At 53.0% G+C, this 119,750-nt stretch overlaps 2 protein-coding genes across 2 annotated transcripts; both read left to right on the forward strand.

The window, feature by feature from the left end:
- Nucleotides 1–4,587: 4,587 nt before the first annotated feature.
- LOC144736600 (choline transporter-like protein 4) lies at nt 4,588–62,279 on the forward strand. Its single transcript, XM_078619165.1, has 22 exons — nt 4,588–5,008; nt 29,936–29,984; nt 32,737–32,810; nt 34,049–34,127; nt 34,477–34,561; nt 35,302–35,415; nt 36,156–36,216; nt 37,306–37,426; nt 41,312–41,395; nt 42,986–43,098; nt 43,458–43,589; nt 44,533–44,632; nt 45,748–45,840; nt 46,683–46,794; nt 48,487–48,743; nt 49,977–50,071; nt 50,735–50,838; nt 51,875–51,948; nt 53,105–53,175; nt 53,560–53,648; nt 54,654–54,738; nt 56,089–62,279. The coding sequence occupies exons 1-22, from the start codon at nt 4,966–4,968 to the stop codon at nt 56,190–56,192; spliced, it is 2,139 nt and encodes a 712-aa protein (XP_078475291.1). The 5' UTR covers nt 4,588–4,965; the 3' UTR covers nt 56,193–62,279.
- A 7,310-nt stretch (nt 62,280–69,589) lies between these two features.
- LOC144736525 (uncharacterized) lies at nt 69,590–115,488 on the forward strand. Its single transcript, XM_078619075.1, has 16 exons — nt 69,590–69,919; nt 90,611–90,704; nt 92,674–92,799; nt 93,667–93,738; nt 94,664–94,828; nt 95,900–96,076; nt 96,370–96,846; nt 97,613–97,835; nt 98,280–98,463; nt 99,929–100,080; nt 100,744–100,953; nt 104,211–104,408; nt 107,262–107,828; nt 108,081–108,224; nt 108,636–109,538; nt 110,270–115,488. Exons 1-16 carry the CDS (start codon nt 69,900–69,902, stop codon nt 112,732–112,734), a joined length of 6,177 nt encoding a protein of 2,058 aa, XP_078475201.1. The 5' UTR covers nt 69,590–69,899; the 3' UTR covers nt 112,735–115,488.
- The last annotated feature ends 4,262 nt before the right edge of the window (nt 115,489–119,750 follow it).

Consider the following 119,750-nt stretch of genomic DNA (forward strand, 5'->3'; position numbering starts at 1 on the left):
AAGGTTGAGTCGACCAAGTGGGGAGGGAGCTGGGGGGGGGGATGGACCCAGGATCGGTTCAAATATTAGCCACTGTTGTTGGCTGTGGTTTGCCCAGACAGTCTGCTCAAGGCTACACGGGGGACTTTTGTCTGTGTGTGTCGCCATGACTATTGGCCCCGAGGGCTGTGTGCCGCGTGTGATTTCCATCAAAACCCACCGGCCAAATGATTCTCAAACTATGCAAACGCACAGCCAAAACAAGGGCGCTACTGAATCGCGTTGCCATGGGATATCCTGCCGACAGAACCAATGAACGTACACGGATTGCTACTTTGAGATACAGGGACTCCTCGACTTACGAAAGAGTTAGGTTCTAGCGGTCTGTTCGTATGTCGATTTGTTCGTAAGTACAACTTTACTCCTGTCGATTGCAAACTTGTCGTACGGCATGTGCACTAAATAGGGGGAATGGCTTTAAAAGTTGTATGATATCCTGCAGATGTAGATGCCGCTGGTTCTTCACGTTCTGCAGATGTAGATGCAACTGGTTCTTCACGTGCTGCAGATGAAGATGCCACTGGTTCTTCACGTTCTGCAGATGTAGATGCCACTGGTTTTTAATGTCCTGCAGATGTAGATGCCACTGGTTCTTCGCGTTCTGCAGATGTAGATGCCACTGGTTCTTCACGCTCTGCAGATGTAGATGCCACTGGTTCTTAATGTCCTGCACATGTAGATGCCACTGGTTCTTCACGTTCTGCAGATGTAGATGCCACTGGTTCTTCACGTTCTACAGTTGTAGATGCCACTGGTTCTTCACGCTCTGCAGATGTAGATGCCACTGGTTCTTAATGTCCTGCACATGTAGATGCCACTGGTTCTTCACGTTCTGCAGATGTAGATGCCACTGGTTCTTCACGTTCTGCAGATGTAGATGCCACTGGTTCTTCACATTCTACAGATGTAGATGCCACTGGTTCTTCACGTTCTGCAGATGTAGATGCCACTGGTTCTTAATGTCCTGCACATGTAGATGCCACTGGTTCTTCACGTTCTGCAGATGTAGATGCCACTGGTTCTTCACGTTCTGCAGATGTAGATGCCACTGGTTTTTAATGTCCTGCAGATGTAGATGCCACTGGTTCTTCACGTTCTGCAGATGTAGATGCCACTGGTTATTCACGTTGTACAGATGTAGATGCCACTGGTTCTTAATGTCCTGCACATGTAGATGCCACTGGTTCTTCACGTTCTGCAGATGTAGATGCCACTGGTTCTTCACGTTCTGCAGATGTAGATGCCACTGGTTCTTAATGCCCTGCAGATGTAGATGTCACTGGTTCTTCACATTCTACAGATGTAGATGCCACTGATTCTTCACGTTCTGCAGATGTAGATGCCACTGGTTCTTAATGTCCTGCAGATGTAGATGCCACTGGTTCTTCACGTTCTGCAGATGTAGATGCCACTGGTTCTTCACGTTCAACAGATGTAGATGCCACTGGTTCTTAATGTCCTGCACATGTAGATGCCACTGGTTCTTCACGTTCTGCAGATGTAGATGTCACTGGTTCTTAATGCCCTGCAGATGTAGATGCCACTGGTTCTTCACATTCTACAGATGTAGATGCCACTGGTTCTTCACGTTCTGCAGATGTAGATGCCACTGGTTCTTAATGTCCTGCAGATGTAGATGCCACTGGTTCTTCACGTTCTGCAGATGTAGATGCCACTGGTTCTTCACGTTCTACAGATGTAGATGCCACTGGTTCTTAATGTCCTGCACATGTAGATGCCACTGGTTCTTCACGTTCTGCAGATGTAGATGCCACTGGTTCTTCACGTTCTGCAGATGTAGATGCCACTGGTTCTTAATGCCCTGCAGATGTAGATGCCACTGGTTCTTCACATTCTACAGATGTAGATGCCACTGGTTCTTCACGTTCTGCAGATGTAGATGCCACTGGTTCTTAATGTCCTGCACATGTAGATGCCACTGGTTCTTCACGTTCTGCAGATGTAGATGCCACTGGTTCTTCACGTTCTGCAGATGTAGATGCCACTGGTTTTTAATGTCCTGCAGATGTAGATGCCACTGGTTCTTCACGTTCTGCAGATGTAGATGCCACTGGTTCTTCACGTTCTACAGATGTAGATGCCACTGGTTCTTAATGTCCTGCACATGTAGATGCCACTGGTTCTTCACGTTCTGTAGATGTAGATGCCACTGGTTCTTCACGTTCTGCAGATGTAGATGCCACTGGTTTTTAATGTCCTGCAGATGTAGATGCCACTGGTTCTTCACGTTCTGCAGATGTAGATGCCACTGGTTCTTCACGTTCTACAGATGTAGATGCCACTGGTTCTTAATGTCCTGCACATGTAGATGCCACTGGTTCTTCACGTTCTGCAGATGTAGATGCCACTGGTTCTTCATGTTCTGCAAATGTAGATACCACTGGTTCTTAATGCCCTGCAGATGTAGATGCCACTGGTTCTTCACATTCTACAGATGTAGATGCCACTGGTTCTTCACGTTCTGCAGATGTAGATGCCACTGGTTTTTAATGTCCTGCAGATGTAGATGCCACTGGTTCTTCACGTTCTGCAGATGTAGATGCCACTGGTTCTTCACGTTCTACAGATGTAGATGCCACTGGTTATTAATGTCCTGCACACGTAGATGCCACTGGTTCTTCACGTTCTGCAGATGTAGATGCCACTGGTTCTTCACGTTCTGCAGATGTAGATGCCACTGGTTCTTAATGCCCTGCAGATGTAGATGCCACTGGTTCTTCACTCTCTACAGATGTAGATGCCACTGGTTCTTCACGTTCTGCAGATGTAGATGCCACTGGTTCTTCCCGTTCTGCAGATGTAGATGCCACTGGTTCTTCACGTTCTGCAGATGTAGATGCCACTGGTTCTTAATGTCCTGCAGATGTAGATGCCACTGGTTCTTAATGTCCTGCAGATGTAGATGCCACTGGTTCTTCACGTTCTGCAGATGTAGATGCCACTGGTTCTTCACGTTCTGCAGATGTAGATGCCACTGGTTCTTCACGTTCTGCAGATGTAGATGCCACTGGTTCTTAATGTCCTGCAGATGTAGATGCCACTGGTTCTTAATGTTCTGCAGATGTAGATGCCACTGGTTCTTCACGTTCTGCAGATGTAGATGCCACTGGTTCTTCACGTTCTGCAGATGTAGATGCCACTGGTTCTTCACGTTCTGCAGATGTAGATGCCACCACCGCCATCTGTTGTGCAGCGGTTCAACTCACGACTCTCGATCCGAACAGGCGACTGGACATCTGGACAGGTTTGTTCGTATCTATAAAAGTTCGTAAGTCGAATGTTCGTAAGTGGAGGAGTCCCTGTACAGTATTACTTTATTATTATTCGTAAACTGTGGCCTTAAAAAGAAAATACATATCGTATAGATGACATTTCGGGCAACGACCCTCGAGCAACCGGTACCTAGAGAGGTCATAGGTAGGAGAGGCCAGATGGGTCCCTGTTGCCCTGGCATTCCTGAATAACACTGATGTGTGTTGTGTGTGTGTGTTGTGTGTGTTGTGTGTGTTGTGTATGTTGTGTATATTGTGTATGTGGTGTGTGTGTGTGTGTGTTGTGTGTGTTGTGTATGTGTTGCGTGTGTTGTGTGTGTTATGTATGTTGTGTGTATTGTGTATGTTGTGTGTGTTGTGTGTGACCTGAAATGGAAAAAATAACAGGTGACGTTCCTAAAACGTGTTTCAGGGTAAACATTTGTCAAATGTTCAGCAGATATTCACGAATGATCTACCATCGTAGGCCATTAACAGACAGAGATGTTCTCTGTTTAAATATAGAACTTCCTCATTAGTTGTATGCAAATTGATTTCTCAATTCCTAATGATTAACATATCCTGTGTAACTTATTACGGAATTACGAACAACTCCATCCTCCCATCACCAACTCAAACTCTATCACAATCCCCATCCTCCCATCACACATCAACACCCTTACCCCTAACACCAACTCCATCCTCCCATCACACATCACCACCCTCACCTCTATCACAAACTCCATCCTCCCATCACATATCACCAACCCAACCTCTATCACAAACCCCATCCTCCCATCACACATCACCACCACCCATCACACATTACCAACTCAAACTCTATCACAACCTCCATACTCCCATCACACATCAGCAACCCAGCTTTCAAAGCACCTATGAAGGCTGGAACAGCACACGAAGTGGTGGGTGGCCAGCACCACGCCCGGCCGCCTTTGTCTCCCCAGTGGGGATGATTTTACACACCACACCAGGTACTCATTTGAGGCTGATTCGACCTAGGGGAGGCCCAGAACCGGTTCAGATAATCGTCACCGAGCGGGAATCAAACTCGGCTCGCCAGGTTCGTAGCGCAGCGCGCTAACCACTACACCACCGCTCCCCATTCCCATCACCCATCACACATCATCACCACCAACCGTTCCGCTACAACCACAACCCCCATCCTCACATCCGTCTAACCCCCCACCCCCATCACCGATCGCATCCCACTCCCCCCCTCCCCTCACCCCCCACACAGGTCCACAAACAGGAAAATCAGGTCGGTGCTGTATGCGACCCAGATCACCTGTTCAGGCAGTCACACCTTGAGCGTTGACGTGGGTGGACATTCAAGAGAGAACAACGCAGCAGAACGCTGACAACGAACACGAAGCGAACGGACGAACACGCGTTAACGACCTTAGCCTTCTTAATTTTTGGAGCTTTAGCCCTTAGAACGTACCTTAAATATTTCAGGTGAAATCAAGAGACGGGAAGAAATATATTTATAAAATAGTCTCTTGCGTGGCGCGGGCTTTTTTTGTTTAGTTTGTGTTTCTTTGCTGACAGAGGTAACGAGGGGTAGGTAGGTGAGGTATTGATTTATTTATTTTTGAGATCTTCTTCTTCTTCAGAAGGCTCGCCGAGGAGAGGCATGGGAGGCAAGAAAAGCACTCCAGAAAGCTCATCTCCGCACGGTGAGCTCTTCTTGTTGTTGTTATGTCATCATTCTTATTCGTGACCGATCGTTACAATCACGCGTGTTAATCCACTGCTGGATGAAGGTGGGGGGAGTGGGGGGGGGAAAGGTTGTTGATTTGACAATACTGCACCAGCCACTCGAACCCGCTCACGTTGAACCGTAGCCCCGAATGGAACTCGGGTGGCCTGGTGTTCCACAGCCAGCGATCGATTCACCGACAACATCCACACAAAGACTCCCCTAACCCCACACTGTATAGCCTTCAGCAGGCTGCTGGGGCAAGTGCTGTGAGCACATTAACTCAGGTAGGCACGTGAGGTACAGGTGTTGTGCTGTGGTCGCCAACACGCAAGACCGCCTTTGCCTTCCCCTGTGCTGATGGGGTTTTTTGTTAACTACACCTGCAACCATGTACTCATTCAAGGCGGAGTCGACCTAGGGGAAGCCCAGGACTGATTTATATTCACTCGCACAAGTGCAGAGACACACGTGCAGAGACACAAGTGCAGAGACACAAGTGCAGAGACACAAGTGCAGAGACACAAGTGCAGAGACACAACACAGACACCAAAGACGAAGATTCCCCGTATAGCCTTAACAGACTGTTGGAGAGCACCTGTGAAGGCCGGAATGGTGGGTGGCCAGCACCACGCCCGGCCGCCTTTGTCTCCCTAGTGGCGATGTTTTACTACACACCGCACCAGGTACTCATTCAACTCTAAGCCGTGCGAGCCGTCGTGGGGGAGGAGAGAGAGGGGGGGGGGGTGTTCATAATTGACCCACGCTGCACCGCGCTGGTCATCGCGTACCGGGCAGGGTGGCCCAACACGCTAGGACCCCAGGGGAATCCAGCCAGTACAGTCTAGCAGTGGAGTTTTCGTTTTGTTGTTTTCGTTTGACCACCGCTGCTGCCCACCACCCAGCGTAGCGAGCCGCGTGGCCAACCCGCCACGGCGCGTTATAACCCGAGGAGAGAACGAGGTGCGGGAGTGGGGAGGGGGGGCCTCATCTTTTACGAGTGACGATTGCCCCCCACCCCCCTGATTGCTTTGTGGCATCGTCGCATTTATCAGCTCGATACAGAAGTCGGCGAGGTTCGAGGTGGGGCAGCGCGCACCGTGAAAGTAAAAACAGAACGGAAGCCCGCGTTAGATTGCCGGTGTTCACTGCGATCACGATGATGGTGGTGGTGGTTGTGGTGCCAATGTCGAGGTCCTGCTGCTGCTGCTATTAGGGGACGTCCATAAATGACGTCACGCACCTGGGGGGGTGGGGGTGGGTTAGACAGTTGTGACGATGTGTGACGAAGGGGGGTGGGGGTGTTTGAGAAATGTGACATCGCATCAAAATGCGCAACTTTAAATAAATATAGACAACACGTTCTGCTTATATTCTTGGTTCTTTCGGTAAAGTCACGTAGAAGGGAAATAAAAAATAAATAAACCAATACAATTCTCACGACGTTTCGACTGCAACACAAGCAATCATCATCAGGTGTGAAATCCACAGCAAGAAAATGTTCTTGCTGTGGATCCACAGCAAGAAAATGTTCTTGCTGTGGATTTCACACCTGATGATGATTGCTTGTGTTGCAGTCGAAACGGCGTGAGAATTGTATTGTTTTATATTGTTATTATTTTATTATTTCCCTTCTACGTGACTTTACGGAAAGAACCAAGAATATGAATCCCTGCAAACACGAAAGCTTTTCACTGCTGGATTAATTTTTTTCCGCCTGAGGACGACCGCTTGTGTTGCGATGGAAACGTCGTGGTTTATTTTATTTTTAGTTTTATCTTTCTCCCTAACGTGACTTTACCGAAAGCACCAAAGAGTCGGGAAGATAATTTCTCTCTCCACAACGCTGGCCTGCTGCCGCTGGTTGCAGTGAGTTGCGAAACGTCGTGCGCTCGGATTGTCATCGCTGTTGTGGGTTTTACTCTCCCAAAACACAGCGGCGTGCCGAAGTGGCGACGAATTGGCACGTTTGTGTCAACGTGACTGCAAGATTCATAATAATAATCATCATATTTGGTTCTTTCGGTAAAGTCACGTACAGGTAGAGAAACAAATTAACCCGTAAAAACAAAGTTTTTCACTATAAATCCTTTATATGCGTGGCATCGGTTTTATTTTATTATTCATTTCTGTTTTTCTTGAGTAAGAGTTTAATTTTTATCACATTGGTATTTTAAATTAAATAAAAAAAAATTTTTCCTAAAAAGTGGAAAATTTTGGAAATTTTTTTTCACAAAAATAAATTGTCACGCACAACCAGTCTGTGTGCAAAATGTCAGCTCGATTGGATCACGGTAAGTGGGTTAAAAAACGACCGAAAGATTTGCACGGTCGTAAGCGCGCAAGCAAGCAAGTGAACTTAATATAAAGGATTTAAAAAAGTATTTGATCCCCTGCTGATTTTGTACGTTTGCCCACTGGCAAAGAAATTATCAGTCTATAATTTTAATGGTAGGTTTATTTGAACAGTGAGAGACAGAATAACAACAAAAAAATCCGGAAAAACGCATGTCAAAAATGTTATAAATTGATTTGCATTTTAATGAGGGAAATAAGTATTTGACCCCCTCTCAATCAGAAAGATTTCTGACTCCCAGGTGTCTTTTATACAGGTAACGAGCTGAGATTAGGAGCACACTCTTAAAGGGAGTGCTCCTACTGTAGGTAGAAATAAAACAAAATAAATGACGACATTTCGATAGCAACGACAAGCCATCGTCTTCAGGTGAAAATCGCGGCATTCGCGATGTTTGCTGCGAGCTGCACGATATCTGCTGCCTTAATAATAATAATTGGCCGTGTCGGGTGGCGGCGGGGTTGACGACAACATTTTATATCCACGCGATCTAATCCGACAACCCCTGTTATGGATTTACTGTCCCCCCACCACTCATCATTTGAAGGGAGCGCCAGACCACACACTGCATATGATTGGTTGCGTGTCTCTTGAGTCTCTATGGGTCTCTGAGCCTCTATGCATTTCCGTGTTTCGCTTTGGGTCCCTGAATCAGTACGTGTCTCTATGTACATTGTATGAATGGGTGTATCTCTATGGGCCTTTATGTATCTGCGTGCGTCTCTATTGGTTACTACGCGGTCTGTAGTTCGTCATCGTGTGGACTTGTATAGAAGCTGCCACATTCTCTCTAAACACGTGGATGTCGATTCTCATTGTGGAGGGAAAACTCGAATGGTGACGTCACCACGACGCTTGTGCCAGGCCACGTGCACCTTGAGGGCACGTGAAGTGTCGAACGCCCGCTGGCAGGAGGTCACGGGGCAGACCCAGGTGTCACAGGTCGACTGACTGAGATGACTGAGATGACTGGCTGATGCACCACCTGTGCCCCCTACTGTGCCAACTTGCTGTGCTTTAGTCACCCGGCGTTCCGCTCGTTGTTGTGAGCGTCGCTCCTCCGCCCTCTGTTGTTGTTGGAGGGCGACTGCCTCCAACTGCCCAGTAGCGTCCTTCACGAGCCTCCTCAACAGAGACCGATCTTGACACCGCTGGTACCAGTCATCGGCAAGTCCACTCAGCTCCACGTCCTCCTGTACCACGTCAGGAGGACGTTGAGCCCGTTTAGCCCCCTCGATCCGGCCGAACAAAACCTGTTTGAGCATGCGGTGGCTGGGCATGCTGGTTCCATGGCCCAGCCAACGCAGCCTTGCCCGTCGGAGGAGCTCACCGATGGGACTTTGCCCAGATCTTTCAAGGATTTGTGAGCTTCTCACACAATGCAGCCTGGTTACACCCAGGATTTGATCGTTGGCAGGCCAGCCTAAATGTTTTTTAACCGGCGAAGATGCTCCATTAGGGGGGGGGGGGGGGTCCACGTTTCGCAAGCGTAGAGAAGGGAGGGAATGACCGTGGCCGAGAAGACCTGAAGCTTCGTGCGGAGCCACAGACCAGGTAGCATCCACACAGCGTTACGCAACCGATGAAAAGATATTGCCGCTCGACTGATTCACACTCACACACACTCACACGCGCGCACAGTCTGCGCGTGAACGTTAGGTAATGCGTGGAATGGCTCCGTGGGTCAAGGTTAAAATTGTGAGGATTACTTTTTAACCAGCTTGCGAAATTATTGAGACATGCAAATATGGCTGGTTGAGGAAGTTATAACCCGTTCGAGGCTACGCCCAGTGGGGGGAAGCGGTGGTGTTGATCGGAACCCTACCCACGTGCACTGGATTCATCGCAACGCTGCTAAGCACCACGTGTATTCATAAACCGACGCGCCAGTCGTATTTATCACTGGACAATATTAATCACAATGTACACGCAACATACTTCCTGTTTCATGGTGGATGTAAAATAAAACACAACGAGGAGGGAGTGTGTGCTGTCGTATTACGCACCGCGAATCAACCCCCCCCCCCCCCGCATTCAAATCTAGAATTTGCTCATGTGTTTGCGGATCGCAGATTTTGCCGATTGCGACGATTTTCAAGAACGTTACCCACCCCTACCCCAGAGGTCGCAAACGGGTTTTGATTCCTTACCCGTACCCGTAACCGGCCGCACCAGGGTCGCAATCGGGTACCCGTAACCTACCAGATACCCGGCTACCCGTACCCGGCCGGTTATCGTGTAGGGTACGGGTACGGGTACCCGATTGCGACCTCTGGAATGAAGCCATGTTGCAGGCGCGGGTGGGTTGATTCTAGGAACTTGAATTGTGAGAAGAGACAAGACGTTGGGAAATGAGTGACAAACGGTTACTCACCAGTGACTCACGGCCTACCCGTACCCGGCCGCACCAGGGTCGCAAACGGGTAGCCGGGTATCGGGTACCCGATTGCGACCTCTGCCCTACCCCCTCTGCGGTGGGCAAGGGCCTTGTTCTGCAGTCTCATAAACTAAAGCGGTGATCGTCTTGCCAGGTAAAGGTCCCCTGCTGTGCTACGCAGCTCTGTTTCAGAAGCGACCTGGTCATCACGAGAGATAGCTCGAGGAAGTGGCAGGCGGCTTATCATCATGATCAGCATCAGGCCAAGAAATACTTTAAACGCGTGACGTTGATTCTAAATGCGGAGGGGGAGGGGGGAAACAACCGGAGGACCCGGAGAAAAATCCACGCAGTGACCACGGAGAGAGATAGAGACACGCAGACTCTAAATATACAGCAGCAGGCGTCAGGGTCGGAATCGAACCCACAACTTCCTGTATACCAGGCGAGGTAGTTAACATCTCCTACCCACCGTGATGATGATGAGAGAGAGAGAGAGACACGCAAACTCTAAATGTACAGCAGCAGGCGTCAGGGTCGGGATCGAACCCACAACTTCCTGTATACCAGGCGAGGTAGTTAACATCTCCTACCCACCGTGATGATGATGAGAGAGAGAGAGAGAGACACGCAAACTCTAAATGTACAGCAGCAGGCGTCAGGGTCGGGATCGAACCCACAACTTCCTGTATACCAGGCGAGGTAGTTAACATCTCCTAGCCACCGTGATGATGAGAGAGAGAGACACGCAAACTCTAAATATACAGCAGCAGGCGTCAGGGTCGGAAACTAACCCACGACTTCCTGTATACCAGGCGAGGTAGTTAAGATACCCTAGCCACCGTGATGATGAGAGAGAGACACGCAAACTCTAAATATACAGCAGCAGGCGTCAGGGTCGGGATCGAACCCACGACTTCCTGTACACCAGGCGAGGTAGTTAACATCTCATAGCCACCGTGATGATGAGAGAGAGAGAGACACGCAAACTCTAAATGTACAGCAGCAGGCGTCAGGGTCGGGATCGAACCCACGACTTCCTGTACACCAGGCGAGGTAGTTAACATCTCATAGCCACCGTGATGATGAGAGAGAGAGAGACACGCAAACTCTAAATATACAGCAGCAGGCGTCAGGGTCGGGATCGAACCCACGACTTCCTGTATACCAGGCGAGGTAGTTAACATATCCTAGCCACCGTGATGATGAGAGAGAGACACGAAAACTCTAAATATACAGCAGCAGGCGTCAGGGTCGGGTTCGAACCCACGACTTCCTGTATACCAGGCGAGGTAGTTAACATATCCTAGCCACCGTGATGATGAGAGAGAGACACGCAAACTCTTAATGTACAGCAGCAGGCGTCAGGGTCGGGATCGAACCCACGACTTCCTGTACACCAGGCGAGGTAGTTAACATATCCTAGCCACCGTGATGATGAGAGAGAGACACGAAAACTCTAAATATACAGCAGCAGGCGTCAGGGTCGGGATCGAACCCACGACTTCCTGTACACCAGGCGAGGTAGTTAACATCTCATAGCCACCGTGATGATGAGAGAGAGAGAGACACGCAAACTCTAAATGTACAGCAGCAGGCGTCAGGGTCGGGATCGAACCCACGACTTCCTGTACACCAGGCGAGGTAGTTAACATCTCATAGCCACCGTGATGATGAGAGAGAGAGAGACACGCAAACTCTAAATATACAGCAGCAGGCGTCAGGGTCGGGATCGAACCCACGACTTCCTGTATACCAGGCGAGGTAGTTAACATATCCTAGCCACCGTGATGATGAGAGAGAGACACGAAAACTCTAAATATACAGCAGCAGGCGTCAGGGTCGGGTTCGAACCCACGACTTCCTGTATACCAGGCGAGGTAGTTAACATATCCTAGCCACCGTGATGATGAGAGAGAGACACGCAAACTCTTAATGTACAGCAGCAGGCGTCAGGGTCGGGATCGAACCCACGACTTCCTGTACACCAGGCGAGGTAGTTAACATATCCTAGCCACCGTGATGATGAGAGAGAGACACGAAAACTCTTAATGTACAGCAGCAGGCGTCAGGGTCGGGATCGAACCCACGACTTCCTGTACACCAGGCGAGGTAGTTAACATATCCTAGCCACCGTGATGATGAGAGAGAGACACGAAAACTCTTAATGTACAGCAGCAGGCGTCAGGGTCGGGATCGAACCCACGACTTCCTGTACACCAGGCGAGGTAGTTAACATCTTCTAGCCACCGTGATGATGATGAGAGGGAGAGTCACGCAAACTCCAAATATACAGCAGCAGGCGTCAGGGTTAGGATCGAGCCCGCTAACCTCCTGTAAACGATGCGAGGTGGTTACCATCTTGCCACCGTGGCAGATTGGCTGTCTGGCTCGAGCGGGTTCGTTCCTGGTTTTTATATATTTGTTTATTAGTGAGCTTACCTGGCCTTTAGCTCTTTGCAGCGTTCCTCCTCCACCCCCCTTGCGCGTAAATGAGTAAACTCCATAAAGCGAGAGAGAGAGAGGAGGAGGAGGAGGGTCTGTAATCGCCTATAACTTCTGGCATTTCGCCAGCGTTGTTTCGAGCGAGCGAGAGAGCGAGTCAGCCTGCACGACCTTGCTGATGAGACCGCCGAGTGTCGAAACTGACGTTTTTAAAAAAAAAAGAAAACATATTCCTACGGAGGGAGCTGGTAGGAACGTTGGGTTGCTCGGTCAATGGCCAGGGTCAACGGCGGCGTGGTGTATTTCGCAAATATGCCGGACTGTGAGGGCGGGCACAAGCCGGCGTGAGTAGTTTAAACGTTGAGTTTTATAAGGGCACCACGGGGTGACCAGCTCCTCCCCACCCAGCCCCACCCCTCCCACCCCCCAGTCAGCCTTACCCTCCCCACCCAGCCCCTCCCCACCATCCCCACCCAGCTCCTCCCTCCCTCCCCACCCAGCCCCTCCCTGCATGATGAACGGACGGACACAATAATCCCCTGTGGGCTGGTGGAACCAGTGGGTTCCTACCAGTAAAAAATGTTGCGTGCCCTGCATCATCCACACAGCGGTCGATTATGAACCGACAGCCTTTGCCGGTCTTGACGGGTTGCGTAAGAAACACCGTTGTACGTTTTCATTTACTTCTGTTTTTGTTCACATGTAAAACAATAAAAAAAAGAACAAGGAGCGTCATACTCTTTGGTTCTTTCGGTAAAGTCACGTCGGCATAAAATAAAATGAATCACGACGTTTCGGGCGCAACACAAGCGTCCGTCATCAGGTGTGTTGCGCCCGAAACGTCGTGATTTTTTTTTTATCTTCCACCTACGTGACTTTACCAAAAGAACCAAAGTGCATGGATCCCTGCAGTCACGAAAGCTTCAAATGAAGGAGCGTCATGTCCCAATGGAACAAGAAACCGCTTCATAGCTCATCGAATTCCTCCAGTCTTCAATTTTTATTTTTAACAAAAATCGTGGTTCCGAGACGCGCGGGTCACGTTAGCTGCCTTGTTACTGCTTCAGCGCGCGTGCGTTGCACGGTTAGAACGAGCTCCACAAGCCCCCCCCCCCACGCCGTCGCAGTGAGCCTTGTGCTGGCCCCATCACTGATGGGTGCAGCTGCCAGTAACATGTGGCACGTGCACCGATGCGGGCAGCAGCACGAGCGGTTCCCTACGAGCGCAGATGAGCGCCGGTTCGACCCCCATCTCCCCGGCGCAGCAGTTGAAGCAAGTTAGTTTCTTATATTTCACCACCACCACACCACTACCACATTACCCTCGCTGTCTCCGTACGTCCAGCAGTGTGCATGGCGTTCGACCACAGTTGATTGACGGGTGTGGGGTAATGATGTGGGCACTTCAAATACGTAAACTGTACCCATCTCAGCGTTGATGAGTTAACCACAAATCACACTCTCTCGAGAGAGGGAGGGGTTGTGATCAGAAGGCTCGGGCCGTGCCACTGTGACATTGGCCTACTCTTCCACTACGGGCCCAGTACGCCTCGGACAGGGGTTGGAGTACCCACGCTTTACCCTACCGCCCTCCACAACCAAGCGTGGTAGTGGTCAATCGCATGGCTGGACGAGCAGCGGCGTAGCGCTGATGGTTGGTGGTGGTGAACGCGCGTTCGTTTATAGGTGCTGCTTTCCTCGCGGACCACACTTGCCCCACACAGTCCGCTCAGGCTACACGGGTTGATCTTCGTTGACGGCTGCGTCGGCCTCACATGAGCACCTGGTCTGGTGTGTAGTAAACATCGCCGCTGGGGGAGACAAAGGCGGCCGGGCGTAATTGCTGGCCAAACCCGCACCCCCTCGTGTGCCGTGCCGGCCTTCATAGGTGCCGCTCGCTAACAGCACTTGCCCCAAACAGCCTGTTGCAGGCTACACGGGCTGATCTTTGTCTGGGTTGCAAGAAACTTGCCAACGGTGGGAAATCTCTCCCTCTCGTCTACAAACATTCCAGCCCTAGTAGCGGCCACTTCACCGCCAGCACTTGCAGGGCCGCGCCTTCAGTTTGTATCGCCGCTGCTGTTGCTGCTGATCATCGCTCTCGCACACACAGACTTGCTGTGTGTGTGGGTTTTTTGTTTTCGATCCGCTGGGCAGTTTAGCATTTCCCCCCCTTAAATTCATTGTCGGCCTTTGTGGTCGTCCTGGTCAACGTGCAACCTCAACACGCAACCTGAACACGCAACCTGAACGCGCAACTTCACCGGGTTTGTCGCGGGGGTGGGGGGCCTGGGTTTGCAATGCAGCCAGCACGGTGGCCATGAAGTAAATAATTAATTATATATACGCCCGTTCAGAATTTATGGCAGAGAATGAAACTAATAAACAAAAAAAACAACGCCGACGGTCATAGGGCAATGACTGACGCAGAACAAAGTCGGTAGTGTCCTTTGTTGTGCGTGCGAGCGAGCAATGTAATTAATATCGCGGGTTAGAGGCGCAGCCCTGCAATTTCCCCGCTCGGCAACCCTCCTGCTGCCAGATGAGCCTTGGAACAACTAAGAGGGCAACAGGGCCGATCTGTCGGTGGGTATTTTGTCCATGTGAGTCTCATGGGTCTCTCTCTATGTGTATGAGTCGTGGCAGTCTACGGATGTCTGCAAGTCTGAGGTCTCCATTCTGTGGGTCTCCATGCGAGTCTGTGAGTCTCCATGCGAGTCGGTCGGTCTCTATGCGAGTATTTTGGTCTATATGAGTCTGTGGCAGTCTATGGATGTGTAGAAGTCTATGAATGTCTGGCAGTCTGTGGGTCTCCATGCGAGTGTGTTGGTCTATACGAGTCTGTGGCAGTCTATGGATGTCTCAGTCTTGTGGGGAATTTTCATTTTGGTTTTAAATGTAGCAAATGTTGGACTCCAATAACAGGAAATAAGTTACAGACCATTTCTCTTTCCACTGCTGGTGTCGGTTGTCTGGGGGGAGGGGAGTTGTTTGACTATACTTCACGCTGGGTTATTTGACAATACTTCACCACGCTGGTCATTGTGGGTGCTGGTGAAAGTGGGAGGAGGCTAAAGGGCCCGGTCCAGATATCTGCTCGCAACTGACGTTTTGCCGTGGCCGGGAATCGAACTCTGAGAGCTTTGAATGTGCAGTGCCATGCTAACCACCGTGCCCACACCACGCCACCGATGTATAGAAATACGCACGCAAGGGAAACGCCGCATGTCCGACTCGCTCGGCACTGAGATGTAGGCGGTATTGCGAACATCTGTAGCAAAATGACTGATCACGCAGCAGACGATATGGCAGATCTGACCCTCCGCTCAAAAAAGTTGTTTGACACCATCCCATCAGCCCCACGGCATTTCTTCATTCCTTCCTTCTGGTGGTGGTGATACTTGTTTTTAGTTTGTTCCAGCAGCATCGGCCTCGGGGTGTCTTTGTTGGTCCTCAGATTCGTGAACTTATTATTTTATTAATAAAATAATATTTTATTATGTTTTATTTTTATTATTTTATTACTTCCCTTCTACGTGACTTTACCGAAAGAACCAAGAAGAAGGGCAGACAACTACAGAGAGTTGGTGGAAAACCTCCTCAGGGCATACAAAAGCCTTTGTTGCAACATGTCACTAAATATACTTTTTTAGCACTTTCATCTCGATTTGTTCCCACCGAACTGTGGATGAGTGAGCGATGAGCATGGCGAGCGATTTCACCAGGACATTGCAACAATGGAAAAACGCTCTCAGGGCAAATGGAACCCATCAATGCTTGCAGACTATTGCTGGACAGTGACACGAGATGCTCCATTTCATGAATGCAAGAGACAAGCCAAGACGCGCTGAGTAGACACTGAATAAGGACTAAACTACGTACTTTCTATACATAATAGATTTTTGCCTTTTGTTTCATATTAATGTTATTAATGTAACCCTCTTGCTGATTTTTAAAGTGTTACATGAACAGGACAGGTGACATGTGATCATGTAAAGCAATCACAAACACATGAAAAGACCGAGGTTTACAATTTACGAGTAAAATTATATATAGATATACGTAAACTGTAAAAACTTTAATATCTTGGGAACAGTAGCCAATCAGTTGTTTTATCTTCTTGGTTCTTTCGGTAAAGTCACGTAGAAGGGAAATAATAAAATAATAAAAATAAAACATTATCAAATACAATTCTCACGACGTTTCGGCCACAACGCAAGCAGCCATCCTCAGGTGAAGAACAGGTCTGACAGCGTCTGAATGAACACCACCAAGCTTGGCAGCGTATATTTAAGCTGGGTTAGAGGAGGAAGGGCGCCTTGACAAAGGAATTTGCATATCAACAGAGGAATTTAGCATATTTATGGAAAATGCAGATATGGGATTAGTCACTACTTGTGGAATGCGTAGGAGGTGGGGGGGGTATCAAAGTCATAGTATGCCCGTGCATTATGTAGGATTAGTAGCAACAAAGGGAGGAAGTAGGGTTAGCAGTAATAAAGGGAAGGAATTTTAATAGTAAGGAGATGCAGCAGCCAAACCACCACGTAATTGTCACATTTGAATTCATCGCATCAAAATCCATAACAAACAGGACATTTCATCTCTGAAGCGGGCGACTTCAAAAACATTGTGGACCAGTGTTATCGTCACCGGTGTTGGCCGTGAGCGGGAATCGAACCCGGGTAGTCGGATTCATAGTACAGCGCGCTAACCGCTACACTACCGCTCCCCAGACCGCGTCACATCACGACGTTACACACACCGCGTCACAAAGATAAAGATCCCCCGTATAGCCTTAACAGACTGTAAGGGCAAGTGCTGTTCGCGAGCACCTATGAAGGCCGGCACGGCACACGAGGGGGTGGGTGGCCAACACCACGCCCGGCCGCCTTTGTCTCCCTAGTGGCGATGTTTACACATCGCACCAGGTACTCATTTGAGGCTGAGTCGACCTAGGGGAGGCTCAGGACCGGTTCAGATAATCGTCACTGGGTGTTGGCCGTGAGCGGGAATCGAACCCGGGTCGCCAGGTTTGTAGCGCTAACCGCTACACTACCGCGTCACACACAGCGCGTCACACACACACACGCGGCCACCGAAGAGCACCAGTTATTGCTTTTATTGTTTGCCAATCGCAGCGGCTGCGTGTTACACAATAGCCGCTTGCGTTACGGACAAGGGGAGCTGTCGTGACGTCTGCTGGGTCTTGCGAAAGGGGGAGAGGGGGAGGGGTGTCGGGTGATGCCCGGTTTACTCAGATGAACCTCATGGCGGGTCCCATGAGCCCCCGGCTCTCGCATCAACTGCGTTGCGACGTCATTCTATGCTCGTTGAAGGCGAACGACACGGCGATATATTCCGCTCGACGAGCTCTACACGAAGCGCTAAAAAAGTTTAAAATTTTGTTTCTTCTGCGCATTCGTCCTCGCTGCTGCGCTTGGACACGACAACAGAACGATCCGCGCCAGGCGGGTCGCGGCGTTTATGTCCGCGGCGGGGACGGAGTCGCCAAAAAGAAACTAATTAAGATTTCGACTTCCGTTTGGGGTCCCGCCACAAGGTTCAGATGATCGTGCTCCGGATTCCTTCCCAACAATGCCTGTCTCTGTCTCTCTGTATAGTGCCGTTGCATAGCGGTCAGCGCTCTGCACTACGAACCCGGCGACCCGGGTTCGATTCCCGCTCACGGCCAACGCTGGTGACGATTATCTGAACCGGTCCTGGCCCTCCCCTAGGTCGACTCGGCCTCAAATGAGCACCCGGTGCGGTGTGTGAACATCGCCACTGGGGAGACGAAGGCGGCCGGGCGTGGTGTTGGCCAACCCATCCCCTCGTGTGCCGTGCCGGCCTTTATAGGTGCTCAACTAACAGCGCTTGCCCCAACAGTCTGTTAAGGCTATACGGGGGCATCCTTGTGTTTGTTTGTGGTGCCTCTTGAAATCCTTAAGGAGTTTACACTTTGCTTCATGGGTAACGGCAATAAACTCCCGAAGGTAACAATGGCACGGGTGGAAAACTAGGAGGGTTGACAAATGGCAGAGTAAAAGGGGACTAAGAAGAGACTGGAGTTCTGTGCACTTTTAAATCGAGATCGAAAACTCATTTCTCTAGAATTGCTTGTCGTGGTTCAGCGCGTTGTCCTTCCCCCGTACCTGCGATCGGCACGGCTGTCCACGTACGGCGCGAAAGAAGTTCAACACACGTACGCGCATAAGCACTGCCCTACTCACACTTATAGACAGATTTGAATGAAAGAGATGATTGTGTGTGCCTTTTTTCCGAATTTTTTGGTATTTATCTGTGCCGGTTTTATATAACCTGTGGTCACCTTGTGAGGAAACCATCTCGCTCCAGCATCATACCCCCCCCCCACACCCTTTTGCTGCGCGTTCCTAAGCAGCAGGAGGCATCAGTAGCAGCGTTCACTCCACTTAGACTTCCATAGAAACTGAGACGCACCCTCCTCACTCCCGATCGTGATCGCTAACCCCCGGTCTCCCCTCTCTCAGTGACGATCACGGCAGCTCGCTCGCTCGCCTCGACCGTGACCCAGAGTCACAGGCTTTGACGGCGTGCTGTGAAATATCGTGCGCGCGTTATGAATTGCATCCTTGTTGTTATTGATCATCATCAGCATCATAAGAGTTGCGGGTGTGTATAAAACAACTATATTTATCACGAGCAGTTTGGAGCGTCATCAAAGTGATTCCATGCTCTGATGAGCAAATAAGAGGCTGCGCGTGTCTCCCGTTTACAGCCCCGAGACATTGGTGGAAATTCCACATTTCTAGGGCAGGAATGAGCCGCTATTGGTGGACATTCTACATTGGTATGGCAGGGGCCAAGTCTGTCCACTGCAGGTGGTAAGTTTTCGTTTTTGTGAGGTTTGGCAAATACCAGAGGCCTCGGAAGAAACCCGTGTAGAAATAGGGCTGTGTGGATATAACATGCAAATACCAAAGACAAAGACCCCCCGTATAGCCTGTAACAGACTGTTGGGGCAAGTGCTGTTAGGGAGTAGCAGCACCTATGAAGGATGGCGCTGTGGCACACGACGGAGTGACCATCACTCCCACCCCCCCTAACCACCCCTCCTATCCCCCCCCCCACTCCAACACCCTCACCCGACCCCACAACCTCTCATCCCAACACCCCCACGGCCCCCACCACCCCCATTACCCAACCAACCCAGCAACCCAACTTAAATAATTTAATTGTCGGACGGAAATATTGGTGAGGAATGCGCGCGACGACGCTGCTGCCAGCCAGGGTTTGACCACCCTCAACTCCCTGCGACTGGGGCAGCCCAGAACATATTTCGCCGCTGATGCAGAGCACCTGGGGGAGGTAAGTGGAGGTGGGGGGGGCCTTCGTGTATTGCCGTGGGGGGGGGGGGAGGAGGGTGACACAGCCTGTTCAAGAAATAATTTCAAAAAGTCAAGAATTTGTTTCGGCGGGGATTCGCCGAAACACTAAACCCACGGCCGTGCCACTAAACCCCAGGACGTGTCGCACCTCCGATTAGCGTGGTTGGCTACGTACGGTGTGAAAGAAGTTCAACATACACACACATAGACTCGCGCAGAGAACCACCGACTCAACAAAGAGACCTCCGATGAGCGCTGTTGGCAACGTATTAAGAGGCCGTCCATAAATTACGTCACGCACCTGGGGGGGGGGGGGGGTCAGACATTTGTGACGATGTGTGACGAGGGCGGGGGGGATTGGAGAAATGTGACGTCACATCAAAATGCACAACTTTAAATAAATATAGACAACACGTTCTACTTAATTAGACTTTTTAATAAATGTTTTTTCCTACAACATCAGAATGCAGCGCCACATTAAATACGCACTACAATGACAATAGTTTAAAGCGATTTGAAGCATGTTTTATATATTTTTTGGGGGGGGGGGGCAGAGCTTTGTGACGTCATATTTGAGGGGGGGTCTGACTTTTTGTGACGCCGTGTGACGGGGGGAGATTGGGGTCAAACATCGTCCAAAATTGCGTGACGTCATTTATGGACTGCCCCTAAGCGAAAGAAGTTCAAAACACACACACACACGTGGTGCGCGAGCGGTGTACCATGTGGGCAGAGACATTTCGTGTCGTGTCGCTGTTTCTCCTTCTCTGTTAAAGGAGCGCAGACTGCCACAGTGGGTTTACTGTCCGTAGCGAAGGTTTGTGCAGCCACAGTCGCACCACTGTGGCATGTCCTTAATGTATCTCGACGAGTCCCTGTGCGTCTCTGAGTCTCTACGTGTCTCTATATCTCGACGTGTCTCTGAGTTTCCTCTGGCCGTGCTGAGATGTTGACTTGGCACGAGAAGAGGGAGAGACTTTTGACTTTTTATAAGTTTATTCACCAGCGGCAAAATGCCCTGGAATTTTGCAATATTCAAGCCTTAATGGCCACACCAAAAAGCACAGCTCACCATCCCACCGCCGCCCCGCAACACGCAACGCCGGCACTACAATCCCCACGCACCGGCCGCGCAACAGCATCCGACGCGCTGTGTCATTTCGAGCTTTGGCACCTCTTTGCTTGGCAGGGCCCCCCCGCTTATTCCACACTCCCTCCCCTGATGGTTCGAGGTCACAGTCATCGGTAACATCACCACCGCTAGACAACGCAGCCCGTGCGCCACGCCACCGCGCGAGCCACACCGCCACGTGCACATTCATCCACGTCACGTGTGCCACACCGCTGCGCACGCACCACCACCCCGCGAGATTTCCGCGACACGTGTGTCACACCACCGCATGCACCATACTGCGACGCGCACGTCACGCCACAGGTACGCGTGCCACAACGCCCTGCGCCACACCGCGGCACGTGCGCCGCACCGCCTGGTGCGACCCACCGCCGCGCACGTGCGCACATTTTTGGTCCGCCGCGTGCGCCACACCTCAGCACATGTGCCGCGCCGCCAAGTGCGTCACACCGCTGAGTGAGTTCCGCACCACCGCGCGCGCTACACCATGCCACGTGCGTCACGCCGCCTCACTCCGCGTGACACACCGCGGCGCGTGTCCCGCGCCGCCAAGCGCGCCACACCGCCGCGCACACACCACATTATTCAGACCGCCGCGTGCGCCACACCTCAGCACATGTGCCGCACTGCCAGGCGCGTGCGCCGCACGGCCGGACTGTCACGCGCTCCGCTCCACCACGCGCGCTGCACCGCCGCATACGTCCTGCCCGCGTCGCCGTGTCTAACGCCCGTTTCGACTCGATCATTAAAAAGTGAAGGTCAGTTCACCATTCGTGTTGGTGCAGAGGGCCTGACCGGCCCCCCACCGCTCCTGGAACACGGCGTGCGCATCTCCAACCTGGGAAAAGTACGCGTGCTCCAGCCGGAGCCTCGCTTTCAGCAGACCTTTCAGCGTTGCCTCCGCTGAACAACTATCGTCCGTGTCACCTCGCAGTTTCTTTTTTCGCGTTTTGTATACTGCCATCTTGGCTTGCGCGCAGACAAAGTTTGCCAGGATGTGGCGCTTGTCCGCCCGGTACGGTACCCCGCATATGAAGACGCTCTTGTAGAAGGGCACCCCCAATTTCTTAAACACGGCTCCCAGGAGTCTGAACAGCGGGTCCAGCCGCGAGCACCCCACGTACTGGTGGGCGAGGTCCTCCCTCGCGCCACAGAACACGCACAGGTCTGATGCCCCCGGGGTGACCTTGCTGATCCACGCCGCCGAGGGCAGCGTCCAATGCGCCAGCCTCCACTGGAGGTCCCCGCTGCGCTTTGCCACGGGGGCCTTGTAGAGCTGTTTCCACTGGGGGGTGGTGTCGATCAAGGGAGAGAAGAACTCCCTCCACTTCGTGTCCGGTAGGTTTTCCAGCTCTCGACACCGCAGTGTTTTGACACAGCAGTCGTACAGCACCCGCTTGGAGGCACCCTTGAGGGCCACGTCTCTGCAGTTCGCGAGCTTGAGCAACCTCCCTGCCTCACAGCGCCCGGGGGGCTGGATGCAGGAGACGCGCAACTCCTGGAAAGCGGGGGGAGGGGAGGGGGGGGGGGGAGGAGGGCGGCGGCCGTGCGGCACCGCTGTCTCCTGGCGTTTCTAGCTGCAAACGCAGCTTCCGCATCGCCGCGATCGCCTCTCGCAACAACTTTTCTCCGGCCATCATGGAGCGGAGCCCAGCGGCGCCGCTCACCTCAGCTGCGTTCTTCCATTTGGAGCGGCCGTCCTGGCTCTTCACAAGATCCCTAACCGTTCGCACTCCTGCCGAGGCGAAACGGAGGGCCAGCGTTCCCTCCTCCCTGATTCCATCGAGGAGGCTATTGTGGAACAGGGGTTCGGTCATGAAGCCGTTAAGGCCGTGGTGCGGGCTCGCCCTGCTCCATTCCAGGCTCCGCCACGCCTCCAACAGGCTCTGGTAATAGCCCGGCAGTCCGGTGCAATCGACTAGGGACAGGTCCATAAGGAAGAGCTCCCTCCCATATCCCAGCCGCCCGCCCGCATTTCTCAGCAGGGCGAGGGCCAGCGACGTCCGGGGCAGCTCTTCTTGTTCATATAGCAAGTTTCTCACGGCCTGGAGCCTGAAGCTCATCACTCGAGCGGTGACGTCTACCAGGCCCTGGCCGCCCTCACCCACCGGCAGGCAGAGGACCCCTGGCCTCATCCAGTGCTTGCCGTTCCAGACAAAGTGGGCAAGCGACCTGTTCGCCCTCGTGAGTAACCAGCCCGGGGGTTGGAGGGCCTTGGCTCTGTGCCACAGCACCGAGGCTGCCAGGTTATTCCCTATGAGCACTCTCCCCCTGAAGGACATTTGTGGGGCAAGATGTGCCCACGCTCTCAGTTTAGCATCAAATACGTCGCTCATCTCGGTCCAGTTTTTGCAAACGACTTGGGGCTTCCCTAGGTACACTCCGAGATACTTCACGCCCTCACCCTGCCAGGTGACTCCGCCTGGGAGGAGCACGGAACTCACTGCACCTTGTGACCCCATCCATAACGCCTCACACTTCCGCCAGTTGACTTTGGCGCAGGAGGCCTTTTCATAGACCTCCACCGCCCGGCAGAGTGCAGCGACGTCCTGCGCGTCGTTGATCACGGCGCATACGTCGTCCGCATATGCGGAGAGCTTTATGACTGCATTCTCCGGCCCCGGGACCACGAACCCGGACAAGGTGTTTCTCAGGCGTCGCAAGAGCGGCTCAAGGGACAGGGTGTAGAGGAGCACCGAGAGAAGGCACCCCTGCCTGACTCCTCTTGTCACGGGAACAGGGCAGCCCAGCCTTTGATTGATTTTTATGAGGCTGGATATGCCCGTATATAGGAGGTGCACGTGTGCCGTGAAGTTCTGGCCGAACCCTAAGGAGAGGAGCAGTCTTCTCAGGTACTCGTGGCTTACCCTGTCGAACGCCTTCTCCTGGTCCATGAATAGGAGACCTGCATCCATGTCGTGCATATCCGCGAGGGAGATCACATCCCTGACCGTGCCGATGTTGTCATAGATGCAGCGGCCGGGGATGCAATACGCCTGCTCGGGTTGCACGAGCTGACCCACCACCTCTTTGAGGCGGTTTGCCAGCGCCTTGGCGAATATTTTATAGTCGGCGCACAGGAGGGAGACGGGCCGCCAGTTTTCTATGCGACGCAGGTCCCCCTTCTTAGGCAGCAGGGTGACCACCGCCCTCCTGCAGCTCTGCGGGAGTTCCCCGTCCCGCAGGCTCTCCTCCAGCAGCCCCAGCAGGCAAGGGCCGAGTACATCCCAGAAGGTCTCGTAGAACTCAACTGGCAGCCCATCGATCCCTGGGGATTTGCCAGCTGCCAGACCTTTCATGGCAGTGTGCAGCTCCTCCAGGGTGACGGGGCTTTCCAGTTTGTCTCTCTCCGCGTCCCCCAGAGTAGGGCCCGCAGCTAGTAGTTCTTCAACCGCCTCGTCCTGTACGTGCTCAGCCTTGAACAGGTGTGAATAGAAGTCCTTCGCGATCCTAGCAATTTCCCCCTCGGCAGTTGCTGTCTTCCCCTCTGGGGTAAGCAACCCTGAAATGTTGTTCTCATTGCTCGAGGGTCTATTGCCTAGCCTAAAGAAATACTTTGAGGGAGAGTCCGTCTGTGCCAGGTGTTGCACCTTTTTGTGCACAAACGAACTATGTGCCTGTTGGTCCGTGACGGCCCTAAAAAGTCGCCGCTTCTCCAGCAGCACCTCGCCCTCGTTGTTGTGCGCGTCCTGGGCCGAGCCCATCTCAGCCTCGAGCAGCAGCAGCTCGCTCGCCAGGTGTTTCACCGTCTCCTCCTTGGCGGCGGCGTGCTGGCTCGAAAGCTGTAGACAGAGGGCCCTAATTTGCGCTTTAGTGTGTTCCCACCATCGCTGACCAGAGCTGAAAACGCTCCTAGTTGCTGCCCAGTGTGACCAACAGGCCCTGAATGCCTCCGTGAAATTTTCGTCCTCAAGCAGCTGCACGTCGAGTTTCCAGTAGGGGCAGCGACGCCTCTCCCTGGGGACTCGCAGCAGTGCTGAGACCAGGTGGTGGTCAGAGAAACCGGATGGGGTGATGTTGCTGCCCCCGAGCCGGTTAGCGCTGTCCGCACTGATGTACAGCCGGTCCAGCCTGACGAGGCTCATCCTCCCCTGCAGGCCCGCGCGGCACCAAGTGTATTGCCTCTGGCCTGGGTGTTGCAGTCGCCACGTGTCGAGCAAACCCAGTTGTTGCACCATGTCAGCTAATGGCCGTGCGGATTCCGGGTGGGGCTCAGCACTATTGCGGTCGAGAGCCGGGTCGAGGGTGCAGTTCATATCTCCCCCCACGACCGTGAGCACCCCGTCCGCACTGCCTGCCTCCAAGGCATTCCGCAGTGTGCCGGAGAAAAAGCGTTTCCTCTCACTGGTCTTACTCGGCGCATAAACGTTGAAACACCGTAGCCTCGTGTTGTTTAACACGAAGTCTACAGATATCAGATGGCCTTTTTGGATCTCTCTGAAGGCCACGCCTTCCGGGAGAAACTTTGGACTAAACACAATTGCAACACCAGCGCGGTTGTCTTCTCCGTGACTGAAAAAGGTCTGACTGCCCAAGAGGTGCTGGCGCTGGGCCTGCAGAGTTGCGTCAAGGTGCGTTTCTTGCAGAAACGTCACATCCGCTTTCTGCTCGCTAATGAAGCTGCAGATGCGGTGCCACCTCTGATCGCTTCGAGCTCCGTTGCAGTTTAAACTCGCGATCCTTACACCTGAGGAAGCCATGGCTTTAGGCGTCGGCTTCAGCAACAGCATCAGCGGGGGGGCACTCCGGTTGGGACATGCTCCCCTTTCTTGCTTTCTGCATGAAACCCCTCAGCCGATTGCCTTCCTGCGGGGTGCATTTGTGCTTTTCCATGTCGCTGATGATTGTCTGCGCGACCTTCAAGAAGGCCTGCGCATCGGGGAAAGAATCTCCGATGTCGACCCCCCGCTTCTTGTAACTAGTTCGGAGGAATTCGACAATCTTGCCGGGTGTGTACTCTCGTTTCTTCTTAACATGTGAGTAGCTCCCCTCACTCAAGTTGTCTTCTATCTCTAACTCCGACCCTCCGTCGTCTGAGTCTCCCGGCACGCTTGTGTGAGGCTCGGTGGTTACCTCTTCCAACGCACCGTGCCGATCGGAGGTGTCTTCCAACTCGGGCCGGCTCCCCTCTGCGGCCTCTGCCTCCCTCACCTGGTCGGGTGAGGAGGTGAGCTGGTCGTCACCCCCGAGCGCCGTGTCATCGGCAGGCTCATCGGTGGCTTCCAGCACCCCCCCCCCTTCCGGGGCAGCTGAGTCCGGGTCTGGTGGTCGCCCCTCTGCCTCGGCATCAACCGGCCGGTGGGCCTCGTCAATGACGATCGCCTCACCCTGTGGCTCGGCCTCACCGCCGCGCCCTGCTGTTGCGTTCGGGCGGTTGTCCAGTTCGTCACTGTCGCTGTTGTCTTTCTCGGCGGCGGCGGCGGCCACGCGTTTTGGAAAGGTGCCACCGCGCCCCCCCCCCCCGCATTGCCTCCTCTCGCCTTCCGCTTTCTCGACTCAACGACGGTGAAACCCTTTTCCCCGCCGTCAGTCATTGGCGGTGCGTGACCATCAGCAGAGTCGGTGGAGGTCTGCTGCTGCTGCTGCAGCTGCTGCTGCCGCGGTGGCGGCGCCTGCTGCTGCTGCTGCAGCTGCTGCCGCGGCGGCGACGCCTGCTGCTGCTTCTGCTGCTCCCGCACTTCTGCTGCTGCTGTCTGCGCAGGCGGAGCTGCTTTTCCCCTTTCCTGTTTGTTTGCCGTGCAGTGTTTTCGGGTGTGTCCGACACCACCACACCCGTAGCACTTCGGCGCGGCCGTGGAGGCATACACGGTATAGACGTGACCATCAATGGTGTACTTGAAGTTCACATCCAATTCCGTGTTGCCTTCCTTTAAGATCATAAACGTTTGACGCTGCAGCGACCAAACGTGTGCTAGCTTTGGGTCTTTCGACCTCAAAGGCAGCATAATTATATTCGAGATCACTGTGCCGAAGCGCTGTAGATCTCGGCGCAGTTCGGTGCCCTTGAGAAATGGCGGCGCACCTGAGAGCATCACCCTGATGGCGGGCGACGAGAGCGGGGTGCACTGCACAAACAGCCCTTCCCCGACGTCGAGCCCCGTCTCTACCAGGCGCGCCACCATACTCTCCTGGGTCACGTACACCACCACACCTCGGTCTTGCCTTTGGGCGGTGAGGATGCCCGCATGGCCCACACACGTGGCCACAGCAGCAGCGACGATGTCGGCTGTGATCTCGGGCGGTGGATAGCAGATTAAACCGTTCCTTCGCGAAAGACACTCGAGCCTTGGATATTGCGCCATGGTGGAAAGGCAGCAGTAACCGCAGGTCTTAGCGAGAAAGGGAAACGAAAAGAACGATGACTCTCCCTTTCAGGCCAGGCACAGGCTCTCACCTGAGCCCAGGCCTCTGTCCGCTCACCTGGTGGAGCAGGAGCGACCACTAGGTGTGGCCTCTCCGCACGGGGGCGAGAGAGAGAGAGAGAGACACGCCACCTCCAAATACACAGCAGGCGAGGTAGTTAACATCTCACCATGGGGAATAGAGAGATACACACAAACTCCAAATATACAGCAGGCGTCAGGGTCTGGATCGAACCCACGACCTCCTGCATACCAAGTGAGGTAGTTAACATCTCACCATGGGGAAGAGAAAGACACACACAATCTACAAATATACAGCAGGCGTCAGGGTCGGGATCGAACCCACAACCTCCTGCATACCAAGTGAGGTAGTTAACATCTCACTATGGGGAAGAGAGAGACACACACAATCTCCAAATATACAGCAGGCGTCAGGGTCGGGATCGTACCCACGACCTCCTGCAAACGGGTTACTATAACGGCACCATCATCCGGCCAATAAATCAGATAAACCCAAAACTCAAACCGCCACCCAAAAGAAACCGATTTCGCGAGTGGGATTTCCCCCGTTTCTACATCGTCCCTGACCTCGACAGCGGCCGGGGGGGGGGGGGTGATGCTGGTGGTGGTTCTCACTTTTCGCAGCGTCTCACGATTCACGGGATATTGGTCGGCCAACTGGTTGGATGAAGGCCTCGTACACGGATTGTCGGTAATGAGGTGGGGAGGTGCGGGGGGGCGGTAGGCGGCGGTAGATATTATTTATTCATAGACGACAGCGACGAGGTTCCGGCGAGGCTCGCAGGTCGGAGACGCGGAGAGACGACACCGACGAGATACACCTCTGGGGGGGGGGGTTCCGGTGCGGATGCGGTGTGCGACGATGATCTGCAGCCCGCACCAGTCCTGGGCCCTCTCCCCTAGGTCGACTTTGTGCGATGCGTGGACGTCGCCACTCGGGAGACAAAGGCGGCCGGGCGGGCTATGTAGCTGGCCACCACCACCCCCCTCTACCCCACCACCCTTTGTGTGCCATTCGTAGGTGCTGCTGATCTATCACAACACTCGCCCCCAACATTCTGTTTGGGGCTGCACGGGGCGGGGGGGGAGTGGATCTTTGTATTTTTGTCATCGCTACCTCCTCCACCCATTACAGTGACGTTGGGGCGTAATTTAATACATTTTCTATTTTGCTGTTGTTCGTACCGCTCACGCTGTTCTGGACTTAAAAATAACTTAGTGGTTTAGCCCAACGGCCCGTGGCGTCGGGTTGCATTTCACAGCGGTGAGAATTTCATTGCAATTCGAAGCCGAGGAGTCAAGAGCATCCCTCCCTCTCTCTCTTCTCCCCTTCCTCTCCCTCCCTCTCTTCCCCCCATCCCTCCCCTCCCTCCCTCCCTCCCCCCTCCCTCCCCTCCCTCCCTCCCCTCCCTCCTTCCCCCCTCCCTCCCCTCCCTCCTTCCCCCCTCCCTCCCTTCCCTCCTCCCCTCGCCTCCCTCCCTCCTCCCCTCCCTCCCTCCCTCACCTCCCCCACCTCCCTCCCCCCTCCACCTCGCCGAGTCTCAGCTGGGCAGCTGTCGCCAATGTAGAGTTCCTCTCTCTCGTGTTCTCTACATAGAGGTAGAGAGAGGGGAGCAGTTTGCTGCTGTTGTTGTGTTTAGTTTGTTGTCCTCGCACCTTCGACTAGCGCGGTTGGCTACGTACGGTGCGAAAGAAGTTCAACACGTATGCACAGAATCAGACTCACGCAGAGACCCATAGACTCACAGAGACCCATGGTTTGTTGTCCTTCCCCATCGCACCCCCCACTAGCGCGGTTGGCTACGTACGGCGTGAAAGAAGTTCAAAATATGCACATGACGATGGGTCTCAATGGATCTCTGTGGGTCTCTGTGAGTCTCTGTGATTCTATACGAGTATCTCTATCTCTGTGGGTTTTTGCGCGTCTCTTTCTTACGATATTTGTAAGCCACTGTAAGCGATACACTTTTAAATCATCATGCAGTTTGACAAACTCATCTCTTGAGGACTGCTTTTTGTGTTTTAGTTTGTTGACCTCCCCCCGCATCTGCGATTCGTGCGCTTGCCTGCGTACAGTGCGAAACAAGTTCAGTATACGTACAACTGGAGAACCCATAGAACATACTAATCATCATCACGATTGTGTATTTGATAAACCGCTGCATTCCTGTATGACGGGGCAGCTCCGAGCGCTTTACACGCATCGCCAAATGGTCTCGAACATCAACCGCATCAGGATCGGGCATGGCCGATGCAGCCACCTGATTTACAAAATGTGCGCATCGAAAAATTCGGCGGCCCGCGATTTGTGCGGCCACCAACTTCAAACCATCGACCAGCACCGTACACCAGCCGCTGCCATCTTCACGCCTTTAAAGGAGGAACGGACGAGATCTCCTCTGCGTCCGATCAGACAGTTGAGTGGATAGCAACATCTAACAATGACATCTTTAATCCGCCGCTCTGAATTCATACGGAAGGAGGAGGTGAAGGTTGCATGGCAACAATCGCACTCCTACTGTGGCTCGCGTCTTAACTTTCTATTTATGAAAGGGATGTGCGTATCGGCCTTCTGTTGATGGTCAGATGATGCGGTAAATTTATCCACCGGCGGGTGAGTGGGTGGGTGAGCGAGTGAGCGGATAAGTGAGTGAGTGAGTGAGCGGATGAATGAGTTGGCAGATGAGTGAGTGAATGGATGAGTAATCGAACAGATGGCGTGTTCCACTGTGATGTTAACGTTGATGGTAATCAAGGGACGATCAAAGACCAACGATGACGACATGGTGATTGATCACTTACGACGACGGTGGTGATTGTGCGTGTTTTTGTTTTGTTCAGGAGAGCCAAACAAACATGACCCCAGTTTCAAAGGTCCGGTATCGAAAAGGTGAGTTCAAGCAACACGTGTGTGTGCCCTCTGACACGATCCCTCTGCTCCCTCTGTTGCCTCTACAGAATGTGCAGGGCAGGCGGTGTTAGTGAGCGACTATCGAGAGCGGTGCCGGTGTTCGTACCCCCAACGCCACATCTCATACTGAGCCACGGCCAGTTCGCCGGCGCGCTAGTAGCGATAGCAGAGTGACACGGAGGCGACTGGCCGATGGTCGGCAGGCGAGCGATTCGAGCGAATCGGTGAAACGTCGACCCGTCGCGATCTCCAACATCCTCGTCGACGCCGCTTGCGAGCGCTCCTTCCTCCCATCGGGGGGGCGGGGGGGGGGGTCACGGATGGTCGAGAGAACGAATCCCGCGATTGATGAATCGACCGACTCACGATTTGCTCACTGCAGTAGAGGTGCTCTGCTGATTAAACAGATGATTCATGCGTGCGTGCCTCGGTCCGTCGCCTAATTTTAGATGCGCTGTGTTAGCCTGCCGTGGCACACGGACTCCGGTAACCCCATTGATAGACACCGATCAAAGCACGTTGGTCGTACTTAATTTGGAGCTTTCGTGACTGCAGGAATTACTCTTTGGTTCTTTGGGTAAAGTCACGTATAAAGAGAAAATAATAAATTAAATACTAGCATTCGACGTTTCGATTGCAACACAAGCAATCATCATCAGGTATAAATGAAATAGAAGCACAAATCTAGTATACTTAGAAATGCCATGTAATACAACAGAGAGTCGGATAACATAACAGTCAACACCCTACCTGGTTGATTACGTTCTTCCTGAGAATGCTAAATTTGAGAGAGAGATCAATTTAGCAGTCTTAGGAAGAACGTAATCAACCAGGTAGGGTGTTGACTGTTATGTTATCCGACTCTGTTGTATTACATTACATTTCTAAGTATACTAGATTTGCGTTTCTATTTAATTTATACCTGATGATGATTGCTTGTGTTGCAATCGAAACGTCGTATGCTAGCATTTTATTTATTATTTTATCTTGATACTTGACTTTACCGAAAGAACCAAAGAATAATTCCTGCAGTCACGAAAGCTCCAAATTAAGGTCAGAGTGAGGATTGAAGAGTAAAGCTATGGAGGGAGTGAGAGTCAGAGAGATATAGTCAGTGAGTGTGGTTGAGAAATGAAGGTCCAAACATGAGCAGGGTATGGGAGGAGGTGAACTCAGGGAGTGAGAGTCGGTGAACAAGGTAAGGGAGTGAGGTCAGAGTGAGGATTATTCTTTGGTTCTTTCGGTAAAGTCACGTATCAAGATAACATAATAAATACAATTAAATACTGGCATACGACGTTTCTATTGCAACACAAGCAATCATCATCAGGTATAAATTAAATAGAAACACAAATCTAGTATACTTAGAAATGTAATGTAATACAACAGAGAGTCGGATAACATAACAGTCAACACCCTACCTGGTTGATTACGTTCTTCCTGAGAATGCTAAATTTGAGAGAGAGATAAAACACAGAACCAGAGACATATAGACAGACATATAAGTAGAGACAGATATCACAGAGATACATAGAGAGAGACAAACATAGGCACACCAAAACTGCGCAGAGGAGCACGGGCGGACGCGCGACTTCCGCCCGCAAGTTAGAGAGGCGTTGTCGTCGTCACCGTGTGGATTTTACCATCGTTCATCCAGCAGTGGAAAGACCACGATGTTAGTGATGGTGATGCTGAGGGTGCCACGAACACGGAAAGACCCCCGTGTAGCCTTAACAGACTGTAGGGGCAAGTGCTGTTAGCGAGTAGCACCTATAAAAGCCGACATGGCACACGAGGGGGTGGGTGGCCAACGTCACGCCCGGCCGCCTTTGTCTCCCTAGTGACGATGTTTACACATAGCACCAGTTACTCATTTGAGGCTGAGTCGACCTAGTCGAGGCCCGGGACCGATTCAGATAGTCGTCACGGGAGTTGGCCCTGAGCGGGTTTCGAACCCGGGACGCCAGGTTCATGGCGCAGCGTAGCGCTAACTGCTACACCACCGCTCCCCACTGCACAGCACGCACACATGCACACACGCACACACGGACATCGTCACAGCAAACACGACGTTGCCTCCGTAGCCCCCCCAACCCCAAACAAGGAAGAGAGAAACATGAAGATTGGAACGCTGCTGGTATGCGACGAGCGTGACGCCATCTCGCCCCCCAGCACTAGGCAAAACTGATGCCAGGATTGTGGTTTTGCATAAAATAGCCGGGTGGATGGGTTAGTGTGTGGGTGTGTAGTTGGGTGGGTAGGTGTAGTTGGGTGGGTAGGTGTAGTTGGGTGGGTAGGTGTATTTGTGCGTGGGTGTGTGTCTAGTTGAGTGGGTAGGTGCGTTGGTGGGTGGGTTGGTGTATCGCTCGATGGGTGGGTGAGTGTATTTGAGCGTGGGTGGGTGGGTCGGTGGTTTGGAGGGTGGGTCAGTGGGTTGGAGGGTGGGTGTGGTTTGGTGGGTGGGTGCATTGGTGTGTGGTTGGGTACGTGGGTGGGTGGGTGTGTGGTTGGGTGGGTGGGTGTGTGGTTGGATGGGTGTGTGGTTGGGTGGGTGGGTGTGTGGTTGGGTGGGTGGGTGTGTGGTTGGGTGGATGTCCGTGGATCACGTGGACAATGAGTGACGCGTTTTCTTCCCCTTGGGAGAGGATCGCGGTTCGAGCCCAAGTGGCCGCCCCGGTTAACACCCCATGCACTCTATCGATGGGCATATCGGCCTTTGTCTGTGCGCTAGGGGATGCACGGACATCATCTGCTGTGTCCTCTTCATCCTCGTCATCGCCGGCTACATCATCGTTGGTGTTTTGGGTGAGTCTCTGTTATCTTTGGTCTTCTCATTGCCATCATTGTAATCATCATCGTAATCGTCATCATCATCATTATCACCATCATTACCTTCGCTTGTACCATCAGTAATCATCATCATCATCATCATCACTATCAATGCCTGTACCAACGTCGTCATTGTCATCATCATCTGGCAAGAGTCACTGACATCATCATCATCATCAATCTTCCAAACATAATCATTTGTGATTGTCATATGAGCCCGTGAATATCCATCCACTCATCGAGTAGGGTTACTTCTACTGCATCTTCATAATCATCATTAAGATGATGATGATCTTCATCATGATGATTATGGGAGACAAGGTGGCGAGATGTTAATTACATCGCCTGGTATACAGGAGGTCGTGGGTTCAATCTCGACCCTGACGCCTGCTGCTGTATATTTGGAATTCGCGTCTCTCTCTCCCCGTGGTCGCGTTGAATTTTTTCCCCGGGTCCTCTGGTTTGTGCCCGTCCACATTTAAAATCAACGCCGTGCATTTAATCGTATTTGGCCGCTCTAAATGTCCGCACAATGATCATTTGTGATAGCCAGGCTGGTCGCTTCTGAAAGAGAGCTCACGTAGCTTAATGGAGCCTCACCTGGTAAGTAAATAAAATAGTTTTAGTCGTTTTAGTTTATCATCTCCATCATCTAGTAATAGGTTTTTACCCTTTCAACTGGTACAAAAATGACCCCTGTATACAAGGCATCATGTTTGCAATAACCACAACACAAGCAGTCAAAATGCAAACAAAAAGAAACAACTCTGATGACGATAATGATATGCACTGTCCTTGAAGTTGATTGGTCCACACCCGAGACAGCCTTTTGGCGTCATCTGGTCCAACACCAATGGAGACTAGGCTCTAAGAAAAGCTGTCTCGGGTGTGGACCAATCAACTTCAAGGACAGTGCATATCATTATCATCATCAGAGTTGTTTTTTATTTATTTGCATTTTGGCTGCTTGTGTTGTGGTTATTGCAAACATGATGCCTTGTATAAAGGTGTCAGTTTTGTACCAGTTGAAAGGGTAAAAACCTATTACTATATTTTGCCACTGGTAAAGGAGATGTCTCATAGTGTAAATCTCCATCATCGTCGTCGTCGTCACTGTCGCCAATTAGCGGTTTGCCGTGCCGCCACGCGGCGTCTTTGTTGTGACCCCCCACATTGTCGCTAATTACCGGCGTCTTTGTTGTGACCCCCACCAGCCTGGCTGAACGGCGACCCGCGGAAGGTCTTGTACCCCGTCGACAGCGCCGGTCGCTTCTGCGGCATCGGCTCCATGAGGTCGGCGAAGGAGACGGGCAGCCGGGCGAGCGGCATCACGCGGCACTCCACAGTTTCTCCCCACAACGTGACCAGTGACGCCGCACATTTCTCGGGTTTCGCCCCCTCGGCTTGAGCACGGGGCCTCGACCCCCTTCGCTAATCCCCTGCGTCTCCTCCGTCTCTCTCCCCGCCCCCTCCCACCCCACCGCATCTCTCACCGCCGGCCTCCTCCATACCTCCACCCCACCCACGTGTCTACACCCCGCATCTTCTCGGCATCTCCCCCCCCCGCCCGTCTCCTTGGTATCTCCTCCTCCCCCCGCGTCTCCACCACCCCCCCTCCCCCACCCCGCGTGTCCTCATGCAGTGAAAAGCCGTACCTCTTCTACCTGGACATCCTCAAGTGTGCGACGAGCGCAATCACCGTCACCATGCAGTGTCCTACCAAGCAGGTGACGAGGGCTCCCCCCCCATCACCCCCATGTGACGTCGCCGCCCCGTGACATCACCGCCCCGTGACGTCACCGCCATGTGACTTCCCCGCCATGTGATAACAAGACCCTGTGACGCAACCGCACTGTGACGTGACCCGCCCTGTGATTTCACCGCCCTGTGATGTTGCCCCCCCCCCCCTGTGAGTGATGTCACCCCACTGTGACGTCACACATCCTCGCACATCCTCGTGCGTCACCTATAGCTGGATCACCGTGTGTGCTGTGAATCGCGACATCGGGATGGTGGTGATGCGGTGGTGACGCTCGCTCCTCACAGCGAGCAGGGGCCTGAGTTCGATTCCCCGACTCGGTCGCCCTTTCTGTGCGGCGTTTGTATGACCTCCCCCCCACCCCCGCTCTCTGTTCTGCAGAGTTGTGAGCATGTAAGTGTGCGTCTGTGAGTGTGTGTAGACTGTATGTTCTTTACGTGTTCTACACGGAATTCCTCTGGGCATCTCCGGCTTCCTTCCATAGCCAAATAAAACCGCAGAGTGTAACCGGTATTGGCCAACCATACCAACAATGCTGAAAGGGTTGCCAGCAAATCGCTTAAATTGGGATCACGCAGCAACAGCAGCATCATCGCCGTAAAAAAAAAATATTGTTGGGACTCAAGTGCTCATTACAATTTTACGAATAACAAAAAATATATATATTCTGGAATGGCTGAAACGGGGTCTACGCCTTGTCCTTTTCAGATATGCGTGAAGGAATGTCCACAAACCAACTGGGTACCGACAAGTGTCTCGCTCGCACCCGCTGACGTATTCATTCAGGAGTACTGCAGCGTCAACCTCACCACAACCACGAAGGTGACTCGCACACAACCACGTGTCCGCCCTCGCCACACTGCGGTTCCTCTTCTCCACTGGCACATCCGAGCCGTACCAGGGCTGTACCAGGGCCACGGCTCAGAGAGCGGCCAGGTGGTTTTGTCACTGCAGAAGCCGAGCTATATCACTGACGTCGCACGAACACAGTGAACGAGGGGAGACGCGCATGGGCCACACAGTAAACAAACGGAGACCCACGTGGGTGACGCGATGAATGAGCGGAGACCCGCGTGGGTGACGCAGTGAATGAGCGGAAACCCTTTTGGGTGATACGGTGAAGGAGCGGAGACCCGCGTGGGCGATACAGTGAAGGAGCGGACACCCGCGGGGGTGACACGGTGAAGGAGCGGAGATTCGCGTGGGCGATACAGTGAAGGAGCGGAGACCCGCGGGGGTGATACATTGAAGGAGCGGAGACCCGCGGGGGTGACACGGTGAAGGAGCGGAGATTCGCGTGGTTGACGCGGTGAACGAGCGGAGACGCCACGAACCCGGCGACCCCGAGTTCGATTCCCAGTGACGGCCCAGCGCCTCCCCTCGGTCGACTTGGCCTTGAATGGAAACCTGGTGCGATGCGTGGAGACAAAGGCGGCCGGGTGTGGTGCTGACCACTCCACCCCCTCGTGCGCCGTGCCGGTCGGTGATGTTGCAGCACTGCCTCGCACCCTGGTGATTAATCTCCAATCGGTGCGACATCCCCTCTTGCCCGTCCATTGCAGAACCCCATTCAGATCATTCAAGATGGGGAATGTGCCTACTACCTCGTTGCAAGCGAGCCGTGTGAGTTCCTGCCTTCCTCCTCTGCAGTCCTTTGCAACTATAATATGTTAGGATGATATACGCGACTATGTCTGTGCGTGTGACTGAATTCCCCTAAATTGCTTTTGACGTAACGCAACTTTTTTGAGATACGCATGCTTTTCCATGAAACCACCCACCCTGGGATGCCCATAGTAAAAATAGTGATAACAATAGCAACATTAATCGTAGTAATAGTGGTAACAATAGCAACATTAATCGTAATAATAGTATGAAGACAGAGGGTTTGGACTTGGTCCATCAGTGGCAGGACAAAGACAAAGATTGCCCGCTCCCGTGTAGCCTCAAGCAGATTCTGTTGGGGAAAGTGCCACTAGCGATCAGCACCTTTGAATGCCGGCACTGTGGCACACGAGGGGGTGATATAGCCAGCAAACACGCCCGGCCGCCTTTGTCTCCCAAGCGGCGAGGTTTATGCTGAGTCGACCTAGGGGAGGCTGTGGTTCAGATTATCGGCACTCAGCGGTAATTGACCTGCGGGGTCAATGGGTTCGCGGAGCGGGGCGCTAACCACTGCGCCACCGCTCCCCACGAAGGGAAATGCTCGCAAGCACTTGGTGTAGTTGAAGTTAAAGGCGCAGCGCTGCAATTACGGGCCAAAGCCACTGCTGGCGGCAGGGCCTCCACTGGAGGGAGCTCTAGAGAGAGCCCATCTGCCCATAGGATGCTTGGCCTACTCTTTCACACTGGCCAAGATGATGGCGGTTGCTGCTGCTGCTGTTGATGTGATAATTGGTGTATTTCTGAGTTGGATTGTGGATTTAACTCCCCCACTCCTCCACCTCCCTACTTACCTGCGTGACCGTCTCACCCAAGCCAAACTAAATACCAATCACAACATTCGCCGTTTTACGCTGCTGCTGCTGCTTCTACTGCTGTTTATGCTGCAGCTGTTGCTAATGCTGATGTTTCTGTTCCTGCTGCTGTTGTTGTTGCTGCTGCTGCTGTTTCTGCTCCTGCTGTCACTGCTGCTGCTGCTGTTGCCGCTGCTGTTGCTAATGCTGATGTTCCTGCTCCTGCTGCTGCTCCTGGTGTCGTTTCCCGACCCAGTCCTGAACCGCTGCTTCCCGAGGCTCGCCAGAAACTCGTCGGCCACGTCCGTGGGCGGCGGCGAGTCCATCAACATCATCAACAGCTCCGTGTCCGCGGAAAAGTTCCTCTCCGCCTCAAAGTGGGTCCCGTGACGTGGGGCGGTGAGGGGTGGTGCAGGGTGGTGCTGGGTGGTGCAGGGTGGTGTAGGGTGGTGCAGGGTGGTGTAGTGTGGTGCAGGGTGGTGTGGTGTGGGGTGGTGCAGGGTGGTGCAGGGTGGTGCAGGGTGGTGCAGGGTGGTGCAGGGTGGTGTAGGGGGGTGCAGGGTGGTGTAAGGGGGTGCAGGGTGGTGCAGGGTGGTGCAGGGTGGTGTAGTGTGGTGTAGGGTGGTGCAGGGTGGTGTAGGGTGGTGCAGGGTGGTACAGGGTGGTGCAGGGTGGTGCAGGGTGGTGTAGGGTGGTGCAGGGTGGTGTAGGGTGGTGCAGGGTGGTGCAGGGTGGTACAGGGTGGTGTAGGGTGGTGCAGGGTGGTGTAGGGTGGTGCAGGGTGGTGCAGGGTGGTGCAGTGTGGTGCAGGGTGGTGCAGGGTGGTGTAAGGTGGTACAGGGTGGTGTAGGGTGGTGTAGGGTGGTGTAGGGTGGTACAGGGTGGTGTGGTGTGGGGTGGTGCAGGGTGGTGCAGGGTGGTGCAGGGTGGTGCAGGGTGGTGTAGGGGGGTGCAGGGTGGTGTAAGGGGGTGCAGGGTGGTGCAGGGTGGTGCAGGGTGGTGTAGTGTGGTGTAGGGTGGTGCAGGGTGGTGTAGGGTGGTGCAGGGTGGTACAGGGTGGTGCAGGGTGGTGCAGGGTGGTGTAGGGTGGTGCAGGGTGGTGTAGGGTGGTGCAGGGTGGTGCAGGGTGGTACAGGGTGGTGCAGGGTGGTGTAGGGTGGTGCAGGGTGGTGCAGGGTGGTGCAGTGTGGTACAGGGTGGTGCAGGGTGGTGCAGGGTGGTGTAAGGTGGTACAGGGTGGTACAGGGTGGTGTAGGGTGGTGTAGGGTGGTGCAGGGTGGTGCAGGGTGGTGCAGGGTGGTGTAGGGTGGTGCAGGGTGGTGTAGGGTGTTGCAGGGTGGTGTAGGGTGGTGCAGGGTGGTGCAGGGTGGTGCAGGGTGGTGTAGGGTGGTGCAGGGCGGTGTAGGGCGATGTAGGGTGGTGCAGGGTGGTGTAGGGTGGTGCAGGGTGGTGCAGGGTGGTGCAGGGTGGTGTAGGGTGGTGTAGGGTGGTGCAGGGTGGTGTAGGGTGGTGCAGGGTGGTGTAGGGTGGTGCAGGGTGGTGTAGGGTGGTGCAGGGTGGTGCAGGGTGGTGCAGGGTGGTGTAGGGTGTTGCAGGGTGGTGTAGGGTGGTGCAGGGTGGTGCAGGGTGGTGTAGGGTGGTGCAGGGTGGTGCAGGGTGGTGTAGGGTGGTGCAGGGTGGTGCAGGGTGGTGTAGGGTGGTGCAGGGCGGTGTAGGGCGGTGTAGGGTGGTGTAGGGTGGTGCTGGGTGGTCTAGGGTGGTGCAGGGTGGTGCAGGGTGGTGCAGGGTGTTGCAGGGTGGGGCAGGGTGATGTAGGGTGGTGCAGGGTGGTACAGGGTGGTACAGGGTGGTGTAGGGTGGTGCAGGGTGGTGTAGGGTGGTGCAGGGTGGTGTAGGGTGTTGCAGGGTGGTGTAGGGTGGTGCAGGGTGGTGCAGGGTGGTGTAGGGTGGTGCAGGGTGGTGCAGGGTGGTGTAGGGTGGTGCAGGGTGGTGCAGGGTGTTGCAGGGTGGTGCAGGGTGGTGTAGGGTGGTGCAGGGTGGTGTAGGGTGGTGCAGGGTGGTGTAGGGTGTTGCAGGGTGGTGCAGGGTGGTGCAGGGTGTTGCAGGGTGGGGCAGGGTGATGTAGGGTGGTGCAGGGTGGTGCAGGGTGGTGTAGGGTGGTGTATGGTGGTGCAGGGTGGTGTAGGGTGGTGTATGGTGTTGCAGGGTGGTGCAGGGTGGTGCAGGGTGGTGTAGGGTAGTGTAGGGTGGTGCACGGTGGTGTAGGGTGTTGCAGGGTGGTGTAGGGTGGTGCAGGGTGGTGTAGGGTGTTGCAGGGTGGTGCAGGGTGGTGTAGGGTGGTGCAGGGTGGTGTAGGGTGGTGTAGGGTGGTGCAGGGTGGTGTAGGGTGTTGCAGGGTGGTGCAGGGTGGTGTAGGGTGTTGCAGGGTGGTGCAGGGTGGTGTAGGGTGTTGCAGGGTTGTGTAGGGTTGTGTAGGGTGGTGCAGGGTGGTGCAGGGTGGTGCAGGGTGGTGTAGGGTGGTGCAGGGTGGTGTAGGGTGTTGCAGGGTGGTGTAGGGTGGTGTAGGGTGGTGCAGGGTGGTGTAGGGTGGTGCAGGGTGGTGTAGGGTGTTGCAGGGTGGTGTAGGGTGGTGCAGGGTGGTGCAGGGTGGTGTAGGGTGTTGCAGGGTGGTGCAGGGTGGTGTAGGGTGTTGCAGGGTGGTGTAGGGTGGTGTAGGGTGGTACAGGGTGGTGTAGGGTGGTGTAGGGTGGTGCAGGGTGGTGTAGGGTGGTGCAGGGTGGTGCAGGGTGGTGTAGGGTGGTGCAGGGTGGTGCAGGGTGGTGCAGGGTGGTGTAGGGTGGTGCAGGGTGGTGCAGGGTGGTGCAGGGTGGTGTAGGGTGGTGTAGGGGGGTGCAGGGTGTTGCAGGGTGGTGTAGGGTGGTGTAGGGTGGTGCAGGGTGGTGCAGGGTGGTGTAGGGTGGTGCAGGGTGATGTAGGGTGTTGCAGGGTGGTGTAGGGTGGTACAGGGTGGTGTAGGGTGGTGTAGGGTGGTGTAGGGTGGTGCAGGGTGGTGTAGGGTGGTGCAGGGTGGTGTAGGGTGGTGTAGGGTTGTGCAGAGTGGTGTAGGGTGGTGTAGGGTGGTGTAGGGTGGTGCAGGGTGGTACAGGGTGGTGTAGGGTGGTGTAGGGTATTGCAGGGTGGTTTAGGGTGGTGTAGGGTGGTGCAGGGTGGTGTAGGGTGGTACAGGGTGGTGTAGGGTGGTGCAGGGTGGTGTAGGGTGGTGTAGGGTGGTACAGGGTGGTGTAGGGTGGTACAGGGTGGTGTAGGGTGGTGTAGTGTGGTGTAGGGTGGTGCAGGGTGGTGTAGGGTGGTGTAGGGTGGTGCAGGGTGGTGTAGGGTGGTGTAGGGTGGTGTAGGGTGGTACAGGGTGGTGTAGTGTGGTCTAGGGTGGTGTAGGGTGGTGTAGGATGGTGTAGGGTGGTGTAGGGTGGTGTAGGGTGGTGTACGGTGGTACAGGGTGGTGTAGTGTGGTACAGGGTGGTGCAGGGTGGTACAGGGTGGTGCAGGGTGGTGTAGGGTGGTACAGGGTGGTGCAGGGTGGTGTAGGGTGGTGCAGGGTGGTGCAGGGTGGTGTAGGGTGGTGCAGGGTGATGTAGGGTGGTGCAGGGTGGTGTAGGGTGGTGCAGGGTGGTGCAGGGTGGTGTAGGGTGGTGCAGGTGGTGCAGGTGGTGCAGGGTGGTGCAGGGTGGTGTAGGGTGGTGCAGGGTGGTACAGGGTGGTGCAGGGTGGTGCAGGGTGGTGTAGGGTGGTGCGGGGTGGTGCGGGGTGGTGCGGGGTGGTGCGGGGTGGTGCGGGGTGGTGCGGGTGGTGCGGGGTGGTGCGGGGTGGTGCAGGGTGGTGCAGGGTGGTGCAGGGTGGTGCAGGGTGGTGCAGGGTCGTGGGTGGGGTGGAGTGGGTGGAGTGGGAGGAGTGGGATATGGTGGGTGGAGTCGGGCGTAATGAGTGGGTGTAGTGGGGTGGGTGTAAGTGGGTGGGTGGATTGTGGTGTGGTGGGTAGGTGGGTTGAGTGAGGTTTGTGAATGACTCAACCTGGGTTCACTGTGAATAATCCACAGGTCACCTGTGGTGGGGTTAAAGTATGGGTATGCCCCCACCTCTGCCATAATACCCTCCCGTCCCGAGAGCCACCTCTGGTGGAGGCGCCTCTTGCCAGCAGTGTGGCGTGATCCGGGCACTTGCAGGGCTGCGCCTTTACCTGCCCCCCTCTCTGTGCGAGCGTGCAGGGGGGTTGTGGGGCTACTGGATGCAAGGCAAGTCGGGATGAGAGTCTTTGAGGACTTCGCTAAATCCTGGCACTGGATCCTGATGTGAGTTGGACTGGAGGTGACGATGATTGGGAACCCGTGAGTCTGTGGGTCTCTGTGTGAGTGAGTCTACGGGTCTCTGTGTGAGTGAGTCTGTGGGTCTCTGTGTGAGTGAGTCTATAGGTCTATGTGTGAGTGAGTCTACGAGTCTCTGTGTGAGTGAGTCTACGGGTCTGTGTGAGTATATGGGTCTCTGTGTGAGTGAGTTCATGGGTCTCTGTGTGAGTCTATGGGTCTCTGTGTGGATGAGTCTACAGGTCTCTGTGTGAGTGAATCTATGGGTCTCTGTGTGAGTGAGTCTACGGGTCTCTGTGTGAGTGAGTCTACGGGTCTCTGTGTGAGTGAGTCTATGGGTCTCTGTGTGAGTGAGTCTATGGGTCTCTGTGTGAGTGAGTCTACGGGTCTCTGTGTGAGTGAGTCTACGGGTCTCTGTGTGAGTGAGTCAATGGGTCTCTGTGTGAGTCTACGGTTCTCTGTGTGAGTCTATGGGTCTCTGTGTGAGTGAGTCTACAGGAATCTGCGTGAGTGAGTCTATGGGTCTCTGTGTGAGTCTATGGGTCTCTGTGTGAGTGAGTCTGCGGGTCTCTGTGTGCGTCTATGGGTCTCTGTGTGAGTGAGTCTACGGGTCTCTGTGTGAGTGAGTCTACGTGTGAGTGAGTCTACGGGTCTCTGCGTGAGTCTGTGTCTCTGTTTAAACAGTAGGGAGGGGAGGTGGCGGGTCGGGGGGGTGCTACCGCTGTGCGTGGCAGTGTGATCCCCATGAAGTGATCTGCCAGATGTAGTGTAGACGAGGTCGCGCCGGCGTTGCCTGTCGCATAGCCAGCGGCGTTCCATTCATCATCGCAGGTGGCTAGGAGATGTTAACTACCTCCCTCGGTATACAGGAGGTCGTGGGTACGATCCCGACCCTGACGCCTGCTGCTGCTGTATATTTAGAGTCTGTGTCTCTCTCTCTTCGCACCAGCTTCTCATTTGAGGCCGAGTCAACCTAGGGGAGACCCCGTGACTGGCTCGTATATTTCATCACCGGTTCTTGGTGGACGCGAGTGGGAATCGATCTCGGGTTGCCGGGCTCACCTTTCGATTCCCCGCTCACGGCCAACACCGGTGATGGTTATCTGAACCAATCCTGGGCCTCCCCTAGGTCGACTTAGACCCAAAAAAGTGTACCTGGTATAGTATACAACCGTGGGGCGACAAGGGCGGCCGGGCGTGGTGCTGGCCACACCACCCCCTCGTGCGCCGTGCCGACCTTCATAGGTGCTTCTCGTGAACAGCGCTTGCCCCGACAGTCTGTTCAAGGCTACAGGGGGCGGGAGAATCTTTGTCTTGAGCTTCACACATCCTGGAGATGCTCGCAGTAGACGAGACGTTTACACCTCGAGGGATGTCCCTCGGCAATGAGGGCCGAGCGCGCACCTGCTGCGCCATGTCGAATGGCGATGACGATAATTATGATGACGATGAAGATGATGCCAATGACGACGAGGAAGACGATGACGACGACGATGACGACGATGACGACGATGACGACGACGACGACGATGAAGATGTTGATGAGCGTGGGCTGCTGTGTGTTATTTGTCTACAAAGTGGTCTGGCCATCGCGATGGTGGTCAGCCTCCTGTTCCTGTTGCTCCTTCGCTTCACGGCGCCCGTGCTCATCTGGGTCATCATCGTCGGCGTGCTCGTGGCCGGAGCTTACGGTGAGAGAGTGCGCGTGTCCCTGTGTGTCCCCGCATGTCCCCACGTGTCACTGCGTGTCCCCGTATGAAGAGCGGTTTTGTAGCGGTCAGCGTGCTGCGCTACGAACCCGGCGACCTGGCGACCCGGGTTCGATTCTCACTCCCGGCCAACGCCGGTGACGATTATCTGAACCCGTCCTGGGCCTACCCTAGGTGGACTTGGCCTCAAATGAGTCCCTGGTGCGGTGTGTAAAATCACCACTCGGGAGACAAAGGCGGCCGGGCTTTGTGCTGGCCACCCACGCTACTCGCTAACAGCACTTGCCCCCACCGTCTGTTAAGGCTACACGGAGGATCTTTGTCTTTGCGTGTGTGCGTAGGCATCTTTCACTGCTCGTGGGAGTACGTGAATCTCAGCGGAAAACCTGGAGCGGACCAGACTGTGACCGACCTGGGGGTGCAGACGGATTTCCGCATTTACCTCCAGCTCCGGCAGACGTGGCTTGCATTCAGTACGTTCATCGTCACCGTCAGTAGCGACAGAAGTGGCCTAGTTCGTTATCATCATGATCATCGTCATTATTATCACCATTAGCTATTGATTTATCATCATTATCATCTGTTGAGTCGTCATCACCATCATTTGCACCACCACCATCGCCACGTTACCACCATCGTCACCACCACCAAGACCACCATCACCACCACGACCACCATCACCACCACCGTCACCACCACCATTGTCATCACCACCACCACCATTGTCTAATGAGCCATAAATCATTATCATCCTCATGAGTGTCATTTTACAGCGCATCCGAAAGTGTGCCATGTCGCGACCGCCTTTGTTCGATGGCAAGCTAAAAGCCACTGCTGCGAGGATGATGCACTTCATTGGCCGCCTGGAATGCTCTTTCCTTTCGATATTAGGAAGCCACTGCGAGCTATGGCACTTTTAAATGATCATCATCATCGTCATCATCATCGTTTAGATTGACAAACTCATTTCACTACAACTGTTCTTTGTGTTTAGTCCGTTTATCCTTCCCCTGCACCTCTGATTGGCACGTTTGGCTACGTACGCTAGTGCGAAATAAGTTCACCAAAGACAAAGATATACACACATACATTGATCTCGGGGGGGTACTTTGAGATACATTAGAACAAAAGACATCGTCGTTGAAATTATTCATCATCGGCGGCCACGGCGACGACTCCATCGAGCGTGACGTCGAGAGACGGCGTCGCGTCCGCTACACATCGGGCGTGTAGCGGATGTGTCGCTACACATCTGATGTGTCGTAGACGCTGTCGTAACACATTGGACGTGTAATGACGTGTAGCAGAGTTGCCGCTACACATCCGCTACGCATCCACGCTGTCGACAGAAAGGCAGCGTCCCCCCCCTCCCCCTTCGTGCGCGTTCGCGATCTCTTTCCTCGTTTTTGTCCGCAGTCATCATCCTGTGCATCGTGGAGGTCGTCATCCTGCTGGTGCTCATCTTCCTGCGCAAGAGGATCCTCATCGCCATCGCCCTCATCCAGGAGGCCAGCAGGTGACGCCCCACCGTCCTTGGGCGGATGCTCGCGCGTGAAATCTCCGCAAACGGAGGGCCTGTTTTATCGTCACACGCCGGGACTGCACACTTTGATTGCAGTCGCCCCTATTGTCCGTTTTAATGGCACTCTTTCAGAATCTTGGACGCTTAAAATATCTTCGGATCGACAAAGCCTAACTGGCTGAGATGTCGCACACACAGACTCGTCGTCATCTCTCGCGTGGCAATTCAAGATTTCGTTTAAAGATCCGGTCCACGTCCCACCGCCAATTTAGGGCCTCTTTGCGGTTTTTTTTTTAAACTTAATTTTGTATCGCACTATTTCAAATATATCTATGAGAATTCTAATTATCCACGTGAATTGTTTTGCAAGATTAACATAAAAAACAAACACAATTTTATTTTAGAGATGTAAGAATAGGTTTTATACTCTTTCTGGCAAATGAAACAGGCTGTGTTAAGATGTTGAAATACCAAACTGAAACCTTGCGCAAGGAATCCTATTTGCATGCTCACCACAGGTATCTGAGGTTAATGCAGACTGGATTCCTTGCAAAAGGTCTCAGTTTGGTGTTTCAACATCTTAATACCGCCTGTTTCATTTGCCAGAAATGGTCAAACCTATTCTTAGATTCCTTCCCGACTCCGTCCTAACTAGAGAGGAGGTAAATCGTGGGTGACTCCCTCCCCGCACCGTGGGCGTAGAGGAGGGGTGCCCGTTACTACCTCCCTGGCTCAGCCAGGTAGGAGGCGGGTCCAAAGGCAGTGTGGACTGATCTCCATCTGTTCCGTCTCTGTGTTGATAATGGAACGTGTGCCCCATCCGCCTCTCGCACACACGCGCGTGGGTTTGCTCCGGGTGCTCCGTTCTCGCTCCCACACGCGTGCAAATGACGCGTTCATCAGCCCAATAACACCTGAATACGTAGAGGACTGCAGAGCTTGGTAAGCAATCGTCGGTGGCGCCGTCTCCTCACCACCACGTGGCTGCTGCTGCCTTCCCCCGCTCCTCGGCTGTGGTTCCTCCTCCGGGCGCCTCCTCTGAGTCGTCCTCTCTCTCTCTTTTAATAATAGTAATTATGACGATGTTATCTTGGTCTTTGTTCCTGCAGGGCCATCGGACACATCATGTCGTCCATCTTCTACCCCGTGCTGACGTTTCTCCTGCTCTCCGTGTGCATCGCGTACTGGGGAGTCACCGCACTGTATCCTGCACTGCTGGCCACAAAGACAAAAGGGGCCCTGCCACCCCCGCAAGTGCTGGCTAGCAGCACTTGCCCCAACAGATTGTTGGGGCAAGTGCTGCTAGCCAGCATGGCGCACGTGGAGGGGGGGGGGGTGTGGCGGTCATGCTGCACACGCGGTTTACTGTGACGATGGCGATTACGATGGTTATGATGGTGGTGACTACTCCGTCTCAACCGTGCTTGTGTTCAACCACCACATTCCACAGGTCACAACAACATCCACCCATTCACACACTCACCCACCCACCCATTCACACCCACCCACCCATTCGCACCCATTCGCACACTCACCCACCCACCCATTTGCACCCAACCACCCATTCGCACACTCACCCACCGATTCGCACCCACTCACCCATTTGCACACTCACCCATTCGCACACTCACCCACCCACCCATTCGCACACACTCACCCATTCGCACACTCACCCACCCATTCGAACCCACTCACCCATTCGCACCCACTCACCCATTCGCACACTCACCCACCCACCCAGTCGCACCCACCCACCCAGTCGCCCTCACCCACTCATTTGCACCCACCCACCCATTTTCACTCAGTCACCCATTCGCACACTCACCCACCTACCCGTTTGCACTCATTAATTCACATTCACAAGCCCTACCCCTCCCACCCCAGCACCAAGAGTGACCTGGGTCACCACAAGTACGCGGCAGTAAAACTTTTCAGCCGGTGGGGGTTGGGGGGGGCAGGGCAGTGACCCCGAGTAGCCGTCCGGCTGCGTGTTTATTTATTTATCTATTTATTTTCCTGAGCGGTTTTCCGCCGATCCCCGCAGATACCTGGCGACTGCTGGCACCGCCACCTACAAGGTGGCGTCGCCGGGCAATTACAGCTCGCCAGCCTGCGCCGATTGGAACACCAACACCACCCCGTGCACGCCCAACGACGTGAGTCGACAACAACAACAACAGCAGCGACGACAACCGCAAGGGCGCTGATGTTTACACACGCACCGCACCGGGGTATTTATTTCGGGCTGGGTCGACCTAAACGGAGGGCCCAGGACGAGGTGGATGTGCTTGTCCACCACTGTTTTTTTGTGGGCGGGGAAATCGAACTCGGGTCCGCCGGGTTGCGTGGCGCGGTGCGCTAACCACTGCGCCACCGGTCCCCCCCAGGTATGCTACGGCACACAACAATACCAATACCACTAAGTGGCGGGGATGTCACCACGGAGCTTGTGCCAGGCTAGGTGCACTTTGAGGCCACGTGAAGTGTCGAACGCCCGCTGACAGGAGGTCATGGGACAGACCCAGCAGGTGCTCTGGGTCGACTGAAATGAGTGGCTGATGCACCACCTGTGCCCCTTACTTTGCCAACTTGCTGCGTTTTCGCTGCCCGGCGCTCCGCTCGTTGTTGTGAGCGTCGCTCCTCTGCCCTCCATTGTTGTTGGAGGGCGACTGCCTCCAACTGCCCAGTAGCGTCCTTCACGAGCCTCCTCCACAGAGGCCGATCTTGACACCGCTGGTACCAGTCATCGGCAAGTCCACTCAGCTCCACGTCCCCTCTGGCAGCACATCACTCCATCTCTTCTCTAGCCTGTGCCGCGCCCGTTTAGCCCCCTCTATCCTGCCGAACAAAAGCTGTTCAGGCATGCGGTGGCTGGGCATGCAGTGACTGGGCATGCGGTGACTGGGCATGCGGGCTACATGACCCAGCCAACGCAGCCTGGTCTGCCAGAGGAGCTCACTGATGGAACTTTGTCCAGATCTTTCAAGGATTTGTGAGCCCCTCACACAATCCAGCCTGGTTAAACCTAGGATGGATCGTAGGCAGGCCAGCCTGAATGTTTATAATCGACGAAGATGTTCCATAATGGGAGTCCACTTTCACAATCATAGAGAAGGGAGGGCATGACCATGGCCGAGAAGAACCAAAGCTTTGTGTGGAGCGACAGACCAGGTAGCTTCCACACAGTGTTACGCAACCGATGAAAAAAGACTGTTGGGGCAAGTGCTGTTAGCGAGTAGCACCTATGAAGACCAGCACGGCACACGAGGGGGTGGGTGGCCAACACCACGCCCGGCCGCCTTTATCTCCCCAGTGGTGATGTTTACACATCGCACCAGGTACTCATTTGAGGCTTAGTCGACCTAGGGGAGGCCCAGGACCTGCTCAAATAATTGTCACCGGTGTTGGCCGTGTGCGTGAATCGACCACTGGTTGCCGGGTTTGTAGCGCAGCGTGCTAACCGCAGCACACACCCACACGTGCGCACACGCACGTACACATACACACGTGCACATACACGTGTATACACGCATTGAACAGTTATCTGCTGCCACCCGCGTGTGACATGAGGGAAGGTCACCTGCCCGTTAGAGCACTTGGCCCTTGAGCCGAGTGGGTTGGTTGATCCCACCCGGGGTGGACAATTCCACCATTCACCACCGGTGGCGTTCACCATGGGCATCGTTTACCACCATGAACAATGGGCAATGTCCACCAAGGCAGCGTCCGCTATAAAGTGTACACCAAGGGCAATGTCCACCCACGGGCAGTGTCCACCCATGGGCAGCGCCCAGCGTAGGCAGCATCCACCACTCACAGACCCAATGTCCACTTGTGTCCACGCACAGGGATGGAAGTGGAACACGACCGAGTGCCCGGACGCTCAGTGCGTCTTCGACACCTATGGCCTGGACGACAGCCTCTTCAAGCGCAACCTCTTCAACCTGCAGATCTACAACGTCTTCGCCTTCCTGTGGCTCGTCAACTTCGTGCTCGCGCTGGGCGAGTGCTCGCTGGCGGGGGCGTTCGGCTCGTACTACTGGACCCTCAACAAGAGGGACATTCCCGCGCTGCCCGTCACGCGCGCCTTCATGCGCGCCGTGCGGTGAGGCGGTTGCGACGACGATGCTGATGATGTTGGCTGATGATCACGACGATGATGACGATGTGGATGATGATGATGATGATGTGGATGGCGATGATCATGATGAGGACAACGATGATGATGTTGATGACGAGGACGACGACGATGACAATGAATATTCTTATCTTTCATACTTTGATGCTGGCAAACAAGTTCAATAAATATACTGCGACTGCTAACCTGAGATATAAATGCATTGCCTTTTGGATTACTCGCCTTTTGGCGTTGTTTTCTGGTCTAACACACGAGGCCATGAAGAAGGCTGTCTCTGGTGTAGGCCCATCAGTTTCAAATACAATGCATGTTTGTTTGCATGTGTGGTTAATGCAGACTTGATTCCTTGCAAATGGGTGTCTATTTGGCGATTGCACATCTTAACACCACCTGTTTCATTGCCAGAAAGACTAAAACCTCTTCTTATTTTTCAAACAATTATCACAAGTCGCCGGCTTGCGGCCGCATAAGTGGCACTGAAGCTGTTGATGCCGGCTGCTGCCTGCTGCTGCAGCAGCACGTGTGTTGATTCTTCGCTTTGATTTCCTTTATCAACAGGGAGGTTCAACCACTGGCCCTGCCCCTTCCTCTTTAGCCCCCGCCCCTTACTCCTTAGGCCCCACGCTGCCCCCTGGACACACCTCACGGGGTGGGGCTGGATCGGGCAGTGGTGGGTGGGTGGGGTCAGTGAGGGGTAGGGGGGCGTCAGTGGGAGGTAGGTGTGGGTTCAGTGGGGGTAGTGGGGTTAGGGGCTGGATCATTGGGGGGTAGTGGCGCGGTCAGTGGGGGGTAAGGGGGGGTCAGTGGGGAGTAAGGGGGGTCAGTGGGGAGTAAGGGGGGTCAGTGAGGAGTAGGGGCGGGTCAGTGGGGGGTAGGGGTGGGATCAGCGGTGGTAGGGGCGGGGTCAGTGGGGGTAGGGGCGGGGTCAGTGGGTGTTGGGGTTCTGTGGCTTCACCCCGATGACCAGAATCCCCTCTGCCTTCGAGCAGCAAGCGAACAAAATATTAGTTTTTAGTTTCGTGAAATGACGTCGTTCATGCAAATTGAATCTCCCAATCGGGAGGCTGCTTCATCGGAGACAGAGCGACAGTGAAAGTAGCTCGCGTGCAGGTTTCTGGACGGACCGTTGCGTCGCGAGCAGCGGATTTGATCGTGGCTGGTGATTGGGACGACCAAGCCGTTACGTGCCTGTCTCCACAGGTACCACACGGGCTCTCTGGCCTTCGGTGCTCTGATAATCACCATCATTCAGATGATCCGGATCTTCTTGGAATACCTGGACCACAAGCTCAAAGGTCTGGCAGCCGGGGGTGTTATTTCGAGGCGATGCGGTGTTCATTTTCACGAAACGCTCAACGTTTCAAGTTAATTTCCATCAGCCAGGGGAGAACTCGAGACCAAGATGAGTCTCAAGAGTGACCTGGTTGCATGAGAGTGGGTGAGCAAGTAGGTGGGCGGGTGAGTGGGTGCGTACTTGAGTGGGTAAGTGAGCGGGTGGGTATGTGAGATGGTGGGTGAGTGAATGCATGAGTGGACGTGTGAGATGGTGGGTGAGTGAATGAGTGCATGAGTAGGTGAGTGAGTAGGTGGGTGAGCAAATGGGTGAGCGAGCGAGTGAGTGAGTTTGTGGGTGGGTAAGCAAGTGGATGAGTGAGTGGGTGGGTCAACGAGTGGGTGAGTGGGTGAGCGAGTGAGTGAGTTTTGTGGGTGGGTAAGCGAGTGGGTGAGTGAGTGGGTGTATCTACAATCCACCAGCTGTCGGACAAAGCAATGGAATTGCTCACTCACTTTGAACTGAACCTCTAAGAGTCGCTCTTCATTGGTCATCGGAAATCATGATCACCATCCATCCACTGCTGGATACTTTGTACAGCCCTTGACAACGTGCCGTGTATAACTTAGAGGCCGATGATGATGTTGTTGTTGATGGTGTTGAAGAAATCTTCAATTCCTTTCAGGTTCTCAAAACCGTTTTCTCAAGTTCCTGCTGTGCTGTCTCAAGTGTTGCTTCTGGTGCCTCGAGAAGATCATGAAATTCATCAACAGGAACGCGTACATCATGGTGAGAGCCCCGCCTCAAATCCCACGACCCTCCTCCAAGAGGGATCCTGCCGGTTGTTTACAGCAAAGGGGCGTGATCTTGTTGTCGCCGCTATCGCCGCTGTTGCTGCTGTTGTGTTTGTGATGGCAATCGAGTTAATTTTTGGGCCATTTATAAATTTCGACTGATACACGGATGGGATGCAAAGGCACACAGGCAGACAGACAGACAGACACACAAACACGTGGACAGACACACAAACAGATGGACAGATACATGGACGGACACGCAGACAGATACACAAAAACATGCACAGATACCATTACCAATACCCGCCATTTGCCACGAAGTGACAGTGATGTCACGGTGCCTGATCCCAGCCCAGGTGCACTTTGAGGCCACGTTAAGTGTCGTGGAACAGACCCAGCAGGTCCCATGGGTTGGCTGACTGAATTGACTGGTAGTAGATGCACCAGCCGTACCCCCCCACTGTGCCACCCGATGCCCCGCTCGTTGTTGTGAGCATCGCTCCTTTGCCCTCAGGTGTTGTTGGTCACCACCTCCAACTGCCCAGTAGCAGTGTCCTTCATGAGCCTCTTCCATAGAGGCCGAACTTGACATTGCTGGTACCAGTCTTCGGCAAATCCACTCAGCTTCACATCCTCCCATACGGCACCAGTCGATCTCTTCTCCAGCCTGTGTCGTGCCCGTTTAGCTCTCGCTGCTTGGGCAGATTTCTGTTTGGCTGCTGGAGGAGCTCATTGATGGGGATGTGTCCAGATCTTTCAAGGATTTGTGAGCTCCTCACACAATCCAACCCGGTTAAACCCAGGATGGATTGTAGGGCATGCCAGCCTGAATGGTTCTAATCGACGCAAATGTTCCATTAGTAACCACCACCACCAGTAGCACCACCACCACCACCATGTCCTTATCTCGCACACCTTCCACGGTATGCCGTGTGCTACCAGCCCCTTGGCGTTCTGTGGGAACTTTTATCCGGTGACCATGGTTGAAACTCTCCTCTCTCCCCTCTTACCCCCAACCCCTTCCGCAGGTCGCAATCTACGGGAAGAACTTCTGTGTGTCGGCAAAGAATGCGTTCAAGCTGATCATGAGGAACATCCTGCGGTGAGGAATTCAAACTATAACTTTATTTTATTTCATGTGCTACGTAGCTCTTATTTTCAGAAGCGAACTGGCTATCACGAATGATAGCTCTACGGAAGTAGCTCATCATCATCATCGCGTGGACATTTCTAGCAGCACCCAAATACTTCAAACGCGTGACATCGATTGTAAATGCGGAGGGGAAAAATCGGAGGACCCGGAAAGGGAAATCCACGCGACCGTGGGGAGAACACGCAGACTCCAAATATACAGCAGGCGTAGATGACCTCCTGCATACCAGGTGAGGGAGTTCATATCTCACCCTGCAGGGTGGGGGGTGTGAGGGGGAGCGGGGTTGGTGGGGGGGGCGTTCAATGGGGCTGGAGTGCTCTGCTGTCAAGGCACGCGGTGCCTCTTCCCGGCCGGCGTGTTAGCACGGGGCCAACGTGACGTCACGCGCCCATTGTGACGTCACTCACAGTTGTGACGTCACGCGGCCATTGTGACGTCACGCGCCCATTGTGACGTCACTCACAGTTGTGACGTCACGCGCCCGCCTCGGCCAATGAGTGCTCGCACACGTGTCGCGTTTCTGCGAGCGCTCCTCCTTATTCACCCCCCCTCCCCCTCCCTAACCTACCCTCCTGCACCCCCTCCCCACTCTTCTGCCCCTTCCAATTGGCTGAATTTTGACGGTACCCACCCAACCGTGGTGCTGGCCACCCACCCATCCACCCCCTCGTGTGCCATGCAGGCCTTCATAGGGTGCTCACTAGCAGCACTTGCCACAACAGTCTGTTAAGGCTACACGGAGGGATCTGTGTCTTTGTCTGTATTGAACACGTACATTTGCGGGGGGGGGGCGGAGAGTGGTGGTGCAGCGGTTAGCGTGCTGCACTACGAACCCGGCGACCCGAGTTCTATTCCTGCCCATAGCCAACGGCGATCGTCCAAAATTCCTAGGTTGATTCAGCCTTAATCAAGTACCCGGCACGGTGTGGTGTGTGTGTAAACGTCATCACTGGGGAAGACAAAGGCGGCCGTGGGTGGTCGCTGGCCACACCGCCCCCTCGAGTGCCGTGCCCGGCCTTCATGGGTTGCCGCTACTCGTGAGCGGCACTTTGCCCCAACGGTCTGTGGGGGGCTACACGGGGGATCTTTGTCTTTGTCGTCACAGGACGTTGGTGCTGGACAAAGTGACGGACTTCCTCCTCCTCCTGGGAAAACTCCTGGTCGTCGGGGGTGTTGGTGAGTGGACATCATTTTCGCCATCGTCGATATCGTCGCCATCGTCGCCATCGTCGCCATCATCGTCATCATCATCATCACAGTCATCAATGTCTTCATTGTCATTCGTATCATCATTGTTGTTATCATCATCATCATAATATCCATCATCATCATCATCATCATCGACAGTTATCAATGTTTTCGTTGTCAACATAAAATTATTGTTGCCATCATCATCAGTGGCAGCTGTCCCCTGCTCATGAGTGTGCCAGTAGGGGGTGATGATTGCTGTGCGTGTGGTCTCACCTAGGGGACCCCCAGTGGCAGCTCTCCCTGCCCATGCGTGTGTCAGTAGGGGCGGTGACGATTGCCTCACTCTCTCTCGCCTCCACGCTCCCACAGGAATCCTGGCGTTCTTCTTCTTTAGCAACCGCATCCAAATCCCCAACCTGACGCTGCCCACGCTCAACTACTACTGGATCCCCATCCTGGTGAGACACTGGCTAGCGGATCCTTGAATCCATCCGTGTGTACCATGCTTGTAAAGGAACCCCCCCCGCAGAGGCCGTGCGCCGTGGATGGCAGTTCAGCAAAAAAGTGCGGCCCAATTTCAAATAATCCGTTTAACATGCAGTAGTACGGATTTAGCGACCAATATCATCCACAGGGTTTTCCCCTTTTTTCTGGCAACTAAACTGACACCTTTTGCAAGGAATCATGTTTACATTTACCACAATACTTTCAGTCAAATGCAAACAAAAAACAATACTCTGATAATTTATGCATTGTCCTTGAAACTGATTGGTCCACACCAGAGACAGCTTTCTTTAGAGCCTATTCTCATATGGTGTTCGACCAGATGACGCCAAAAGGCGCACAGTTCAAAGACAACGCACTATCAGAGTAATGAGTATTGTGGTTAATGTAAACATGATTCCTTGCAAAAGGGGTCAGTTTTGTTGCCAAAAAAAGGGGAAAAATCCTATTAGTATATTTTGGTACTGGCAAAGGAGGTCCCATGAAATATCATCCACAGTAGAGGTTCTTTTGGTACTCTTAGGTTTTTTCGGTAAAGTCACGTAGGTAAACAATTTCACGACGTTTCGGAAGCAACACAAGCCTTGTGCTGCTTCCGAAACGTCGTGAAATTTTTTAATTTGTTTTATTTTACTTTTATTAATTTAAATTTTTTACCTACGTGACTTTACCGAAACAACCTAAGAGTATGAATCCTTGCAGTCACGAAAGCTTCAAATCTAGGTTCTTTTGGGTTAGATCTCGTGAATATATAAATGCGTCGTTAAACCCGCCACCACTCGAAGCAGCCAATAAGTAAGGTTTGTCACGTAAACAGAACGTTGCCAATTCCTTACTAGTACATCACACAACGCTCTCTCTGAGTCCCCCCTTTCTCTCTCTCTCTCCGAGTTGCCCCCTCTCTTTCTCTCTCTCTCGCCGTGTTCCGAGTTGACGTCGTCGTTGCTTTGTCCATGCAGACCGTGATAGTGGGGTCCTACCTCATCGCTCACGGCTTCTTCAGCGTCTACTCCATGTGCGTCGACACGCTCTTCCTGTGCTTCGGTAAGTACTGCGCTCGACACACACGCACGCACACGTGCTCGCACACACACATACACACACGTGCTCGCACACACACGCTCGCTCGCACACACACATGTGCTCACACGCACACACACGCACGCACGCTCGCACGCACGCACGCACACACACTTGCTCGCACAAACACACACGCTCGCACGCACGCACACATTTGCACGCTCGCATGCACACACACACGTGCTCGCACGCACGCACACACACACTCGCTCGCATGCACAAACACACACTTGCTCGCACAAACACACACGCTCGCACGCACGCACGCTCGCTCGCTCGCACGCACACACACGCACGTGCTTGCACACCCACACGCACGTGCTCACACACACATGCCCGCATGGACTTAAAGTGCACATAGCCTGGCACAAGTGCCGTGGTGACTGCCACTTTGTGGCGAATGGCGGTGGTTGTTGTGTGTGTGTCACAGGGTAGTTGTGTGTGTGGAGCGGTAGTGTAGTGGTTAACACGCAGCGCTACAAACCCAGCGACCCGAGTTCGACTCCCGCTCACGGCCAACACTGGTGACGATTATCTGAACCGTTCCTCGGCCTCCCCTAGGTCGACTCGGCCTCAAACGAGTATCTGGTGCGGTGTGTAAACATCGCCACTAGGGAGACAAAGGCGACCAGGCGTTGTACTAACCACCCACCCATGCACCTCGTGTTCCGTGCAGGCCTTCATAGGTAGAACTCGCTAACAGCACTTGCCCCAACAGTGTGTCAAAAGCTCTATACGGGGGATCTTTGTCTTTGTGTGTGTCAAGGGTAGCCGATGTAACTTGTCTCATACCCGGGTCATTGATTGTGACGTTGAACGCTAACCCTGCCTGCTCTGCCTTTCCCTACCAACCGCCCCCATCACTGCCGCTACCGTCACCACCACCACCACCACCGTCACCACCGTCGCCGCCACCACTACCACCATCACCGCCACTACCACTTACCACCACCACCACCATCACCACCACCACCGCCACCACCGTCGTCGCCACCACTACCACCACCACCACCATCACCACCACTGTCGCCAACACCACCGCCGTCGCCACTACCACAACTGTTTCCATCACCACCACCATCGCCACCACCCCCACCGTCACCACCACCACTACCACCACCACTATCACGACCGCCACCACCACCGTCGCCACCACCATCGCCATCACCGTGGCCACCACCGTGGCCACCACCGTCGCCACCACCGTCGCCACCACCGTCGCCACCACCGTCACCACCACCGTCGCCACCACCACCATCACCACCACCACTACCACCACCGTCACCACCACTGTTACCGCCGGCGATCGTCCAGTGGATGACCTGGAGAGGAACGACGGCTCCGCAGAGAAGCCCTACTACATGTCCAAGAAGCTGATGAAGATTCTGAACAAGAAAAATAAGAATAAGGCCAAGTAGGCGTGGAGAAGGGGACGGGGACGGGGGGTCGGTGGATCGCTTGAGGATGGGAGGACTCATCTGGGCAATGTGTGTCAGTGTGCCAACAACCGCCCCCACCACTCCCGCACCTCCTCCCTGATGAGTGAATGCTAAACCCCCCCCCCCCACCTTGCTCACTTTCCTCCGAAAATGATCGCGTCAATTTAATTACATTATTCGTTATTGTTGTTATTATCATGATTTTTAACTGTCACCCATCACGGTCCTGGGCCTCCCCTAGGTCGACTCGGCCTCAAATGAGTACCCGGTGCGGTGTGTAGTAAACATCGCGTGGTGCTGGCCACCCACCCCCCTCGTGTGCCACAGTGCGGGCCTTCATACGTGCTGCTGCTCGCTAACAGCACTTACCCCAACAGTCTTTTCCAGGCTACACGGGGGACCTTTGTCTTTCTTTTCGAGGACTACGCCGCATATCCGACTCGACGGGATGGGGCGGGTGACGGATGGAGGTACCGGGTGGACATTGCCAACAGCGAGTCGGATGACTGAACACTACGGTTGCACAGCGGTGTACGCCCTGGCGAGATGTTAACTCCCTCGCCTGGTATACAGGAGGTCGTGGGTTTGATCCCGACCCTGACGCCTGCTGCTGTATATTTGGAGTTTGCGTGTCTCTCTCTCTCCTCCGGGTCACCTGCGGATCTCCCCCCCCCCCCATCCCCTTGCATGCGTGGGATTTTCTCCACGTGCTCTGGTTTCCCGTCGCGTGTATAGAATCAGTTGTGTTGGCCACACGTTGCAATATAGGATGGCAGAGCTTGGGCAATTTGCTGGTGGCGCCAGTCCTGGATGCTTCCCGGTCTCTCTGTGGTTTCCTGCACATTCCGAATCATTCTTTGGTTGTATTTCCTCTTTTACCTCTCTCTCTCTGAGAAGATGAGAGAGAGAAACGAGGAGAGAGACGAGGAGAGGAGGGGGGGAGAGAGCGAGGAATAGTCGAGAGGAGGTGGAAGGAAAACTGTGCATATGTTACATATTCTGATTAGTATTTGTGTTGTTGTTCGTACACGGGTAGCACGCTTTTGTGTGAGCTAGATGTTTTAACGCGCGTGTCGTTTACAAATCGTGTGCCCGCACTTGCCGACTGCTGGCAGGACCGAGTGTGAGCCGAGAGGGAAAGGAGTGAGTGGGATTTCGAATGAATTAATTACGGGCAAATCATTCTATCGGTTTCCGTAAATCTGCACGTCGGCAGTTTCAAGTGGTTATTTAATTGCATGGGAATACGCCGAAAGAGGAGGCAAATAGTTTTTAGGTCTTTCGTGATCAGTAGTAATGAGCTACCAATGAACCTTTCGCACATTTGCAGGGCCTAAAATTTTAGATTTTATTTCATATTTTCGCATGTTCAGATGGATGAGCGTTGCATTTGAATAACTTAAATTATTGATGGGCGATTTTTTTTGTATGTTTGTTCATTTTGTGAACGTCAAGCACTGCTTTGGCCACTCAATTTAACCTTTTAATTCAGACTTACGACAGTAAAAAAACAATTTCAACATTTAAAAGTTTCAATTATTTAACACGTGGGTGACATTGCGCGATTTGGTAATTTTGACAGTAAAACCACGGATGTGCCCACATCGCTTCCCCGCTGTGCTTGGAGACGCAATCGTGCATTGTCCATCAGAGACTAAAGGTCCCCTCTGCGTAGCCCGCGCAGACTTTTGGGGCACGAGCGTTGTTGGCGAGCGGCAGCACCGGTGAAGGCCGGTACTGCGGCACACTCCGGGGGTCAGCGCCACACCCGGTATGACCTCTGTCTTCCCGAGTCGCGATGTTTATTTAACACACCGCACCACGTACTCGCTTGAGGCCGAGTCGACCTAGGGGGAGTCCCAGGAGCGGTTTGGATAATCGTCACCTGGTGTTGGTGGCTGTGAGCGGGAATCGTTGGGTCATAGCCGGGCTCGGAGCGCAGCGCGCTAACCATTACACCGTCCCATAATCCAACAACAACAACCGCCATACACACGGCGTCACACACACGGCGTCACACACACGGCGTCACACACACGGCGTCACACACACGGCGTCACACACACGGCGTCACACACACGGCGTCACACACACGGCGTCACACACACGGCGTCACAACAACAACAGCCATTCGCTACTAAGTGGCGGTGACGTCACCACGACGCTTGTGCCAGGCCATGTGCACTTTAAGGCCACGTGAAGTGTCGAACGCCCGCCGGCAGGAGGTCACGGGACAGACCCAGCAATGTGCCATGGGTCGACTGACTGAGATGAGTGGCCGATGCACCACCGGTGCCCCCTACTGTGCCAATTTGATGTGTTTTAGCCGCCCGGCGCTCCGCTCGTCATTGTGAGCGTCGCTCCTCTGCCCTCCGTTGTTGCTGGAGGGCGACTACCTCCAATATCCCAGTAGCGGCGTCCTTCACGAGCCCTCCTCCTCCAACACACACACGTATATAAATTACATACGGCATGATTGTAAATAGCAACGCAATCATCGTTCTTTGGCAGCTGGCAATGTCGAGAAATTAAAGTCACCCCGCATTCATCGGTGTGGCTAGATGCCATCACCTTTTACATCACATCAACACCGTTTGACCTCGTCATGAATTGTGATTGCTTGGGGTACCACGGTGGCCAGATGTTAACTACCTCGCCTGGTATGTCGGAGATCGTGGGTTCGACCCCCGACCCCCGACGCCTGCTGTGGATTTTTCCTTGGCGTCCGGTTTTCCGCATCCACATTTAGAATAAACGTCACGCGGTTTCGGGTATTTGGCTGTCATAAATGTCCACGTGGTGGTGATGATGATGACGACGATAAGGATGATGACGACGATGACGACGACGACGATGACGACGACGATGACGACGACGATGACGACGACGATGACGACGACGATGACGACGACGATGACGACGATGATGACGATGATAACGACGACGACGACGATGACGATGATGACGATGATACGATGATGACGATGATGACGACGATACGACGATGATGATGATGACGATGATAACGATGACGACGATGATGACGACGATGACAATGATGACGATGATACGATGATGATGATGACGAGCCACTTCCGTTGAGCCATCATTTGTGACAGCCAAGTGGTCACTTTTGAAAAAGAACTACCGTAGCTCAGTGGGGCCTTACCGGGTGAACTAAACAAATAGTTTAGCTCAGTGCATAGTTTGCATGATCCATCATTGCCGTCGGTATTGTCAATCATAACTGTAAGCAATCCACCATCATCATTCAGTGGAATTACCAATCATGCCCGTCGTCACCATCCACAGCATCCATCTTCATCGTCATCATTCCGGTCATCATCAACAGCAACAGCGGCATTCACAACAATCGTCGTAACACTCAGCATCATCCAGCGGCGTGATCATCATCATCATCATCACGGCCATCGTAACGTCCATCACCATCACTACTTGCAGAATTTTCCAAAGTCGTCATCATTATATGCGTCCACCATCATCCTTAGTCGGCACACCCGGGATGAATCCATTGCACCACAGTGGGGCCATCAACTCGACTCCGAGACGTCTTTACAGCTTTTGGAAGAGTAGGCCAAGCACCCTCCACTTGTTCTGGGTAGGGGGGGGCGTTGCCTGGAGCTCTGCTTCTGTCTCTCGGTGGACGAAGGCCATTTGCTCCGCTGAGCAGTGTCCGCCAGCAGGGAAATTGCAGGGCTGCGCTTTTACCCTCCGCCCACACGCGTGGCTGCCTTTACGCAAAGGGCACCGCCGATTGGATTAGAGCCGAGAGCCGACTGCGGCAGATGGCCACGAGACCAGGGTGCCAAGGCACCCCAACCCCACCCACCCCACTCACCCGACTCACCCACCCGACTCACCCACCCACCCCACTCACCCCACTCACCCACCCGACTCACCCACCCACCCCACTCACCCCACCCACCCCACTCACCCCACTCACCCACCCATACCCCACCCACCCCACCCACCCCACCGTTGTGTCGCAGCTCATCCGGTAACATTTTTAGTCTCTTGCTAATCCATTCCCCGACAACAACAACAACAACAATAATTATTCTGTACAGCGGTGCCATAAACCCCAGCGGGTACAGCCTTCAACGGGTCAGTGGTTAACAGCAGCGGCTTAGTAGCGCTCAGCATCAGTGTCCGTGCCACCCGCAGGGGCTTCAGTAGTGGTGGCCTCAGTGGACGTGACCCACCGTGCCACACCGCAGGAGCTTCAGTAGCGGCGGTGTCAGTGGCCGTGCCACACAGGAGGGGTTGTTGTTGTTGTTGTTGTTGTTTGAGCCTGGTTTAGATTGCCAACCCCCGGGGCACGTCTGGATGTTCTCTCAGCCCCACGAGGTCTGCCCCGTGACCTCCTGCCCTGTGGGCGTTCGACGCTTCACGTGTTTTAAACTTCGAAGTGCACTTAGCCTGGCACGAGCGCCGTGGTGACGTCTCCGCCACTTCGTGGTGAACGGCGGTTGTTGTTGTTTGTATTCCCCTACCAATCTCTTCTGACGAGTGCGCGTGTGTGTGTGAAGGTGTGGGGGGAGCGGTGGTGTAGTGGTTAGCGCGACGCTGTGCTACGAACCTGGTCACCCAAGTTCGATTCCCGCTCACGGCCAACACTGGTGACGATTATCTTAACCGGTCCTGGGCTTACCCTAGGTCCACTCGGCCTCAAATGAGGAGCTGGTACGGTGCGTAAACATCGCCACTAGAGAGACAAAGGCGGCCGGGCGTGGTGCTGTACACCCACCCCCACGGCCAACACCGGCGACGGCCTTCATAGGTGCTCGCTAACAGCACTTGTCCCTACAGTCTGTTAAGGCTACACGGGGGATCTTTGTCTTTGTTTACGACTCTGTGGGGAGCGGTGGTGTAGCGGTCAGCGCACCGCACTACGAACCCCGCGACCCAAGTTCGATATTGGGCTACCCCTACGTCGACTCGGCCTCAAATGTGTACCTGGTGCGGTGCGAACATCGCCGCTGGGGAGACAAAGGCGGCCGGGCGTGGTGCTGGCCACCCACCCCCTCGTGAGCAGTGCCGGTGCTGCTCTTTAACAGCACTCGCCCCAACAGTCTGATCAGACGATACGGGGGGGAGGGATTGGATTTGTTGTTGTTTGTGTTGACTACCGGAGCTTGCCAACTCCCGACGACGGCTAAAATCAGTGGCGTGGCGATGTCTGAGCCGTGCCTGAACCACCACCACTCTACTAATCCCCCAATCCTCTACTAACCAACACTGACCATTACCAAGGTGGTGAAGTATGGTCAAACAACCATCACCCCACCTCTCCCTCTCCCCTCCCCCCTCTCACTTTAAGCGTAGCGTGTGGATGGAGGCAGTGGGTTGATAAGGTACAGATTAAATGCACAATGTTATTACTTTTTTTAAACATTTATCACCAATCAAATCGAGTTATGCACGGCATCGATTTGTGCCGATCGGTGGTTTTGTATGTTATTGACGGCAAACAAACAGGATCGATTTCCGTTAATTGTGTAACGATAGGGTTTATCCGTTGTAATAAATCATATTTTAATTAATCATTTTTTAATAAGTTGTGTTTTTTTGCCCTCTGTGACCTTTTCCGTGACCCTTTCCGTGACCTTTTTGTGACCTTTTCCGTAACCTTCACCGTGACCTTTACGTAACCTTCACCGTGACCTTTTGTGACCTTTCCGTGACCTTTTGTGACCTTTCGTGACCTTGCAGTGACCTTTTCCGTGACCTTCATCGTGACATTTCCGTGACCTTCACCGTGACCTTTCCGTGACCTCTCCGTGACCTTCCCTCTCGACACGAGCGGAGAGGAGCCGTTCGGTGGCCGTGTCGTGGGAGACGCGGTGCACGAACGGTGCCCGCTAAATCAATACAAACAAGTGTGTTTGTTGTTGTTTTTTGTTGTTGTTGTGTTTCACCCCCACCCCCCTTCCACCTCCCATGTAATTCCACCTAACTTTATTTATAATGATGATGCTGATGATTTGGTGAAATGCCCGCTGCTCTGCGGTAGCGTGGTTCACGAATAAAAGTGATTTGACTAAAGAGCGACCCTCGTGAAGCCTCCTGCCTACGGTGTGACCAACAACCACGTGACAACAACCACAACAACCACATCACAACCACAACAACCACGTCACAACAACAACAACCACACCAACCACGTCACAACAACAACAATCACAACAACCACGTCACAACAACAACAACAATCACAACAACCACGTCACAACAACAACAACAACCACACCAACCTCGTCACAACAACATCAACCACAACAACCACGTCACAACAACACCAACCGCGTCACAACAACCACGTCACTACATAGCTACTACGTAGTGTATAATGTATTGTCTATAACATTTGACACTGAAATCAAGCGTAGCTACTACGTAGTGTTTAATGTATTGTTTATAATATTTGACACTGAACTCAAGCATAGCTACTATGTAGTGTATAATGTTTGACACTGAAATCAGGAATAGCTTCTATGTAGTGTATAATGTATTGTCTATAATGTGGCCGTGCAACACGCACTCACACACACTGCGGATCGCACAGTGAACCCGCTGTGGTCGTCTGGGCGACTTCACTGAAGGAGGAACAGCGACACGACTCGAACTCTCTCCGTCTGCTGAAACCCTCTCGTGGCCAGCAGCAGTAGCAGCAGCAATAGTAGCAGCAGCAGCAGTAGCAGCAGTAGCAGCAGCAGTAGTAGCAGCAGCAATAGTAGTAGCAGCAGCAGTAGCAGCAGTAGCACTAGTAGCAGCAGTATCACTAGTAGCAGCAGCAGCACTAGCAGCAGTAGCAGCAGCAATAGTAGTAGCAGCAGCAGCAGTAGTAGCAGCAGCAGTAGCAGCAGCAGTAATAGTAGCAGCAGTAGCAGCAGCAGTAGTAGTAGCAGCAGCAGTAATAGTAGCAGCAGTAGCAGCAGCAGTAGCAGCAGTAGCAGCAGCAGTAGCAGTAGCAGCAGCAGCACTAGCAGCAGCAGTAGTAGTAGCAGCAGCAGTAGTAGCAGCAGTAGCAGCAGCAGCAGTAATTGTAGCAGCAGTAGCAGCATTGACAGCAGTATTAGCAGTAGTAGCAGCAGTAGTAGCAGCACTAGCAGCAGCTGCAATAGTAGTAGCAATAGCAGCGATAGTAGTAGCAGGAGCACGAGTAGTAGCAGCAGCAGTAGCAGCAGCAACAGTAAGCAGCAGTAGCAGCAGCAGTAGCAGCAGCAGTAGCAGCAGCAGCACGAGCAGCAGCAGTAGCAGCAATCAGAGGTGGGACAAAGTCATTGTTATGCAAGTCCAAGTCGAGTCGCAAGTCATCAAATTCATGACTCGAGTCTGACTCGAGTCCAAGTCACATGACTCGAGTCCACACCTCTGGCAGCAATAGTAGCAATATCACTTGTAGCAGGAGTATCAGCAGCACTCGTAGCAGCATCAGTAGCAGCAGCAGTAATAGCAGCACTAGTAGCAGCAGTAATAGTAGCAGCAGTAGTAGCAGCAGTAGCAGCAGCAGTAGCAGAGGCAGCACGACCTCCACATTTTCATCATCGAGATCCTGAACGTCTCGCTGCTGCTGCTGCTGCTGTTTCTGCCATTAGGAGGCATTGAACAGAATGAAACGAGGGGATGGCGATCTGACGTTGGTTGCCCTCTCGTGTGCATGCGTCACCGCTGCCCTTCAAGGCGTTGGGCTGTCGATGTGGGTCCATCGTTGCCGCAGGTGCTGTGCCATCAGGAGCGACACGACCTGCATTGCACACGTCAACTTTTGTGTGCGCGTCCATGAACAATTATTCGTTGAATTTTGACTCAAAACTTTCGTGACCGCAGGAATTCATATTCTTGGTTCGTTCGGTAAAGTCACGTAGATGGAAAATAAAATAACATAATTATTTTTTTTTACAATAATTAAAGCATTATTTTTCACTTCATTATTTGTATTATTTTATTTTATTACATTTTAGTATCTGTTATTTTTATTTAATTTTCTATCTACGTGACTTTACCGAAAGAACCAAAAATATAATTATCTGTTGATGATGCTGCCGATGATGATGATGATGCTGCTGCTGCTGATGATGATGCTGCTGAGGATGATGATGCTGCTGATGATGCTGCTGAGCATGAACATGCTGCTGCTGATGATGATGCTCCTGAACAATGATCTGCTGATGCTGCTGCTGCTGCTGATGATGACGATACTACTGATGATGCTGCTGATGATGATACTACTGTTGATGCTGCTGCTGAACAATGATCTGCTGATGATGCTGCTGATGATGAACATGCTGCTGCTGCTGATGCTGAACAAAGATCTGCTGATGATGCTGCTGCTGATGATGATATTACTGATGATGATGCTGATGATGATGATGCTACTGATGCTGCTGAACAATGATCTGCTGCTGCTGCTGATGATGCTGCTGAACAATGATGCTGCTGATAATGATGCTGCTGCTGATACTACTGATGAGGATGCACATGCTACTACTGCTGATGCTGCTGCTGATACTACTGATGATGCTGCTGATGATGCTGCTGAACAATGATGCTGCTGATAATGATGCTGCTGATACTACTGATGAGGATGAACATGATACTACTGATGGTGCTGCTGCTGATGATACTACTGATGATACTACTGATGATACTACTGATGAGGATGAATATGCTACTGCTGATGATAATGCTTGTGCTGCTGATACTACTGATGAGGCTGCTGCTGATACTACTGATGATACTACTGATGAGGATGAACATGCTACTGCTGATGATGATGCTGCTGCTGATACTACTGATGATACTACTGATGCTGCTGCTGATACTACGGATGAGGATGAATATGCTACTGCTGATGATGATGCTTGTGCTGCTGATACTACTGATGCTGCTGCTGAGGATGAACATGCTGTTGCTGCTGATGATGCTGCTGCTGATGATACTACTGATGGTGCTGCTGCTGATGATACTACTGATGGGGATGAACATGCTACTGCTGATGATGCTGCTGCTGCTGATACTACTGATGATGCTGCTGCTGATACTACTGATGATACTACTGATGAGGATGAACATGCTACTGCTGATGATGCTGCTGCTGCTGATACTACTGATGATGCTGCTGCTGATACTGCTGATGATGCTGCTGCTGAAGATGATGATGCGGTGTAAAATACACCTGCTAAAATACAAAGTGCGTGTGGCAGTCGTTTTATAAAAAAGAACATGAAGACGTATGCCGCCCTGAAGATGCATTCACAGTTGCGTCCAGGAGAGGGAGACATCGACTGCAACCTCCACGGTCACGAGAGAGAGGGGCCGACCATAAATGACGTCACGCACCTAGGGGGGGGGGGGGGGGGTTAGACATTTGTGACGATGTGTGACGAGGGGGTGGGGGGGGGGAGTTTGATTTAAAGCGTTCGTGACTGCAGGGATTTATATTCTTGGTTCTTTCGGTAAAGTCACGTGGAAGGGAAATAATAAAATGATAAAAATATGAAATTCTCACCACGTTTCGAATGCAACACAAGCAATCGTCCTCAGGTGTGAAATCCACAGCAAGAAAGAACCAAGAATATGGTGGGGGGGGGGGGGCGTGTTTGAGAAATGTGACGTCACATCAAAATGCGCAACTTTAAATAAATATAGACAACACGTTCTACTAAATTAAATAGACGTTTTCATAAATGTTTTCTACTACAACATCAGAGTGCAGCGCCACATTAAATACGCACTACAATGACAATAGTTTAAAGCGATTTGAAGCATGTTTTATTTGGGGGGGGGGGCAGAGCTTTGTGACGTCATATTTGAGGGGGGGGGTCTGACTTTTTGTGACGCCGTGTGACGAGGGGGGGGGGGGTCAAAAATCGTCCAAAATCGCGTGACGTCATTTATGGACGGCCCCTTAGCCTGGTGGTCACCACCATCTGTTGTTGTTCTGTTAAGGGGCAGTTACCCCGTGTTGAACTCACTACATATATACCTATAGACACAGAGATCCATAGACTCACGCACTGAGAGACTCAAACACTCACACAGAGACCCATAGACTCAGATAGATACATTCAGACACCGACACCCATAGACTCGCACATAAACCCATACACTCATACAGAGACTCATAGACTCACGCAGATACCTATAGTCTAAGATACCCATAGACTCACACAGAGAGCGACCCACAGACTCACACCGAGGCACAGAGACCCATCGACCCACACAGAAACCCATATACTATCCCATAGACATATAGACTCACGCAGATACCTATAGGCACAGAGACCCATAGACTCACGCACAGAGAAAACCACAGTCTCACATAGAGACCATAGACTCAGATAGATACATTCAGACACAGACACCCACAGACTCACACAGAAACCCATAGAATCATACAGAGACTCATAGACTCAGATAGATACATTCAAACACATACACCCATAGACTCACACAGAAACCCATAGATTAATACAGAGACTCATAGACTCACGCAGATACCTATAGGCACAGAGACCCATAGACTCACGCACAGAGAAAACCATCGTCTCACATAAAGACTCAGATACTCAAATACTCACACAGAGACCCATAGACTCAGATAGATACATTCAGACACAGACACCTATATACTCACACAGAGACTCAGACTCGCGCAGATACCTATAGGCACAGAGACCCATCGACTCACACAGAGAGATATCCATATACCGACACAAAGACCTATACCATCACACACAGAGAGACCTATACACACAAACGCACCATTCACGCACTCACCAGCGCAATCATTGACTCACTCACCATCTCACCCACTTGCTCACTTACCCACACTCATCCATTCACCCACCCACTCAATCATTGACGCACTCACCAAGTCACCCATTCACCCACTCATTCTCTCCATCAATCAGAGACTCACTCACCATCACAATCTCTCACTCACCCACTCAATCATTGACGCACTCACCATGTCAACCACTCACTCATCCCCTCAACCATTGATTCACTCACCATCTCACCTACTCACTCACCTATTCAATAATTGATTAACTCGCTATGTCACCCAGTAACTCACCCACTCAATCATTGACTCACTCACCATCTCACCCACTTACTCACTTACCCACTCACCCACTCAATCATTGATTCACTCACCATCTCACCTATTCACTTACCTACTCACCCATTCAATATTGGTAGCCATCTCACCCACCTTCTCACCCATTCAATCATTGACTCACTCACCATCTCATCCACTCACCCACAAATTCATTCAATCATTGACTCACTCACTCACACCTCACCCACTCAATCATTGACTACTCACTCACCATCTCACCCACTCACCCACCCACTCAATCATTGACTAACTCACCATCTCACCCACTCACCCACTCACGCACTCACTAACTATCTCACCCACTCAGTCATCGACTCAATTATTCACTCACTCACCATTCACCCACTCACTGGCCCACTCAATCATTGACTAACTCACCATCTCACCCACTTACTCACCCACTCATTCATTTACTCACTCGCCAACTCACCCGCTTATTTACTTACCCACTCCCTCATTTACTCACTCACCATCTCACCCACTCACTCACCCACTCACTCACCCACTCAATCATTAACTCACCATCTCACCCACTCACTCACCCACTCAATCATTGACTAACTCACCATCTCACCCACTTACCCACTCACGCACTCAATCATTTACTCACTAACTCACCTACCCACTCACTCATCCACTCAATCGTTGACTAACTCACCATCTCACCCATTGACTCACTCACGCACTCAATCATGCACTCACTAACTATCTCACCTACCCACTCATCCACTCAAGCATTGACTCACTCACCATTCACCCACTCACTCACCCACTCCCTCACTCACCATCTCACCCACTCACTCACATACTCACCCACTCAATCATTAATTCACCATCTCAACCACTCACTCACCCACTCACTCACCCACTCACTCACTCACCCATCCACCCACTCACTCACCCACTCACTCACTCACCCACTCACTCACCCACTCACCCACTCACTCACCCACTCACCCACCCACTCACTCACCCACTCAACCATTGACTCACTCGCCATCTCACCCATCCACTCACTAACCCAACCACCCGCCCGCTCGCTCGCTTCCTGCCCTCGTGCGAGCGAGGCTCTCACCCTGGTGCCCTCGAGTTCCCACTCTCCGGTTAAACCAAATGAACTTGACACAGCCGATGCGCCGAGCGAGCTATCCGTGCCCACTACGCCTTAGCTAAACAGCGCGAGGCTTCAGATATCGTTACCCTGGCCACGAGCCTCGTGCGTGTGTATGTTTGTGTTTACACATGCGTCAAATAATGTCCACTGTTTGCTGCTTAAGCAACCCTCATTCAGTTAAACACGGGCGCAGAGAATTGCCCATTTCACTTCCCCGTCTTCTTATGCTGTGAACTATAAACACATTTAAAAACAATTATTTCACTCGGTAAGGCCCCATTGAGCTACGGTAGCTCTTGATCAGAAGCGACGTGGCTGTCGCAAACGATGGCTCAACGGAAGTGGCTTGTCATCATCATCATCGTCGTGTATAAATGTATAGGCAGCAGCTAAATATTGTATGAAGGCGAGACGTCGTTGATTCTAAACGTGGAAGGGGAAACCCCGGTGGACTCGGAAGAAATATCCACGCGACCACGGGGAGAGACAGAGAGAGTTAGACGCAAACTCCAAATATACAGCAGCAGCAGCAGGCGTCGTCAGGGACAGGATCGAACCCACGATCTCCTGTATACCAGGCGAGGTAGTTAACATATCACCATGGTGAAGAGAGGGAGACACGCACACTCCAAATATACAGCAGCAGACGTCGTCAGGGTCGGGATCGAACCCACGATTCCTGTGTACCAGGCGAGGAAGTTAACATCTCACCATGGTGAAGAGAGACACGCACACAAACTCCGAATATACAGCTGACGTCAGGGTGGGATCGAACCCACGAACCTCCTGTATACCGGGCGAGGGAGTTAACATCTCACCACGGGGAGAGAGATATGCAAACTCCAAATATACAGCTGGCGCCAGGGTCGGGATCGAACCCACGAACCTCCTGTATACTAGGCGAGGTAGTTAACATCTCCTCGCCACCTGTGGCCCTGGCGGTGACAGATGAGCCAGGGAGGAGGGGTAGAGGAGGCGAGGCGAGGGAGGTTTGGAGGAGGAGATGGGGAGCGTTGGGGGGGGTCGCGGGCATTGATGGGTTTTAAAATGCACGGCCCGTCAACGCACTCACCTAGCAACAAACTGTTTGTGAATGCCAGGGGGAAGAGGGTTGGGTGGTAGAGTGAGAGGCGAGCAAAGAGAGAGCGGGAGAGAGCGAGCGAGAGCCACACTCGAACACAGACATCCAGACAGGGCCCGTAGCTCATTACGCAACTGAATCCCCGTCCCCGCGCGCGTGATAATCGTCGCGAGGCTCACCACACCACCACTATCACCCCCTCCTTGACCCTGCAGTTCACGGGGGGGGCACGGTTTGAGACCGGGACGAAGGGGACGGAGGGAGGACGCGACACACACACAGAGAGAGAAGAGAGCGAGAGAGGAGAGAAAGACAGAGCGGGAGACGCAGAGAGGACGTGGAACCATGAGCGCATCAACTGACGGGTGAGTGTGCGAGTCGAACCCTCTCCCCCCCCCCCATCGTCGTGATCAATCCACTGCTGGATGAAGGCGACCGCAGTGCCACTGCTCTTGGGACGCTCTCGCCCCGCGCGCGTTCAGCTGCCGCTCCGTGCTGAGCCTCGACCCCGGCCATCAGCTGCCTCGCTCGTGGCCGAGCGGGGTCCTGGAGCCTCGCTCGCTTCTCTGCGCTGCGCGAATTCAGTGCTTCTGTTTCACGTGGGGGGGTGCGTGTGAGTGTGTTGGTCTCAATGTGAGTCTATGGGTCTCTGTGTGAGTCTATGGGTCTCTGTGTGAGTGTATGAGTCGTAGTGTGAGTTTGTGAGTCTCTATATGAGTCTATGAGTATCTGTGTGAGTCTATGGGTCTCTATGTGAGTCTATTGGTCTGTATGTGATTATATGGGTCTCTATGTGAGTCTATTGGTCTCTATGTGAGTCGATGGGTCTCTGTGTGAGTTTATGGGTCTCTATGTGATTCGATGAGTATCTGTGTGAGTCTATGTGACTCTACGTACGTCTATGGGTATTTGTGTGAGTCTATGGGTCTCTGTGTGAGTCTATTGGTCTCTATGTGATTTCATGGGTCTCAATGTGGGTCTACAGGTCTCTGTGTAAGTTTACCAGTCTCTGTGTGAGTCGGTGGGTCTCTATGTGAGTCTGTGAGTATCTGTGTGAGTCTATGAGTATCTGTGTGAGTATGTGTCTCTATGTGAGTCTATAGGTTGTATGTGAGTCTATGTGTCTCTGTGTGAGTCTATGTGTCTATATGTAAGTCTATGGATCTCTATGTGAGTCTGTGTTTTCTGTGTGAGTCTATGGGTCTCCGTGTGAGTCTCTGTGTCTCTTTGGAAGTCTGTGGATCTCTATATGAGTTTGGGTCTCCATGTGAGTCACTGGTGACCGGCGTGAGACCATCAACTTCCTGCACTAGAGACTCTCGGTTTAACCACGGGGCACTGGCTGAGACCCGGATTCGAACCCAGCCTCTGAGCGCCTCTGAGCCACCTGGAGGCCTTCCCTTGGTCCGGGTCCTGTTGAAGGCCCTTGCTGTGCGAAGGCCACACGCGTGGTCGGCCTTCTGATCGAATTCCCCCCGCCCCCCCCCACTCCGATAGAATGTCGCCTAACGACTTAATAGTGGGACGCGTGGCGGCCTCCTCTGAGTTGCATCTCAATATCCCACCCCCACCTCGCGTTAGGTAACTTAATCGGAGCTTAGAAACGTGCGTCTCGATTATTTAGGCTGTCTTGCTGCTATAAATTTCCACGTGATGATGATGATGATGATAAGCTACTTGTTGGCCAGGTCGCTTCTGACAACAGCAGCTAATAGCTCAGTGGGCTTTTAGCTGTTAATAAAATATATCTATATGCATCTTCTTGGTTCTTTCGGTAAAGTCACGTAGAAGGGAAATAATAAAATAAAAAAAATAAAACATAATAAAATACAATTCTCACGACGTTTCGGCCACAACGCAAGCAGTCGTCCTCAGGTGAAGAACAGCCGTCCTCAGGTGAAGAACAGGTCTGTCGGAAAGACGCTGCTTGCGTTGTTGGCGAAACGTCGTGAGAATTATTTTATTATGTTTTATTTCCATTATTTTATTATTTCCCTTCTACGTGACTTTACCGAAAGAACCAAGAAGATGAATCCCTGGAGTCACGAAAGCTTTAAATCGAAATTTAATATATGTGTAGTTCCCCCCTCCTTCCTGTGCCTATATAAAGCACAACAGCAGATCATTACTTCTCACCTGATGACGGACGCTTGTGTTGCGACCGAAACGTCGTGTTCTTTTCATTATTTTTTCTTCTTATATCTACGTGGTTTTACCGAAAGAACCAGAGGGTATAATATATAGTTTAGTTTTATCTGTATATGTTTTTAAAGTGATTTGTCTACCTGTCATATGCTTTGCCACTCCCGTCGTGTTTTTTTGAAACTCTTTGTTGCTATAACCTTCTGACCCCGTGCCCCTTTACCGGACATCTGTGAAAAGAAAAAAATAGCTTTATAGATCATCGGATTCCTCCTGCTGCGGTATAAATACAACATTGCCATTCTGATAATATTGCCGAAGCAACTGGGTGGCAAGGCCCTTGTTCACAGCAACATGCTGTACGTACGGTGAACTTCTTTCGCACCATACGCAGTCGACCGTGATGAGCGAGAGGCCAGTGTGGAGACCGAGTGGATGTGGAGAGTTAAGAGAGCGCATCGGGTTACTCCATGGAGCCCGTCTCGTGAATGTGTAGTGTCAACGATTCAGCGACAGAGTTTCTAAGAGGCACTTTCTTTATTAACAACTTTCACGGTCTCGTCCACGCACTCTCCACAGTAGCTCAGCCCAGCCTGTACACAACGCTGATGGCGCCGACTGAGATAGCCAACTACTCTCCTTAGTAGCGCAATATCTAGCGGAGACGTTTAGCAACGACGGCGACGAGATGTCATCGCTAAAGAACCGGCAGCCTTGAGCCCCCCGCCCGCTCTCGGCTCCTTTTATGCTCCCAGCGTGGCCCTGTCTCCTCCCTGAACGCTCCTCCCTTCTCGAACCCGCTAGCAGGTTCCAGGGGCCTCCGTACGGCGTCCTCCGTGACCCTTGTCCTAGTTCCTCCGCCCTGCCCACACGCGCCGTGCACACGCCCTCACCGGCGTGTGCGCTGTCTGTACACCACAGTTGCCACTGCTGTCCACCAGCCGGCGCTGTTACACTACAAGTGTATGTACCGATAGGCCTGTGTGTAGTGGTGACGTCACCGCCACTTAGTGGCGAATGGCGGTTGTTGTTGTTGTTGTGTGTCCCTCGTGGGGAGCGGTGGTGCAGCGGTTAGCGCGCCGCTTTGCTACGAACCCGGCGACCCGAGTTCGATTCCCGCTCGTGGGCCAACGCCGGTGACGATTTTCCGAACCGGTCCTGGGCCTCCCCCTAGGTCGACTCGGCCTCAAGTGATTACCTGGCGCGGTGCGTAAAGACATCGTCACTGGGGAGAGAAAGGCGGTCGGGCGTGGTGCTGGCCACCGACCCAACTCATGTGCCGTGCCGGCCTTGACATGCGCTCGCGGACAGCACTTGCGCCAACAATCTGTTGAGGCTACACGGGGGATATTTGTCTTTGTGTGTCTCGAGAGACGAATCTTCGTGCTTCGGAGGCCAGTTGCTGAGTAGGCCAAATCCTTGAGTTGGCAATCTTTATCACAGACATTGCAAAATTAAGTTTGAAAACGTAAGAAGACGTTTTACCTTTACTGGTAATGAAACAGGAGGCGTGTTAAGGTGTCCAAACACCAAATATAAATCGTTTGCATGGAATCAAGTTCGTGTTAGCCACTCGCTGTACTTGTGGTGAGCATGCAAACAATCATGGCGCTGATAATAAGAATGTGACTGCATTGACTTCATACTCTTAGGTTTTTTCGGTAAAGTCACGTCGGTAAAAAAATATATATTTTTTAAAGTAATAATAGAAATAAAATAATAATCAATGAAAATAAATCAATTAAATCACGACGTTTCGGAGGCAACACAAGCCTCCGTCTAAAGGTGGGACCGTCACAGCTAAATTTACTGTATCAAGTGAGGAAAAATCCAAGAGACAAGCTCTTAACTTGTATTTAACAACTTGTATTTAAGAGCTTGTCTCTTGGATTTTTCCTCACCTGATACAGTAAATTTAGCTGTTACGGTCCCACCTGATGACGGAGACTTGTGTTGCCCCCGAAACGTGGTGATTTAATTGATTTATTTTCATTTATTATTATTATTATTATTATTTAATTTCTATTTTTTTTTACCTACGTGACTTTACCGAAAAAACCTAAGAGTATGATTCCTTGCAGTCACGAAAGCTTGAAATCTAGAATGCATTGTTTTCTTCATGGCCTAGTCTCAAGCAGTGTTAGAGGCCGTGCATAAATGACGTCACGCACCTGGGGGGGAGGGGTCAGACATTTGTAACGATGTGTGACGAGGAGGGTGGGGTTTGAGAAATGTGACGTCACATTAAAATGCGCAAATTTAAATAAATATAGAATTGTTGTAACAACACTAATTGTTATAACAACACTCCTACAGCATCAGAGTGCAGCGCCACATTAAATACGCACTACAATGACAATAGTTTAAAGCGATTTGAAGCATGTTTTATTTTCAAAATGGCAATATGGTTTTGGGGGGAGGGGCAGAGCTTTGTGACGTCATATTTGAGGGGGGGGGTCTGACTTTTTGTGACGCCGTGTGACGAGGGGGGGGGGTCAAAGATCATCCAAAATCGCGTGACGTCATTTATGGACGGCCCCTTAGCACACCTCATGTGCCTCAGCAGTCCGCCTGCTGTATTTTTTTCACCTGAAGACGATTGCTTGCGTTGCGATCGAAACGTCGTGATTATTTAAAAAAAAATCTATCTACGTGACTTTACCGAAAGACCCAAAGAGTAGGATAACACTTATTTGTATTTGTTTCATACTTTGACACTGGCAAAAAAGGTATCCCTTGTTGCAGCTGCTCACGCCGAGATACACGTGGCATTGTCCTTGTCTTGTTCGCCTTTTGGCCTTTCAGTTTTTAGTTTTCAATTTAATATATTAGGTATAGTCCTGTTAGCCATTTGGCTCTTGAATCGGGTGCAATCGCAACAAACAAAAAAACTAAAACATGATCAAAGAAAACATCTTAAAGTGGCTATGTGACTTTACGCAAACAGATAAATCCAGGAAAAAACTGCAAAGTCTTCCAGAAAAAAGCACCATACACCAACACTGTGTGCAAAAATCCCCCCAAAAAAGCCTTGTTCTCTGGTCTGACACTGATGGTGAGACTGGGCCATGAAGAAGGCTACCGCTGTTTCTGATGAAGGCCAATCAGTCTCAAAGACAATGCATCGAATATTAGTATCAGAGCCGTGTTTGTATGCATGTTCACCACAACTACCGTGTGTTTGTTTAATGCATGAACTAGATTCCTTACAAAAGGTGTCTATTCGGTGTTTGAACATGTTAACACGGCTCCTGTTTTATTCCCATAAAGGGTAAAACCTCTTCTTATGTTTACAAACTTTGATATTGGCAAAAAATGTCACATTTTGTTAAAAAAATGAAGTTTATTGCAGTCACAAAGGTTCCTTGGGGGTTATTCCTTTCCGCTTTTCCCTCTTTCTTATTTTGTCCGCCACGTGGACGTGCCCGCCTCTCTTGTCTTCCACTTCTCCCGAGGAGTATCCCTCACTGCCGAGGGCGGCCTTCGGCTTGCTTGCTCCCAGTTGCCCACGTGGGACAATCTCGCGAACTTCTCCCAGTTCCCCCACGTGGGACGATGTCACGAACCAGTTCCCCACGTGGAACGGCGTCACAAACTTCTCCCAGTAGCCCACGAGGGACGATGTCACGAACTTCTCCCAGTCCCCCACGTGGACGATATCACGAACCAGTTCCCCACGTGGGACGGCGTCACGAACTTTCGGGGGACGATGTCCTTTGGTGTCCTACCATCGTCCGTGCGACACACGTGCCCGAGACATACGTTGTATGGCACAGGCTAACATTGTGTGTGTGTGTGTGTCCGTGGACACTGATCTGTTGATGATGATGCTGCTGATGATGATGGTGCTGCTGATGATAATGCTGCTTATGATGATGATGCTGCTAATGATGATGCTGCTGATGATGCTGATAATGATGGTGCTGCTGCTGATGATGATGCTGCTGCTGATGATGCTGCTGCTGCTTCTGATGATGATGCTGCTGATGATGCTGCTGATGATGATAATGATGCTGCTGATGCTGATCATGATGACACTGCTGCTGATGATGATGCTGCTGATGCTGATCATGATGACGCTGCTGCTGATGATGATGCTGCTGCTGCTGATATTGCTGCTGATGCTGCTGCTTCTGATGATGATGATGATGCTGCTGCTAATGATGATTATGCTGCTGATGATGATGCTGCTGCTAAGAATGAAGCTGCTGCTGCTGATGATTCTGCTGCTGATGACGTTGTCAGTGAGACACAAGCACAGTCAACAATAGCAACTCAATGCGATTCCCTGTAAAAAAAATAAAACAACACCATTAAAATAAAAAAATAAAATATATATCGAAGGTGTCGTTTCGGTTGATGGACATTCTTCATAGCAAGTAAAGTCAAGTTGTTTTGTGCAGTGAAGAAGAGACATTCTTCATAGCAAGTAAAGTCAAGTTGTTTTGTGCAGTGAAGAAGAGCCTTTGTTCGAAACGTCGTCTATCATACATTTCGTTTCCAGGCCACGGTGCTATTGATGAATACGGTTGAGTGGGCGCCACGGTTGCGAAATCTTAACTACCTCGCCTGGTATGCAGGAGGTCGTGGGTTCGATCCCGACCCTGACGCCTGCTGCTGTATATTTGGAGTTTGCGTGTCTCTCTCTTTTTCATCATCATCACGGTGGCTAGGAGATGTTAACTACCTCGCCTGATATACAGGAGGTCGCGGGTTCTATCCCGACCCTGACGCCTGCTGCTATATATTTGGAGTTTGCGTGTCTCTCTCTTTGCGTGCTCGCATGGGACTTTTCTCCGGGAGTCCTCCGAGCGTTACCTCCATCCACCTCCACATTTAGAATCAAAATCACGCGTTTAGAGCATTTGGCGGCTGCTATAAATGCCTAGCGCCTCCTACCCTGTGCACGTTGCACGGACAGAGAGAAAAACAACATCACGGTTGTTTAATTGTTAGTATTATTTTTCAAACGTCTCACGTGCACGAGGCCGAGCCGCTGCGTGGCCACCGTGAGTCGCCACACGTTTGAGCGGGACAATTGAACTCCGAGGGGGGGGGGGGGGTGGTGAGTCCCCATGTGCTTTTGGCAGAGGGGGGGGGGGAGCGGTGGCGCAGTGGTTAGCGCGCCACACTCCGAACCCCGCCGACTCGAGTTTGAGTCCAGCTCGTGGCCAGCGGCGGTCCCCTGACCGCCCGCTAGGGTCGACCCGGGCCCTGGAAGTGAATACCTTGCGAGGTGTAAAACACAACAAAAATAAATCAGCACCGGGGAGACAAAGGCGGCCGGGAATTGTGCTGTTCCCCACTCACCCTCCTCCTCCTCCTCCCTCGTGTGAAGTTCCGCCCTTCATAGGTGCCGCTCGCTAACAGCACTTGCCCCTACACCACTGTATAGGCTACCCGGGTGATCTTTGCGTGCGCGTGTGCGTTGGCTGTTCCCTAGGAAGCCAGGTTGATCCTTGGGTTAAGTAAACCACCACCACCAGCAGCACCACCACCCCAGCCCCTCACCTCCCATTACTGCCGCGTGCGTTGCAGCGAAATTAGATAAGACACGGGGGGGCTGTCGAGGCCATAGCGACCGCAAAGCCGCAGCCAAACACCCGCGGGTTGACCGGCAATCGCCCATCGTGTCATCATCATCATCATCATCCCCTTCGTGGCAAACCACCGCACGTGGCCATCGCCTTTGACCTCTGGCGCGGTGACCCCAGGCCGTCCGCTCTAATTTGTGTTTTAGGATGTTTTTTTTTTACGCACGAGTCCCAGAGGTCGTCTCGCGTTCAGCGAGTCTCTTGGAAGGCGTCCGTGGCCTCATCCGGTGCCGCGAGCGGGTGGCGAGCCGACGTTTCGCACCCGCAGGTAATTCAATGTTTAGATGTCTGACGGTAATTTCATTCGTGCGAACAGCACCTCCGAGAAGGGCCGCGCGGCTGATGGGATGCGTTAGAGAACACTCCTTTTGATTTTCGATTTAAAGCTTTCGTGACTGCAGGGATTCATCTTCTTGGTTCTTTCGGTAAAGTCACGTAGAAGGGAAGTAATAAAATAATAAAAACAAACATAATAAAATATATTATATTATTATATTATAATATTATATTATGTTTTATTTTTACGTAGAAGGGAAGTAATAAAATAATAAAAATAAACATAATAAAATATATTATATTATTATATTATAATATTATATTATGTTTTATTTTTATTATTTTATTACTTCCCTTCTACGTGACTTTACCGAAAGAACCAAGAAGACTCCTTTTGATGTTTTTAGTTCGGAGGCATAGGCATGCAAATGGGGCATCGTCGTCGTCGTCGGCCATGATCGATCCACTGCTGGATGAAGGTCTTCCCAACTCATACCCTCCCCTCCCCTGCCACTAATCCATCCAGCACATTCACACGCAGCTGATTCCACCGCTCCGTCTCCACAGCGGACGATCCCCTCTCGGACAAGTCCCATCTCTTGGCTGCCGTTCCATTATCGGCCTCGACCAATCGGCACTCCGCGTCCTGTCCCCAGAGCCCCGCTTCTGGCTTTGTTAATAACAACAACAATAAATAACAACGATAAATAACAACGATAAATAGCGAAGCAGACGCGACGTCTCCTGCACACACTCGCGTCTCTTCACGCAGAACGCAACACGTGCTTGAGTCATCCCGTCAGCCGCGTGGCTGCCTGCGTATCGTTCCGGCACCTTCAGGGAGGACAGCGCAGTAAGGCCGTAGCCATGGAGTCAACATTGGGGGGGACCAAATCTTCCAGGGGTCTGGGGGTCCCCTCCCCCCAGAATAAGTAATATTTTAAAACACTTTTTAAAAAACACGCTCTAATGAAATCTACCCGACCAGTAATGGAAGAACTACACGACTCCAGGAAGTGGCCCCGACGCTTGCCATAACGTCAGTTGAGCGTGGACAATTAGGCCCAAGGCGAAACATACCATATAAAAAAGATTGTTTAAAAAGTTTTTCTTTTATTTTTTTATGATAGAATATAGTATTGTCATCAGTATGACATAAGTATACCAAGTTTGCAGTCGATACCACATTGGGAAGTGGGTTGAAATTGAGGTACAAGATTTGAGGATACGACAACAACAACAGATTGAGTTAATAGAAAGCGTGTAAAAATAATATTTAAAAAAATATCTTTTATTTTTAATGATAGAACATAGTATTGTCATCAGTGTGACGTAAGTATACCAAGTTTGCAATCGATACCACATTTGGAAGTGGGTTAAAATTGAGTTACAAGATTTGAGGATACAACAACAACAGAGTAAGTTAATAGAAAGCGTGTAATAAAAAAATAAAAAAAATCGAATTTTAAAACGAATTTCCTGCCATTTCCTGCCTAAAATAGAAAAAAATTCACTAACACGTAGGACAGACTATAATGTCTAATAGTGTTTTGTATTACATTGCTCTGTTTTTTAACCTTTTCTTGTTTCATTGTATGTAATGGCAGAGATTCGGAATTAATAAAGTACAACCATAACCACAATCATATAAACAGAAATCTATTTTATAGCAATATATTGTGGGGGGGGGGGGGACATTTTGAGCATATTTGAATATATATATTGCTGCACATGATTCGGGCACCTTCAGGGAGTACTGCGGCATCATTCGTGCAGCGTCGATTCAAGGCAAATAAAAAAAGATCTGGAACGGTTTCAACACGCAGCGTCTCATCAGCAGAGCCAGACTCCCTTCGAGACGACGCTGGCTAAAGGCCACCTCGTACAGCATACGGGCCCCAGGTCGACGCAACATTAAATCACCCACATCTAATTGAATGATACTTTGCCAACAGTTTTGGATGATCATCATCACCGTGGTCTCTCCGCTGCTGGATGAAGATCAATGCGGCGGTGCAATTGGCCTCCGTGTGTCCTCTAATCCACGTGTGCGCGCGCTGTTTCTCTCTCTGTGCCATTCCAAGCGGGCGTCTCTCCACGCAATTTTCCACCGTGCCGTTCGATATTTGTCTTCGGTCGTGAACGGGACGTGGTTTGCCGGGAAGGAGGCATGAATCCCGATAAACTTTCCAATTCTTGATTTTTTTTTACGAACTTATTCGCTGTGAGCCGTGGCCCGGGGAGTCGAACTGAAGTCCGCTGAGTTCATAGCACGGCGTGCTGAGCGCTACACCACCTTTCACAAGAGTATATTCACGTAAACAGAACGTGGCCAATTCGTTGCTAGAACAGCACACCGGTGTGTTTGGAGAGCAAAGCCACAACATTTACAATGTGAGTACTCAGATTGTAAAATTTATTGTCATCTAAAATGTTGTGGCTTTGCTCTGCTACACACAACCGGTGTTGCTGTACTAGTGACGAATTGGCCACGTTCTGTTTACGTGGCAACCCTTACTAAGTTGGCTGTGTCGGGTGGTGGCGAGTTTAACGACACGTTTATATACAGGCTGCTTCAAAAAAATGTGAACACTTCCGAGAAATTTGCAACGATACCACGAGAAATGTGCTGACTCCGGGCTATTGAGACCACTTGGACAACGATGGCGAACAAGTTGGGTGACTCTTTGACTTTTTGAAGCTATTAACATCACATTTGTTATTCTTGATATGTAAACTCCTTTGTCAAGGCACTCTGCTCCTCCCACCCAGCTTAAAATACGCTGCTAAGCTTAGCAGTGTTCATTGAGACGCTGTTTTCCCGACAGCTCTGTTCTTCAACTGAGGACGGCTGCTTGTGTTGTGGCCAAAACGTCGTGAGAATTTTATTTTATAATGTTTTATTTTTATTATTTTATTATTTCCCTTCTACGTGACTTTACCGAAAAAACCAAGAATATGAATCCCTGCAGTCACGAAAGCTGTAAATCGAAATTACATTTGTCATCATATTACAATATATTATTATTGTACGTTAATTTTTCCATTTTGAAGCACCTTGTATTCTAACCCAACCACCCCGCCCCCCGTATTACGGATGATATTTGGTCGCGAAAGCCTGCGTGTTAAACTGAAGCGCATGCATTCCTAAAGTTTAGATTTGAAGCTTTCGTGACTGCAAGGATTCATACTCTTAGTTTTTTCGGTAAAGTCACGTAGGTAAAAAAAATTGAAATTAAAATTAATAAAAATAAAATAATAAAAATCACGACGTTTCGGAGGCAACACAAGTTTCCGTCATCAGGTGGGACCGTCACAGCCAGTATGATACAGCAAATCTGGCTGTGACGGTCCCACCTGATGACGGAGACTTGTGTTGCCTCCGAAACGTCGTGATTTTTATTATTTTATTTTTATTAATTTTAATTTCATCTTTTTTTACCTACGTGACTTTACCGAAAAAACTAAGAGTATACATTCCTAAAGTGTTTGCGTTTCATCTCCGCATGATTCCCCCACGCCTACCCAGCCCCGCGGGAGAGTGTTTATTTGCAAGTTTGCATCTGAACAACCCTCCGAGACGTCTAGAGTGTAACCGAGTCAACATCTCCAGCCAGTGGTTCCTATAGCAATGTCTCAAGTAGACCACGACCACGCTACACTCGGACTCACACACGCACGCGCGCACGCAAGACAGAAACAAAGGCCTCCCGTGTAGCCTTCGCAGGATGTTGGGGCAAGCGCCATTAGCGAGCACCTACGAAGGCCGGCACGGCACACGAGGGGGTGGGGGTTGCCAGCATCGCGCGCCGGCCGCCTTTGTCTCCACAGCGGCGATAGTCATTTGAGGCTGAGTCGACCTAGGGGTGGCCCAGGACCGGTTCAGATAATCGTCACCGGTGTTGGCCGTGAGCGGGAATCGAACTCGGCTCGCTGGGTTCGTAGCGCAGCGCGCTAATCCTTACACTACCGCACGCGCACACACGTGCACACACACCCCCACACACACACCCACACACACACGCACACAGACGCACACATACATGCACACACACGCGCGCACACGCACACACGTACACAGACGCACACATGCGGACAGACGCACACACCCACACACACACCCACACACACACCCACACACATACACGCACACACACACCCACACCCACACACGCACACACGCACACATACATGCACACACACGCGCGCACACGCACACACGTACACATACGCACACACGCGCACAGACGCACACGCACACACCCACACACACAGGCACACGCGCACACACACACACCCACACACACACACGCACATACACACACACACACGCGCACACACACACCCACAAGCGCGCGTGCCCACCCTCGGGCCCAGGGGCAACGGTGAGCGGCGTCGCTTGATCAATTAGCCTTTCACTTTGTAAGCCGATCAAGCGTAGAGGAGACAAGAGCTGGAGACACACACACACACGAGCCCACAGCTAGCCTGGAGACCCATGCAATTAAATAGCTGCCATCGATTCAACATAGCGATCAATGATCGATCCGGGAGTTATGGGACTTACATCGGAGGCCGTAGACTTACCCATGACCCTCTGGACTCGCATCACGTAGCAGCCAGGAGCCAGAGACTCACATATCGCCCAGAGACTCACATAGAACCCACGTACTAACACGTAACCCGTGAACTCACTTATAACTTACAGACACAGAAAGGACCCATAGACACAGAACCCATGAGCTTACGCAGATAGCCACCGAATAACAGAGGAGCCATAGACTTACACAGGACACGTAGGCTAAGAAAGGAATCCATCAACTTAAGTTTAGCCGACATTTTAAAACAACCCATAGACTCACATAGAGACCCATATACTCACATAGAGACCCATAGACTCACATAGAGACCCATAGACTCACATAGAGACCCATATACTCACATAGAGACCCATAGACTCACATGGAGACTCATAGGCTTATATACAGACCCATAGACTCACATAGAAAACATAGACTAACATAGAGGCCCATCGACTCACACAGAGACCCAAAGACTCACATAGAGACCCATAGACTTACACAGAGACCCAAAGACTCACATAGAGACCCATATACTTACACAGAGACCCAAAGACTCACATAGAGACCCATAGACTAACATAAAGACACAAAGACTCACAGAGACCGATATACTTATACAGGACCCATAGACGTAGCCAGAGACCCATGCACTAACACAGAGACCCATAGCCTTATATAGGACCCATACACTTAGACAGACACTCATAGACTCACGCAGAGATCCATAGACTTATAAAGGACCCATAGACTCACACAGAGACCCATATAATTATACAGGACCTATAGACATAGACAGAGACCCATGCACTAACACAGAAACCCATAGACTGCTATAGGACTCATAGACTTAGACACCCACATTCTAAAAATAAACTCAAGCAAGGCTGTGCACTCAATGGGGTACATTTAATACTTGTTAATGTCAACTTAGACCACAGGCTCTGGTGCAGTTGTACCGCCTGCACACTCCACCTCCACGTGGGGGCGGGGCATGCCTAACGCAGGTATGCCACTGCATGATCACAGATCACGGCTTTGGCAACTTGAGAATGCCCCTGCGGGGCTTGGAAAGGATGTGTGTGTGTGCAGTGTGTGTGTGGAGTGTGTGTGTGTATGCAATGTGTGTGTGTGCAGTGTGTGTGTGTGTCCAGTGTGTGTGTGTTTGCAGTATGTGTGTGTGTGCAGTGTGTGTGTGCGTGCAGTGTGTGTGTGCAATGTGTGTGTGTGTCTAGTATGTGTGTGTGTGTGCAGTGTGTGTGTGTGCAGTGTGTGTGTGCAATGTGTGTGTCTAGTATGTGTGTGTGTGTGCAGTGTGTGTGTGTGCAGTGTGTGTGTCCAGTGTGTGTGTGTTTGCAGTATGTGTGTGTGCAGTGTGTGTGTGTGCGTGCAGTGTATGTGTGCAATGTGTGTGTGTGTCTAGTATGTGTGTGTGTGTGCAGTGTGTGTGTGTGTGCGTGCAGTGTGTGTGTGCAATGTGTGTGTGTGTGTGCAGTGTGTGTGTGTGTGCAGTGTGTGTGCGTGCAGTGTGTGTGCAATGTGTGTGTGTGTCTAGTATGTGTGTGTGTGTGCAGTGTGTGCAGTGTGTGCGGGTCGGATCCCACAATCGACTGTTGTTTGCAAAGCTACCTGGCTCCGTGGTCCCTTCAAGCGAAGTGACAATACGCGTGGCACGTTCTGCCGTGCGGTTGTTAGCAAACTGCGCTGTGTGTAAGCCCGAGGCGCCTATGGAAATCTACAGGTCCTATGTTAGTCTTCGTCAGTCGTTCTTCCTCTTGACGTGGGGTGAACGTTGAACCCCCAGGGAGTGCGAGATGCCCCTACTGGGGGTGGTGAGGCGTGGGCAGATTTTTTTGAGAAGTTGAATAATCGAGAATACAAATTAAGCACGGGGCAGGGTGAGTTACAGCTTACTTTGTTACATCAAACCCTGTGTATCTTTACTCTTTGGTTCTTTCGGTAAAGTCACGTAGGTATAAAATAAAATCACGACGTTTCGATTGCAAAACCACAGCAATAATTCTTTTTTGCTGAAGTGGAATTTATTTTTTGGCTGTGGGTTTCCCACCTGATGATGATTATTGCTTGTGTTGCAGTCGAAACGTCGTGATTTAATTTATATTACACCCACGTCACTTTTCCGAAAGAACCAAAAAGTATGGATTCATGCAGTCACGAAAGCTTCAAAACCCTGTGTATCTCTTAACTTAGTACATTGATTTACGATTCAGAACCAAAGGGGTGCAAGGCTGCGGTGAAGGTTAAGAAACACCGGTTCTATGTTATAGAGAATATGGGCACTCTGTTATAGAGGATATGGGATCTATGTTAATCTATGGGCACTATGTTAGTCGATCGGCTCTATGTTAATTCTAGATTTAAAGTTTTCGTGACTGCAAGGGTCCATACTCTTTAGTTTTTTCGGTAAAGTCACGTGGGTGAAAAAAGGAAAATAAATTAAATCACGACGTTTCCCCCCTCCCCCCTCCGAAACGTTGTGATTTAATTTATTTTCATTTTTTTACCTACGTGACTTTACCGAAAAAACGAAAGAGTATGGCTCTATGTTAGTCTATAAACTCTATGTTAGTCTATGGGTCTATGATAGTCTATGGGGTCTATGTAAGTCTATTGGGTCTGTGTTAGTCTATGGGTCTATGATAGTCTATGGGGTCTATGATAGTCTATGGGGTCTATGATAGTCTATGGGATCTATGATAGTCTATGGATCTATGTTAGTCTATGGGGTCTATGATAGTCTATGGGGTCTATGATAGCCTATGGGGTCTATGATAGTCTATGGGGTCTATGATAGTCTATGGGATCTATGATAGTCTATGGATCTATGTTAGTCTATGGGGTCTATGATAGTCTATGGGGTCTATGATAGTCTATGGGGTCTATGATAGTCTATGGGGTCTATGATAGTCTATGGGATCTATGATAGTCTATGGATCTATGTTAGTCTATGGGGTCTATGTTAGTCTATGGGATCTATGATAGTCTATGGGATCTATGATAGTCTATGGGATCTATGATAGTCTATGGGGTCTATGATAGTCTATGGGGTCTATGATAGTCTATGGATCTATGATAGTCTATGGGATCTATGATTGTCTATGGGGTCTATGTTAGTCTATGGGTCAATGATAGTCTATGGGGTCTATGATAGTCTATGGGGTTTGTGATATTCTATGGGGTCTGTGATAGTCTATGGGATCTATGATAGTCTATGGGGTCTATGCTATTCTATGGGGTCTGTGATAGTTTATGGGGTCTATGATAGTCTATGGGGTCTATGATATTCTATGGGGTCTGTGATAGTCTATGGGGTCTGTGATATTCTATGGGGTCTGTGATAGTCTATGGGATCTATGATAGTCTATGGGGTCTGTGATATTCTATGGGGTCTGTGATAGTCTATGGGATCTATGATAGTCTATGGGGTCTGTGATATTCTATGGGGTCTGTGATAGTCTATGGGGTCTATGATAGTCTATGGGGTCTATGATATTCTATGGGGTCTGTGATAGTCTATGGGGTCTATGATAGTCTATGGGATCTATGATAGTCTATGGGTCTATGATAGTCTATGGGTCTATGATAGTCTATGGGTCTATGATAGTCTATGGGGTTCATGATAGTCTATGGGTCTATGTTAGTCTATGGGGTCTATGTTAGTCTATGGGTCTATGATAGTCTATGGGTCCTATGATAGTCTATGGGTCTATGATAGTCTATGGGGTCTATGATAGTCTATGGGTCTATGATAGTCTATGGGTCTATGATAGTCTATGGGGTCTATGATAGTCTATGGGGTCTATGATATTCTATGGGGTCTGTGATAGTCTATGGGGTCTGTGATATTCTATGGGGTCTGTGATAGTCTATGGGATCTATGATAGTCTATGGGGTCTGTGATATTCTATGGGGTCTGTGATAGTCTATGGGATCTATGATAGTCTATGGGGTCTGTGATATTCTATGGGGTCTGTGATAGTCTATGGGGTCTATGATAGTCTATGGGGTCTATGATATTCTATGGGGTCTGTGATAGTCTATGGGGTCTATGATAGTATATGGGATCTATGATAGTCTATGGGTCTATGATAGTCTATGGGTCTATGATAGTCTATGGGTCTATGATAGTCTATGGGTCTATGATAGTCTATGGGGTTTATGATAGTATATGCGTCTATGTTAGTCTATGGGGTCTATGTTAGTCTATGGGTCTATGGTAGTCTATGGGTCCTATGATAGTCTATGGGTCTATGATAGTCTATGGGGTCTATGATAGTCTATGGGTCTATGATAGTCTATGGGTCTATGATAGTCTATGGGGTCTATGATAGTCTATGGGGTCTATGATAGTCTATGGGTCTATGATAGTCTATGGGATCTATGATAGTCTATGGGTCTATGTTAGTCTATGGGGTCTATGTTAGTCTATGGGGTCTATGCTAGTCTATGGGATCTGTGTTAGTCTATGAGATCTACGATAGTCTATGGGGTCTATGATAGTCTATGGGGTCTATGATAGTCTATGGGGTCTATGATAGTCTATGGGGTCTATGTTAGTCTATGGGTCTATGATAGTATATGGGGTCTATGATAGTCTATGGGGTCTATGATAGCCTATGGGGTCTATGTTAGTCTATGGGTCTATGATAGTCTATGGGGTCTATGATAGTCTATGGGGTCTATGATAGTCTATGGGGTCTATCATAGTCTATGGGGTCTATGTTAGTCTATGGGTCTATGATAGTCTATGGGGTCTATGATAGTCTATGGGGTCTATGATAGTCTATGGGTCTATGATAGTCTATGGGATCTATGATAGTCTATGGGGTCTATGATAGTCTATGGTGTCTATGTTAGTCTATGGGTCTATGATAGTCTATGGGGTCTATGATAGTCTATGGGTCTATGATAGTCTATGGGGTCTATGATAGTCTATGGGTCTATGTTAGTCTATGGGTCTATGTTAGTCTATGGGGTCTATGTTAGTCTATGGTATCTGTGTTAGTCTATGGGATCTATGATAGTCTATGGGGTCTATGATAGTCTATGGGGTCTATGATAGTCTATGGGGTCTATGATAGTCTATGGGGTCTATGTTAGTCTATGGGTCTATGATAGTCTATGGGGTCTATGATAGTCTATGGGGTCTATGATAGTCTATGGGGTCTATGTTAGTCTATGGGTCTATGATAGTCTATGGGGTCTATGATAGTCTATGGATCTATGATAGTCTATGGGATCTATGATTGTCTATGGGGTCTATGTTAGTCTATGGGTCAATGATAGTCTATGGGGTCTATGATAGTCTATGGGGTCTATGTAAGTCTATTGGGTCTGTGTTAGTCTATGGGTCTATGATAGTCTATGGGGTCTATGATAGTCTATGGGGTCTATGATAGTCTATGGGATCTATGATAGTCTATGGATCTATGTTAGTCTATGGGGTCTATGATAGTCTATGGGGTCTATGATAGTCTATGGGGTCTATGATAGTCTATGGGGTCTATGATAGTCTATGGGATCTATGATAGTCTATGGATCTATGTTAGTCTATGGGGTCTATGATAGTCTATGGGGTCTATGATAGTCTATGGGGTCTATGATAGTCTATGGGGTCTATGATAGTCTATGGGATCTATGATAGTCTATGGATCTATGTTAGTCTATGGGGTCTATGTTAGTCTATGGGATCTATGATAGTCTATGGGATCTATGATAGTCTATGGGATCTATGATAGTCTATGGGGTCTATGATAGTCTATGGGGTCTATGATAGTCTATGGATCTATGATAGTCTATGGGATCTATGATTGTCTATGGGGTCTATGTTAGTCTATGGGTCAATGATAGTCTATGGGGTCTATGATAGTCTATGGGGTTTGTGATATTCTATGGGGTCTGTGATAGTCTATGGGATCTATGATAGTCTATGGGGTCTATGCTATTCTATGGGGTCTGTGATAGTTTATGGGGTCTATGATAGTCTATGGGGTCTATGATATTCTATGGGGTCTGTGATAGTCTATGGGGTCTGTGATATTCTATGGGGTCTGTGATAGTCTATGGGATCTATGATAGTCTATGGGGTCTGTGATATTCTATGGGGTCTGTGATAGTCTATGGGATCTATGATAGTCTATGGGGTCTGTGATATTCTATGGGGTCTGTGATAGTCTATGGGGTCTATGATAGTCTATGGGGTCTATGATATTCTATGGGGTCTGTGATAGTCTATGGGGTCTATGATAGTCTATGGGATCTATGATAGTCTATGGGTCTATGATAGTCTATGGGTCTATGATAGTCTATGGGTCTATGATAGTCTATGGGGTTCATGATAGTCTATGGGTCTATGTTAGTCTATGGGGTCTATGTTAGTCTATGGGTCTATGATAGTCTATGGGTCCTATGATAGTCTATGGGTCTATGATAGTCTATGGGGTCTATGATAGTCTATGGGTCTATGATAGTCTATGGGTCTATGATAGTCTATGGGGTCTATGATAGTCTATGGGGTCTATGATATTCTATGGGGTCTGTGATAGTCTATGGGGTCTGTGATATTCTATGGGGTCTGTGATAGTCTATGGGATCTATGATAGTCTATGGGGTCTGTGATATTCTATGGGGTCTGTGATAGTCTATGGGATCTATGATAGTCTATGGGGTGTGTGATATTCTATGGGGTCTGTGATAGTCTATGGGGTCTATGATAGTCTATGGGGTCTATGATATTCTATGGGGTCTGTGATAGTCTATGGGGTCTATGATAGTATATGGGATCTATGATAGTCTATGGGTCTATGATAGTCTATGGGTCTATGATAGTCTATGGGTCTATGATAGTCTATGGGTCTATGATAGTCTATGGGGTTTATGATAGTATATGCGTCTATGTTAGTCTATGGGGTCTATGTTAGTCTATGGGTCTATGGTAGTCTATGGGTCCTATGATAGTCTATGGGTCTATGATAGTCTATGGGGTCTATGATAGTCTATGGGTCTATGATAGTCTATGGGTCTATGATAGTCTATGGGGTCTATGATAGTCTATGGGGTCTATGATAGTCTATGGGTCTATGATAGTCTATGGGATCTATGATAGTCTATGGGTCTATGTTAGTCTATGGGGTCTATGTTAGTCTATGGGGTCTATGCTAGTCTATGGGATCTGTGTTAGTCTATGAGATCTACGATAGTCTATGGGGTCTATGATAGTCTATGGGGTCTATGATAGTCTATGGGGTCTATGATAGTCTATGGGGTCTATGTTAGTCTATGGGTCTATGATAGTCTATGGGGTCTATGATAGTCTATGGGGTCTATGATAGCCTATGGGGTCTATGTTAGTCTATGGGTCTATGATAGTCTATGGGGTCTATGATAGTCTATGGGGTCTATGATAGTCTATGGGGTCTATCATAGTCTATGGGGTCTATGTTAGTCTATGGGTCTATGATAGTCTATGGGGTCTATGATAGTCTATGGGGTCTATGATAGTCTATGGGTCTATGATAGTCTATGGGATCTATGATAGTCTATGGGGTCTATGATAGTCTATGGTGTCTATGTTAGTCTATGGGTCTATGATAGTCTATGGGGTCTATGATAGTCTATGGGTCTATGATAGTCTATGGGGTCTATGATAGTCTATGGGTCTATGTTAGTCTATGGGTCTATGTTAGTCTATGGGGTCTATGTTAGTCTATGGTATCTGTGTTAGTCTATGGGATCTATGATAGTCTATGGGGTCTATGATAGTCTATGGGGTCTATGATAGTCTATGGGGTCTATGATAGTCTATGGGGTCTATGTTAGTCTATGGGTCTATGATAGTCTATGGGGTCTATGATAGTCTATGGGGTCTATGATAGTCTATGGGGTCTATGTTAGTCTATGGGTCTATGATAGTCTATGGGGTCTATGATAGTCTATGGGGTCTATGATAGTCTATGGGGTCTATGATAGTCTATGGGTCTATGATAGTCTATGGGATCTATGATAGTCTATGGGGTCTATGATAGTCTATGGGGTCTATGTTAGTCTATGGGTCTATGATAGTCTATGGGGTCTATGATAGTCTATGGGGTCTATGATAGTCTATGGGGTCTATGATAGTCTATGGGGTCTATGTTAGTCTATGGGGTCTATGTTAGTCTATGGGGTCTCTAATAGTCTATGGGATCTATGATAGTCTATGGGGTCTATGATAGTCTATGGGTCTATGATAGTCTATGGGTCGATGATAGTCTATGGGTCTATGATAGTCTATGGGGTCTATGATAGTCTATGGGATCTATGATAGTCTATGAGGTCTATGATAGTCTATGGGGTCTGTGTTAGTCTATGGGTGGTGCGTTGTGGTAATGGGGGATGGGGGGGGTGGTGTGGGGGTTGCAACTTTGTCTTAAATTTTCTCCCCCCCCCCTCTCCCCGCCAAAAGGTTGCTCAGAAACTACAACAGCCTCACGGACGCCAACCTGGGCGGCTACTTCAGCGGGGACCGAGTTCGACGGCACCTCCGCTGCATGGGGCTGGTGAGTCCATGACGACCGCCATGTGGTTCGGCCGACCGCCATTGACTTGGCCAACCGTCACGTGGTTCGGTAGACCACCACGTGACTTGGCCAACCGTCACGTGGTTTGGCCGACCGCCACGTGATTCGTTCCACCGTCACGTGGCAGGTAGCAGTCGATCGAGTCGACGACTCGCCCACCAGCCCATGTTGGGTGGCATGCCCTGTGGAGCGTGGGGCTAGCGGTGAGTTCACGACTCTCCATCGCCCCCTGGCGGTCGCTGGTGGAGTAGTCGTGGAGTCAACATTAGGGGGGACCAAATCTTCCAGGGGGTCTGGGGGTCACCCCCCCGCCCCCCCAGAAAAAAATATCTAAATTTGAAAACTAATTTCCTGGCTAAAATTTAAAAAAAATTCACTAACACTTAAGATTCATTGTATATAATGGCAGAGATTAGGGATTAATAAAGTACAACCATAACCACACTCATATAAGCAGAAATCTATATTATAGCAATATATCGGGGGGGACATTTTGAGCATAATTGGATATTGGGGGGAATGTGGCCCCCCCAATATATATTATATTATTATAATTATGGCCTTGCTGCAAAGGTCCAAAAAGTGTTGCGGCCTGCACGAATCGGCAAGGCGGTGGAACTAGAGCAGAGCCAGAGCCCCCTTAGACTCCACGTTAACACAGCCCCAGTCACTACCCCATCCATAACATAACCCCATTCACTACCCCTGCCCGTAACACTACCCCAATCACTACCCTTGTCCCTAACACTACCCCAATCACTATTTCTATCTATAACACTACCCCAATAACTACCCCTGTCCCTAACACTACCCCAAACACTACCCTTGTCGCTAACACTACCCCTATCCATAACACTACTTCAATCACCACCCCAATCACTTCCCCTGTTCCCAGTCACTACCCCTGTTCCTAAGATTAGCCCAATCACTAACCCTGTCCATAGCACTACCCCAATCACTACCCCTGTCCCTAACACTACTCCAATCACTATCCCGATCCATAACACTACCCCAATCACTATCCCTATCCATAAAACTACCCCAATCACTAGCTCTATCCCTAACACTACCTCAGTCACTATCCCTATCCATAAGACTGCCCCAATCACTAATCCTGCCTCTAACACTCCCCAATCACTACCCCATCCATAACATAACCCCAATCACTACCCTTGTCCCTAACACTACCCCAATTACTAGCCCTATCCAGAACACTACCCCAATCAATACCCCTGCCTCTAACACTACCCCTAACCCAAAGACTACTATCGGCTATCCATACCCCTACCGTGTGGGTGTAGATCACTATCACTACACCTAACACTTCCTCTACTTCTAACACTACGCCTACCCCTAACACTCCTACGGCTGCCCCCTACCCCTGCCGTGTGTCTGTAGATCACTACCCTTAACACTACCCCTAACACTACCCCTACCCTAACATTACCCTACCCCTAACATTTCCCCTAACACTACCCCACACGTAACATTACCCCTAACACTACCCCTACCCCTAACACTTCCTCTACCCCCAACACTATCCCTACCCCTAACACTACCCTAACACTACCCCTACCCTTAACACTCGCACGGCTGCCCCCTACCCCTGCCGCGTGTCTGTAGATCACTACCCCTAACACTACCCCTACCCCCAACACTACTCCAACACTACCCCTACCGCTAACACTACCCCTACCCCTAACACTCCTACAGCTGTCCCCTACCCCTGTCGCGTGTCTGTAGATCACTACCTCTAACACTACCACTACCCTAACACTACCCCTACCGCTAACACGACCCCTACCGCTAACACTCCCACGGCTGCCACCTACCCCTGCCGCGTGTCTGTAGATCACTACCCCTACCACTACCCCTACCACTACCCTAACACTACCCCTACCCTTAACACTCCCACGGCTGCCCCCTACCCCGTGCCGCGTGTCTGTAGATCACGCGCGACGGGCGCCTCGTGTCGGAGAAGGAGCACCGGCAGCGCCTGTGTCGTCACGAGCAGCGCGACTGCGTCCACACGCTCCTCGCCCACACCGTGCTCAGCAAGGCCCTGGACGTCGAGGTGACGCGGGTTCGACTCCGAGCCCCAGAGGGGTGCCACGTGGTGGTTTTGGGGGTTCCTTGCCCAATGGGGGGGAGGGGCCGTGGCGAGCGCGCCGAGGTGAAAAGCGGTGACTCTGGCTCAGCAGGGGCGGCGATGATGATGACGACGATGACGACGATGAGAATGATACGCAACGTTGGGCGAACGTCGAGCGAATACGCGGACGCGCTGTCTTCTTGTTTACGTCATTAGTTCGTCAGCTCAAGCGGGCTCGGTGCGGGTTGAGTGTTCTGAGTATGTTTGATGTGTTACACTGATGATGATGGTGGTGATAATGGTGGTGGTTCCGTTTGGCCGGTTGCCTGGCTACTTTACACATGGACTCACATGTAGAGCCATAAGACTTGCCTAGCGACCCATAGGCTCACACAGACTGGAAGGTATGATGAAACAGGATTTCTCAAGTACACGATAGCAATTTGATGGTCTCTGCCTGCTCACCGGCCTACAGCCATGCACAGAGTTTGCGTTAATTTCATGTGATGATCTCGCGCATTTAGCCAGCGACCCGACTATGCTACAATGGAGATCCGTGGTGACGTCACCAATAACAGTGCCGGCGGAAATTTGAACCGGTCCCGGGAGTTTGAAGCGGTCCCGGGCCCTCCCCGTTAGGATCATCCTGGTGCAGTGTGTCATAAACATCAGTGCTGAGGAGACAAAGGCGGCCGGGCGTAGTCCTGGCTACCCCACCCACACGTCTGCCATAGTGCTGGGCCTTCAATAGGTGCTGTGCTGCTCGCTATTAACATCACTTGCCCCAAGCAGTCTGTTGAAAGCTAACCGAGGCCGGGTCTCTTTGTCTTTGTCCGTGTGTCCGAGCAGCGACTCCGGCAGGTGGAGATCGTGCGGAAGCTGCAGGAAATCAGCTGCCGGGAGAGGGTGCTTCGTGTGCGGGTCTGGTCTCCTCCTCCACCCACCTCCTCCACCCTCCACCATCCACGTCCACCTTAACCCTCCGCCATCCACCTTGACTCACCACCTCCACCCTCCTCCATCCACGTCTAAGCTTCCTTCCTCCGCACTCTAGCTCCACCTTAACCCTCCATCACCCTCCACCATTCACCTCCACCTTAACCCTCCACCATCCCCCTTGACCCACCACCTCCACCACACTCCATCCACCTTAACCCTCCATCATCCACCTTGACCCACCACCTCCACCATCCACCTTAACTCACCACCTCTACTTTAACCCTCCACCACCCTCCATCCAACTTAACCCTCCACCACTATCCACTTCTACCTCGACCCTCCACCATCCACCTTGACCCTCCACCAACCTCTATCCACCTCGACCCGCCACCATCCACTGGGTGCATCTGCGCGATGACGCCATCACCCCCCCCTCCCCCCGGCCCCCACCTCTCAACCCCGGCCATGTATCCTATGCAAATGCACGGGCGGTGCTTGATTATTAAAATAATACATGTTAACACCCGGCCTAGGGTGGGGCATTAATGAGTCTGCCAGTCGCGGGTGATGATGGCCGCTTTGGGGAATTCCAATAGAGAATGGAAGCAGGGTAACGATAGTGGCTAGCGAGTCATTTCGCTCGGTACATTTCAGATTTTTGGGAAAGAAAAAAATCATACGTGTTCCTCTCGTCGTCATTGTCGTCATCATCGTCGTCCTCGTCATCATCATCGTTGTCGTTGTCATCATCGTCGTCATCATCATACATCGTCACAATCATAATTGTCATCCTCGCCACGATCGTCATCGTCGTCATCATCATCATCATCGTCATAATTGTCGTCATGATTGTCATCATCATCATCATCATTGTCATCATCATCGTTGTCGTTGTCGTCGGTGGCAGGCGGAGCACGCGGTGCGAGGCGTCGAAGGCATCGTCCACATCGCGGTGCCCCCCCAGCGAGCAACGGCGCGTCTCGGCAGGGGCGGCCTGCGCCACCACCACCGGGCAACCCTCTCCGACGGCGCAGCAGAGCGCAGTCGCTCCGCCTCTCCCTCTCCACCGCCGGTAGCGCTCCCGTCGCCACGGCGTTCCCCCTTCCCAGTGTGTCCTGATTTGGGCAGAAACCACGCGGATTCGCCCACCTCTCCCCCCCAGTATACACGGGCCTGGAAAAATTCACGTGATTTTACCATTAATTCTGCCGCAGATCCACTGTGGCCTGCGTCACGGCCAACGCGCTCTGCATGGGGTGCGGAGCCCGCGTGCGGCTGCGTACACTTCTCGAATTAAGGGCGCATGCACCCGGCCGTTTGATGCGGCTTCGTCAATCGAGGGCACGGCACGTTTGTTGAATGCGTTGGCAAAGTGAAATGTTGTCGAAGGGATGGATGGGCGAAGGGTCGAGGTTCATGGTTGAAATCGAGCGAGCAGGCCCTGGTTATCACTGCGTGTGCGTGTGAGTGTGTATTGTGGGGAGCAGCGGCTATGAACCCAGCAAACCAAGTTCGATTTCCGCACACGGTCAACACCAGCGACGATTATCTGAGCCGGTCCTGGGCCTCCCCTAGGTCGATTCAGCCGCAAATGAGGACCTGGTGTGGTGTGTAAACGTCGTCACCAGGGAGACGAAAGCAGTCGGGCGTGGTGCTGCCCACCCACCCCTTTGTGTGCTGTTCCGGCCTTCATAGGTGCTCGCTAACAGCACTTGCCCCAACATTCTGTTCAGGTTAGATGGGGGATCTTTGCCTAATGGTAGTATTAGTACTGCTACCACTCGCCATTCGCTTCACTCGCAGCGGAAGGGCAAAAGATCCCTCGAATTGGTTCCCAAAAATTTAAAATATTGACCACCGTACAGCGTCATTCGTCACCATCTACTGGCAGCAGACTGAAGTCCCAGGGTCACTCTTTGCAAACGACATTCTATCCTGGCCTCTTGAGTTACTAACAAAAATAAGCATGCCACTTGAACTCACTCACTCACCTGCTCGCTAACTCACCCACACATTCACAGACTCACCAACTCACCAAATCATTCGCTCAACCACTCACCCACTCACTGACTGGTTACACAAACACACTCGAGACTCCTCAGGCAGCTGGCAAACCCCCATCGCAAATTCTTCTCTGCCCTAGGACAACATGCGGCAGCGCCCGCGTGCGGCCCGCTTCCCAAGGAGGAGCTTGATGTCACGGCCCCTCTCAGCCCCAGAGCCAGACCCGAGCCTGAGGCCTGGGCAGGGGTACAGGCCCTCGACCACAAAGCAAGGCCCGGTGATGTCTGACAGCAGCGATGGAAGTAGGCATCAGAAGGTAAAAGGGGGCTTCGGAATCATCATCATCAGCCATGGTCCTGTTCTGATATTGCAACATTTAACTTGGATCCATCTCCTCCCATCCTTGGCTGCCTCTACGTAATTTTTCTTGATCCTCGGCCACCGTCCATTCTGGCCATGACGCATCCTTTGCCCAAACCACACTCACTTTTCTTAACAGTTTGGATGATGTCATTAACCTGTGTATGTGTTGTCTAATCGACATGTTACACTAACAAATTATATTTTTCTTGCGGGGTGTCTTTATTTCGTTGGTGGGGGGAAATGCAGCACGCGTGGGCCCCCCAAGGCCCCGTCGCCCGCGTGCACCCCCGCAACATCTCTCCCTACAAACTACCGCTGCTGCCCACGCCACAGGGCAGCCGAGCGGGCAGCGCTGGTACGGCCCAGCCTCCGTCGCCGCCTCCTGCGCGGGCACGAGGGGCCCGATCGGCCGGGCCAACAAGGCGCGCCCGCCATTTTGGTGGTGGCAGATGTGGCCATTTTGTTTGTGGCGGCGGCCATGATGGTGTCGATGGCAGCGACCATTTTGTTGGTGGTGGAGGTGGCCATATTGGTGGTGGAGGTGGCCATGTCGGTGGTGGAGGTGGCCATGTTGGTGTTGCTGGTGACGGCGGCCATGTTGGTGGTGCTGGTGGAGGTGGCCATGTTGGTGGCGGAGGTGAAGGTTCGTTGCGCAGGCGGGGTCGGAGGTTGATGAGATCCACGACGGCGCCCAACCGAGCCAACTGGTCACCTGGCAATCAGGTACAGAAAATTACGCACGGTTATTTTGTGTGGAATTCATTTGTTAATTAGTGCTTAATTTACACGTTTTTGTGCAATTGTAGAGGTTTTGTTTGGAATTTAATAGCACGATTGGCTCCTTCTAAATCGCGGCTTCCAACTATTCCAGTCCCATCCTCATGTCGTGAAGCTTTCGTAGAAAATCTGTATTTTCCCTTTACTTTAAAATTACCTGGCCTTGTCCTCAACTACAATGCAGGCAAAGGGCGGAGCTGCCTGAGTAGTGGGCGAAGCAACTCAAGTAGTAGGTGGGGCTACCTGAGTAGTGGGGAAGGACTATTTGATGAGTGGGCGGGGGTACCTAAGGAGTGGGCGGGGCTACCTGGGTCGTGGGCGGGGCTAACCGAGTAGTGGGTGGGGCTACCCAAGGAGTGGGCGGGGTTACCTGGGTCGTGGGCGGGGCTACCTGCGTCGTGGGCGGGGCTTACTGAGTAGTGGGCGGGGCCACCTGAGTAGTGGGGAGGGGCTAGCTGAGTAGTGGGCGGGGCTAACTGAGTAGTGGGCGGGGCTAACTGAGTAGTGGGCGGGGCTACCTGAGTAGTGGGGAGGGGCTGGCTAACGGACGGAGGGGCTGCTGGCTCACCACCGCGTGTCCTGGTCAAGCCTCCTAGAAATGTTGTGACCTTCTCGTGAAGCCGACGAAAAACAACGTGACCTGCCATCGCCATCACGAAGGTATCATCGCTGATCGCCATCAACCGTCATCGCCTCCCGCACACACCCTCAGGGGGACGCTTGCACCGGTGCGTCTCCGTGCCCCCGGCCGCCCCCCGGGAGACCGTGGGGGACCCGCAGCAGCCCCCCGGCTCGCGTCGGCGGCGCCGTGGTGGGGGTGCGCTACCTGGGGGGCTCGTGCTACGCGGAGCGCGACGGGAGCGAGGTCCGCATCTTCCAGCAGCACTGCGGCGGGGAGAACCTCTGCGTCTACGACGGGACGCTGCGCCCCGGCGGTGAGACGCCGCGTCACAGAAACACACCCTGGTCTTGGGCCGTACGTAGCCGACCGTACTAATCGGTGGTGCGGGGGAAGGACAACAAACTCCACAAGACCACGGGGAGAACTTGCAAAGAACAAAAATATATAGCAGGCAGTATCCGGGTCGGAGTCGAACCCCTAACCTCCTGTATACCAGGCGAGGTAGTTCACATCTCGTCACAGTGACCATGATGAGAGAGAGACGCAAACTCCAAATATACAGCAGGCATCGTCAGGGTCGGGATCGAACCCACGACCTCCTGCATACAAGTCGAGGTAGTTAACGTCTGGCCTCCGTGACACCGTCAATGTTGTGGACATGACCCCCCCCGCCACCCCGTCTTCCCCCCCCAACCCCCTTACCCTCCACCCCTCCACCACCCCCTTCCCCCCCCCCCGGCCCCGCTGCGTCTCGCAGACGAGTTCGAGTTCGAGTCACGCCGCCACGCGGGCTTCCCGTTCAGCCTCACCGTGTTTGTGGGCGGCGTGCCCCACGCCCGCGTCAGCGCCTGCTGCGAGCACCGCCACCGCCGCGGCGCCCGCCTCGGAGCCGGCGCCCTCTTCACCTTCACCGGCGCGCGCGGAGGAGCACCGTGCTACCGGTGAGTGGCGGGATGTTGACTCCCTCGCCTGGTATACAGGAGGTCGTGTGCTCGATCTCGACGTTCTCGAAGCCTTGCTGTGTATTTTGAGTTTGCGTCTTTCTCTCTCTCTCATCATCATCATAATCACAGTGGTGAGATGTTGACTCCCTCGCCTGGTATACAGGAGGTCGTGTGCTAGATCTCGGCGTTCTCGAAGCCTTGCTGTGTGTTTTGAGTTTGCGTCTTTCTCTCTCTCTCATCATCATCATAATCACAGTGGCACTATGTTGACTCCCTCACCTGGTATACAGGAGGTCGTGTGCTCGATCTCGACGTTCTCGAAGCCTTGCTGTGTATTTTGAGTTTGCGTCTCTCTCTCTCATCATTATCATCGCACTGGTGAGATGTTGACTCCCTCGCCTGGTATACAGGAGGTCGTGTGCTCGATCTCGACGTTCTCGAAGCCTTGCTGTGTATTTTGAGTTTGCGTCTCTCTCTCCCATCATTATCATCGCACTGGTGAGATGTTGACTCCCTCGCCTGGTATACAGGAGGTCGTGTGCTCGATCTCGACGTTCTCGAAGCCTTGCTGTGTATTTTTAATTTGAATCTCTCTCTCTCTCTCATCATCATCACAGTGGTGAGATGTTGACTCCCTTGCCTGGCGTGCGCTGGGGGCGTAGAACGCGGGTGGAAGAGTAGGCCAATGTTACCTTCTTGGGGGGGAGCTGTTTAGAGCTGCAACGTGAATACGTCCCTTTCCATCAGCAGTGGAGTGAACAAGCGTTCGGGAATACTCGCAGCCGCGGGGGGAGTCCATCATCGCTTGATCCGTCAACCCTTAGGTCTAAGTCAGCGATTCGTGGAGATGCGCCGTGACCAAAAAATTGGTATTTCAGACCCATAGATGCAGACACAGACCCATAGATGTACATAGATACTCATAGACTTACAAAGAGATCCATAGACTCACATAGACATCCATAGATCTACACAGAGACCCATAGACGTACATAGAGACCCACAGAGCAACACAGAGACCCCTATACGTACAAAGAGACTCAAAGACCTGCACAGAGATCCATACATGTACATATAGACTCATAGATCTACACGGAGCCCAATACACCTTCATACAGAACCACAGACCTAAACAGAGACCCAAAGACTCACATAGACTGAGCTGTCATTACAACAGCGAATAACAATATCAATTAGCACATAACAGAGTCAATTAGCACGTAACAACATTCATTAGCATATAACGACATTAATTAGCATATAACAGCTTAGCATTAATGAGTACACAACAGCATAAATTATCACGTAACAGCATTGATTGCTAATTATATATTTCCTATGACAGACGACGCATGTCGGAGGGTGTCGTACGTAAATCGTTTACACACACACACACGCGCGCGCGTATACGTTTGTTTAAATCGATGAATCCAATAAAGTTCGCGTCGCGTGTCCGTTCCAGGTGCGTCATCGCACGCTCGAGAGCGCGGAGGCCGACGGCCCGGCGACCGGAGGAGGCGGAGGAGGTGAAGGAGGCGGAGGAGGTGGAGGAGGTGGAGGATGGAACGAAATCTGAGGAGCGAAACGAATCTCATGGGGAGCGCGCGGAGGGAGGTGAGGCAGGGATGGGAAAGCATCCGCTCCGAGCGATCCCCCACCCCGCAGAGCCTACACAGGCTGTCTGTGCAAGTACTATTTGCAAGTCGCGCCTACGAAGGCCGGCACGGCATCACATGGCGGGGGGCTGGTGGGTGGGCTGGACAGCACCGTGCCCTGGGCACAAACGCACGCAGACACACGCACGCGCACACACACACGCACGCGCGCACACACACACGCACGCGCACACACACACACGCACGCGCACACACACACGCGCACAAACACACACACGCATACACACACAAACACAAATGCACGCGCACACGCACACACACGCACGCGCACACACACAAATGCACGCGCACACGCACACACACGCACCCGCGCGCACACACACGCACGTGTGCACACATGCACCGCAAATCACCGCACAACATAATTACCATCGCTCGAAGTTGGTGTCTGGCTAATTATCTTAAGATATATTTACATATAAGATTTTTTATTTATTTAAACGTACGTCCGCTTCGCGCGATTTCACGCCCTCATCGTTCACCTTGAACGTGACCCCCCCGCCCCTCCCGGCCCCCCCCGCCATCCCCCGCCCCCCTTGCCCCCCCCACCCCCCCCTGCCCCCTCCGCCCCCCCGGCTCCCCCCCCCCCCGCCACCCCCAGGTGACTATGCCGAGGATTTTGAATCTCACGAAGGCGATGGCGACAGCGGAGGTGACGGCGGAGGCGATGGATCGACACACGGCGGTCGATCCAGCATCGACAAACATCGCTCCTCTCGCCCTGTCTCCTCCTCCTCGTCGTCCTCCTCGTCCTCGTCGTCATCGTCGTCGTCATCGTCGTCGTCACCACGCCGCACCTCCTCCGTGCGCGGTGAGAATGGCGGACGGGAAAAGTTTGATTAATCGGGCGGCAGGGCAGTGGCGGTCTTCGTCTCGCTAGGGAGACAAAGGCGGCCGGGCGTGGTGCTGGCCTCCCACTCCCCTCGCGTGCCGTGCCGGCCTTCACAGGTGCTCGCTAATAGCACTTTGCCCCAACAGTGTGTTAAGGCTACACAGGGGATCTTTGTCTTTGTGGTGGTGGTGCCGGCAGTGTAGCGGTCGCGCCTCGCAACTACGAAGGGACCTGGGTTCGATTCCCTCACTCTGACACCTCTCCGTGTGGAGTTCGTGTGTTCTCCCCCTGCTTTACAGCGTGAGTGTGAGCGTGTGTCAATGTGTGCGTGTGTGAGTGTGAGCGAGTGTGTGCATGTGGGAGTGTGAGCATGTGTGAGTGTGTGCGTGTGGGAGTGTGTGCGTGTGGGAGTGTGAGCGAGTGTGTGCGTATGTGAGTGTGTGTGAGTGTGAGCGTGTGTGAGCGTGTGTGAGTGTGTGTGAGTGTGTGCTGTGTGAGTGTGTGAGTGTGTGCGTGTGTGAGTGTGTGTGAGTGTGAACGTGTGTGAGGTGTGTGAGCGTAAGGGAGTGTGAGCGTGTGGGAGTGTGATCGTGTGTAAGCGTCCTCTCTAACAGCACTTGCCTCAACAGTCTGCTGAAGGCAACACGGGGTACCTTTGTCTGTGTGGTGGAGTGGTGATCCGACTTTGATTCCCGCTCATGGCCAACACCAGCGACGATTGTCTGCACCGGTCCGTGGCCTCCACTAGATCAACTCAGCCTCAAATGAGCACCTGGTGCGATGTGTAAACGTCGCTGCCAAGGAAACCCACCTGGCCTTCCCAAATCCCACTGGAACCCGCGTGGTGAAGTATGGTCAAATAATCCCTACAACCGCTGCCACCAACGCCGCCACCACCACCACGATGCAATACACAACCCAGCACCTCTATGTGAGTCTGTGGGTCTCTGTGAGTCTGTGGAACTCTATGTGAGTCTATGGGTCTCTGTGAGTCTGTGGAACTCTATGTGAGTCTATGAGTCGTTATGTAAGTCTACGGGTCTCCATGTGAATCTATGGGTTGTATGTTAGTCTATGGGTCTTTATGTGAGTCTATAGGACTCTATGTGTGTCCGTGGCTCTCTATCTGAGTCTATGGGTCTCTATGTGAGTCTATGGGTCTCTATGTGAGTATTTGGGTCTCTATGTGAGTCTATGGGTGTCTATGTGAGTCTATGGGTCTCTATGTGAGTCTATGGGACTCTATGTGAGTCTACGGGTCTCTATGTGAGTCTATGGGACTTTATGTTTGGCTGGAACCTGGAGTGGAACCCACGCTCGTATCTCAATGTGAGTCTATGGATCTCTGGGTGAGTCTATGGGTCTCTATGTGAGTCTATGGGTCTCGATGTGAGTCTATGGGACTCTATGTGAGTCTATGGGTCTCTTTGCGAGTCTATAGGTCTCTATGCGAGTCTATGGGTCTCTATGTGAGTCTATGGGTCTCTATGTGAGTCTATGGGTCTCTATGTGAGTCTATGGGTTTCTATGTGAGTCTATGGGTCTCTATGTTAGTCTATGGGACTCTATGTGAGTCTATGGGACTCTATGGGAGTCTATGGGACTCTATGTGAGTCTATGGGACTCTATGGGAGTCTATGGGACTCTATGGGAGTCTATGGGTTTCTATGTGAGTCTATGGGTCTCTATGTGAGTCTATGGGACTCTATGTGAGTCTATGGGACTCTATGTGAGTCTATGGGACTCTATGTGAGTCTATGGGACTCTATGTGAGTCTATGTTATTATGCCAACACTAATGGAAGCCTTTCCTTTCTTTGTTGTTGAAATCCTTCAGATGAGACTCCGTGCTAACGAGGGCGCCTTTCGAGGCACGCCGCTCTCCGCTCGCTCGTGCGGCCAGCGGAGCGCTCAATTAGCTCTCTCTGTCACGTGACCCGCGCATGTGGCAGCGTAACGCTTTGCAATAAACTGCACATTTGCCATGTGGGTACTTTCCAGACTGTACACCATGCAAAAATTATGAAAATACACTTTTTTTGGGGGGGGGGGGGGGGGGTGCTCAATAATGCATAGATTTTTTGCACGGCAAGTGAGCTGTGACGGTCAAATCTGTCACGTGACCCGCGCATGTGGTAGCGTAACACATTGTGGTGCAGCGGTTAGCGCGCTGCGCTACGAACCCGGCGACCGGAGTTTGATTCCCGCTCACGGCCACCACCGGTGACAATTATTTGAACCGGTCCTGGGCCTCCCCTAGGTCGACTCAGCCTCAAAACGAGTAACTGCTGTGGTGTGTGAATATCGCCGCTGGGGAGACAAAGGCGGCCGGGCGTGGTGGATCCAAGTCCCGGGCGAAGCCGGGTAGTACAGCTAGTCCGATATAAAAGCTGAGCATCAGGGTACATCAGAATTTCCCTTCCCCCCAACCACCCTTTAACCCCCCCTCCCCCCTTCCTCGCCCCCCACACCCCCACCAGTGCTGAGCCATCATCGGATAAAGAGGGGGCATGGGATTGCTCACAGTGAATGTGCCCCCGCCCCCCCCCTCCGAATCTTGTTCGAGATGTCCAGGGCTTGAGCAGGGCGAGCCTGGCTCCACTGAGATCTCTTCCTTCTTCTTCAAGTGACACTTTGGTACACACACTCAGACCGTCCCGAGGAAGTTGATATCACATAGCTACATCTGAGATCTCTTCTGCAAGTGACACTCTGGTACACACACACATAGACCGTCCCGAGGAAGTTGATATCACAGAGCTACGTCTGAGGTCCATTCCTTCTTCTTCAAGGGACACTCTGGCACACACACAGAGACCGTCCCGAGGAAGTTGATATCACAGAGCCACGTCTGAGAACCCTTCTGCAAGGAACACTCTGGTACACACACACAGAGACCGTCCCGAGGAAGTTGATATCACAGAGCTACGTCTGAGATCCATTCCTTCTTCTTCAAGGGACACTCCGGTACACACACACAGAGACCGTCCCGAGGAAGTTGATATGACAGAGCTACATCTGAGATCCCTTCTGGAAGTGACACTTTGGTGCACCACGTACCACGAGGGGAGCAAACTCCTCACTCTCTCAGCCATATCCGAGAGCAAATGCTCGTCACGTGACGGCCAAACTGATGCTCGAGATTTTCGGAGCATGAAATTTCAGTAAAGGTAAAACGTGGAACGCCATTGATTGTGACGGGGGGCGGGGTGTGTTTTTGTTGTTTTCTATTTGCAGCAGCCGGCCACGATGCCATAGTCATCCCGCGCGATGAGGTGAAAGCCGCCCCGTCAGACGAAGAGTCCGTGAAGGAGGAGGAGGACAAGGGGAGGTTGGAGATAGAGGAGGAGAAAGAGGTGGAGGAGGTGGAGGAGGTGGAGGACCACGATGCCAAGAAAGACGATGAGAGCTCATTGAGCGATGACGAGAGCTCAGGTGGGTGAAGAGGTGGAGACTTCACGCCTCCTCGTCGTGATCCTCTCTGCCATCAGCTTCATTGTCACCGTCATTTTGTTTGCATGTTCACCACATGTATGTGTGGTTCATGCAGACATGATTCCTAGGTGAAAGGTTTCAGTTTGGTTTTAACATGTTAGCACCGCCTGTTTTATTGCCAGAATGGATCGAAACCTATCCTTATATTCATTGTCTTCGTTGACATCATCGCAGATATCAGAATCATTGCTTGCATCATCGTCGTCATCGTCGTCTGCGTCATCGTCTGCGTCGTCTGCGTAAGCTCGGTGAACGTTATTATCATCATCGCTCGTATCGTATATGCCGAGTCACCACAGGCAGGGGCAGCTGCCGCTGGGGGTGCCCCTATGCTGAGTCACCCCGTGCCACTTAAAAGAAATGTGCCGAGTTGACGAGACGGCGGGTGGTACAGCGCTGAGATGCTCTCTTACGAAGACAAAGATCCCCCGTGTTAACTTAACAGGATGTTGGGGCAAGTGGTGTTAGCGAGTAGCACTCATTAAGCCCGGCGCAGCACACGAGGGTGTTTGGTGGCCATCACCACGCCCGGCCGCCTTTGTCTCTCACACACACCGCACCAGGTACTCATTTCAGGCTGTGTCGACCTAGGGGAGGCCCACGACCGATTCAGATCATCGTTGACTGGTCGCCGGAGTTCGTAGCGCAGCGTAGCGCTAACCGTTGCACTCAACTCCCTCCGACAAATGCACGCATGCACGTCACGTTCGTAGGAGAGATAACGAATAATGAGTAAGGTCAGATTCAACAGTGGGGGCGACACAGCCAGGGGCCGCCAGCTTGCCGCTCGCCTGCCTGCTCACCTGTCCACTCACCCGTTCGTTCACCCACACGCTCACCAGTCCCCTCACCCATTCGCTCACTCGTCCACTCACCAGTCCCCTCACCCATTCACTCACCCATCCACTCACCCGCCCGCTCACTCATCCACTCACCCGCCCGCTCACCCATCCGCTCACCCGCCCGCTCACCCATCCGCTCACCCGCCCGCTCACCCATCCGCTCACCCGCCCGCTCACCCATCCGCTTACCCATCCGCTCACCCGCCCGCTCACCCATCTGCTCACCCGCCCGCTCACCCATCCGCTCACCCGCCCGCTCACCCATCCGCTCACCCGCCCGCTCACCCATCCGCTCACCCGCCCGCTCACCCATCCGCTCAACCGCCGGCTCACCCATCCGCTCACCCATCCGCTCACCCGCCCGCTCACCCATCCGCTCACCCGCCCGCTCACCCATCCGCTTACCCATCCGCTCACCCGCCCGCTCACCCATCTGCTCACCCGCCCGCTCACCCATCCGCTCACCCGCCCGCTCACCCATCCGCTCACCCGCCCGCTCACCCATTCGCTCACCCGCCCGCTCACCCATCCGCTCAACCGCCGGCTCACCCATCCGCTCACCCATCCGCTCACCCGCCCGCTCACTCATCCGCTCACCCGCCCGCTCACCCATCCACTCACCCTCCCGCTCACCCATCCGCTCACCCACCCGCTCACCCATCCACTCACCCATCCGCTCACCCGCCCGCTCACCCATCCGCTCACCCATCAGCTCACTCGCTCGCTCACCTGCCCGCTTACCCGTCCACTCATCCGCCCGCTCGTGTTTCCAGCGCCGATGATAGCGTTGTTGTCCTCATTGTTGTTGCTGTCATCGTTGTTGTCGTCGTTGTTGTCATTGTTGTTGTTGTTGTCGTCGTTGTTGTTGTTGTTGTCGTCGTCATCGTTGTTGTTCTCGTTATCGCTGTGGGGTTCAGGAATTCTAGGTGGAGAATTTTCAATTTCGCACAGTGGGGGGTGGGTGGGGCTGTAGTTATGACGCCGCTATCTGCCCCCCTCACCCCGCCGCCCCCCCCGCCGTCACCCACCCCCTACCACCGACAGGATAACAATGTTATCACGTAAATGAGTTTATTTTTTATAAGCATGTTATGGCTTTGAAAACACCGGCTGCGGTGTTGACCCTCGACGGTGATGCGGCCGTGCAGCTCCTGTCCCCTCGTCACGAGATTGCCATCATCGTCGTCATCATTGTCGTCATCATCATCATCGTGATCATCACCACTGTCAACATTCGCATGATTACCAACATCATCATCATCATCATCGTCGTCGTCGTCGTCAACATCATCATCACCACTATCAACATTCGCAGCAACATCATCATCGTGACCACCACCATCAATGTTCCCAACAACATCGTGAACCATTGTCTATCCAATGCTGGATACAGCCTCCCCCCATACAGACACCTGGCCATTGTTATTGCTAAAGAGATAGAGGCGCAGCCCTGCTATCGCTGCCTCGCACCACAAGGGCCTCCAATCGAGGGCAGTTCCAGAGTGCCCCGCTCGGGTTGTATTTGGCCTACTCGTCCACGCTGAGCCGGACGTCTCAGAAGAAGAGGCGTGCAGTGTCCCCACACTTTCCTCCACCGCACGCGACCTGCCGATCGGAAGGTCGAGAGTTTAAAGCCCGGCCGTGGGACGAACTCAGCCCCATCGTCCCTCCCTCCGTGGTCGACAAAATTAAGTACAACATTGTGGGGGTGGGGGGGGGGGCAAGTCAATGGTGTTTGTCTTATGGGACAGACTCGCCCCCGCCATAGTAACGTGGAGCTTCCGTGACCCGTGTATACCACAAGACGGGACGAGGCAGCGGCGGTGTGGCCCGGCGTCGGATTTATCAAACCCAGCACCGCTGTTTCGAGCCGGCGACTTGCAGACCCCCGTAGGCGGGCGCACACCTCACCCGTTTGTTCTTCTCCGGCGGCGGTCCGATTCCGTTCCAGAGAGGCCGCGGGGACACCGCAACACCCGGCCGGAGCGAGACGTCGGCTTGGACGCGCCGAGCCGAGCCGAGCGAGTCCCCGGGAGCGCGGGGAGCCGGGAGCCCACGCCTCGGAAAGGGCCGACTTCCGAAACGACGGGCGACGCCGAGCGGAGGGGTAGCCGCGCTCGAACGCGCGACAGCACAAGCAGCAGCAGCAGCAGCAGGAGCAGGAGCAGCGGCAGTGCCACAGTGACGAAAGGGGGCGGCAGTGACGCAGGGGATTCTGGGAAGGGGAGGGATTGGAGGAGCCCGTCGAGCCGTGGGGACAACCGAAGGAATCTGCGATCGGCCGGCCGACGGAGACAACGCGGGAAGGGACGAGGGGCCACCACGAAGGGGGTGGCGGAGGAGGAGGTGACAGAGAAGGCAGAGGAGAAAGGGAAGAAGGAAGCGGCCGGGAAGGGGGCGGAGGTCAAGGAAGAGGCGGCGAAGGACGCGGCGGAGAGGAAGGAGGTGGAGAAGGACGTGGAGGCAGCGGAGGAGGAGGAGATGGTGGCAGAACGTGCAAACCGGGGCGGCACTCCCGGTAAGTCCCATCGCGGTGCCATCGACGCGACGTGAAGAGGGGCCGCCTGTCCTCGGCGCATGGCGGCCCGGCGCAGCCGAGCCGGAGTGGGCCACGGCTCTCACGAGCTCCAACGAATTCCATCGCCCCCACCCTCTCGCCTCCCCACCACTCCCCCCCCATCTCTCCCTCCCCGCCTCTTGCCACCGCCACCACCCCCTCTCCGCTCGCTTCTCCCACTTGCCTCTCCCCCCTGCCCCTCCCCCCCGGCAGAGCGAGTGCGCGAGCTGAAGGCGATCATCGCGCAAGCGTCGGCACGGCCGCGCCGACGCTCCTCCCCCGAGGCGAGCACCTCGTCCGGCAGCGGCTCCTCCACCCCGACCGCCGCTCCCACCCCGCGCCTGCCCAAACCCCCCGGTAACAGGCGCCGACGGCGAGGGTAGGTGGGTCACACGCAGATCGCCCCCAGTGTCGTTCTCTGGCGGTGGCGTCCGCAGGCGATCCCTAGGGTGTGGTCTTCCATGAAGCTCCTTGTGGTCCACCCTGTAAGCCGCATCTGCCTGCACGAAGCAGGGCAGCAGCAGATGCAGATGCCCGATGCGACAAATTGATTGAAGTCTCCAGTGTGCGACTGCGGTCATCCGGAACAGAGAGTGCGACGCGTGACAATGCAACGGCACAAATACTTTGGAGACATCACAGCGATGCACAGCTCCCGACTCGCTCATCTGGCTTGACCACCGAAATGCGACGTCGTAGCCATTGTTCCGTGTAGACATCGGCCGTACGGCGATTAATAACGACTCTTTTTTTTTGTTTCGCGACCAGATTCGCCCCGCTGGGTCGCCGCCGCGGGCGACCCTCCCGTGGCTTCCGCCGCTCGCTCCGGGACGGTATCGCCTGCGGCCGTCGCGTCGCCCACGGGGGAACTTGCCTGCCGGCCGTCCGGGCCGCTCTCGCGATCCTCCCCGGCTCTGGACCACCGCCGCCGTCGCCAGAGCAGCAGCGGCAGCAGCCGCACCGCGAGTGTGAGGTCGCCTGCCGGGATTGCGTCTCCTGGGTGCGACGAGGAGGAGGTAGACGCCGCCGTGGTGACGGTGGTGGAGCGTCAGGAGGAGGTAGACGCCGCTCCGTCGGGAGCGCCAGGAGCAGGAGACAACGCCCAAGATGAGGAGCGGTCGACCTCCGACCCGACGGACGTGAGCGACGACGTGTCACTCTCGGGCTCGGAGACCACGGGAAGCTCACCGGGGCTCAGCCGGCTCTTTGTGTCGTCGTCGTCGTCATTGTCGCTCGCGGTGCTGGGCGATGATTCGGGCTCGGAGAGCGACGCCGGGAGCCGTGGCCTCGCGGCGCTCCTCTCCGGTCACTCGCCGGGCACCACCGCCGCCGCCAGCGCCGCGGTCACCGCCAACGCCGTCGTTGCCGTGATGCCGCAACCGCAGGGGTTGGGGCCGCGCGGTGATGAGGAGGATGAGGAGGGGGAGGCGAGGAAGAGCGTCGGCGGAGGAGACGTGGCGGACGGAGGGGCCTGCCTGCCAGGGCGCGACGATGGTGAGAAGGAGGAGGCGGAGGACATGGAGGGGAAGAAAGAGGAAGAGGATGGCGCACTTCACAGTCATCGGAGCGGCGGAGCGAGCTCGGGTGGAGGGACCAGGAGAGACAGTGACTGGGAGAGGGACAGTTTACTCGGGGCCTACCGGAGGCTTCTGCGATCCAGGTCTCTGATAGGTGAGTGACTGGACGACGGTAGCCGAGGCCTTCAAAGTTGATCTCCTCGGTTGAATCGTGCAATATAATACAGCACAAAGACAAAGGTCCCCTCCCCCCCTCCCTCCGTGGATAGCCTTCGACAGGTTGTCGGGGTAAGTGGCATTAGCGTGTAGCACCTATGAAGGGTCGCACTCCCACACGCTTACACTCACTCTGTAAAGCAGGGGGAGAACACACAAACTCCACACAGAGAGGCGCCAGAGGCAGGGAATCAAACCCAGGCCTCTTTTATGTTGCGAAGCGCGAACTGCCACCACCACCACCACCATGACAAAGATCCAGCGTATTGCCTTAGCAGACTGTTCGGGCAAAGTGCTGTTAGCGAGCACCTATGAAGGCCGGCACGGCGCACGAGGGCGTGGGTGGCCAGCGCCTGGCTGCCTTTGTCTCCCGCAGTGACGATGTTTACACACCACACCAGTACTTATTTGAGGCTGAGTCGACCTAGGGGAAGCCCGGGATCGGTTCACTTAACCGTCACCGGTGGTAGCCACGTCGGCATGGAGTGGCAGCGCAGCTGCGAGCGCAACCGGGCATTTCTCCTTCCGACCTGGGTTCGATTTTGATGCTTGGCTCTGGTGGGGGGCGGGGGTGGCGGGGGTAGGGGGGGAGTGGGGGGGGGCGAGCTGCCGCTCCGCTCCGCTTGTCCATCGCAAGCGTCCGAAACTCACCGTTGTTCCCTCTCCCAGGGGAACCGGTAGACGAGGCGGCTGCAGCTGTGGCCACGGACGCGGCTTCTCACCCTGCGAACCGCACCGGTGGTGACGACGGCGGCGGCGGAGGTGACGATGATGATGATGAAGGCGACGGGAAGAACAGCAGCCGCAGCAAGAGCTCGGCAGACGGCGGCGCCTTCGAGAGGACCGTCGGGACGGCCGGCGTCGGCGCCACGCCGAGTGGATCCCGGTCGGAGGCCGCGAGCCGTGCGAGCGACGGCCACAGAAGCGTCCGAAGCGTCCAAAGCGTCGTGGGAAGCGGCTCGCTTGTGGCCCTCGAGGCCGAAGGGCCCAGCCGCGCCAGCGGGGAGTTGGACGCGGCGGAGGTCGAGCCGATAGGGCAGACGACGAGGAGCGGCGCGCCGGGCGTCGATACCCCCGCACCAAGTCGCGGAAGCGGCAGCGGAGGTGGCGTTGACGGCGGTGGCGGCGGCGGTGGCAACCTCCAGACGGACGTCCCGGCCGAAGCGTCGGGTCGTTTGAGCGGTGCCAATGGGACCGGCGGCAGCGTGGGGAAGACGATGATAGAAAAGCCGGCGTCAGATCTCCCGGACGACGGAGGCCCCGGTGAGCGCGACGACGGCAGCGGCGGCAGCGGCGGCGTCTCGCAGGACGGTGGGGTGGAGGGGACCGTTGGGAGGCCCACGCCAAGTGTACGCCGGTCGGGGGAAGCGAGCCGCAGAAGCAGCAGCACCAGGAGCAGGAACAGCACCAGGAGCAGGAACAGCACCAGGAGCAGGAAGAGCCTCGACGCTGACGTCCAGGCTGAGGGGCGCAGCCGCCGGGACCACGACGCCAGCGGGACGGGCGGCAGAGCGCCGGACGCGGCCGAGCACGACCCGAAGGAGATGGGGAGCGGCGCGTCTCCCTCCCGGTCGGAGGCCGTAGAGGGCGGCGGAGGAGGCGCGACGGCGGCTGGCGAGGCCTCGGGCTCGAGCAGACAGGGGTCGGCCACGGGCGGCCGCATCCGGCGCTTCGATATCCTCGGCAGACCCAGCGGCAGAGCCGGGACGCCCAGAGCAGTAGCGGGTGACGAGGTGCGTGATGAGAAGGAGGATATCCCCAGGCTTGGCGGAACGAACGACGAGGCTGCCAGCAAAGAGAAAGAGCGATCGGAGGAGGGAGACCTGGAAAAACCACTGAGCAGTGCTGCGGACAGATCTCCACCTCGCCCTGTTGACAACGCATTGTTGAGTGGCTCTGTCAGAAAGGAGATCCGCGGAGTGGAAGATGCCAGCAAGGAGGTGGCCAAGAAAGAGGAAGAGCAATCAGAAGAGGGAGAACTGGGTCAACCACAGAGCAATGCTGTGGACAGAACTCCGCCTCACCCTGTTGATGACATATTGTTGAGTGGCTCCGTCGAAAAGGAGATCCGTGGAGTGGAAGATGGCAGCAAGGAGGCAGCCAAGGACGATGAAGAGCGATCAGAAGAGGGAGACCTGGGACGACCGCTGAGCAACGGTGCGGACAGAACTCTGCTTCGTCCTGTTGACGACGCATTGTTGAGTGGCTCTGTCAAAAAGGAGATCCGCGGAGTGGAAGATGGCGGCGAGGAGGCGTCCAAGGACGACGAAGAGCGATCGGGGGAGGGAGACCTGGGTCGTCCGCTGAGCAACGGTGCAGACAGAACTCCGCCTCTACCTGTTGACAATGCAGGTTTGGGTGGCTCCGTCAGAAAGGAGATCCGCGGAGTGGAAGATGGCAACAAGGAGGCGGCCAAGGACGGCGAAGAGCGATCAGAAGAGGTAGACCTGGGTCGTCCGCTGAGCAATGCTGCGGACAGAACTCTGCTTCGCCCTGTTGACGACGCATTGTTGAGTGGCTCCGTCGAAAAGGAGATCCGTGGAGTGGAAGATGGCAGCAAGGAGGCGGCCAAGGACGACGAAGAGCGATCGGAGGAGGGAGACCTGGGTCGTCCGCTGAGCAATGCTGCGGACAGATCTCCGCATCTACCTGTTGACGATGCAGGTTTGCGTGGCTCCGTCAGAAAGGAGATCCGCGGAGTGGAAAATGGCAGCGAGGAGGCGGCCAAGGACGACGAAGAGCGATCGGGGGAGGGAGACCTGGGTCGTCCGCTGAGCAACGCTGCGGACAGAACTTCGCCTCGTCCTCCGGTTCCTCCCAACGAATCGGGGAGACGCTCTCGCCAAGGAACCATCAGCAGCAGCAGCGGCAGCAGCAGCGACAGCAGCAGCAGCGGCTCAAGCGACAGCAACGATGACGTGCGCGCCAGGGGCAAGTCCCCGGCTCGTGGCTCACGGAGGAGGAACTCCGTCGCGAGCGGCCGCATCTCGGGGTCGTCCTCGGTTCGCAACGGCGTCGTCCCCAAAAGGAACCGGGGCGATCCGCTCGCTCACTCAACAACGACGCCACCACCAGCACCAGCTGCTGCAGCACCAGCTGCTGCAGCACCAGCAGCTGGTGCCATTCGTCACTAAGCGGAGGCGACGTCACCACGGTGCTTGTGCCAAGCTTGCTGCACTTCGAGGCCACCCACCCACTATTCACCCGTTCATTCATTTCCAAGCGACTCAATAACTCACTCACTCATTACTCACCCGTTCATTCATTTACTAGCGACTCATTAACTTACCCAATCACTCATTCATTCACCCACTCACTCAATCATTCATTCACACACTACTCACCTGTTCATTCATTTATTTCCAAATGACTCAATAACTCACTCGCCCATTCATTCATTCATTCACTCACTCACTCATTCACCCAGCTACTCATTCACTCACTCACTCATTCACCTACTCACTACTCCCCCGTTCATTTAATTCCAAGCAACTCAATAACTCACTCATTCACGCACCCACTCACTCATTCACTACTCACATATTCATTCATTTCCATGCGAAGCTCACCCACTCACTCACTACTCACCGTGCTAACCGTTCCCCTACACACGAAACAAAGACGAAGATCCCCCGTGTAGACTTAACAGACTGTTGGTGCAAGTGTTGTTAGCGAGCACCTACGAAGGCCGGAACGGCACACGAGGGGGTGGGTGGCCAGTACCACGCTCAGCCGCCTTTGTCTCCCCAGTGGCGATGTTTACACACCGCACCAGGTACTCATTTAAGGCTGAGTCGACCTAGGGGAGGCCCAGGACCGGTTCAGATAATCGTCACTGGTGTTAGCCGTGAGCGGGAATCGAACCCGGGTCGCCAGGTTCATAGCGCAGCACGCTAACCGCTACACTACCGCTCCCCACGACACACATACACTGACACACACACTGACACACACACTGACACACACCGACACACACACTGACAGACACACGCACACACCCGACACACACACACGCCCCGACACACGCACTCACACACTTTTAATTGTATTTCATTTAGAAAAAAATATATATAATAATAATAAGAATAAATAATATGTCATCTTTTTTTTAAACCTTGATTTAAGATTTTAAAGGGTGAAGCAGAAATTCAAGAAGCATCAATTCTCTGATCAGCGAGCTCAAGTTGTTACGAACCTCATCTCCTTTCCGCTCATTGTTTTGCTTTTTTGAAACTCTCCCAGCTTCTGATTCGCTTCGGGAATTCGTTGCGATTCCCCCGATGTTGCCGATGAGGTTCAGCGACCGGCGAGGGCTTTGGTCGCAGGGTACGGCCTCGCGGGCGCTCCATCTCCCCGTCGTTATCCGGGCGTTTGTGTTTCGATGCAAGCAAACGATGTCCTGTGTGAGCCCGTACCGCGGGCGTGGAATGTGAGCCCGTACCGTGGGTGTGGAGTGTGAGCCCGTACCGTGGGTGTCGAGTGTGAGCCCGTACCGCGGGCGTGGAATGTGAGCCCGCACCATGGGTGTCGAGTGTGAGCCCGTACCATGGGTGTGGAGTGTGAGCCCGTACCGTGGGTGTGGAGTGTGAGCCCGTACCATGGGTGTCGAGTGTGAGCCCGTACCGTGGCGCGCCAGGCGGAGGCGGCACATGCAAGACACGGGGGCTCCACCACCCGTTCCGTCTTGTACAGGGGATAGCGCGTTTCTCCCTCGCACGCGTGGATCGTTCGCCGTGCGCTCCCGTTTCATCCCACGTTTATTAGTTGGGCCAGTGGCACCTTGATACGTAGAGGACCGCAGAGCTTGGTGGGCGATCGTTGAGTCGTCCTCCCTCTCTGAGTCGTCCGCTCTCTCTCTGAGTCGTCCTCTCTCTCTCTGAGTCGTCCTCTCTCTCTCTCTGAGTCGTCCTCACTCTTTCTCTGAGTTGTCTTCTCTCTTTCTCTCAGCGTCGTTCTCTCTCTCTCTGAGTCGTCCTCTCTTTCTCTGAGTCGTCCTCTCTCTCTGAGTCGTCCTCTCTCTCTCTGAGTCGTCCTCTCTCTCTCTGAGTCGTCCTCTCTCTCTCTCTGAGTCGTCCTTTCTCTCTCTCTGAGTCGTCCTCTCTCTCTCTGAGTCGTCCTCTCTCTCTGAGTCGTCCTCTCTCTTTCTGAGTCGTCCTCTCTCTCTCTGAGTTGTCCTTTCTCTCTCTCTCTGAATCGTCCTCTCTCTCTGAGTCGTCCCCTCTCTCTCTGAGTCGTCCCCTCTCTCTCTCTGAGTCGTCCTCTCTCTTTCTGAGTCGTCCTCTCTATCTCTCTCTGAGTCGTCCCCTCTCTCTCTTTGAGTCGTCCTCTCTCTCTGAGTCGTCCTTTCTCTCTCTGAGTCGTCCTCTCTATCTCTGAGTCGTCCTCTCTCTCTGAGTCGTCCTCTCTCTCTCTGAGTCGTCCTCTCTCTCTGAGTCGTCCTCTCTATCTCTCTGAGTCATCCTCTCTCTCTCTGAGTCGTCCTCTCTCTCTCTGAGTCGTCCCCTCGCTCTCTCTCCCTCTCTCTCTCGCTGCGTTACTAGTTGACCTAATTCATTCACCACAACGGCAGCAGCAGCCACGCTATAGCAAGGAACCAGCGCTGCCAATGATTGCCCACCAAGCTCTGCGGTCCTCTGTGCATGAAGGTGTTTCTCGGCCCAGCTGATGAGCGTTTCTTAGCGCGCGAAAGGAAACCGGGGCGCCCGGAGGAACCCCCCCCCCCCCACGCGCGCACGAGCGTGCCAGATATGACAGATGGAAATTGGGCCACACTCTCGCTGCACTACCTCCCGGCGAGCCACAATATGGCCTCCTCCTTCTTCCTGCTTCTTCCTCCTCCCTCCCTCCCTCCTCCTCCCTGCTCCCCCCCTCCTCTTCCCTCCCTCCCTCCTCCCTCCTCCTCCCTCCTCCTCCCTCCTCCTGCCTCTCCCTCCTCCTCCCTCCTCCTCCCTCCTCTTCCCTCCCTCCCTCCTCCCTCCCTCCTCCCTCCTCCTCCCTCCTCCCCTCCTCCTCCCTCCTCCTCCCTCCTTCCCCCACTCCTCATCCTCCGAGTTTCCCCCCCCTCCACGTTTCCGATGGACATCGCGCGGGTCTGGATTATTTGTCTGCTGCTGTAAATGTCTCACGCACGGCGACGATGTTGGTGGTGACGACGACGACGATGATTGATGATTATGATGATGATGAAGATCAGCCGCCACTTCGTTGAGCTATCCTTGGTGATGGCCAAGGCAGGGCTGCTGAAAAAGAGCAGCGAAACACAGTGGGGGGGGGGGGGCGGGAGGGGCTCACACGTGGTACAATGAAATACAAAAAATGTGTTTAATAGTTCCCACTGAACGCGTCCACAGGAGCAATCACCTGGCTGTCCGTTCGTGATGGACTCCGTGGGGACCCCCCCCACACCCCCCAGCCCCCACACTCCCCCACACACCCCCCACACTCCCCCACCCACCCACCACTCCCCCATCCACCACCCACCCACCATCCCCCCCACCCACCCCCCACACCCCCCCACCCACCACCCACCCACCATCCCCCCCACCCACCCCCCACACCCCCCCCACCGACCACCCACCCACACCCCCCCCACCCACTACCCACCGACCACCCCCCCACCACCCCCCCCACCCACCCCCGCCATCTATGTAGCCAGAATTTCATTAAAAAGTCAATTTCATTTTTATTTTCGGAGGGCTCCATTATCGCACCCGGGTAGTTTTTAAAGTGACGTTAATCCAACTGAGGTGTGTTAGCCGATATATGAAATCGAAAAGAGGCGTCTTGTTACGCTGGCGTGTGCGTGGTGACTTCTTTTGAGACTTTGATCTGTTTATATTGTGTGGGGGGGGGGGGGGGCTGAAAAGGAGTGAGTAGTGTGAGGATGATTGATTCGGATGTGCCATGTATATTTGTGTGAAGAGTTAATAAACGGATATCATATTGGAAAAATAGTTTTGCATCTCGCTCGTCACCTCGCCGGAGAGAGAGAGAGGACGACTCAGAGAGAGGACGACTCAAAGAGAGAGGGAGGACGACTCAAAGAGAGAGGGAGGACGACTCAGAGAGAGAGGGAGGACGACTCAGAGAGAGGACGACTCAGAGAGAGAGGACGACTCAGAGAGAGGAAGACTCAGAGAGAGAGGGAGGACGACTCAGAGAGAGAGGACGACTCAGAGAGAGAGGGAGGACGACTCAGAGAGAGGGAGGACAACTCAGAGAGAGAGGACGACTCAGAGAGGACGACTCAGAGAGAGAGGACGACTCAGAGAGAGAGGAAGACTCAGAGAGAGAGGAAGACTCAGAGAGAGAGGAAGACTCAGAGAGAGAGGGAGGACGACTCAGAGAGAGAGGACGACTCAGAGAGAGAGGGAGGACGACTCAGAGAGAGGGAGGACAACTCAGAGAGAGAGGACGACTCAGAGAGGACGACTCAGAGAGAGAGGACGACTCAGAGAGAGAGGAAGACTCAGAGAGAGAGGAAGACTCAGAGAGAGAGGGAGGACGACTCAGAGAGAGACGACGACTCAGAGAGGATGACTCAGAGAGAGAGGAAGACTCAGAGAGAGAGGGAGGACGACTCAGAGAGAGAGGACGACTCAGAGAGGACGACTCAGAGAGAGAGAGGACGACTCAGAGAGAGAGAGAGGACGACTCAGAGAGACTTTTGACTTTCAAACAACTTTTATTGCCGCCAGCAGCAACAGCACTGGAGGTGATTCCGATGCGAAACACACAAAGTCACCAGCAAAAAATAACAAACACTGTCCATCCACGCGTTGTGGCGATAAATGCACCTCACACAACACGAAATAAAAGTCACGTGGTGGTGGTGGGGATGCTTGTGGTGGTGGAGGCGGTGGTTGTGGTGGGGGGTGGTAGTGTTGGTGGGGGTGGTGGGGGTGGGGGTGGTGGTGGTGGGGGTGGTGGTGGTGGTGGCGGTGGTGGTGGTGGTGGTGGGGGGTGGCAGTGTTGGTGGGGGTGGTGGTGGTGGGGGTGTTGGGGGTGGGGGTGGTGGTGGTGGTGGGGACGGGGGTGGTGGTGGTGGTGGGGACGGTGGTGGTGGGGGTGGTGCAGGTGGTGGTGGGGGTGGTGGTGGTGGCGGTGGTGGTGGTGGTTGTGGTGGGGGTGGTTGTGGTGGTCATCGTGAGCGCCACGGTGACGAGCGAGCGCTTCAGAAGGTGAACACCACGAGGGTGCCGTCCACGCTGGTACAGAGAGGGGCTTGTCCGGCTCCCCAGCGTTCGAGGAAGACGCGCTGCACATCACCGACATGTGGAGGAACCACAGACGAGGAGCGGGAAGGCAGCAGCAGCAGCAGCAGCAGCCACGTGGTGGTGAGGAGCCGATTGCCCAAGCTCTGCGGTCCCACACGTATCGATCTCTCATTGGCCCAACTGACGATTGTGTACACGTTGTTGCGAGGCAATCACCATCTCTATTACATTTGTAAGGCGCATTTCATCCCAGGATCCCAATGCGCCGGATCACGCGGAGAACACAACCCCACGTGTTCTTCACGTGAAGGTGGAACAGATGGAGATTCGAACACACTTTGCTCTGCCTCCTCCTCCTGCCAGAGGCAGCGCACGGCTTCTCCTCCACGCGCCACGTGGAGGGAGTTTCACGTCAACTTGCGTGTGTGCGTGTGCGGTGACCCACCAACCCCCTTGCTGCTGCTGCCTCAACGACGCTGGATCATTGCAGGCAGACACGTGCAGCAGCAGCGTAGCCACCGCCGCCACCACCGCCACCACCGTCACGACCACCACCGCCACCACCATCGCCACCACGACCACCACCACCGCCGCCACCACCATCGCCACCACGACCACCACCACCACCGCCACCACCACCACTGCCACGACCACCACCACCGCCACCATCGCCACCATCGCCACCACGACCACCACCACCGCCGCCACCACCGCCACCACCATCGTCACCACCGCCACCACCACCGCCATGACCACCACCACGACCACCACCGCCACCACCACCAGCATCGCCACCACGACCACCACGACCACAACGATCACCACCACCGCCGCCGCCACCACGACCACCACCACCACCGCCGCCATGGGTCTGTGTGTGAGTCTATGAGTCTCAATGCAAGTCTGTGGGTCTCTGTGAGTCTATGGGTCTCTGTGTAAGTCTATCGGTTTATGTGTGGGTCGATGGGTCTCTGTGTGAGTCTATGGGTCTCTGTGTGAGTCTATGGGTCTCTGTGTGAGTCTATGGGTCTCTATGTAAGTCTATGGGTTTCTGTGTGAGTCTATGGGTCTTTGTGTGAGTATATGGATCTCTGTTTGAGTCTGTGGGTCTCTGTGTGAGTCTATGGGTCTCTGTGTGAGTCTATGGGTCTCTATGTAAGTCTATGGGTTTCTGTGTGAGTCTATGGGTCTTTGTGTGAGTATATGGGTCTCTTCGACCCCCCCCCCCCCCACACGACCACGCCTTGACCTCTGACCGGCTGATCTCGCCTCTCGCTCGCTCGTCACGGCGTGAACTCATTTTAGGGCGCCTGATGCCGTGTGGACGGAGGGGTAGTGGGTGGGGTTGGTGGGGTTGGTGGGTGGGTTTGTGGGATGGGTGGGATGGGTGGGGTGGGTGGGTTGGTGGCTGGGGTTGGTGGGTGGGTTGGTGGGTGGGTTGGGTGGGGTTGTGGGTGGGTGGGTTGGGTGGTGGGTGGGTGGGTGGGTTGGGAGGGTGGGTTGGCAGGTGGGTTGTTGGGGTGGTTGATATGGGTGGGTGGGGGTGATGGTGGGGGGGAGATTTCAAGATTCAGGCGGTGTTGAAGTGACAAGGTCAGGAGCAGGGTGGATGCTTCACCACCAAACGTGGAACCCCTTGAGGAACCTCTCCTCCAGCGGGCATTCTTAAGAGCGTTCATTGGGGGCAATTGAGGCACTCTCCTCCCCTCCCTTCCCCCCTTCTCCCTACAAGGGGTGTCAGAGCTTGGGCAGACGCCAGCAGGGATGGTGTCGAGTTCATTGAAGCGTGCGGTTGCAGGCAGGTTTCCATCGCGCTGTTAATCCGTCACGTGTGGATTGTGCGTTGGTGTCAATACCCCCCCCCCACCCCCTTTCACATCCTCTGGGTTGCGAGCCTAATGTCAAGTTCAAGTTCATTTATTAGGTATAGCCCT

This window comes from Lampetra planeri, chromosome 61, assembly GCF_965212315.1.
Source record: "Lampetra planeri chromosome 61, kcLamPlan1.2.h2, whole genome shotgun sequence".
Taxonomy (NCBI): Eukaryota; Metazoa; Chordata; class Hyperoartia; order Petromyzontiformes; family Petromyzontidae; genus Lampetra; species Lampetra planeri.

Bases quoted from the DNA above. Each gene is read 5' to 3' on its own strand.
- LOC144736600 (XM_078619165.1), top strand. From the start codon at position 4,966: ATGGGAGGCAAGAAAAGCACTCCAGAAAGCTCATCTCCGCACG. The intron at 5,009-29,935 runs GTGAGCTCTTCT...TGTTTTGTTCAG, and splicing joins AGAAAGCTCATCTCCGCACG to GAGAGCCAAACAAACATGAC. The intron at 34,128-34,476 runs GTCGGCGAAGGA...GTCCTCATGCAG, and splicing joins TGCGGCATCGGCTCCATGAG to TGAAAAGCCGTACCTCTTCT.
- LOC144736525 (XM_078619075.1), top strand. From the start codon at position 69,900: ATGAGCGCATCAACTGACGG. The intron at 96,847-97,612 runs GTACAGAAAATT...ACACACCCTCAG, and splicing joins ACTGGTCACCTGGCAATCAG to GGGGACGCTTGCACCGGTGC. The intron at 109,539-110,269 runs GTGAGTGACTGG...TCCCTCTCCCAG, and splicing joins GCGATCCAGGTCTCTGATAG to GGGAACCGGTAGACGAGGCG.